Below are 121,552 nucleotides of genomic sequence, written 5' to 3'. Positions count from 1 at the left end.
GGGCAGAACACTCAGTTTAAACTAACAGGGACCACCCGCTCCCTCAGGCTCCCTCAGGGCGGGAAGAGCTCGCACCGCCCGCAGCTCCTCTAACGCGCCTTCCTATTAGCTCCCGCCGGCCTCCCCGGCAGAGCCGCGCGCTGTGATTGGTTGTTACCAGCGAAGGAGGCGGGGCAAAGCGGGCGGCTCCGCCCCGGCCGGGCCTGCGGGAGCGGAGCGGCGTGAGGGGTACGGGACATGGAGACGGGGCATGGAGACGGGACACGGGGCACCGGGGCTGGGCACCGGGGTCCAGGGGATGCGGGACCGCGGTGGGGCGGCTGAGAGCTCGGAGTGTGTGGAGACGGGGACAGGGAGGGTGAGCGGACGCGGAAGCGGCTCTGGGGGCTGGTTGAGGAGGGTGAAGCCGGCCGAGGTGTGGGGCATGTGGGGTTTGCTGAGGTGCGGGGAGGATATTTGGGAATTCAGGGGATGTGAGGTTGGGGTAGGGCGGGGGCACGGCCAAAGTAACTAGGGACTGAAGAGCTGCTGGGACGTGGTGGGGAGGATACAGGCAAGGAGATGAGAAGAGAGTGCAAACGTGCGGCATGAGGGAAGGGAGGGATCCAAACAGGCCTGTGGAGCCTTGGAGAGACACTACAGCAGCATTTATAGGTATGACACGGTTTTTTTCCTCTTGGATTTGCCTGGTTCTGGCTCTCCTGACCTTGGAATGCCACTTTGTGGCCTGTAGGAGGGATGTCACCTCCGTCCCTGTGCTCCCCTGCTCCACCTGCATCATCCTCCTAGGGAGAAGAAAACCTCCCAGCCCCTGCCTTGGGAGCAAGCTCCCTATTGAAGGCGAACAGATTTGCCCAGAAGCAATGATGAGCGAAGTATAGTCTGAACTGGTATTGCCGGGACTCCGTGTCTCTGCTCTGACCAGGGCATGATCACGTAATCTTCTCTCTGAGCTACTTCAGGCTAAGCTCGTCTGCAGGGAACAGCTTTGCTGTTCTTGAAACTTGGATGCACCCTAAAAAAAATACTAAGAACTTTTAGCATTTTCTTTTAACGACAGAAAAACAAAGCCTTGGTTTGAAAAGTATCCCAAATACTTGTTGCTGCAGCTTTAGTGTGAGCTTGCAGTGGTGGGGGGGATGTGGGTTTCTTCCTGCGTGTGCAATGCATCAGGAAACTCCAGATATTCTGCCACTGTGTCTTCTCTGTAAGTACAATGCAGACTCTGAGCTGTCTGTCCTATAGAAGCTCATTAGCAGTTAATTCAGCTGTATTCCCATGTAGTGCTTGCCAGCAGGGAGCCAGGAGTATTTTTGGAATACTCTATGAAGTGCAGCCCCTTACAGCTTGAGGGACAGGCAAGGAAAAGAGATGGGGCAATTCTCTAATTCAGTTGTTTTGTTCTTTTCCAGGTCCTGATGACATCTTTATATTGATTTCTCTCTTCCTGTGGAGAAGGAAGCATCTCTGGGGAATATATACCTAGGAGTATGTTACAGTGGTTTTCCCTTAACAGGAGGAGCCACTTTGTTTCTGTTAAGGAAGTAACACTCAGTTGCTTCATGCTCTGTAATTTTTGAACACTGCCTGGATGAGCTGTGAATGTGCCTTAGGTTCACTAAAGAATTTTTAAAAGACTTGCAAAGTCAAGTCCTGGCAGTGGGATACTGAACAACTCCAGTGCTGCTGTTAATGTTGGTGAAATTGTACCGAGCAACACCAAAGCATCCTGAGGGTGTATGTGGTACATGGCTCTATAGGAATCACTAATTAGTATGTAAGTCCAAAGGTTGGTTTAATAAAGTTGGTGCTCCCTGAAAAAAACTTCTCTTGTCAATCTTTTGCTCATTGTGTTTTTAAGCACAGTTAAAAAGCAGATAAATGGGAATTTTTCTATTACCCCTATTGATTTTGTAGCTTTGTTTTAGAGCAAGAAACCTGACAAATGAGTTTTTATTTGGCTGCTAAGGACAGGAGGTTTCAAAGGAGTCAAATCCAAGCTGGCATCCTGCATCCAGCTCCAGGAACACTCAAAATCTGCCAGGTAGCTGCTGAGCCTGTCACCATGGTGGGTTTGATGCTTGTTACTCAGCTGAGCTTTAAAGGGCAGTTGATTGTGTGAAAGAGTAATTACAGCTGCTCAGAACTGGGAGGCTTCGATGTGGGTGGTTCTGTGCAGGTCCTGGAGTTGGCCAAATCCAAGTTTGGCAGGGACAGGGTGTTGTGCAGGAGTGGAAAGCAGCCAGGGCCTGCCAGGCAGGCATCTGGTGGGCATTTTGGGGAGAGGAGAAGGGATTATTCCTGGGAGAAGGAGCTGGAGAGGCCCTGGAGCAGTGCGGGATCAGATAACTGCATTAGAGAGAGGATGAAGCTCCCTGCAGTGCTGGGGGGTGAGTGTCCCATTCCTTCCCAGCTTCTCCCTGAGCAGCAAATAACTTGGAAAGTACAGGAAGGATAAAAGGAGAATAAACCTATCCTGAGAAGGGATCATCAATCAAATGCTTATTTAAATGAGCTGTTGCACTGGAGTCATCAGGACACTAACAAAAAGTGGTTTGGAACCTCAGAAGATCTCACACCTCGATGTGATTGTCTTTCAGTAAGATGTGTGTGTTCTTACTGGCTCTCTAAAGGAAGAGAAGTATCTTCATGGATCCCATAGCTACTGGAAAAGCGAGAAATTAGACAGTTTTTATTATTCCATAGTGGTACAGGTAAAAGGCTTGGGGAGGTGTACAGAGATAAGAATAAATCATCAGGAACAAATCTCATTTATTAGGTGTTTTGGAAGATTGAAATTACTGCATTTTCCCACATTATTCAATAGCCTTACTCTCTTGCTTACAGGTGAAGGAGGATATTGGAGATTTTTATCTTCTGAAGCAGAGCTAAAGTGGAGGGCGAATGAGAAGCCTGGTTCAGTGGATTAAATATTAGAAGATATCTCTTAATCTGCAAAGACCAGAGTGGGGTCCTGTTCTTTGTGCAGCCAACTTTGCTCTTGTATTCTCTAAGCACTGTCACAGTGATATCTGGAGCACTGCTGCTCCCTAGAGTCAGGAAAACAACCTATGCTGAAAAACCAGGTGTCAACCATGTCACACAGGTTTTCTTTCCTCCATTTCCTCCTGTGTGATGTTCTGTTCTGATATGAATGTGCTACATGGCTGGGACTGGAATACCTGCAATGTAATGCTCAGATATTAAAGATCCTCAGCCTACAAAGTGCTCATCTTACATCCACTGCCATCACATGGAAAGATGAAAGCAGCTTTAGTCTTGTCTCTCTTATGTAAATAGAGCCCCCAGAGGAGCAAACTCTTTTTCCAATAGCCAGAAAATAATTAAATTAGGTTCTCAATCAAGAAAAAAATTTGCTTTATAAAAGCATATAATAATGAATGCAAAGACTTATTTAACAATAAACCACTCTCATCAGTTTTAATCTGGATTGTCATTTTCTCTCATGTGCAGAAAAAGTCACATTCCTCTTGTCCATCTTGTTCCTTTAAAGAGTCTAAAGTCTTTATTGAGAACCATTGATGGGAATTAGGAGGATGATGTTCTCAATTCCAAGGTGAAAAGCCTGGAAATGCAGGAGACTGAAGAGCAGAGGTTTAAGCTCTGACAAGGCCAGAGCTCACCCTGGGCAGCACAAGGGCCTGGGAAGATGCCCACGGAAGGAAAACTTGCCTGGAGAATTTCCCTATACCTCTTTCATTTGCTGGCTCATGCCCTCCAGCACCACCAGCACTGGTCTTTTGATCCTCACATCTGCACTCCTCTTACCCAAATCAACGTCTCCTCCCTTTCAGCTGCTCTTAAGGCATTTCTGTGCTGGCTGACGGGCTGGGGGGGCTGTGTGATCCCTCTGCAACTGCCAGGATGTTTGAACAAAGGGCAGAGCCTTGCCACAACGTGCAAAGGCAGCAAAGCTGACGAACCACCGAGTTCCAATCGCCATCGAGCTCACTGAGGGATGCAGAAAGAGGCGCTGGCGGCTCCTGGGAGCCTTTCAGCTCTCAGGGGAGTAGAGTTTGACCAGGTGCTGCAGCTCAGTGGCATAGCCCGTGACGGGGCAGCGCTGGTGAGCCTTCACGTGGCTGTAGGCGCAGCGGTAGCAGAAGACGAAGCCGGACGTGGCCAGGGCCGTGGCGTTCACACGCACCTTGCGGCACAGAGGGCACACGCTCCTCAGGCTGGGCAGGAGAGCCGAGCTGGGCTCCTGCTCCAGGTGCACGGGGGGTGGAGGCGTGGGGAGGGCTGTCAGGGACTTGATGGTCTCCTGGTTCTCCGAGGAGTACCACCAGTCCAGGAACTGGAGGAAGAAGACGCTGACGGACAGGCCAGTGGACAGGGAGAAGGCGATGCCGCCCAGGGCTTTCCTCAGGGCCGACTGCACTCGGGAGGTAAAGCTGCAGCAGAGAGAAGTAGGGAGAGATGGTTACTGCTGCACATTTACCCATCTAGAAACCATGGGGAAAAGCACTTGGGGAGTGACTTCTTCACACAGCTCCTTTATGCTAAGTTAGTTGGCCAGCATGTCCCATGTTTGCACTTATTCAGATATTTCAGATTTTCTTTTAAGGAAGATCCAAATCCTGTTTTTTTCAGAAGCCTAAATCAGAAGAATTTGGATTAAAGGATCCTGGACCACAGAGTGCTTCACTTCTGGATCACCATTTCACATTGTGGCCATGACTAGCTGCTGCTGAGGAAAATCAAAGAAATACATTTCAATCCTTTCAGCAACATTGCTGCAACTGCTGCCTCTCCTTTGCTGGAAAAGTGCAGGGGAAGACTGAACAGGATAAAGGCTTGCATGCCCAAAACCACCCCCAAACTCTGAAATTTAATTACCACAAAATCATTCCAAGCTAATCCCTGCTACTGGTTTCCTTATTTTCACTCACAATAGATCCTTTTGGAGCACTTTTTGTCAGAGCAAACTTTCATCTTGAATTTCTGGAGAGCAAGGCACTTTTACTTGCACCATCACCTCTAAAATTTACACACCCACTGAACCCCCTGGAGAGCAACAGCTGAGCCAGGTTCTGCCATACCTGTGTGTTTGACTTGAGGTGGTTTCAGCCCATTTCTTCTCCAGGGCCTGGATATCCTCTGCAGTCAGTCTGACCAGGCGGACACCAGCCAGCTTCAGCATGGGGGAATGATGCTCAGCCTTGCCCAGGATGTAGCACAGTTGCTGGATAAGAAACCAGCCCTCCCAGGTCATGTTTACATAGGGGTAGGCAGCTAGGAAGGCTCTGTAGAAGCGCTTCCAGGATGACGAGGGAGGGTGGATGGAGTACTCATCCTCTTCCCTCAGGCTGGACACCAGTTTCTCCAGCTTTCCTTTCAGGTAAGGAACAAGAACCAGCAGGAGCAGAGACTTCCAGTGCTGCCTCTTTGGCAGGCCAGCTGTGGCCAGAGGTTGCTGTCTGCCATCTCCCATGGGGATCCTCTTCAAGCTATAGAAGTTCTCAGAGAAGGACGCGCTGCACCTGGCCAGGTAGTGCTGCTGGAGCAGCAAATCCAGAAGGACGTAGATCTCATCAAACCAGTGCCACAGGAAACCGTATCGGGCAGGATTAGACTCAGCCAGCACCTGTTGAAAAAGAGATATAAAACGGGAGGAATCAGAGCAGTTTGGGTTGGAAGGAGCATTAAAGATCATCCGGTTCCAGCCCCTACCATGGGCAGGGACACCTTTTACTATCCCAGGCGGCTCCAAGCCCCGTCCAGCCTGGATCTGAACACTCTCAGGCATGAGGCAGCCACAGCTCTCTGGGCAACCTGTGCCAAGGCCTCCCCACCCTCACAGGGAAGGAACAGAAAGCGGAGTAAAGTGCTGTAATTATAAATCACAGCAGCTACAATTCTCTAATTCTCTATTCTATAATTCTCAACACAAGCCAGGTGGCTCACAACTGTCCCGCTGCCTGCGAGTGCGGCCGGAGTTACAGGCCGGCCCCCCTCCTCTCCCTTCACCCGCGGCCCGCCTGGCCCTCACCTTGACCAGGTGCTGCAGGGCGGGTTTCACGGCGGCCATCAGGCTCTCCTGGGCCACCGCCTCGAACACGGAGGGCCGGTCCCCGCCGGCCGGGGCGGCCGTGAGGTGCGCGCCCACCTCCGCCATGACACCGCCGCACCGCCCCGCCGCCAGGGAGCGCCGCGGCCCCGCCCCGCCCACCCGGAAGCGCGGGGCCGCCGGCGCTCCGCCCGCCGCCGCCGCTCCATGGTGGCGGGGCGCGGCCGCTCTGGGCGGGGGAGGGTTTGATCTCGCTGCTCGCGAGCCCGCCCCGCCCCTCCGCTTCCGGTTCCGCCGCCGCCCCCGCAGCGGTGAGTCCGGTCCGTGAGTGGGGCCGGGGCTGAGGGCGCCGGGAGAGGTGCGAGCGGCGCTGGGGGCGTGGGGAGGGGGCACGGGGAGGGGGCACGGGGAGGGGGTGAGGGCCACTGGTGGGGAGACTGCGATAGGGCGGGTGGGGCGCTGCTGGAGAATAGGAGGGGCTGAGGGGATGTGGGGAGAGGTGAGGGCAGCGGTGGGACGCCGGCATAGGGTGGGGCGGGAGGCGGTGTGAGGCCCTGGTGGGTACGGGGGTAGGGCGGGGAGGGGTTAGGGAGGGGCTGGGGGCGATGGGAGGGCGCTGGGAGGGGATACCGGGGGGAGACGAGGGGTGGGGGACTGCCACAGGGTGGGAAGGGGATACTGGGAGAGGCGAGGGGCACTGGTGCGGTACTGGGAGGGACACCTGGGACAGGGTGGGAAGGGGCACCTGAGGGGTACTGGGAGGAGGAGAGTGGTCCTGGGAGGGGGAACTGGAATGGGGTGGGGCACTGGGAGTGGCTCTGGTGTCGGACTGGAAGAGGATGTGGGGTCACTGGGGGGTCTGGGCAGGTGGTTGCAGAGGAACTGGAGGGGGAGGATGAGGAGTGGGGTCAGTGGGCCCTGGGAGGAGCCGCTGCTCTGGGGTGAGGTGGGGGAGCCGTGAGATGGTCTGGGATGGGGCTTGGTGGGATGGGAATGAGCACAGCGAGCTACTGGGATACCGGTGGGAGCAGGCAGGGATAAGGGCTGGGTGCTGAGAGGGACTGGGAGTGCTGCGGAGGGGAACTGGGATTTGTGGGGAATGCTCCTCTGACTGGGGGGTACTGGGAGAGCTCTGGGGAATGGTGCTGAGGGGGAAGGGCTGGTGGGCAGGGGGCTTGAGGGGGGGTCCTGGGATGCCAGTCTGGAGTGTGGCTGGGAGTCCTGCTGGAGGTGTGGGAGGGGCTGGCAGCAAAGCTGGGATGGGGCTTCCAGGAATGGGGAGGTGATAGGAGGGGCAGGTGGAATGGGGACCACCAAGGGGGTGTTTGGTCCCCAGGATAGAAACAAAATCCCTGTGCCAGCACAAGTTCAGGGCTGCAGGCACAGCTCCTCCCTCTGCCATTCATGTTCCATTATTTTCCTGATTCTCCAGTGGCCTTGGGCCACACCTGGGCTGTCATGCTGCTCCTTGAGAGGCTTTCCAGGAAAAATGGGTGGCACCACTTACACTGGAGTTAAACCAGGGATCACTGGAGAGATTTAGGGATTGATGGTTTCAATGTCCAGGCGCTTGGCTCAATCCCAAGGCCCTTAAACCTGCCACCCTCCTCTGTGGGATCAGAGCTGGGGAGTGGGTCAGGCTGCCTGGAGCCGTGTGTGGGGTCAAGCAGGTGTTGGTCAGACACAGGGTCAGGTTTTCTGTGTGGGTGTTTGCTGAGGAGGCATTTGTTGCTTTGCTTCAGTCTACGCTGAAATGTCAAGCCACTGTTTGTAACATTAAGCATTGCTGGAGCTTTCTGGAGCCATTCCTCTTTTCCATCTCCTGTTTGCTGGGGTTGGATCAGGAGGAGCTTTCTGCTGTCAGCTTTGTGCATCTCTTGCCTGATTCCACCTCAGCACGTGCTGGGCACAGAACAATAGCGAGGAGGAGCAGTCTAAAGTAGATTTTCCTTCTGAAAATACAAGGCTGTTCATGATGTTCTCATTTACCTCGCCTCTCCTCGGCTTAGATTTGTGTACAAGGAGCTGGCATTTTCTGCAGTCACACAAACAGCAGTGTTTTAAATATCTGTTTGGGTTCCATTTGCTGTAAAGCATGCTGAGATTGTTAGTGATGAGATAATAGCCAGTGCTGCTGGCAGGCTGTCTCTGAGCAGTGTGCAAAAGCAAGCTCTGACACACATGGAGCAGCAATCTGTGTGCTTGTGAGAAAAGGAGCTTCATCCTGTGCTGCACTTGGAGCAGGGCAGTTTGGTTATTGACCTCAGTCAGCTCTCATTCACATCTGTCAGAGGAGGTTGGAATGTTCTTGGCCCTGTCTGAGTGTTTCTAGGAGTCTTTGTGTTTCCAAGTATATGAAAGGAGAAAAACAACAGTATCTGAAAGGAGTGAAGCTACAGAATGTGCTGCACTTGGGGTTTAATGACCATCTCTGAAATTCAGCAGGGTTCCTTCCTCTCTGTGTGTGGCTTAATGCAGCTGGGCTGATGTTCATGGTGTTTGGGTTGGGTTTTCCCCCCCCCCCTCGACTTTCTCTCTAATCTGCTGCTCTGGCCCCAGTTAAAGCTGTATTAAAGTAGCTCAGTTGAGATGTGACCCTGGATGACAAATCCCCACATAATGCAAGCAAAGAACATCGAGGCCACGTTCAGTGCTTTTCACGTGGCACTGTGCCAAATACTCTCACAGAGAAAAACATTTTAAGTCTTCCTTTTAAGCGGAGCTCAAGCCCAAAGGACTCTGTCAGCAATAACATTGCAGCTGAACACAGACTCTGATTTTAATTACAAAACAAGCTCCACAGCAGCCTCTGCTCTCGGGGAGGGGGGGCTGTGAGATTTTTGCTGGAAAAATTGCACTCCCTGTGGCTTGTGTGGCTTTCCCAACCCAGCCCCTGTTTTGGAAGGAGGTTAAACCTCCTCTGCATGAGGTATGTGTTTTCAGAGCTGTGTCCAGGCTTGGCAGGAGCAGAAAGGGAGAGAAATCAAACCAGAGCCAGTAATTCAGCCTAATTGGATGAGGTGGAAACCGGGCAAGGCACAGGGCAGGCAGCAGCTCCAAGAAACTGGGAAAAGCAACAGGTTGATCCTCATCCAGATATTTGGGAATTGCACAGGATGACCCCACAAGAAAGGGGTGGAATTTGGGGCATTACCCCTCAGCAGCTGCTGGGAATTCAACTGCTGGGGTATTAAACTGATCCAGGTGGATGGGGGAGAATGGAATGGTGATGGCATTAGGGTTGGTGAAGGGGTGAGGAAGGGAAGGGTTAAGGAACAACAATCTGACTGCACTGCTGGGCACTCCTGGAGTTCAAAGCTGTGCTGGTCCTTTTGCTGCTGAGCCAGCAAGACCTGCAGGGTTTAGAGGCAAGACAGGCAGCATTTAGGGAGCAGATGATTTACTGCTTTGCTGGCAGCCTTTAAGGTCGTGGAAGGATGTGTAAGAAAAGGGGAATTGGGACAAAAAAATAGAAAAAGGAGGAAAGAACTTATAAAATCCTTTTTGAGGTGGTTTTGGGGTCATAGTTCCTAGCACTGATACAGACTTTTAACAAAAGCAGTAAAACTGCCCACTCCTCTGCTTATTTTGAAAATTGTTACATGTTTGTCACAGAGCTTGCAATTGTAAGAATAAAATGATGGATATCCACATATGTTTAGGCAATCCCTGTATTCCAAGGCATTAATTTAGGTCTGTGGAGCAAGAGAAGTGCTGGTGAGACCACTCTCGTGGCTCTGCTGAGCACTTGCTGCTCCAACAGCATTTTTCCATCCTGTCCACAAGAAAAAAAAAAAAAAAGGAAAAAAGCAGAGCAGCACTGAAATAACGAGCTTTGTGTGTGTGTCTCAGAGGTGGGATGTCAGATCTTGGCAGAGAAATATTTCAATTTCAAGCTTGAAAGAACTGAAAAGTAATGGCTTTTCTTTTCAAAAGAAACCACTGTTTTGCATCTGCTGGGAACAAAAGGAGGGAAAGGAATGAAAGGCCTGGGGGTGGGTGTTGCAAGTGGGGTTAATTGTGCCTTTCCATCAAGATGCAGCACAGGCAGATATCGTTAGGGGGAGATGACAGTTTCCTTTGTCTGAAGGGTGGACTTCTCACTGCCAGGCGAGACACTGGATGTGTTTTTCCTTGGAAAATGGATCTGTGTACCCAGGGAAGCCAGCTGCAGAGCACACCAGCGTCTGCTGGTTATAAGGAGTTCAAAAAATGCCTCTTGCCTGCTGAGACTGAGAATTTAGGGAGCTGGGCTGAGCACCACTGTTGTGTTTCTACCAAGCCCTTTAAATCCCTGGCTTTGCCAAGTAAAACCAGCAGCAGGTGCAGGATGAAGATTGGGGAACTCGTGCCTGTGCGGCTTTTGCTTCCTCCTTCATTCACCAACCGTCCTTGCTCTGAGCTCCTGCTTCACACACACTGGCTGTTGCCACCACACAGCATTTGGAGCTGACTTGTTCTTTTTTTATTCTTCATATTCTCAGGTGTTTTAAGGAACTGGAACCATGACGGACTCCAAATACTTCACGACCAATAAAAAAGGTTGGTGTTGAGCTGGTGCAGTGGATTGGAGGTGGTGGGTGGCTATTTTTACACAGCTTTTTTAACTGCGTGCAGGAGAACTTGTGCTTTTCTGGTAGCTCTGTCCTTGTTTCTCTCTTCTTAATCATCCAGGGAGAAACTTCCAAAGTAGGTCACATGGTGACAAAAGACAAAACTGGGGTATTCTACATTTTTATGATGCACAAAATGGCCCAAATTGCTGCTCTTTCAAGGATCAGAAAGAAAAACAGTGGGGTTTGAGTGCAGGTCTGGCCAGAGACAAAGTTTTAGTTATGGACTAACAAGTGCCAGGCTAAGGATGGTTGTTAATTTGGGCATCACAGGATTAAGTTGATGTGAGGAATTTTAATATTTTGGATATATACATCAAGCAAACATAGTGGGTTTTCCTGCTGCCCTTTTCTCCAAAGCTGAAGGTGCTCTGTTTGACTTTCCTCTGCCTTTTCTGCAGGTGTGGTGGTTCACCTCAGGACAAACTGCTACCCCTTAAAAATGGGAAGCCTGGAAAGGCTCTTTGTGATTATTTTACTCATTCAGCTATTTCAGAGCAGGGCTTGTTCTGCTGAGACTGTCCCAGGCAGATTTTCTAACCTGTTCTTGAACAAAGCACTGTTGCTGAGTGCAATTTAAGCCTGATCGTTCTCCAACAGATCTGGAAAATGGTTTGCATTAACCTCTCCTTTGCGAAATGGCTGAGTGCTCCCTCTGAGTGCCTGCCAGTGAAAAAACCCACACTGTTGATCTATTTATGTGTCATTAAGCTTCACAATGGGCTCATAAATGAAGCTCATGCAGTTGATATCTCTGGAAGGAGCAGCTCTGAGAGTTCAGAGCTGAAGGCAGGTTTTTGTGGGCTGGCTGCAGGGAGCCAGTCTGGGCTGGGTGAGAGCTGGAGCCGTCTCAGCTCCGCTCCACAGGGCACGAGCTCTGGGTGAGTAATGCCAGGCTCTTCCTCAGGCAGGAGGGATGACGAGTGGTCTCTGCACTGCAGCAGCTTCTCTTCTTTTTTGGAGTCCCTGGCAGTCTCTCTGTGTCAGATTTTAATTAATGCTCTGCTCTGAGCAAGTGTAGGGATGGGAAGTTGGTGTTGGAATTTTGTCAGGGATATTTTGGTGTTTGTAACGTGTGCTCAGGCTGTGGCTCCCAGTGGGAATGCTGCTGGCTGTCCTTCCTTAGGAAAGCTGTCTGTGTTGGGAGCATTATCCTTCTCATACCACTGGCTGTGTCTGGAACAGACAGATAAACAGCCTTTTGCCCGTGTTGCTTTATTTTATAAACTTGGTTGCCACTCTGGTGACCCGGCCTGAACTGACTTTCTACACAGTCATATCTGGAAGAATTAATGCTGTGGAAAAGGCTGCTTTGGGAGGCTTGGAATTCAGGCAAGCTGTGTTGCATGCAGCTTTTATTAGTGGTAGCTCTGTCTTTATAGCTTTTTTGCACTGGACTAAACACATGCTGCCCTGTTTTAGGAACCACAGCATTTGGGCTCCACTCCAGCTCTCTCAGGAAACAGGCGACGATGAGCAAAACTTTCAAAGTCTGGGCAAAATTCCTAGCTTTAGTTTGTTTCTTGCAGGCACGAATCTGGTATCTCCAAGTATCTTTTCATGCTGGTTATGTAATGGTTGCCTCAGAGAAACAGATGCTCCAGGGATGTGATTTGGTGTCCTGGAAGTGGGAGAGCTGCCACACGCAGCGTGGTTCTCGTTCGTGGCATTTTCCTCTGCAAGGTGTAGTCATAGCAGTCCCTTGAGTGTTGCAGCTTTGCTTCTCAGTGAGCCACACAAGGTCTGACAGCTTCCAAGTGCTGCTGGACCAGTTTTATGGGAATAGCAGGCCAAGAAAGCAAAAATTCACTCTTGAATTATCCTTAAAGCATCCTATCCTTATAATTATCCTTAATTATCCTTTTCTTCTGAGAGGTTCAATCTGTTGGTTTTGGGTTTTTTTTTGTCTCCTGCCAGGAGAGATTTTTGAGCTGAAGGCTGAACTCAACAATGAAAAGAAAGAGAAGAGGAAAGAAGCTGTAAAGAAGGTTATTGCAGCCATGACCGTGGGGAAGGATGTCAGGTAAAAGCAACTGTGGCAGCTCAGGTTGTCCTGGTACTCAGGTGTGGTGACACATGGCCATGGAACAGCTCCTTGGCACCTTGGTGAGAATGGCTGTGTCCTGGCCTGTGCTATGCCTGAGTCACAGGTTTCTCAAACTCCTTGCTGTCACTGAAAGCGAGAGAAACAGCTGCTTTCAGTGTGGGTTTAGCTCAGTGCCAAGAACCTTTTTTATTTAAAACACACCCAGAATTCAGCCATTTTGTATGTCACTTTAGGTGGTGTTTTCTTGCTGCTTGCTGTCCTGGGTTTTAGTGTTACAAAGATAATTCCAAGTTTTTCTTAGCCTCATCTGACACAGCATAAATTTAAGCTACATTTTTAAATGGGTGATTTTAAAATTGATCCTGTGTTTTACTGCAGCTAAAGGACATTGACATTTACTGTCCCCAATACTGTTTTCTGAGAGAAGCAGAAAAACCTGCTGGAGTGAATGCTTTCTCCCTTCCAGCTTCCCTTGTTCCTGGAGCCTAGCAGAGAGTCAGTAATTCTGGATTCACAGCAACGTGGTCTGTTGCCACGGAAATCAATATAAGCTTGTGAATTCAGCATCATGACTTCATCATAGAATGAAGGAACATATAAGCTGAAAGGGAAAAAAAAAAAAACCCTAATCTTTTCTGCCAGGACCATTTATCCTTCACCTTTAGATCCCCACAGCAAACCTGGGAGCTGCAGAATCTTTGTGTAACTTCCTGTATTATTCTGCAGTGCTGTTTACAGATGGCTGCTTGACATTTGAGTGGAACCCGGCTTGTCAGTGCTTAAGCTTCTAATCACTCTGGACTTTGCTAGTCTGAAATTTGGCAGGTTATTCATAAGTGTCCTGCATATCCATTTGAAAGCAACTTTTTTCCTCTTGTAGGTTCATTTCCAGGCCTGTCATGGTACAATTTTCTTGTTTGGTGAGCTCCCCAGTTAAAACATATTTAGGAAGTGGCATTTAGTTTTCACCTCCTCCTGTATTAAAGCCGTAGAAGAGATTAAATTATTATTATAAAAGCCATTGCAAACTGCTTTGAAAGGGAAGGTGACCTTTCATTAAACAGCAGGATGCTTAAAGAGGAACTCCAGTTTTTCTGGCTTCCTTGGTATTGTTACTATCCCCTTTGCATGCCATGCCATCTGTTTTTTATTTTGTGGGTGGGAGTGTGGATGTGCTGGAGTGCAAGAATGCTCTGCAGAGGGATCTGGACAGGCTGAGGCCAGTGGTGTGAGGCTCAGTGATATGAGGTCCTACACTCAGGTCACAACCCATGGAACACTCCAGGCATGGGGAAGAGCAGCTGGAAAGATGGAAAAGGACCTGGGGTGCTGGTCAGCTGTGGCTGAACATGAGCTGCTGTGTGCCCAGGTGGCCAAGAGAGCCAAAGGCACCTGGCCTGTGTCAGAAACAGTGTGGCCAGCAGGAGCAGGGCAGTGATTGTCCCTCTGTGCTGGGCACTGCCGAGGCCACGCCTCAAATCCTGGGGTCGGTTTGGGGCCCCTCATGACAAGAAAAACATTGAGGGGCTGGAGCACAGGTCTGATGAGGAGCAGCTGTAGGGGTTGAGTCTGGAGAGAAGGAGGCTCAGGGGGGACCATCTCACTCTCTGAACTCCCTGACAGCAGGGTGTAGTTGGGAGTCAGTCCCTTCTCCCAGGTGACAAGTTACAGGATGAGAGGGAATTACCTCCAGTTGTGCCAGGGAGGTTCAGATGGGATTTTAACAGGCTGCCCAGGGCAGTGGTGGAGTCACCATCCCTGGAAGAGTTTTAGAAGATGTTTAGATGTGGCACTTGGGGAACATGGCATTTTCTAACCTAAACAATTCTCTGATTCCGTCCTTGTGTTGTGTATCCAGCTCTCTGTTCCCTGATGTTGTCAACTGCATGCAGACTGACAACCTGGAGCTGAAGAAGCTGGTCTACCTGTACCTGATGAACTATGCCAAAAGCCAGCCAGACATGGCCATCATGGCTGTCAACAGCTTTGTGAAGGTAACCTGCTCCCCTGGCACATCAAGGAAAGGTCCAGCACAGTGGCTGCCAGCACATCTCTTTGTCCATCAGCCTTTGGGAGCTTTATCTCTGCTTTGGGGCTGGGCTCATAGAGGAGGGTGCTGAATCCACTAGGTCTGGGTCCTTTCTCTCACTTGCTCCTGCTGGTTACTGCAGAGGAGATGACTTCAGCAGCCCTGTAAGTGGCTGTGAGAGAACCTGCTCCAGGGAAAGCTGCTTCTGTTATTTTACCAACTTCTGGTATTGCAAAACAGATTTTATCTGTTTCATCTGCCAACCTTTGTAGTGTCTGAGATGTTGACATCAAACTTTGTGTTTGAATGTTCCAGCTGTGCTCTATGGGGAAAATCTTTATCTCTGGTAAAACTGAGAGACAGTTCACTGGAGAAACAACAGCATGATTGCTGGGTTGGCTTTAGTTCTGTTGTCAGGTTGCCTCTCCTTATCTAGGAAATGTTATTTCAGCCCCATGTTGTGCAAGATAAAACCCAGTGCTTAGAAGAAGTTTGAGACTCCTTGTAGAGTGTTATAAAATCTGGGACAGTGGGGAATGGGATTGAGTTTCAAGTTTCTGTTGTATTTCTTAAGGCAGGAAGAGGTGAGAGCTGAGAGCTCTGCTCTGCTCTTCTGGCTAGAGAGGATGTCCCTGTCTTCTTCTCTGGACAGAATACTGTCTGTCTTTAAAGTGCAGTGCTGTTAGAATAGACCAACAAAATGATATTGTCCATCTCACGCCCTGCAGAGGAAAGCCTGATGTCCCTTTTGGCAAGTTGAGGGACAGCTGTTAGCGAAGAGCAAGTGTTGACACTGGTCTGCACTAACTCAGCACTTCCCAGTTCAAGGTGTGGAGTGCACGGGTAGGATGTGTCACTTCTCTTACAGGCTTTGGAAGTGGTCTTTCAGGTGCAGGAAATTTGAACAGTGAAAGATAAATGCTTTTGTAGGTCATTCTGTAGCCATCCTTCTACAGGCTGATTATGGTGGAGCTCAGAGATGTAGGTGGATTGGATGCATGGAAAATTATGTAGACTTGGAGTAGAAAATGCTGTATTCCTTTCTGCCTTTTCTTTTTCCTCTTTAGAAAAGCACCTCTAGAGTAGCCTTTGCTTAGTGCTTCATGTGTTGTAACTTAGAGGGGTATTTGTGTTTTAAGAAATAAGCCTTGATGGCTGTTGCGTTGTGTTTAGTTGTTGATTTTTCCCATTTTATTTCTTGCTCCTTTAAACCAGGAAGGTTGGAAATCAGTAAATTACTTTGTGGTGAGATTTTGGCTGCTGAGAGCTCCAGCTTAGCTCTTGGATCAGGTTGAAAGCAGCTTTGCTGCGAGAATGAAGGGACGCCCAGACAAAAATTTTATAAGACGTAAACAGCGTAAAATGGTTCCGTGAAGCAGCAAGTGCCTTTTTATCCCTGACCTGAAATAACTGCCTGGCTCTTAGCATGTAATCAGAGAGATGCTGCTGCAGGGAGAGCAGCCTGGCTGCTGGTGCAGGTGTGTTTGTGCTGTGTGGTGCAGGACTGCGAGGACCCCAACCCGCTGATCCGCGCCCTGGCCGTGCGCACCATGGGCTGCATCCGCGTGGACAAAATCACCGAGTACCTGTGCGAGCCCCTGCGCAAGTGCCTCAAGGACGAGGACCCCTACGTGAGGAAAACTGCTGCTGTCTGCGTGGCCAAGCTGCACGACATCAATGCCCAGATGGTGGAGGACCAAGGCTTCCTGGATTCCCTGCGTGACCTGATTGCAGACTCCAACCCCATGGTAAGGCGTACCCAGCACGTTGCTTGAGTTTGTGTCATTCCTTCAGCTGCTGCACTGGGGTGGTTTTGTTGATTAGAGAACACTTGTTGCCTCAGAAAACTTCTGTTGTTTGTTCTGTTTGGGCTTTTGCCCATCTTGAATGCTGTAAAAGTGTAACTTCCTTGTTCTTGTAACTTCCAGAAGATCGAGAAATACGTGATGCTGGTGCCTTGGTGACAGCTTGTAGCTCTTGCCTCCCTGCAGGCTTTGGCTCTTCTTGGAATAAGAGTTTGGATGAATTCATTTGCTAATGCAGATAAATCCACTGGCTTGTAATGAGTGGAGAAAATCAATGCTAATGTTTTTAATAAAGTTAAATGAGTCGTCGGAGGAGAGGTGGAGATCATGACCAAGAATTTCACAGGAGTAAATTACCTACTAAATCAGCATTTAATTATGCTTGATGAAGGGTCCACTTCCAAGCCAGGTGTCTCCTGCTATTATTTTGTGACTAAAAGGTGATGGCCAAGAAATTGAAGTGCCCCACTGCATCATCCTTTCATTTAATACTGTTTCCTGCTGGAATCCAGGGAGCATACCAATATCATCCTGACCTTTAGCAGGGAAGGAAACTTCTGCAGCTCACTTTAACTCAGAGTTTAGGAATGTGACTCCTACTTTTCTTAGCTCTTCTAGAGAATGGAGTCTGGTTTAAGAAGTAGTTTCATGTTTTTAGGGCAGGTTTAACAGCTCTTCCTGTGGTGCATGAGTCAAACCACAGAATTTCTGTCCTGCTCTAGTCTTTGGGCACCTGAGATAAACCAGGTGCAGGTGATAAGGTGCCACCCCCTTTAGCAGGAGAGTGAAGGCTGCTGAGTGCTCTTTGTTAGAGTTTCTAGAGACAGTGAAACTCGAGCTGTCTGACAGTCACAGGCAGTCTGAGTGATGGTGTCTCTCAGGAGATACAGACACCTCTTTTCTCTGATATCCAGCTCTTTTACAAGTTGTTCTTTTTATCTGCCTCCCTGATTTTTCTTTTCTTATGCCAGGCTTCTCTGTGAATATTGATGACTACTTGAAGATGTTTTCTTTGTCTTGGCAGCCTGTAGAGAAGCACCTGCTGTTCCAATTCAATGTGGAGGGTGTGCCTTGCAGCCTCTGAAGGGACTTGCTTGGGCTTCTTTAGTTCCACTTCAATGCTGGCCCTGGTGTTCCAGCAGCTCCCAGGCAGCAGTGGAGGTCAGGGACAGAACCCCCTCTTCTCCCAGCCTTGGTTCCAGCTCTGAGTTTGTTCTGATTTCAGCCACGTGGATACGAGGTGAAGAGCTCTGCCTGGAAAGATGTGGTACTTGAGGAGAAATAACAAGGGTTTGCTTGCCCTTTGTGCTTGTTGGTCTCTGTGGAGCTCAGTGGTTTGGTAAATGAGCCACTGGCTGACAGGAGAGCACAGATATGTATTTAAAAAGTGCATCAACTTAATACAGACTTCAGTGAATGGTGAGAAGAGGAAAAATACCAAAGGGCAGCGAGTGCTCCATTTGCTAAATAAACCTCCTAAAGTAGCACAGGCCTTCCTAATGAAATGTCAGGAAAACTCTTGAGCTCCTTGGTGGTAATGAAGGTGGGCTGGGATGACTCTTCTGAAGCTGTGCAGGGTCACAGTACCTCCCTCATGTTGTGCTCACCTGCTCTTTCCAAAACTGATCATTCACAGTAGGAAAGTAGGAAAGTGCAATTTGGAGGAGTGGTGGTGACGAAGGAGAGGCCTGGGGTGTGTTTTCACATCTGCAGAGTTTGAGAGGCTCATGTAGCTGTGTTCTACGTGCTGGTTTCCCAGGTTTTACTGTAGGTGAGGTGTAATATTGTCGCTTTTTGAGGCTGCATAGGGAGAGATTTTATCAAAGGCTTGAGGCTCTTAGACCTGCTGATTTAATACAATATTTAATTGGGTTACAGTGCCTTTGTGGCACAGTGGTTCCCTTAAAAATTCAGGAGTTATCCACCCCTAATTCGTGTTCATCTTCTGGTCAAACCATCCACTTCATTGCTGCTTTGTCCAATTTGTGAAACTTCCTGATGACCTTGAATTTTGTTTGCCAGATAAGTTGTATTTGTGTGCAAGTTGATGCTTATTGAGTTATTTTTCCTTGGAATGCAGTTCCTGCCTGGAAGGGCTTTTTAAGTAAAATGTGTGTATCAGTATTGGCTATCAAAAAAAAGGATTGCTGGAAGGAATGGTTCTATTCTGATGGCCTGTTCCTCTGTAAATCGTGCATCTCAATCATTGCAATCTGTTAGCCAAACTCATTCATATTTGTATTATAAATGTTTCTCCTCTTTTGATGGCTTGTGGAAATGGGCAACATTAGACACTTAATGAAGCAGAATTTTTGAGATGGGAAATCCACACTTGTTCTCTCTTCTGAGAAATGAGGATTTTGAGCAGGAGCTAAAAAAGGCTGCAGCTGAAAAATAGTCTTCAAGAAGGGTTTTATTATGGCTTTGTAATTGGTTGCCTCTAGCACATGAGCAAGCTCTGAGCATTTTAGCTGGGTTTTGGTGGAGGAACATCTCCATCTGTGGCTCCCTAATTGCCTCATAATTTTGCAGAGATCAGGGTGCAGATTTCTCCGGGCTCAGATCACCTTCCTCATAAGGATGTCTGACTAAGTTGGAGGTGACCTTGTCAGAAACATTTTGGGTTTGTTCTCTTTTTTTTCTTATATTTTTGGAGTAATGGCATTATTCTGTGTTAATAAACCAGCAGCCCTTGGGGGTGTTCGGGCATTGAAGTCCTGTTGAGGTGCTGTAGGTGCACAGCCAAGGTTCTTTCCCCTTTGTCTGGGTTTTTTGTTTGTCAGGACGTGGCCTTAGCTCACATGAAGTGATCTTTTGTGCAAGTGCATCCCCTGGGTGAATTAATTCAAATTTCTCATTGCAGATACATTGATATGGATGTGTCTGGTGAGGTACCAGGTGGGCTGGTGGATTTTGACATGACAGCAGAGTTATCTGAGATGTCTTGTGCAGGCCATGGCCCAAAACCCCTTCCAAAGGCATTGTTCAGTTGCCCTGCAGAAGTTTGATTGTGAAGGAATCTTTAATCTCATTTTACAGATGGGTCTGAAGTGCCTGTCGCTGCTCCTTGTCAGTTGGGATCTGAAGAGGATCCTTCCACAGGGGAAGCCCTCATTTCTTCCCAGAGCTGTCTTAAGGCAAATCCTTCATTTTTCACCCTGCATTTCTGCACATGCTGCTCAGCAGAAGCAGGACTGGAGGAATATAAAGCTGGGGCCTGGCTGCCTTGGGCTGCTGCATTTGCTCAGTCCTCAGCACCTCTCTTGCTGGTAACTTGGGTATAATGCAGCTCAGAAGTCTGTTCTCCCACAATCCTCATGTTCTAACAAAAATATGGTTCCAAAATGAGATTTCTGTGCGCTGTGTTACTGCAGAACACTGTTCACACCCAGCAATAGGTAGTAGTGAGGGGAGAGAGGTAGGAATGTTTCACACCTACTGGCGGCCAGAGGTTCTCCAAAGTCGTGGAAAAACCTTCTTTTATTATTTTTTTTCCTGCTGCTGTCTTGTTCTGGCCTTTGTGGATCACATGCAATGACTGCTCCTCCTCGGAGCATTGGAGGTGCTGAGCCCAGGAGAGGGAGAGCAGACCACGAGATGGCAGCAGCTGAAAGCAGAAGGAAAGCTGTCTATCTTTAGACACTTTATTTTGTAACTGCTTCCCTCCTGGTTTTTTTATCCCTGCACTTGGTTTTCTTCAGGAATGTAAATATTAGCAGAAAAACATGGGAGGAAATCCATCCAAAGCCTTACTGGTCTTTCAGTATTTGAACGGAGCAACCTTTCTTTCCGAGTATTTTCAATCCTTGACCTTCTAAAGTAACTTTTAACCCATGGAATAGATTCCTTGCCAATCTTTCTGTTATCCACATGGCTTAAGTTAACTCATGTCACCTTCTCCCTGTTGTTTTCTAGGTTCTGTTCAATTTTTAATTCCTTCCTGTAGCATTTTTCCTTCCTCATGCTGGATCCAAGGTTTTTCAGGTGTGGCTGTTCTGCTCCTGTGTTTTTGTGGACTGTACAGATTTTTTGTGCTGTGTTTTACACCCTCTACATCACAATTTACTGGGAGAAGCACTGTTGTGACTCAGCACAGAGTAACCTGAGATCACAGTACTGATTAGTAAATGCTCCAAGTGTGTGGGATACAATTAAACTCTCTTGTACCTGGGAGTTTTTTTGCCTTTAGCATTAACCACACTGAGAAAGGAATCTGAGATCTGACAGCTGGGGGTGGTGAGGTCCAGCTTGATCTAATCCGAATTCCCTCCAGCAGTATTGAGTTTCCACAGCTCACAGATGAGACTAAAAACCTGTAGAGAGAAATCAGAGTATTCTCCTGTCTCTCCTGCTGTGTGTGCAAGGGATGTGGGTTCCTTCTCTGCCAGAACTTCAGAGAGTGTGTGGGAGCTTCCTGGATCACCCTATGAAGGAAGCTGATCTTTCTTTTCATTTTTCCTACTAGTTGGCAAGCAGGATGTCTCTGAGATGATGTCCTGAGGAATGAGCCTGTTCAGAAACAAAAGGAGCTTTTGCCTCCTGGGCCTGTCCTCTGGAGGAATTTTGTCCCTCTCTGTAATAAAGCTGAGAAAAGAATCCCTTGCTGAGAAAGTGGTGATCCCCTGAGTCCCAAAAGGACTTTGAAGGAGGCAGTCGGGGATGTGGGAATTGTTTTATCCAACAGAGTAGAGCACCACCTTCTCCCTGAGCACAGGAGATCACTTGTTCCTCATGGGGACTCTCCCAGCCCTGTGTTTTCCCTCTGCAGCTGGTGTTTTTCCTGGTGGGAGGAGTGAGCTGTCACTGCTGGATGAATTCATTATTCCTGCTCATGAAGGTTGTAAGGACTTGAAAATCCACATCCCAGTATGGAGCTGAATATTGCTGGGAGCTGTGGGCTCTGCAGCATCTCCTCAGCCTGGGGCTGCTCCAGGATAAACTTTCTGTCCTGTGGGCAAAAAAATACCCCTCTTCCTTTCAAGGCAAGACATGCAGATGCAGGCTGGATCTTGAAGTCCTCCAACCATGTCTGAATTGGTCCTATGTGTGGTTTGGGGTTTTTTAACAATGTTTCTGCCGCAAGTAGAGATAATATTTCCTTCTGGGAGACACTTGATGGCATTTGTGGGCGTAATTTCTTTTACCCAGTGATGGATATGTTGCAGTGAATGAGAGAATGTTGCCTGGGGCTGTTGAAGAGTGCTGGTGGCACTTTGGAGCTCTCTAATGGATTCTTCTGCTGTTTACGGGAGGCTGCCCAGGAGGAAGTGCAACACTTTTGGTAAACTATGCAGCCAAAAGCAGCAACAAAGTGTGGGAAAGAGATGGGGAGAAGCTATGGAGGAGCCTGTCTAAACAGTGGCTGTGTTCATGTGTGGTGGGATGGGAGAGAGAGGAAATGTGGGAGATTGCCTGGCAGTTCAGAAAGCAGCTGTGTGTGTTGCAGCAGGCAGCAGGAAAGACTCAAAGTAGGGAAAAAGGGAGAGCTGCCACCTGTGATTGGTGGCACAGCCTCTGGTTTCCCACTCTGACCCCCTCGTTCTGCTGGGGAAACCAGCTTTGGCTTTGGAATGAGCTCCTGCAGAGGATTCTCCCTTACTGAGCAGGTATTTTCTACGGGTTGTCATCCTAAAGAGGTCTGAGGGAATTTCAAGCGTTCACGTGACACTTGGGTTGTTGGTTGGTTGGTTTTGGTGTGAAGGATACAGGTCTTGAGCGTCTTCCCTCGAAGCTGTGCTTTTTCCGTGTGCTTTCAGTACTGGCAGAGAGGCAAGGAGTTTGACAATTTGTGAAATTCCATGGCTCCAGAGTTTGTCTTCCCAAACACCTCATTTATAAAGCTTAATTGACAAATTCATCCATCAGAGACTTGTCTCCTTTCAATTACAGCCACCAGTATGTGCCTAATTTCCAAAGCATTAGTCTTGCTGAACAGATCATTCCAGGATCTCTAACATCAATCAGCGTGCTGGGAATTTTGTTGACATGTGTCTACATGTTATTTTCCATTGGAACAGACACTTGTAGCTATTGACGAGTACCATTTGTCAGATAATGTTGTGGTTGTGATGTTTTGTAACTCTGCACCCCCCTTTTTAGGGCTCTGTGAGGAATTTGGTGCTTAGCTGGTGCTTTTTTTTCTCTGCTCAGATCAGACACAGCCCATTTGCCACTGGATGGTGCCAGCGAGAACACCTGCAAGGAAAATTGAAAAAAAATAAAGAAAAACCTTTCTGCTGTGTGTGGTAGGTGCCTGATCCAGACTGGGATCGCACCACAGTGATTTCTGGAAGGAGAACAGGCAGTTGCAGACCCTCTGTGTCTTGCCATGGAGTTTAATTTCCTGCACGGAGGGCTCAGCTGTGCCAAGGAGAAGCCCCTTGTGTGATGGAGCCCTCCCTGAGCAGCTTCTTGCCCACCTACCACAAGAGTTTCAACAGTTGGGGGAAGCTTTTTTACAGCTCACACATCCTGATTTTTGCAAGGATATGAGAGCAGGAGTGATGTTCCAGTCTGCCACAAAGTGCCATTTTTCTTCAGGGAAATGCAAAACCCAGTTAGGGCAAGCACACCGTGGGAAGTATAACACTTCCATTGCCACCTCCAGAAAAATTCAGCCCACTTGCAAAAAGCAAGCCAGGAGGTCCTCCCCACCCAGGCAGTTTTTGGGATGTGATCAGGAACTGGGAATGTGTGAGTCTCTCAGAGTTTTAGTTTATATCTATACATACAAACAAGCATTGACAGTGTGAGAAGCTCATGAGGGCTGTCTGACTTGCATGGTTGAGGCATTTCATGGAATCGTTGAATCGCAGAAGGGTTTGGGTTGGAAGGAACCTTAGTGCTCAATTTGTTCCATCCCTTGCCATGGTCAGGGACACCTTCCTCTATCCCAGGTTGCTCCAAGCCCCATTCAGCATTTCCAGGGATGGGGCAGCCGCAGCTTCTCTGAACAGCTCTGGACAACCCTCACAGGGAAGAATTACTGTTGTAAAGTAAGAAATGTTAATAGTTCCTGAGCTGTTTCTAGGGAAGCAAAGTAAGGAAGGCTTGGAGATAAAAGTTATGATGTGAACAGGATGAGGGGTCGTGCTCTCTGGAGAGCAGCACCTGTTAGGGACCTTCAGGGCACACAGTGTGGTCATTAAAATGAGTGGCCCCGTGACAGCCATCCATGGGTGCTCTGATTCTCCCACCTGGGAGTGTGTGCTGAATGACACAGATGCACCCTGCAAGCCCAGAGTGCTCTTTGAACATCAGCACCTCTCCATTCTCAGAGACATCTCCTGGAGCCTGGCTCCCTTGAGGGCAGGAGCCTCCAGCTGTGGAGGGAACGCTGCCTTCCCTCAGAAGTTTCTCCAAGCCCCTTCATTTTCCTCATTTTCTTCATTTTCTCTTCACTTTAATGGCGTGGCGAGCCAGAGGTTCCTATTTCAAGCAGCAGAACATTGTATTTCATTAACTCCATTACACACTTGGTTTAATTTCCAATTAGCTTGGGATGCTAGGGAAATAATCTGATTCCTTCCACTGGCTGGCATTCTGGATGTGCCGAGCTTCCCTCCTGTCCCCCCAGCCCCTGCAAAGCTTTTCCGTGTGGGCTGCCAGGCAGACATGCAGGTTTTCAGCCACCCCCTTCCCTCCCTGGTGCTGTTTTTTACCATTTGCTCTTGAGCTGAAGCTTTTGAGCTGCCAGAAGGAATCACTTGGAAATCACAGTGCTCCTACCTCTGCAGCTTCCCGAGAGGTCGGCTCTGGTCTCTGTGGCTGCAGAGGGAGTTTGTCTGGAGGTGGATTTAAAACTGTTGGGCTCTTGTTAAAACTGTGATGTAGCTCTAAGTGTAGAGGTTTGGGCTTGTTTTTATTGTTTTTTATTTTAATAAGAGCCTGGGAGATTTTAGTTATCCTCATCCCAAGCTTCTCCAAGAGCCTAAATTTTATTGGGAAATTCCAGGCAAAAGGAGGTTTATTGTCATTCGGCTCATCCCTGCTCCAAAGGGATGTTGCTGTGGCTGCATTTGAATAATATCATCATGTACCCAGAGTGAACTGATTCACATCAGCAAGCCAGGGACCTGTTATTGTTATTAATTATTATTAATTCTTCAATCTGCTCTGCATTTTTATTTTCTGGGGGATTTTTAGGCAGATCGTTTGGTAGCTCTTAGCTTAAAGTTGGTGTTCTTAATTGTGAGTCGAATGAGGCATTTTGCAGTGGAATTAACATGGAATTTCAAGCTTTCTTTTTCCTGTTCATTTGCTGGTTAGGCTCACAGATCTGTGGCTGCTGAGTTGACTTCCATTTTTTCTTTATTTTTGAGAACTCAAGACTACACCAGCTGTTAGTTTTATGTACTTTAGGTCTGCTTCTTCCAATCTATGGGATAAATCATAGAACTGATTGGTTTCTCATCAAAATAAACGTGGGCCATGTTTTAAAAAGCAGAGAATACTTTGTTTGCTAAAGGAACTTAAGGGATTTTTTTTTTCCATCAGCCTGTCTAATTCCTTGGAATTTAATAGAACTTGGATATAGAAAATAGAAACTTGTCCAATTCCTTGGTCCTATAACATTTGTAAAGCTTTAGCTTACTTTTCTGTCCCCCAGCAATTCCATCATCTTTTATTTTAAAGAGAAAGTAACTTCTTTTAACTTATCACTTTGTTCTTGCTGTTTAATGTAGTTGAACTTCATGGTGTCGTGTTGCTGTGTTAAGGAAGAAGTGTCAACAGAGCTGAAGACTTAAGGTTCAGCTTTGATATTGCAGGGGGCTTTTTGGCCAAAAACCATCTTTCTAAATATTTCCAGTGGCACATCCATGAGTGCCAAAGCACACACTGGATTAGCAGGTGATGTAACACAGGAATTGGTGTTGAATGGGTCTTTGTGGACGTTTTGCCATAGCTGAGTGATAACTCTTAGTGGGGTATGCCTCAGTCCTTGACCTGACCTCTCCCTTGACGGGAGCAGTTGGCGGAGCAGGAGTTGTGTGCTGGAACTGTGCAGTGCTGGCTTGTGCTCTCCTGTTCCTGTTCCTGACTGAGGCAGTGGCAGTGCCAGGGAAGAGGTGAGCCTGTGTGCTCCAGCCAGTGTTTGTGTTGGACTGTTTCCTGAGAGCTGCTTGCCTTTCAGCTGTGCTGGGGCTGTGTGAAAAGCCTTGAAGATGCTGATTGTTTTTGTTGGCATAGCACAACACCATAACACATCAATATGTTCAGTGCAAATCGCCAGCAAGTCCTTTTTTGTAATAAATATTGCTTAAAGTTTGAATTTATTCCCCACTCTTTCCCTGATCCCCTTTTGCTTCATTTATCTCCTTGTCACTGTGGTGCTGAGGTGGGAGGTGAGAACCAGCTTTAATTGGGGACTGTAGATTGTAGATCCCAGCTCCTCGGAGGGATGAGTTGCCAGCAAATGTTTGACAACCCCTCCCAGTCCTTTTTCTAACACTCAAGGAGGCCACAGCCCATGTTCCTAAGTCCATCTGGCCTTCTGCCACTTCCTCATGGATGCTTTGAATGGAATTATGAGTGGATTGCCATGTGGTGTCATCCTCAGTTTTTAGCTGGGCACTTGCATTTCCTGAGATCCTGAGAGCAAAAGCTCGTTCACAGTTTGGTCTCTGGGTTGGAGCTGCTGGTCTCCACCCATGGGAACAGCATTTCTGTGCATCCTTTGCCTGTGGCAAACACAGGGATGGACTCTGTGGACCCTGCAAGGAAGGAAACACAACCACAGCTGCTTTGGCTTGTCCTTGCCCCGGGTTTCAGGATATCCTGGGAGTGCCCCAAACTCTCTGAATATGGCACGTGGGGACATCATTTAGTGGTGGGCTTGGCAGTACTGGGTTAATGGTAGGACTTGGTGATTTTGGAATTCTTCTCCAGTCTCAGTTCTAGTCTAAAATTCCCTGTTCGTTACTAATTTATCAAATACTGCAACAAAGTGCCTGGCAGTGTGAGTGCATTTGCCAGAGCTCCTGTCCCTGAGTACAACTGACAGGTCCCTTTCTCTGATGCTGTAGCTCTGTAATTTTTTTTTGTCAATTCAGAATTTTTTCCCAAAGTAGTTTCATTTTATAAGTGCTTTTTCATAAGGACTTTGAACTTTCCAGTGGCTTTTGTGATTTGTCTTCACTGGTAAATTTCAAAAACACAATGATATTAAAAATCTTTTACTTCAGTTTTATGCTGTGTCACATTAACCATTCAGGAATTAGGCAAATTAAATAATGAGGAGAATAAGTAGCCTATCTTAATAAGTTGCTCATTAAAACAGTACAAGAAGACAGCAGCACTGATTACTAATGATTTTGGTGACAGAAGGCTCATTCAACTAATGAAATTCATAAAATCTTGGATCAAAATCCTATCTCTGACCTCTAGGTGTGAAATGCAGAACAATCAACATTACTGTGCCTGTGCGATGACTTTGGAATATATTGGTTTAATGACAAGCAGGGATGGGAACGAGGCAGGGAAAGTTCTGGTTGTGCTGTTCTTGTTTTCATTGTGCTGCATCAAAAGCATCTTTAGTCATCCAGACAATCAGATGATTTTAGATAAGACGTTTCTTTGCCTTAATCTCATAGAAAATAACACTATAAATCTTCATTTGAGCAGATATTCACTGGGAGTTGGGCTGGACATGATGTCCATTGTAAAATGTCCTGAAAATGCCTTTTCATAGGGGATTTCAGTTTGTATGTCAAACTAAGCTTAAATCCCTTTTCCTGTTAGTTAAACCAATAAGACTTCAGCCTCATCTGCAGATTTAATATTTTGTCTCTATATCCTGCAACTCTTCTATTAAAAAAAGAAAAAATCTTCCTATGGAATCTGTTGGAATAACTGTTGAATTTGAGTGTGGAACTAAGAATTAGATTTTTATGCTGCACTCCCACTTCTGTTTGTGTCAAGCTGGGCCCTGGGCCTCCTTTCATCTGTGCTTAGAAAAGAGAAGACCTTATATAGTCCTAAACGCAACAAGAGTATTTTCAGGGATATTGTGCTGGAGTGCTTGCTTTACCATCGCTCCATAAAGCAAAAGGATGTTCTGGAGACTGAAATTGAAATATAGGTTATTAAAAATTTAGCAGGAGTTGCCCATTTGAGGGAAATTGTTTGCTCTCAAACTGTGTGTGACCTGCCAGTGCTGCTGCAGTGCTGGAGGCTGCCAGGCACCTGCCAGCTCGTTTCTGGATCACTGTTAAGCCATGGGGAAATGGGGCAAGAGACACACATTCCTGAATAAATAGGGCAGCTGGAAGTTTGGGCTCCTTGACTGTAAAGCTGAGCATGCCCTGGAGCTGGGGTAGGATGTGGAGCCTGCAGGGAGGCAGGGTGGTGGTGTTCCCTGTGGATGCCATCTCCAGCTCCTTCCACAGCAAAGTCTCCTGTGATGCCCCCGTTCCTCCCAGTGAAACTCTGGGCTCTGTGTGGGTTGGTTGTGAGGTTGTGCTGCCTCCCAGAAGGCTCAGATAAAACTGATGTGGCAGCTGATGGACTTCCAGTTTGCTCCCTGTGTGTTCCCAGCCTTGGATCAATCCCTGCCAAGCCCGTCATGCTCTGCTAACAGGGAGCTCTTCTCCCTCCAGGTGGTAGCCAACGCCGTGGCCGCCCTGTCGGAGATCAGTGAATCCCACCCCAACAGCAACCTGCTGGATCTGAACCCTCAGAACATCAACAAGCTGCTGACAGCTTTAAATGAGTGCACAGAGTGGGGGCAGATCTTCATCCTGGACTGTCTGTCCAACTACAACCCCAAGGATGACCGGGAAGCTCAGAGGTGCGGTGGCTTTTTGGGGGCACTTGGGGGCAGCTGGGGGTGTTACAGCTCTGAAGGGATTTCTGATAACAGGGCACTGTGGCAGCACAAATAAGACTTGATAAGTTAGATTTAAAAGCAAAGCTACTTTTGGTAGTTGGGGCTGATGCTGGAAAGCTGCCCTTTCCCTCTGCTGAACCATTTTCTCTGTTTATCTTTTTGGATTTTTTTTTTTTTCTATTTTAAAGGCTGGTTCTTGTGGGAACTGGCACTACTAAGAAGGGATCAGCCAAAGACCAAACCTGTAACAGTGGAATCACTGTTTGGAGGATTTTCTGGTTTCAAGCAGAACTTTCCTGTTTGGTTTTGCTGCTTTGAGAGGCAAGAAGCCTCTGTAGGTTTGTGGGTTTCCAAAGTACTACAGGTCTGAGACTGGAATGTTTTCCAACTGAAAACTAGTCTGTGATATCATAGAAGTGAAAATAAAGGTAAGAAATTATTTTTCTCATTGCTCCAAATTCACCTTTGCGCTTTTACTTTTAAATGCAATGACTAAACCTAAATAGAAAGACTTTGGGGTTTGGGTAGTGGGCTGTTAGTTTGCGCACTTCAAGCCTCTACCTCATCTGTCTCCAGAATCACAAAAAGCCAGATTGTGTTCCCAAGAAAACAAGGATTTAGCCAGAAAAGTAATTTGGAACAGGGAGACTCTGAAATGATGTATTTAATGCAGCTGATGTGGGGATGGAGGGGGAGGAAGGATCACAAGCCCACATGCAAAATCCTGGCCAGGCCATTTGGAATTTGAAGGGTTTCTTCATTGACTCTTTTTTTGAGGCACAAAATGCACTGTTTCTAAGAAGCCTGCCAGTAGTCTTGCTGGGTTGCTTTTTCTTTTCCCCTTGTGTTCTGTTTCTGTGCCAGAAACAGCTCTTAATGAGTGCTAGAAGCCTGCAGAGATCTCCAGGGTGTAAGGTTGGTGTTATCCCAGCTCTGTCAGTGACCACTGGTCTGAACACCTGTGAACATGTCCCAGTTCCTCAGCTGCAATTCCTCTGAAGAGTGTTTTATCCAACTGCATGGGCAGGAACTCCTTTTCCTCCTTTGTGTGGGGTTTATCTCCTGGAGCCTGCCTTACTTCAGACAGCACTGGGAAAGGCTGGTGTCACTCCCCTGTGCATGGGGAAACTGAGGCACAGCTAGAGGAAGCAGCTGGGACATTGCAGGTGACCTTGGGCAGAGGCAGCTGGGGTTGCCCCAGCCCTGACGTGGTTTTCTCTGCCCTTCACTGAGCTGTGCTGCTCGCCTTCCAGCATGGCTGAAGGCAAGTCTTGCAGGGAAAGAAACTTCAGGAGGCACAGATGGGAATAAGATTGTTCTGGGTTAGCAATATGCAGGAGGGAGTGGGAAGAAACTTGACAGATGCTGTAAGAAGGACCATATGAACCCAAACTTCCTTTCTTTTTGGGATGGGCTGTTTAGGATGCTGTTTGATTACAGGATCCATTATGGCAAGTGGTGAAGCTGAGATTTGGGAGGATATTTAGATCACTCTTTCCTTGTGTGTTCAGAGGATCAGAAGTCTTTTTTTGTTGAGATGACAGCAACCCCCCAAGCAAGCCAGAAGCGTATATCACCTCTGAATGGTTATATGGAGGCTAAAGTGTTTTTCCAGTAGCTGTTTTTGTTAGTTATGTTTGTAAGTGACAGACAAGATCACAGAAATAGAGAATACCACCAGGAAAAAGCAGGAAGTGTGGAATTGTTCCTGAGCTGACTGTGGCAGGAGAGAGACTTAAAGCTGTGAGAGAAGTCCCTGTTTGCTTCCTGCTGCGTTCAGGAAAACAGGACTTTGCTCATTCACTGTGAACAAAACCAAATCCAAGCAGTGTATGAGAAGCTCTCTTCAGCTATATGCCATCTCCTAAATTTAATTTTGAAACATTTGGCATCCTGAAATCCACTTGAACCCTTTCTTGTGTCCCCAGCATCTGTGAGCGAGTGACCCCCCGGCTGTCTCACGCCAACTCGGCCGTGGTGCTGTCAGCAGTGAAGGTCCTGATGAAGTTCCTGGAGCTCCTTCCCAAGGACTCTGACTATTACAACATGCTGCTGAAGAAACTTGCCCCTCCTCTGGTCACCCTGCTGTCTGGAGAGCCTGAAGTTCAGTATGTTGCCCTGAGGAACATCAACTTGATTGTGCAGAAGAGGTAAAGGCTCAGGGGGTGTTATTCCTGTGTTTTCAAAGGCCATGTGGTTTTCTCAGACCTCCAGATATTGCCACGTGCACAGAATTCCTTTGAATCCAGGCTCAGATCTCTTGAGAGCCAGGTTAAACAGTCTCATGACTCTGGTAGCCTGAACTGATTTCTTTTACAGCATGCTTGTGATACCAGCCTCATGCAGTGTTTCTTTACCTGCCTCTCTTCACCTTCTCTTTATGAGTAATCAAAATTGCCTTCTATAAATCAGAATGGCAAACAGGACCAGTTCATAGTGACCCGCAGGATCTCACTGTGCCTGTGTTCCTCTGTTCAGCACAGAGCCACCAGGCTGGTGACATCCTGGTGTACAGTGGGTTGGGGTTTCTCCCACCAGTTTGCTCCAACATTTGTGTTTTATTGCTGCTGATCCTTGCTGGAAAGGTGAAATAGCTTGGATAGCACTTTGTGATTATATTAGGGCAGAGTAACTATGAATTGGCATCTTGCAAGTGAAAGTGGAAATGAATTTGTAGGTTTTGTGTTGAGATAAGGATTTTATTCTTTTACTGAAAATATTGGTGTTCACTGCCTGTCGTGGTTGGTTCAGCAGCTCAAATACAGGAAGCAGAGACGTGGCCATAGAAAGACTTGAATTTTTGTATCTAAACAATCTTTTTATCATACTTCTAGCTTCAAATTGGTGTTTGCACATCCTAGGCATAAAATCAGAGTCAGAGAATGGTTTGGGTTGAAAGGGACCTTAAAGATAATCCAGTTCCAACCTCTTCTGCAGATTCCACCTTCCAAATTACTGGGACCGCTGTCCAGCCTGGTCTTGAACACTTCCAGGGATGGGGGTCCATGACTTCTCTGGTCAACCAGAAAATGACACCATTCTGTTTCTCAGTGGATATTTGGGTGTATTTCTAAAGAAAACGTGCCTTTTGTTATGATAGTTTGGGGGTTTTACCACTCTTGAGTGACGCAACTTTATGTTCCCTGCAGGCCTGAAATCCTGAAGCAGGAGATCAAAGTGTTCTTTGTGAAGTACAACGACCCCATCTATGTCAAACTGGAGAAACTGGACATCATGATCCGCCTGGCCTCCCAAGCAAACATTGCCCAGGTCAGCCGGGCCACTCCTGCTGTGCTCTGGGAAGGGAAAACCCTCCCTTGCTCCTTGTGTTGAGGGTGTTTGCAGCTACTCCTGGAGTTATCCTGGCTTTTACGCATCACTGTGCCTGCTAGAGTGCTCTGTGCAGCTCTTTAAGGGGAGGTGGTGGAGTTTTCCCCATCATTTAAATGTTAATAGCGTGACCGTGAGGTGGATCTTGTTTCACAGATGACAATTCCAGGAGGAGAACTCATGGCTCCTGTCAAATGAGTCACTGCCAGTGCTGAGGTTGAAATGAGTGGCTTGTTTCAAGTGAGAGGGGTGTGCCTGTAAGGGAGGCATTCAGAAAGGCCAAACATTATTGAAGTGTGAATTTCAAGTTGGTAAAATTGTTAAAACGCTTGCACAGGCACTCTTCAGAGCTAAAAAAATCCTGCTTTTGCTTCCAGAGTGGAACTAGCACGGAGCTGAAGCTGAACTGAATTGAGATTTGCTTTACAGTGTAGATTCTTCTTGTATTTGATGTTGGTTTAATGCAGATCCCTTCCTTGGAGGAGGTGTTCTTGCATGCATCCCTGGCCATGAGGCCTAACACTAATGCAGAATGATTAATGCCTCTGGTTAGTGCTATTATTGTCCTATCCTAATTGTCACAGAGCAGTTTCATTTAATGTGACATTTTGAAACAGCTCCTTCAGCTCTCTTCTGATGGTTTTTGGAACTGAGCAAGGTAATTCATGCCCTTTTTGTGCTGGGGGCATGGAAAATATTTTAAAAAATCAGTTTCTATGAGAAGATATTCAGAATTTTCTCTGTACTTTTGGTAGGCTCCACACCAATTTGAATTTATAATGTTCCAGTAATATGGGCTGTTTGCATGAAAGGCAGTGGTGTCTGGAGGGCAGTCTGAGATCTGCAGACTAATGAATGAATCTCTCCTGCTTCTAAGGAGGCATTCATAAAACAACACAAGCTTTAGCAGGAATATGTCCTGGAATGAGACCTGAGGGCACCTTCCAGCCACGTCCTCCTGTGCTGCTGGTGGAGATTCTCCATCCCTGTGCCCATCCTGGGCCAAGGCACAGGGATGGTTCCAGCCCGGGCCTCGGGCAGTGTTTGGAAGCATCAGTTGCTAAAGGCGGGTGCTCCAAGTGCTGTGCAACGTAGATCATCCAAGGAAATAATAAAACTTCAAAACACAGATGTCCTGTCTCCTCCTTGCAGATTTATCTGTCTGCAGTCTGGCCCTTCATGGCCTCTTTATCTTGTCATTCTTCTGAGCAATTTGCTTGGATGAGAGATTTTTCAAAGGATTGTCTGGCTTTGTGCTGCTCCCCTCTCCCTCACCATCTATTTGTGACATCACGATTAAATCCCTGATGTCATGTTTGGCATGAGAAACTGAAATAAATTGAGCTTTTGAGGGAATATAAATTACATATGGTCTTTTCTTGAAATAATTTTTTGTAAGCTAAGTGATTTAAGACAAAGCTTTTTAGTTAAAGGTCTGTAAGATCCCAGTAGATCCTGAATTTAGCCCTTCATCGGTTTCCATTAGCAAAAGCACTGAAACAAATTAATAAATCTTTGTTTTTTCAAGGGGAAGTATCTTCGTGCTGTTATTAATCTGTGTATAGATGTTCCAGAGTGTCCTCAGATCTCCTCTGCATCTTCTGTTTGGATTTGCCAGGGATCCAAAGGTTCATCTCAGCACAGAAAAGGAGATATCAAAAACAGTTGTTGCCAAGAGCTTTGCATGCAGCAAATATCTTTTCAGTGTGGGAAGGAATAGAAACCTTTTAAGTTTGGCAGGGCTGATTTTTTCCCCAGCTCTTGTTCAGGGGAATTGAAAATAATCACGACCAGGCCACTTTTTGACTTTATCCAGCCTACACCAAGTGTCACCCATACCAGGTTGGATTACACCCCAGTGGAACTAAACCAGTGGGCTTTGGAGGGTGAGGCTGATGGCGGAGTTCGGCTGGATGTGTGTGGTAGCTGTGAAAGAATATCCTGCTCATCTTCTGGGGTCCAAGCAGCATCACCTGTGAGGGTGGGCTGTTCTCTGAGTGTCCCCAGGGGCTGACGTTGGTGTGGTGTCCCCACAGGTCCTGGCAGAGCTCAAGGAATACGCCACCGAGGTGGACGTGGACTTCGTGCGCAAGGCCGTGCGAGCCATCGGCCGCTGTGCCATCAAGGTGGAGGCAAGTATCTCGTCCTGGAGCTTCTCTGTGGTTCCCTGTCTTCAGAAACAAAGATGGGGTTTGCCACCTCATTTCCATGTTGCTGGGGTTTCAGTGGTGGCTCTCAAGTGGCCTGGCTACGTCCTGGTTCTGGGCAGAGCACCACTGAACAGGGTGTGAGCTGTAGGACACCACAGTAGGATGGAGTGCTCCTCTCATCCTGAAGGCAGAGCAAGGCAGGTCATTCATCCTTGATGGAATATTTTACTGCATTTGCTTTTGGAACAATGACTATTACCCATCCAACTCCTTTAATAGCTGTGGCCTGACCTTTTGGAGGGGGAAGAAGAAGAAGAGATTGTACAGAGAAACTCAGTATTATGAAGTGTTCTGTGTCATCCCTCCCCTCCATTTCAGCAGAACAGAACACAGAGGCAGAGAATTGCAGAGATTTGGGGCACTTAAATGCAATTTATACAAAGAGTGACTCTCCTTACGTAAATCCAAATAACTTGTGGCTTCATTTGGAGTGTGCTCTCCTTTGCCTCAGTGCTTATGCAAGCAAGTTCCCAGGAACCTCTGCAGTTATCCAAAACAAGTCTGAGACGTCCTCTGCCAGTGGAGCATCCACCTAAATGCTCATAATAGAATATTGTTGTTTTTTTAGTGATGTCTCTGTTAATTTCCCTGTGAGTGAATCTGAAGCGCCTGTCAGGAGCTCAGAAATGCTGTGAAGAGAGGGAAGATTTATGCTGTGGTGTTGGTACTTTTCAGCAAACTGATGACTGAGTGCAAAATGTCACGTAAAGTGCTCTAATTTCAGCTGAGCTCATTTAGCTTTTGCTCAAGTGTGTTCCCATGAGCATTGCCTGACAGCAGATTTAAATAATAACCTAATCATGCCTGGCTTAGTGTGGTGTCAGTGCACAGGATTCTCTTGTTTCAGCTAAACTTCTGCAAGCCTATGCACAGAGGACACCAGCTTCTGTCCTCTGGAGAGAATCAGCTGCCCTTTTGTGCAGCTCTCCCTTCCTTCAGCTCTCAAAGGTTTGTCACTGCCAGGGGCTTTCTTTGGAGGGTGGCCCCATGGAGCAGGGGCTGCTGCTTCTGTTTCATGTCTGCAGTTCAAAATATCAGAGCACTCCTTCCATGCTGCATCCAGGCAGGAGCTTGTCTGGATGGAGCCACAGCAGTGACAGTAAGCCTCAGAAAATCCCCCTGAGCATTTAAAAAGGCTACAGAGAAGTTTAATAGGAGCTGGTGACAGCCCTTTTTGCAGCAGTGCTGTGTTGGGGGGAGGTGGGAATTTGTTTTATTTCTCGGCAGGGACTTTCTCACTAGGACTTGGCCCTGTGTCTGTCCTAGTTGCACATGGAGGATGGTGTACTCTGCACCATCAAGGTGTTTTTAGAAGTTTTTACCCTTTCCTGCCCTCATCCCTTACATTTTTCCCCATCCCTGATACCACAGGAGTCATATTTGATAAGCAAAGGACTAGTAATAATGCCTCAGTGATCCTCTAATTGTAATTGTGTCTCTCATTAGTAATTTTAACCTTGATTTTTAGCACTGCTCCATTGAAGATGCTGCTGCTAAGGGTGAGGTCTGTTTCCTGCTCTGACAAGAACCAGATTTAAAGAGGGCAAATATAGAACAATTCATGACAGTGTCCTCATCCCTAGGTTAATCCCTGTCCCCACTGCGTCTGTGTTTACTGAAGGCTGTTTACACTGTGAGTTATGAGTAATGGGAGGGCATCCTCACAGCCATCAGTGTGCAAGTTCCCAAAGCTCAAAAATCTGCTTTTTGACACAGGACACAGCCAGTGGGAGCTGTTGGTGAATGAAGATTCACAGAGCACCTCAGTTCTGCCTTCAGGGATCCTGCCATTTGTCTAATTGTCACTCCTAGGAGAGTGAGACAGAAATAAATTTGTCTGCTGAGAGATGCACCACAAAGCAAATGCGGTGTTCCCTTTGTTCCTAGTGCTCGTTTGGGATATGGAACCAACACCCACACTGAGTAACAAGATTTTGCCTGGGCTTGAGCAGCCACATTGTTTTGGGGGATGTCAGAACATCATCATTTTGCATGGATAGGGCTGGGTTATTGATAGCTGAGCTCAGAGTTAGCTTGGCTTTATCTACAGCAAACTCTGGTGTAGCTACACTTGTCTGCCTTGTGATTTGGTTTGCTCCAGTGACAGCATCACAAGAAACCATCGTGCTGTGCTCTTGTTTTAAGGAAAACAAGCACTACTCCTGTGGGAAAAGGAAATGAAGTGGATGCAGTAAAGACAGGGATTCCTTTGGAGCAAAGCAGAAGCGGAAGGAGCCATCTTGCAGGGATATTTGTCTCGTTTCCAAGAGACTCTGCCAGCAGGCTGGTTCTTAGAAATCATTGGGGCTTATGGCTGAGTGTGATATGTGCTACTTCAGTAATCTTGTGGGCTTTCATTTGGTTTCTGCAGAAAAACAAAGCAATTTTGACTTTGGTTGCTTGTCCTTCCTCACTCCAACTTGAAAGCTGTTCGAGTTGGGGCACTCTTTCTTCAGTTTGCAGAGCTCTTCTGTCCCCAAGGATGTCCACCTTCAAAAAGCAGTGTGTTTACAAGGGATGGGGTGAGCTGAGATTGGTTTTGTTAGAGGGACTGCTCTTCTGGGCATGCGCCCACCACTGCTCACTTTCCAAGGGACCCTTAACTAAAAATCATTGCTGTGTATTTCAAAGTGAATGTGGCGCTTTTCCTGGAAAAAATCACGCTTCAAAGTGTCTAAAGAAAAGAAAACTAGGCTTTAATTTGCTTTTCCTTGAATTGTACAGCTCTTAAGGCTCTGTTAGTTGTAGGCTCTGACAGGGCTGCACTGCTGGTTGCCAGCAGTGACTGGTGCTGTAGATTCTGTGGAATGGGTGTGGGACAGATTTACCCCCATCAAGTGACTTGCTAAAATATCAGATGAAAGTTTTTGAGATGAAGAGGCGAAATTGGAAGGTCTGAAGCATCTCTCTTGCAAGGACTTTGAGCAGGGCTCCCACTGTGAGCCAAGTCAGCGTGTGGAGCCACGTCCATGGTCAGTCCCCATGTAGTGGAAGTGTCTTCCAGGTCACAGCCTCAAATTCCTTCTGGAGCAGAAGGGATCAGAGCAGGACATAGTCAGGTTGCCATTCACTGCCCCTGTAGTGCCATAGTACCCATAATGCTGAGCTAAGGAGGGAGAGGAATCATAAAAAAATACTATACCAGTCACCCATTTTTGTGTGATGCCTCTCTTCACTCTGACACCAATTGTATTGTTTTTTTCTGTTTGGTGTGAATTTCAGGGGAGAGTCTTATCAGTTACTGCCAGGTTGCAAAGACAGAGCAAGTGCTGGTTTGTGGTGTCTCCTCCCTTGGCTGATCCTCATGTCTGTTTGTGCTGACAGGCCCTGTGTGAGATATCCATGAGGGCAGGAAATTGCCAGAAGGTTTTAGTCTCTGACCCAAATTCATGAGGTTTGTCCTTGAGATTTTTGCCCATTCTCAGAGAACCGATTCCTGTGACTAAAATGCCATTTCACTCCTCCTCCTCCTGCCCAGCCTTTAAGTGCTCTGTAAGTCGAGGGAACTGTTAACTCACTGGAATTGAAAAATCCACCTACATTGCTGTTGTTTGTGCCCCACAGTGTTTGTCTCCAGCCCGAATCCTTTATGAGTGTTCCGAAGGCGACTGCCTCGGCAGCGTCGGGAGCAGTCTGCTTCTCACATTAATCACCAGCTGTGTAATGAGGCTTCATGTGTGCTCTGCTAATAACCAAATCACTGCCCTCGTTTGAGAGTCTCTGCTGCTGAAGTTGGTTGCTCCTGTGATGTCCTGCTTCGCCGTGCTGTTTGGGAATAGACCTTCCTGAATTCTCTGCCTCTAACTCGGCTCCTGATTCCTGGAGCATGACAGTGTCCAGTCCTTGTTATCTTGCAGTGCCTGTGGATTGAACTAATTAATGTGAGAGCTGCAGTAGGAGCAGCTGAATTCCTATTTTTAGCTGTATATTTCACATGTTGTCAGTGACCTCACCCCAAAAATACTGAACCTGTTGCCGCTGGGAGCTGCTTTTTGCTGCTGGTTTTGACAACGCTCTTTTCTCCTGCCTTCTGGCTTTGCTAGAAACTTTCCTGCAGGCCCTATCAGAACTTTGCCATCTCTGATTGCCTGGCATGGGAAGCCCCAGAGAGCTCATTCAGTGGCCTGTACCAGCCCCAGGGTGGTACAAATAGCAGTGTAGGCGATATTCTCAAGGTCTCTGGTGTGATGACCCAACTTTCTACTGGCACAGTTGCTTCTCTTACTCATTACAGGAGCTGGAGCCATCTGGTGTCCCCACAAACCACCTTTTGTTACCCTGTAGTTCATTTCTGGACAGAGTTTGTAGCTCTTGTCCTTCTGTTTTTCCCCTCTGGCTTTTCTCATACACATACCGTGTTCCTCAGCGTGTGCTGTGGGAGCGGGAGTGTTTCTTCAGCTTTTTAAACTGTGTTTTTGTGCTCTCTCTAGCAATCTGCAGAGCGCTGTGTGAGCACACTGCTGGACCTCATCCAGACCAAGGTCAACTACGTGGTGCAGGAGGCCATCGTGGTCATCAGGGACATCTTCCGCAAGTACCCCAACAAGTACGTGGGAGCAGCCTCAGGGTTTTTGGAAGCACTTGTCTGCCATCATCAGCATAGAGCAGAACTCAGCTTATCAGGTCTCTGAAGCAAAGGTGGAAGCAGTGATCCCACTCCTAGTTTGGTGTTGGCTCTAGATGAGGTGTCAGCCTGGCTTGTTGTTAGCTTGAATTGAAAGGTTTCCTTCCCCGCCACTTTTAATCTGTCCCATGCCCCTTCCCCGCCACTCAAAAGGTTTCCTTTTGAAGCCTGGATCAAAAGCCAGTAAAGGTCTTCCAGAGGATGCCAGAAGGAAAATTTGGCCAAGTTTATAGCATCAGGCTATTCTGGTTTTGCCAATGTCCTTTAGAAATCCTTGAAGTGTACAAGTCTCCTCGTACAGGGCTGTGGAAGTTCGTGGCTCCCGTGGTCCAAGATCCAGTCAGGCTGTGCTGAACAAGGCACTGCTGGCTTTTCCCACCGAGTCTTCCTCTGGCTTGGGCAGAGCTCAGCTTCTCTTGGTTCTGCAGTAAGGTTTTGTCTCCTCAGCCACAGAACCGCAGCAGTGTTTTTCAGCAGAGACTTCATGATCACCTGAAAGATAATGTGGGACATCTGCAGGCTTCCCTGGCAATTTCTGCTGTCAGTCTCAGAAATTCCCTGTGTGTGGGGATACACACACATGGGAATAGGGGAAACTAAATTAGTGTGGGATATTGTCTGGCTTACAGTAAAGCCTTGGGGGGAGTGTATTACCCAGTTTAGAGTTACCAGGCTGAAGCCTCCAGCAAGGCTGCAGGATCTGATTCAGACTCACGGTTTGAACTGTTGGATCAGATATTCCCATTAGCAAACAGAAAGGGAGGCAACCTTATCTTGAGCTCCACATCTGGGTGGTCTTGCTGATGGATTAAACTGCAAAGACCCTGTGAGATCTCAGTGCTCAGCTTTGGGAGAAAAAAAAATAGTTGCATGAAAATGCTGTTTGTTGTGTAGAAATACAAGACATTAATTCAGTGCAGGATTCTCTACAGAATTATGTGGGCAGAAATGGAGTAAAACAAGTCCAGTTCACCCCAGTAATCCACCTGTACTGTGACAAACCAGGTATGAGAGCATCATTGCCACTCTGTGTGAGAACCTGGATTCCCTGGATGAGCCAGATGCCAGAGCTGCCATGATCTGGATAGTGGGTGAATATGCTGAAAGAATTGACAATGCAGATGAGCTGCTGGAGAGTTTCCTGGAGGGTTTCCATGATGAAAGCACTCAGGTAAAGTTGCAGTGTGCATTTTATCCATACTGGTTCGTGGAGTGTGTTTATGGGATGGACAGTAAATGTTATTGCAGGGGTCAGACAATACCTGTCAATAAAAGCTTCAATACTGGGCTAAAATAAAACTCTTGGGAATCTGCAGTTTTGCTTTGTTGTTCGTATCTCCAAAAATTCCCTTCTTGGAAGGGACAAGACAGAACTGGAGGGGGTTCCAGAGGGGGAAAGGCTGTACTGGTAACCAGAACTTAGATAGTGATGGAGTGCATAACAGCATCACACAAACCTCAGCCTGCTGCTCAGGGACTTGTCTGTGAAAGTGTTTTGCAACAGGCAAGAGTCTGAGTCTCATGATACTGAGTTTCACTGGCAAAGAACAGTGTAATGCTGTGAGGAAACTGAAGTCTTATGTTTTATTTTAGGAAAAGATGTGGAGACTTGTGAGACATGGTTGAGTGGATGAATTTTTAATCTCTCCCATGCCCCTCTCTCTCAGGTGCAGCTCACCCTTCTGACCGCGATAGTGAAGCTGTTCTTGAAAAAGCCTTCTGAGACACAGGAGCTGGTGCAGCAGGTCCTCAGCCTGGCCACACAGGTAAGCCAAGGCATCCAGTGATCCAGAGCCCTGCAGACACTGTGTGATGTGCCAGGCCCTGCCTGGCCTGCTGTGTGTTTCTCCCATCTGCCAGGCCAGGCATCTTTGCAGATCAGATTCAAGGTTCCCTTCTCTCCCAGAGAGACTTTATTTAAAATCTGCTTTGTGCCTGTTACCATCTGGAATCTGTTTGCTCCTTCTTAGCTCTTGCTTTATCTGAATTCCTTCCCCATTCACTCACTAAATGGAAAGTTAGGGACAGCGTAGAGTTATCAAGAAACCAAAATCCTTTCTCCTAGAAGGTGGCTTGCAGTTAAACATCTGGAGCTATAACAGAGGGAAAAAGCCTGGCAAAGACTTTGTTCTGTGAACAACAAAATTCAAGCAGTGCTGTGAAAAAGAAAGAACTGAAGTTTGGGGTTTTTCCTTTGTACTTGGATGCTGTCAACCAATGTGGCAGCTTTGCTGGAGGCTGTAGCAGTGGGTTAAGATCATGGATTCATTATGCATGAGGTGCTGAGTTATGAGCTCAGATCACTGCAGGCAAGGCTGGGCTTGAGCTGGCAGACACAACTGCTGTAGCTCTAGAGGACAGAAATGTCCCTGTCCTGTGGCAGGGGTGGGTAAGAGCTCAGCTGACCTTCCTACACTCCTTGGCTGCAATGACTGGGGTAAAGTACCCAAAAAGAGCAGCTTCTCTCCAGACCTGCTGTGTCAAGTGATAAAAATAGTCTGCCAGCTGAATGGGCTGTGATTGTTTCTGAGCAGAAAACCTGGAGTCAGTCATCAGCTGGCCGTTTTGATCCTCTTAACTGTGAGAAAGCACAGGACTTACCGCACTTAAAACTTTTATTCATTCCTTTGGGGACTTGCGTTGGTCAGCAGCAGTAAACCCATGACCTGCTTTTCTTGCTTCAAAACCTGCTGTTAGGCAGGATCTGAGCTGCTCTTCAGAGAGGAGTGGGCCAAGGGCACGCTGTATCATTTGCCTGAGCCAACAGAAGAAAGGTACTAAGTGCTAAAACCCACTGTGCTGAGTCACAAATATTTAATGGCACCCTCAGAATGTAACAGGCGGCTGGTTTGTTGTTTTTTTTTCTCCATTTGTCACAAATGTTGATTCAGTCTGGCTTTTTGTATTTTATATGAATAATAAGTCAATGTAGGATAACTGGCTCTAAAACACTGAAAAACCTTATGCTTCAAGGTCTGATTTCTAGGTAGAGATGGTGTTTTTTCACTTGAGTGGGAGAGTAATTACACGTGTGTTTCTTTCCTCAGCTTAAGTATTGTTGCTCTTTGAGTGTCTCAGGGCTTGTCTGCTCAGCAGACTGCAGGTGTGGTTGTAGCAGGAGCCAGCTTCATCCTGCCAGCACTGGTAAAAATAGCAATGGAGCAGCTGGGGCTGGAAGAAATACAGGAATTGAGGTCTCATCCTCTGCATCCCCAGTGCTGTTTGCTCGTGTGGGGAGCTGAGCTAGCCAGAGTTCACTGGTGTTGCTCCACAGGCGTGCATGTGAACCCTGGAGAGGGGAGAATTGGGAGAGAAACTGGGAGAGATTTGAGCCTCTTGTTTCAGTAGGTTTACCAGTTTCCAGTGTGATTTTTTTTGGCTGTGAGAATAAACAGTCAGCCTTGAATCTGTAGGTGCCTGCAAGTAGGAGAGTGTGGCCTTTCATGTGTGCCCTTGCAGAAACCCTGCCTGATCCTGAGTGCAGAGTCTGGCAGGGATTGTTAAGGGTGTAAAGAGTCCACAGTTCTACCATCAAACAAAAACAGGTCTGCTGAGATAATGTGTGAGACAACAGAGAGATTAATTTAGGTCCTTACAAGCAAAATGAGCTGAGCTTAGTCTCATTCCAAGAAGAGGTTTGAGAATGTCTGGAGGCAGATGCTGCTTCTAACAGGGCAGCAGTAGCAGCAATGAGAGCACAGAAAAGAAAAAGAAATGCCAAGAGAAAGGCTGGTGAGGTGTACAATATTTTGGTGGAATTTTATCAGGGGGGAAAAACCTCAAACATTTATCCTGTTATTCTGCTGATGTGACGATTAAAAATCTGAGCTCGTTCCCATGAACAGTTCACCACAACATAAAACCACAGCACCTCCCTCTCCCTAGAACATTATCAGCAAACCGTCCCCACTCACTTTGCTGCTCTGGGCAGAGCTGCTCAAAGACGAGGGAAATAATTAGCACTTCATGCAGAGGCAAAAGTATGTGCAATAAAACAAGGGTATTATTGACAGCTGGAGAACTGCTGAAGTACCCTAAGTGTGTATCATTAGCATCTCTCCATACTTCATTAGATAACTAAAAGGCAGGATAAATAAGATCTCTTTTGCTATAAAGAATATGGCTTATTAAGATGTGGCTCTGCAGCATCTCTTTTGTCCAGCAGTGCCCTTGGGTAAGTGTGTCTGCTCTTAGTGTCTAACAGTCATTGCCATTCATGTTCTTTTCTCTGGATTTCTCCTAACACTTACTGGCAGGAAAGTTTGGAAAGCAGTTGGCAGCTCTGTGGTTTGGGGCAGTTATGGGGTATAAATCCTGGGCCTTTTCCCTCCCTGACCAGCTGAGCTGGAAGCCAGACATTAATACTTAGGTTCTTGTTTTTAATTTTAGGATGTTCATCTCAACCAGCACTTTGTAACATCATTTTGAAATTGGTGGCTGTGGCTGCTGGTTGATTGGGGTTTTTTTAATGCAGCAGAATCACTGCTGGGAAAATAAAGTGATTTACAGGCATTAGTTCACTTCAGACCTGTGAGTGATGCATTGCTTTGTCTCAGGATTCTGACAACCCAGACCTGCGGGATCGTGGCTACATCTACTGGCGCCTTCTTTCCACGGATCCAGTGACTGCCAAGGAAGTGGTGCTCTCAGAAAAGCCCCTGATTTCTGAGGAGACTGATCTGATTGAGCCAACCCTGCTGGATGAGCTGATCTGCCACATTGGGTCTCTGGCTTCCGTGTACCACAAACCACCCAATGCTTTCGTGGAGGGCAGCCACGGCATCCACCGCAAGCACCTGCCAATCCACCATGGGAGGTGAGCTGTCCTTTCTGGCAAACAGTCCAAAAGGTGCCAAGATCTTTTAGAGCACCTTGGTGGGACTTTATTGGTAGTTTGCAGGTCATTCAAGGGACTGTTTCATGCAGAATGTAATCCTGGGTGTGGAGTGTCCAAGTTCCTTAGTCAGAAGCCACAGGAAGTGTCAAAGTTCCTGTGTGGGGAGAAGCTGCGATGTCTTTTGAGAAGACGTTGATTATAAGTGCTCTTGACACGAATTTGAGTGGAAAAGCAGGAGCTTTGGTGCACGGAGGACTAGAGTGAGGAAAGGCATCTTTCAGAAGATGATTTTGTAGGAGCTTTGCTTCAGCAGCAGCTCAGCTTTACGAGCCTGTCTCGTGGAATGCCGTATCACTTTTCCTGGAACAGGCAAGCACAGGGATCCTTCACTGCTGGAACATGAAATGGAGAAGGATTAGTGAAACTCCCCTTCTCACTTGGTGCCTGTAAAGCAAGGGAAGTGCAAAAGCCATCTAATGCCCCTCGCTGTTGGGGCTCCAAAGAAGATGGGTAGACCGACATGGTCTGTCTGACCTTTGTGAGGTGAGGGAAATCTTTGGCTCATTGCCTGGTGCTTCAGTGCCTCCCTGGGATCACAGTTCTGGCAGCAGGTTAGCTCTGCAAGAGCAGGCAGTGCCTCACTCCCAGCTGGGGCCATGTTGCTGTTGGGCCTGTTCCCATGGAACCTCATTCAGGTGAACAGTTTGCTATTTGCACTAATGGTATTAATTACAAAAAATGAGTGTATTTTGCAGCAAGAGACAGGGTAGCCAGGCTTACCTCTTAATAATATTCCCAAAGTGACATTTGGAGTGCTATTTTTTCTGTTGCACTGATAAATCAGTGTGCGATGCTGCTGCTTTTCTATTTTCTGACACCACTTCTCTGCTATTCTTAGCAACTAAAGCTATTTCTGTGGTGGCTGGCTTTGGGAAGCTGAGTTGTTTTCTCCCTGCCTATGAAATCAAGTCAGGCTGCACTGACCCAGAATCAGCAAGCACAAATGTACCAGTTGGACAGGAAAAGCAGTGGCCACTTTCCTACCGCTCCTAATCAAAGCTTTGTCTCAAAATGAGCTGGTTTTTGGTGTTACCAGCCTTCCTGTACACTGCTGTTCGAGGTCACTACAGCAAATAGCGTTTTAGGGGATTTAGCTCAGAGAATTGAACTTTTTGAAGGAGTATTTTATTTTCTTCTTGCATGTAGTGCCTATGTTCTTGACTCTCGTTGCTCATGCTCAGCCTGCTGACCTTAAGTATTTTCTGACTTTGGCAGAACCATTGCTTCAAAAAACCCCCAAAACAAACCTCCAGGCCTCAGCCAGGAATGCAAGCTGGGGGAAGGTGTGAGGGATGCTCAGCAGAGCATGCTGCACACTGATCGTTCTGATGCAGTGGTAAATTTCAAAAAGGAGTGGGGTTAGTTTAATGGCACACCAGGCTTCTCAGATGGGAGCTCACCTCAAGAGGCCCCATTATTGGGGTTTTCTGCATCCGTTTAAGGCGAGTTAAGGGTGTCCAGTGAAAGTCCAAACAGTGAGGTGAGGTGATTTTCTGTACAGCTCCTGCCCTTCAGGGACCATTCTTCTGACTGATCCAGTGACTGATGGCACTGTGAGGTGGGAATGGAGAGATGTCCCCAGTGAATGTGGCTCAAAAGGGTCAAGACAGCACTGCCTTGAGTGGTGCTTCCCTGAGTGTAAACCGTGGAGGAGTTCTGGTTGGCAGAGCACACTACATGGCGTTTTGATTTTTTTATTTTCCATTCAGAGCACTGTAGGGCAGGTTTCTTGCAGCTCTCAGCTGATGGGAAGACCCATTGAGCAGCTCACAGATGGTGAAATGTTCCTGCCTCTTCAGTGAGCCCAAGTGTCACAGAGCTGCAGATGTATCTTGAGGGTGGGGGAGAAATCTGATGGCTTGGCAGTGTTTCCTCATGTGGTGGCTCCAACCACCCCTGTTCAGCCATAATTCAGCTGGGAAATTTGGGAAGATGTTAACAGGCCTCCTGGGAGAAGCAAGTCTGGTTAGACTTGGGCAGGGGTCTCCATTTCCCTGTTTCACAGGTGGCTGCAGGAAATTTTTGATTCTGGTTCAGGCTGTGCATCCCTTGTGACTCCAGCATCTGGGAACTGCTGGAGGCTGAACTCACAGGGCCGAATCTCCAATTCCCATGGCCAAACCCAACACTGTAAGGGGGAAAGCTTGTATCAAGTCTTTTTGCCCCTTTTAACCCACATATTCTTTAGGAATTTCTTTCCTTTCAAAGAAAATGCCAAATTTTTTATAGGAATCTCTTTAGAGAGATTCTTTACAAATGGAAGTGTGGGGGTTTGCTTTTTTCAAACAAACCCAACTGAGCTTTGTCCTTTCTTGATTTCTTGTTGGGCTTTGGGGCAGCAGCAGTTACACAAGACACGGAGGGATTTCTGTGTCTCCATCAGGAGAAGGATGAGTAAGTGTTGAAGGGGTGGAGTGTTAGAGGGATTATATCCTGGGAAGGAACCGAGTGGTTTGTGGTCTGCCCGTCTCAGAGAGGCTGTTCCTGTTCCCAGCCTGGGGGTGGGAGTGGATCACAGTCACCACCTCTCCTGAGGAGTGCTTCAGTGAGCACTTCAGCACACTCAGCACTCTCCCTGCTGAAGACAGCAGCAGAAAGGACAGCTAATATTAGTGCAATTGGGGCTCTGAAGCTTTTAAAGCAAAGAAGCTTTCAAGCCTTCCTGCTGCTGCCTGGTAACTAATTCATTCTGCGCTCCTTATGCTCCATCTTTTCCTCCTGGCGCTGGGATTGGGAGCAGCTTATACTCTGTCACTGAATCTTTCCCCTCAATAGCTGAATAAGGATAAGAGAACTTTGGCTACTCCAAATCAGAAGCTGCAGTGCTTGCAGAACAGCCCCAGGGTTAAACACCTTGTCAGGACACTAATTCCCACAGCAGTTGTGTGCACCTACCTGCTGGCTGCAGTAACAGGAGCTGGAAATCATTTTATCAGTTACTGCTGGAAACAGGATATAAAGTGGATTTTAATTATCTAAAATATGGGCATCTCTGGATTTAAAGCATAAATACATTGTAGTGAGTTCTCCAGGAGCTACAGTTATTTTTTCACCCTCTCCTTGTTATCAAATTCAGTGACAAGTGAATATAAAAGATATAAAAGGTAGCCAGACTGCATGTGATGATAAATTTTGGAAGCTGTATAATGAGGGTTTCTAGACTGGTAATTAGCATGCCTGCTAACTCAGAGGAAAGGAAGTTGTTGATAGAAGGGAGGAATCAATTTTAGATTGACTTTTTCAATTAGGAAAGACTTATGGACCTTGTTGCTGGTCAGGAGAAGGTGATTAATCTAGATCTGAGGGAAGTGCTGGAGTTTGCACTGGTTAGAGTAAGGGCTCAAGGGTTTCATCAGTGTTAGATCTCTGAGAAAATCTGGATTATTTATTTTTCCCTGTGTTTTCATGTCATTCTCAGGCCCAATGGGCTGCAAATCATCTCTGTAGGTTTATTCTGAGGTAGGAAAAGCTTACTTTCAGTTCTGTAGCCCATGTGGTACCCATGGCTCTCTGTTTTGAAAGGGGTCTCTGATTCTCAGGGTGGGTAGGATTCACCACCCAACCCACCCTTGCAAGATTCCCTTTGCTGGGTTGGAAACCACCTACAATGCAGGGAGAAATCTTTGTGCTCAAAGTGGTGAAGGGCCACGTGCCATAGCCCTGCCTGGTGCAGAGCAGTGGCCACAGCAGCTGCTAGGATCACCTGTTGCCTGGCCTCTGCTGCTGAGCCACCTCTTGCTGTGTTTCCCCATGCTGGGAACCTGCAACTGGAGACCAGAGGTGACTGATATTTGTCTTTTCTGCTTCTTGTTCTCTCCCCACAGCACCGATGCTGGTGACAGCCCCGTGGGCACCACGACCACCACAAACCTGGAGCAGCCACAGGTCATCCCATCCCAGGGTGACCTCCTGGGGGACCTCCTCAACCTGGACCTGGGGCCCCCCATGAATGTGCCCCAAGTGTCCTCCATGCAGATGGGTGCTGTGGACCTCCTGGGAGGAGGGCTGGACACCTTGGTAAGCAGCACATCCTTTTCACCTGATGGCAGATAATTGGAGCTGTTCTTATCTCTCTGCAAAGCCTTGATCATTTGTGCTTTTAATGCTCAGTGAGCCAAGCTCCCAGTGCTGAGTCCTGAAACTTCAGGAGGATTTAACCAGAGTTACTGTACCAACTTCCAGCAGGCTTTTCCTGCTCTACAGGGAATGTTGCTGCATGCTGTAGAATCCCCGTGGCCAGTGGATGTATTTGTTCTGTGCTTTTTCTGTCAGTAGAAGAAAACCAAAAAGTTGCTTTAAGGATGTAAAAGTGTTTCACTGCTTTCTATTTGAATCAGGCTCCCTTTCAGGAAGGCATTTATTCCACCCAATTCCCAGCCCTCCTGAATTTCAGTGCTCAAGCTCTCAGGCTGTGACCCTATGTCTTCCCATTTGTGTATTCTCCAGAGCATGCCATGGTTTAATATCGGTGACATTTTAATTGCAATGAGGTCAAGAGGGAGCTCTCTGTGCAGTCCTCCCTGTGCCAGAGCTGCTCACAAGGCACCTGCCCTGGCACTACCAGGGTCAGGCTCCAGTGAGAGCAATCACACCTCCCCTCTGCTCTGGGGAGGGAGCTGGGCATGAGCTGCAAGGAGAAAATCACTTAGCAGGGAGCCAGCAGCAGGGGAGAGGTCAATGCTGTGGTTTTAGGCTGCTGGCAGCCAGGCAGTGAGGAGTGCTGACTGTAAGGGACAGCCTGGAACTGTTCCCGAGGCAGGGAGCACAGCACCATGATTCCCAGCTCCCTGCTGGCTTCCCCACAGAGGGAGGAAGCTCTCCTAGGTGTATTTGCACCATGTAAATCAAGTAAGACTGCCCCAGGGGACATAGCTGGGTGTTGTTTTGGCTTGGAGTGGGTTTGTCTTGCTTGAGGTTTGGCTTGTGATGAGCTGGGCTGGGTCATCTCTGCCTGGTTCAGGTGCACTCTCAGTTCTGAGTCAATTTCTGAATAACAGAGGTAGGAGGCAGCTGGATGAACCCCAATTCAACAAATCCTTATTAGTCAAATATATATATTTAAGCCTCCATAAGCTTACTAAAGCAAAAACTAAGCACGTTTCCAGCTCCAGTGCTTCATGGACTAATGAGCTGGAAACAATCTAACCCTTAGTGGCACTGGTGCAGAGGTGCTGTAGGCTCTGCACTCTCTAACCGGAGGTGTTTGGTTAGCAGGGACACTGCTCTTACTGGGAATTAGCAAAATGCTCAAGCTGGCCTTGCTGGGAAAGCAGGCAGAGAGCCTAGAGCAGTGACCTGTGCAGCCTTTCCCTGCACTGCAAGTGGTGCCTCTAAAAACCTGGGAATTGAGGCATTGCAGAAGGTGAGGCTGCCCATGGTAGCACAGGATGGTTTGCACTTAAATTCCTCTCTGCGGCCTTGCAGGCCTCTCACAGTAACCCTTTGTTCCTCATTAGTGTCACACAAATAAATGGACACAGTAGAACTAAAACTCGGTTTTGGGAGAAGAGCTGTCTCGCAGCTGGCATTAATGGGCTTAATTTAGTGACCTGTTCTGACAGTGGAGCTGTTAGTTGAAATGGTAGCAGGCTTTTACTTAGTATTTTTCTCGAGCCTTAAGTACATCTGTGGGGTTATGGAGCGTGATCTGACAAAATGATCCTGTCTGGATGGGGAGTAGCTGTGCCTGGGGCTGCATGGCCAGTGCTCTCTCAGCTGAATAGATGGGGAAGCACTAAAAAAAAAAAAAATTCTGAATCCTGGTGTTGTTTTTGAAGGTGGATTCTTTCTACTGGAGGGCTGTTGCATCAAAGCTCCAGCTTTTCCTTCCCTTGGTTTGTCTCTTTTCTCAGGTAACAAGTGACAGGATAAGAGGGAATGGCCTCTATTTGTGCCAGGGGAGGTTTAAATTGGATGTTGGGGAATCTGTCTTCACCAAAAGGATTTTCAAGCACTGGAACAGGCACCAGAGCAGTGGTGGGGTCACTTAAAAATCATGTAGATGTAGCACGTGGGGACATGGTTTAGTGGCGGCCTTGGCAGTGCTGGTGGAATGCTGTGGAAGTCTTTCCCAATCTAAATGAGTTTCGGATAATAAGCTTAATTAGTGAGTAAATGTGGTCTGTGTGTTTGTTTGTTGCTGTGGGCATGTGTTTAACAAGTCTCAAGCTGGGTTAACCCTAACCTGGTATTACCCAAATTGCTGGGAAGTGTCCTGGGCTGCAGGGCTTGCCAAGAGGATTGGCATTTGGATCTCAGGCTAAAATTAAACCACACTGGTGTCATGCCAAAATCAGCCTCAAACTGCAGATCCCACAGGCCTCATTCCTGTGTGTGGGAAGGAGGTGAGACATATCCAAATGTATCCCTTGAAGAAGAGCTGAGCTCCTCACCCTTGGCCAGGGATCGAAAACAGCTGGGAGCCAGCAATGCCTGAATTGTTCTGCTTTGAAATTTCCCTTTCTGTTACTCCTAAAGGTTCTTTTCATGCATTTCTTGCCCTGCTTTGTTGGGAAGACTGATGCTGCACACTCCGTGACGGTGACATGGCCTCAGTCCTGCGAGTGCCTCAAAGGCAGCTGGAGGCCTGCAAGAGGCTGCTGGCAGCATCTCAGCCGGTTTGTCACACCCACTCAGTGTCATCTTCTGGTCCCCTCTTCTGCCCCCTTGTCTTTGGAGGGGGTGTCTTATCAGAGGGATGTTCGTGCAGTGAAAATCCCAACGGGACTAACCCAGAAAGACCAGCAGCAGCGTTCACTTCCATGGAAAATGCCATTCTGCATTTCCCATTTCTTGAACTGTGGGGTTTTTATTTTTCTTCCAGGCATTTAAATAGAGACTGAATGGTGTCAAACTGCACAAACACCCAATTAATATTGTTCATTTGAATTGTCCTCAGCATTGCCAGATATTTATGCCTGTGACCAATGAGGCTCCAGCTGCTTGCAAGGTTAATTTCTTTAGTGAGTAAATCTTATTTTATCTCCATAGTGAGATCTGTAATTGGTATTAAATGTAACATGCATGCACAGATGCTGAGCATGTGTTAACAATTAAAAAGAGAAGAAAAAGGACCTTTGGTACAAGAGCATTGCTGGTAAGCAGAGCAGACTTGCTTGTAGGACTTTTGGAGAGCTGTTTTCTAGGGAACAGGTTGTGCCCCTGTTTGCCACCATGGGCAGATCTTGTTCTTCTCTGCTCAATTTTCTTGTTCTATAAAATGGTGACTAAGCCCACTTTACAAAACTGGGATCTCCAGCTCCACTGTGTAAAATAGCCATAGCAGTCACTAATGGGGGAAAAATAAAACGTGGGAGAGCAGATTGCTGGGTGCAGAGCTGTGCATCCCAAGAGCTGGAGTTTGATGCTTTTTTTTTCTCCTCAAGTGGCTGAATTCCATGAAGGTTACAGTCACTCTCCCAACTCCTGTGCAATGGTGCAGTGCTTTGCAGGATGTCTGTCTGTGCTGACGTGACATTTTTTGCCTTTAAACCTTTTTGTGTGTTCCTTTGTTCTGCAAATCCACGGAATATGAGAGCTCTGTGGGCACACTGTGCTTCCTGGGAGCCCCTGCATTGAATGGGAACAGGGCACTATGGCCAGGAGCCAGGAAGGCTGGCTAGAAACCTGGGGGCAGAGCAGTAAATCTGCAGGAATGGGCAGGCTTGGATTGTCTGTTATGTAAGGATTTTATTTAATACTCTAACCACTCATCTACAAGAATATTATTGATTCGAGACTGGCAGCTGGTCAGGTTGATTTATGTCCTAAACTGAAAAGCTGTTTGATAAACACTGAATATCCACAGTTTTCTGTAATGCCTGGTCTGCTTTGTGCTGTTCCAGGTGGGGCTGTGCCCCTCTGTGTAACCTGGCTGGATTTAGGGGGGTCTGACCCCAAGGGTCTGTTCCACACAATTTGGGGCTGTGTCCCATCACTGCAGTGGGATGGAGGGTGGGAGCTGAGCACCAGCTCACCCTGGGCTCCAGGCACCACAGGCTCAGCAGCCTGGGAGGAAAACCCAATTCCAGCAGTCTGAAATGCCTGCCTCATCCACAAGGCTGTGAACAGAGGCTGCTGGTGTCCCTCCCTCCCTGTCTGACTGCTTTCAAGTGGACAATTCAAAGTCTGGCCTCAGTGGACAACACCCTGGAGTGCTGGGGTTGATTAAGGACTCACCAATATTTTATAAAAAAGCCCCAAAGTGATCTTCAGTCTACCCTGGGGTGCCATGTTCTCCTCCTGGCTCTGCAAGTGATTTGCTGTGTATAACCTTAGGAAAATCACTTCATTTACCTTTTCCTGAAACTACAGTGTGAGAGTGGCTGTGCCAGGTCAGCCCCAACATCCATTTTTGCAGCCACGTGATGTGATGCTTTCCCTGAGTGCTCCTTCAGCCTTTGACAAGGACCTGGCTCCTTTCATCTGGGCTGTGGAGGTTTCATGAGCTACAAAGGAATCTATTAGGATTTCTGACAAAGGACACAAATCCATTGCTGGGGTAGGGCTGGTGTGGAAAAGGAGCTATTTTGGTGGGTCACTCATTCATATCTGATTCAAAGCTGTTGTAGCAGTCATAGGACTGCTAGAGCTTTGTGAGCTGCTTGTTTTTTCACACTTTGGAGGACGAAAATGGTTAGGATTCAGTTTTGCTTGCTGATGGAAATCGCTCAGCAGGGTGAAGCATCAGCAGCAAGTGCAGGGAGACTGGTGACCGTGATGTTGGCAGTGTGACCTGTCCTCCAGCAGCTTTGACACAGCTGTCCCTGGTTTGGAGAGCAGCCCTTGTGCTCTGCAATCCTGGCTTGGTGTGCAGACAGACACAAAACAGGCAGCAAACAGGACGCTGAAATGCCTCTGTGTGAGCCACAGTGGTGTCTGCAGTGAGATCCCTGCAGCCCCATGCATGGTCTGTCCTGCAGCTCAGGGCTCTCTCACAGGAGCAGCCTGCATCAAGGGGGCTGCCAGCAGCCCTGCTCTCAGTGTCTCACCCCATTCCTGTTGGGGTAAATGCCTTGTGTTCATTGCTGCTGTGTTGCTGAGTGCAGGCAGCACCCAGAGCTGTGGTGCTTGACTCCTGCTTTGTGGTGTGAGGCAGCAAGAAGGCAATTGTCCCCTGTTAACCCATGAATTGTGGTCCACAAAAGGCACAGCTGCCCTGGAAGCCCTGATTATGCTGTGGGCACAAGGCAAGGCAGTTGCTGAGCAGTGGTTGTTGAAGCTACTGTCCCTGGCTCCACCCTCCCTGTTATTTTTTGGTACTCCAAAAGCCTCACGTCATTTTGCAGAAGTGATTGTAGCCCCTCAGGATCACATGAACACTTCAGCAGAGTGTTTGTCATTACATGCTGTTGTCATTACAAGCTGCTGTTAAGATGCAAATAAACCCTCCTAATGCAGTAACTCCAGCACTGCTACACTTCATAAGTCAGCATAACTGCTTCCACAGGGCTGGAATTGCAGGGCAAAGGCTCTCCAACTGCAGAGCAGCTGCAGCACTGTCCGAGCCAACTTGTGCAAGGTAAAAGTGCTGATGCAGTTTGGGAGAAGGTGCTGGCACTGGTTTTATTGGTACAGGGTTGAGCCCAGCTTCTTCTTTAAACCCTCGTGGCTGCTTGGGTGCTGTTACGGCAGGATAGGTTTGGAGGGAACAAAGAGAATTTCTGTTTGAAGAACTTTCATGCCTTTGGGGGATGAGATTCCCTGTCCATCCTCTGCTCACCTGCTGAAGCTGACAGCTCTTCCCCCTGAAGCAGAGGCTTTGTGCTCTTCAGCAAGAGGCAAAGCTGCCAACTTTAGGATCAGGATCAGAGGTTTGCAGTGCCATGAACTCCCCTGGACTATCAAGAGCCAGCCCTTGTCCACGCCACCTTCACGGTGAGCATTTCAGCCCGAGTGGGGCTGCCAGCTGTATTAACACAGTCCTCTCCTCTGTGAGGCTCTTCCTGACTCTCCTGTAAGGCAGATCCAGGTTGTCCTTCTGGCAGGAGTGCCTGTCTGTCCATGAGGCAAAAGGAAATGGTTTACCAGAGCTGTTAGTCCTGGGGAATTGCTTCAGCAGCACTTCACGCCTGACTAATATCTGTTTCTTTCCTTCTGCACTCTGCCTGTCACTCCAGATGGGAGAGGACACTCCGTGGGTAATTGGTTCCTGTTCCCTCTGTCTTCCTCCTTCCCTCTTACTCACACACATCACTGCCACCGTCTCTTCCATCACTCTGAGTTTGGAATAAAGTTATGATTTGGGCAACTCACTGGAGGAAAAACAGACCTGCAGTTCCTGAATGGGGAAAGCGTCGGTGCCATGGGAGGGTGACAGGCAGGAAAACCAGAAAAAGAGACTTTGTGCTGCTGCAATGGGAAATGCAGCCCAGATCTGATGTGGAACTGATCAGATCTTTATTAACTTCTCCCCTGTAACTTCTGGTGCAGTAGAAATGCTGTCTCTTCTCTTTTCAGTCTGGGCAGAGCCAGCTCTGCCTGTAGGGACCTGGAGGAGCTGCAGCTCCTTGGCGCTGGCTCTGCGGCTCTGGAGCACATCTGCAGTGCTTGGGCCCCAGCACAGGAACCAGAAGTGGCTCAGGCTGTGCTCTGCAGAGCCCTTCAGCCACTAAAGAGGGGCTGCAGCAGCTCTGAGCTTCCTGGCATGGAAAAGAGATGTTGGGTCCAATCTGAAAACACACAGGGGCTCCTGGTAAATTCTCTGAGCCAGTCAGGGGTTTTTTTCTCCTTTTTATGAGAGCTGTAGTCTTAACTAAAGCAATAAATCCACATTCTTCTTTCTCTCCCCCCAAGGCTTGACATTTAGGGAAAATGGAAGACTTGTGGAGAGCTCGAGGAACCCCAATATGTCATTCCCTGTCCCTTGCAGCCAACATCAGTGTACGAGCTGCTTCGAGGTTGGGTTCCTACCCTGCAGCTCCTTCTGATGAGCGTAGTAGGAAATGGTAGAATAGTTAACATCTGGCTTGATTATGCAGAATTATTCAGTCATTTCCATAATACCCTTTGTAAAATGCTTGCTGCTTGATAAACCAGCCTTTCTGCTGCTGCAGACAACAGTACCAGAAATCCTCCGTGCATACAATAATATCTGGAAATGAGCTGGATTCTTTCTTTTCCCCCGGACCTCGCTGCCTGTCAATATAAAGCTTGAAGTTCATCTGCATGCAAGACTATGAATAGGGATGAGGTGTAATAGTTGCATTTATTACTCCTCAGTGAGCCAGTAACAAGATGTAAATGATCTGATATATTAATCTAAACCGTGGCTTGGCTTAGAGAGCAGTCAATAGAACAAAACTCTGCTCTGTCAGGCTGTTTCTGTGGGGGAGACTTGACAGTGTAATAAGCCTTATTTTATAAGCTCAATATTAATTGGATTTGCATCCTCTGGCTGGCTTCCTTTGGTCTCTGTCTGATCCTTCTTTAGACTTTGGAATCGCTCACTTTTATTTATTATTTCTTAAGCAAAACTGGACAGCCAGAGCCTGGGTTGCTGTATGGAGAGGTGGCTGTTGAAAAAGATGAGGAATCTCCTCAGCTTCTGCCATGGCCTCAAGTAGGGATAAACTGAGTCCCACGCAGGAAAAAAGCTCTTAAGGCCTCTTAACAAAAAGCAAATTGTGTGCGATTTGTTCTTTTCTAACACCTACTTAGGGTGGTAATGTTGTTCCTGTGAGGACTAGGGAAGGGAGAGGTGCCTGGGAATGGAGGAGACATCCAGGGAAGCACAGGGGTTTGTCACATTTTACAGGTTTTATGGAGGCTAGTTGTCATCTGGTAAGTCACTGTCTTACACCTTTGCTGCTCTTCTCAGGGCAATCTATCCTTTTTATCCGTGCTCTGATGGAGAGGTGTATGAAGCTTTATGGTATCTCTTGACCAGCATAAAACACATTTGCTGTGAGATCTCTCAGGGAACAGGCTGGAAGGGATCAGAGCAAAGTTAATTTCCAAGGTTTTTTGTGCAGAGGCAAAAGGTCAGAGGCTTTTTGGCTCCAAGCATAGGCACTCCTGGAAGCTTTTGCTTCAGCTATATGGTGCATTTGTTCAATATTCTGACACACCAGCACTTATTTGAACAACATATCTGGAGCCTTTGTTGACCCAGTTTGTCACATGCTCTTTTAAAAACAAACTAACTCCCCAAACCCTAATCAAATGGAAGAGCAAAACCATCTGCCAGGTGAGCTGTGATATTTTGGTCTGCCAGTCCAGCCTTTTCCTTATGGGACTGGCTCCTGCCTCACCCCTGCATCCTCCTCTCTGAATGTTGTCTGGTCATATTCCTTGTCTGAATGTGACCCCAAAAAACCCCTGTTCTAGGCAAAAAAATATTACCCTGGTCTTCAGGAGAAAAGCCTGGGACACAGATAAGCCTGGAGGTGTCTCTGCAGTGAATAACCACTGCAGATCTGTGTTTGTTTCCTCCTGGTTATCAGTCATCTGTTAAGTGCATTTTAAATATTCACAGGAGTGATGTTGCACTTGCAAACAGCGCTTGTAGCCAAGCCTTGGAACATGTCCTGATCTCTGAATTGTCCTGAGCATGTAGAGTGATGTGGAGGTTTGAAAAATGGGCTTTGTCACTGGGAATGTGCTCTGAGTGCTTTGTAAAGGGAACTTGTGCAGGGAGAGCTTCTAGGTGGGCTGCAGAAGGGCCCCAGAGAGGATTTAGCGTTTATGGAGGGCTGTTTCAGTCACTTCAGATGTCACTGTGTAGCTTGGCAGAAATTGATACTGAAATAGCCTGGTGCACTGAGAGTCTCTGCTGTTGGAGTGCCCGTTAGATGGTGAAGCTGTTTTCTTCCCTGTCTGAGGGAGGGGAGCATCTTCAAAGCCCCCCTCTCTGAGCTGTTGTCCGAGCCAGCACGGATCCCATTCTCTCGTTCCCTTGTTGTTGAAAGGAGCCGCGTGTCGGAGGAGCACAGCCAAGATGCATTGTGTCTGCCCGTGGCTCGTAGCTGTTCCCTAGAAAACTAAAGCTTTCAGGAAGTGAGCCTTCCTGTCAGTTTTATTTTTATGCCATTTCACAGTCACCCCACTGGGTTTTGGGGAGCTGCTTGAGGCCTGCTGGCAGCAGCAGGGCTGAGGGGACAGCACCGATGCATGAGACGTGAAGAAGGGAGCTTTTGGTGCAGACAACAGGCACAAGAAGGGATGGATTTTTGTTCTTGTGAACCTGCAAAACGCTCCTGTCCACAGTGAAGGCGTGGGGTAGTTCTCCAAGTAGCTGTGCCCACACAGCAGCAAGCAGCCCCTCTGCTCCCTGTGCTTTTCCAGCACTGCATTTCTGTCTGTCCTGTGTGTGGGAACGATCTGAGCCGTCTGACACTTGGCTGAAATGATCTCGGTCTTCCTCTCCTCTCTCTCCTTCTCTCTTTCAGCTTGGCAGTGACCTTGGCGGGGGCATTGGAGGAAGCCCGGCAGTAAGTGCCATTCCTTTTTTTTCCCCAATTTCCAAAGCTGCTCAAAGCTCGGGGTTTTGCAGTGTCACCTCGCCCGTTACGTGCTGGAAGGTGCTTTGTAAAGCCCTGAAGATGTTTGAAAATGGACAAATGCAACTGAAACACACAAGTCCCCACCTATGTTGATTTGAGTCCAGCTGCCATCTGGGCTTTCCTAAAGAGCAGCCAGGCCAGAGCTGTTCACTCTCTCTGCTTAGCTCTTCATCCTCAGAGCTTTTAGTTGGAGCACCAGCATTAACCCTGGCAGTGCCTCATCCTTGTGCACCTGCGTTGGCAGCTGAAAGGCCAAGGATGCTTATCCCTTCTCACAAAGCCTGTTCTGTAACCCTAACCCAGTGTCACCACAGACTTGCCTGAACTCAATGCTTTCTCCTCCCAAACCCCACATAAGATTTTTGCCTGGACATCAGGGTCAGGTGCTCTGAACTTTCCTACTATGTGTGGTCAGTGCTGCCACTGGCCACCTCCTCTGTGCCTGTGCTTTGGGAGTGTCCTCCTGCCCACAGCACTTGCCAGGACATGAGGCAGTTTTAACCTGCTTTCAAAGCAGCCCTGGCCTCAAGCTTCTTCCAGAAAAGCATGGAAAGGGAATGAAACATGGCTTGGAGATGCAGTGGGCAGGAGGGAGCTTGCTTCCAACCCACAGCCAGAAGTGGTGTCCCCTAGAAAGCTCAGTCCCTCTTCCCCAGGACTCTGTATTGAGTAATTCAGTGAGGAAAGCATACTCAGTTCAGGAGGGAGGACTTCTCAGAGACCCTTGTTATGGCTGCAGTCACTCTCTCTCCTCCTTTCCCTGCGAATCTGGCATTCCTTCCTTCCTTCAGCACGAGGGCAGAGGAGAGCTGGTGGCACTGAACACCTGTCTGTACACGCAGGACATGGGAGATGGTTCCCTGTGGTGTTCATACCTACAAAGCCATGTCTCTGCCTTCCTGGGCCAGCAAAAACCCACCAGGCGGTTCTGTCCAGGTCACCCTGCCTGTTTCTGGCCTGCTGGCTGGGGAATCCTGTTCTCAAGCACAGCATTCATCCTGCTAGGAAGAGAATTTGGAAGTGTAACTTGAGTGTGACTGTCCCATCTGAAGCTGGGCACTTAAAGGTTAATATTCCAGCTTTGGTGCCCTCATTTAAGTCCTGGGAGGGAATGATTGCCCTTCTTGCAGGAAGGTTGTCCTCTGGCAGACTCTGCTTCGTGTAGTGAACCTTTTGGGCCCAAGTACTGAGAATGCAGAGCTCTGGCTTTGGGTGGGAGTACACAACACGGTCATGACTCCCTTGCTATCTCTGGATATGCAAAATCTTGCAGATTCCTGAAGGCTGACGTAGTTGGGGGAAGGTTTGAAGCATTTGCTGTTTTCCCTGGGTTTATGTAGGGTAGATCCACAAAGCATATTGTCTTAGGAGTAGGAGATATGGAGAAGAAAGATTCCTCTACAGTGGGAATAGATAACTGGAGCTATAAAAATTGATGTGGAAGCTTGGTTGAGGTGACAGCCGAGTGTAGGGATTAGCTGCCAAGAGCTTTGGAATTCAAATGCATAATTTAGCACTATTGATAAATCAGTGGGGAAGCTGCAAATGGCTTTAAAATATTTAGGATATTGCCCAAGTTCATGGTTTATTTAATAAGCAGTGCTCACACGTGATGTTAATGAGTGCCCTGTTCTTTCTGACTCCTCCAGGTGGGACAGACTTACATTCCCTCCTCTGTGCCAGCCACCTTTGCCCCTTCTCCCACCCCAGCAGTGGTCAGCAGTGGACTCAACGATCTCTTTGAGCTCTCTTCCGGCATAGGGATGGCTCCTGGAGGATACGTGGCTCCCAAGTCTGTACGTAAGGAAAAACAATCATCCCTGGTTTCTTGCCTTGCCTTGAGCTACAGATCTGACATTGCTCACTTGTCCCATTTATTGTGGGTTTCTGGTGTTAAAACTTCAACTCAGTCCCATTAGGGGTGCCCTGGGCTATTCCCAAGTAGAGAAAGAGTTGGAGACCATGTTTGTTACTAGTTACAGACTTCTGGCACTTTAGCAGTCTCCTCATTTTACCTGTGACAGTATTTCTCTAAAGAATGGCTTAGATAAGATCCGAGACTTTCAGTTGTGTCAGAGCAGCTTTCCTGCAGACCTGCTTCTTAACAAGCTTCCCCAGGAAACTGGGGGCAAGACACAATTTGCAGCAACTTTCCTGGCAGGTTTGTTATTTGGAGGAATCCAACGTGACAGTGGAGATAAAATCATGTGATTGGGATGATGGTGCCACAGTGGAATGCAGAGAAATGTTCTGTCAGAGGCTTTGGCTGAAGCATGGAGTTGGGAGGGATCATGAGGCATACAACATGGTTCTGGAAACTGGCTGTGGAGCAGCCACAGGGAGCTCGGGCTCCTGAGAGTCTGAAATTAGCACTCAATTAGCACTCCATGGATGGATGATTTTAAACCATCCTCTGAAATTGAGGATCTCAAGGTACTGCAGACCATACTCAAACTTTTTGGTTCTTGCATTTATTGCACCTTATATAAAAAAACCCACAGTAATTTTGAACTAAGTACTGCCTCATTTTGCACCACTCAGATTTGAGTCTGGGTTTTTCCCACGGAGGTGATTTGAGAATCCAGAACCCAACAGATTTTGTATCACCCTGTGATTTTATTTGGTTCAAACTTTAGTATTGTCCTGCCTCTAATAGCCCAAGCAGCCCTTGGAGAAGTCCAGCAGCAGACTGGGTGAGTCTCACATTGGTGTGATGGACACAAACTGTCCCTGCTCTTGTGCACACTAATGCTGTAGTAATTTGATTTCTTCCCTGAGTGCTGTGAACAAATATGGATTAGGAGCAGCAAGCTTATTCCTCAGTGGTGAGCTCCGTCCTTTCAACACCCCGTGTCCCATCTTCCCTGTAGTGTTTCTTTAGCCTTTTTTGGCTCCATGTGCCAATGTAGATGGATTTCTGAGCTCAGGACTTCTGTTTGTTGGAAAACTCTGCTTGTTTGTTATCTTCAGGCCAGGCTGCTCACACGCTGAATGACATCTCTTGTGTTCAAGGTTTGGCTGCCTGCAGTGAAGGCTAAAGGATTGGAGATCTCAGGCACATTCAGCCACAGGCAGGGACACATCTACATGGAGATGAACTTTACCAATAAGGCTTTGCAGCACATGACTGACTTTGCCATTCAGTTCAATAAGAACAGGTAAGAAATAATTAGCAATGCACTGTGTTCAACAGATTGAATGCTCCTGGGGAAGGAGTTTGTGCCTACACTGCTAAATTAAAGGAGGGCTTGTGCTTAGGTGTATAATGCAGTCATGGAAATAGCTTGGATGATACAGCCTGACCTCTCCATCACAGCAAAATGGTGTGAAAGGGCTGAAAACACAGACTGATAGATCTGAGAGGAAACAGGCAGCAGACAGTGCCATCCTTCTCCCAGCTCTGAAACATCATCTGCCCCATTTAACCTCAGTGGAGTTTTTCAGCAGCCTCATGAGTCCTTAGGCAGGTTGGTGGATTTATAGCCAGTGAGTGCCCTGGGCAAAACAAGAGCACAAAGAGGCAGGATCTGAGCTGCACAAGTATCACCCCATGATGCCTCTGCCTCCTGACTTAATTGCTTTGCTGCCCCTCAGACTGTCTGGAAGCACAGGACTCCTTAAAAAAGCTGCTTGTCACTGAAGGAGCTGCAAGTTGGGAGCCTGTGCCACATGTTGTTCCTGTAATAGGCAGCAGAGCGATTCTGGCAGAAGCAGCAGCCACTTGAAAGTTTAGAGCTTGGATGATACAATTCAGATTGTTCTTGGAAACCCATCTCAGCCAAAAGACATGACATGGCAGCACAGCCACGGTGTCTTCCCACAAAAAGCTTTTCCAGAGAGCTTATCCTGTGGTTTGCTGTGTGTTATCTTCAGCAAGGACCAGGGTACTTCTTACTAAGACTGCAAAGAGTATCTTGTGACTGACGTGTTCTCTGCATTTCTTAATATCACTTCATTGGAAAAGGGTTCTCGTGCTGAACGTCCACTGAAGCCATCTCTTTAATCTCACTGTTAGCCTTGCATATTCAGGATTTCTTGGGACAAATAAGATTTACTTAGAAAAGTCATTATGCTAAATAAGTCTTAGTGAATGTACTCCCTGGACTGCCATATTTTCTGGAGAGTTTTGCTAAGCTGCAGTATTCAAATGTTTCATGCAAATTAGCCTGGAAGAAAAGGGGTTTTTTTTCTGATTTATTTTTCCCTGTACATCAAGCTATGTTTTAGCCACACCTACATGGTACTTTGAGGCTGTATAAAGTTTAAATACTGTACAGTAAACCAGCAGTTTGCAGCACAAACTCCCTACACAACCTGCTACTATTTACTCTTTTACAAATGCTGTTCTCCTGTCAGTGCTTTCCACTGTGCCTGGTACATTAGAAAGTGCTGCAGAGGGCTGGTTCTTTAAGCGTAAATATTAAGGTTTGTGATTGGGAAGTTTCTATTGCTTTTCCCTCCTTTCCTGCTGCTGCTAATGGTATTCACTGCAGTCTTGGGATAAAGCATTAAAATAAAATAAAAGAAAGCTCTGGTGTGCTGTAATATCACAGCCCCTTAGTAACAAACTGCAAGTTTGGTTCCCCTCTGAGTCCTAGGGAAAACACAAGGGTTTGTGTCCTCAAAGGTGAAATGCCTGCAGAAGGCAAATCATGTGGCTAAGCCCTTGCTAGGAATATTCCCATTTCAGCTCCCTAGAGCTGAAAACTAAGGAGAACCAAGGATGGGGCATTTATTGGTTTCTGAAAGAGTGACAAACCTGATAAATGTGGCTGACCGTGCAGAGACAGCATCAGGCTTTTAGTGAATAAAATAAAAATACACACCTATCCATCCTGCAAACACCCCGAGACCTCTGAGCTAATGTGAATTCTGCTAAGGAGAAATGGATTTATGAGTGGACACCAAAACATCTGGGCTTCCATCTGCTTTTGGAAAGCAGCTGGTCTGTAGTACAGGAGTGCTGTGTTAAACATGAGATGCTTTCCCTCTTCTCCATGCTAAGCAGAGGTGCCTGTGGAATGAAATGTTCCTTGGACTGAACAGGCAAGTAAACACTGCTGGGACACATCCCCAGTGAAGGAGCCTCCGAGCAGGCAGCTGTGCCAGGTGCTGTCATTCAGGACCAGGCAGCTGGATGTGTTGATTCATTTGTTCTGCAGCGCTGTTCCAAGCCACATGTTCTTCCTTGGCTGGCTGTTTGTTCTGTGCTGCCTCCAGGTCCCTCTGCCACAGCTCCCAGGGGTGCAGCAGCCATGCAGCCTACCTGCAGTGCTCTGGAGCTCAGGAATAGGGAGACAACACCTGGCTCTGAGTCCAGGTCATTCCTTGCTGGGCAGGCCGGTGCTCAGCACACAGGGCAGTGCCGTGTGGGTCATGGGAGAGTTCCCAGTCTCTGGTCCCTGGGGCAGGGGTGTGAATTTGTCAGCAAGATCCCCCTGAGTGAGTTTCCCATGCCCTGTCCTCCTTTGCTCATTTGAACTGTGTTCCCCCCCTGGAGTAGCAGCAGGGGCAGCTCAGGAGGAGTGGGAAGATGAGGCAGGTGGTGCTTTGACAAAAGGAACATTGTATTTTGGACATATTTTGGACAATGCAGGGCTGCTCTCATCACCTCTGTTTTTCTCCTGCCCAGCTTTGGGGTCATCCCAAGCACCCCCCTGGCCATTCACACACCTCTGATGCCAAACCAAAGCATTGATGTCTCCCTGCCCCTCAACACTCTGGGACCAGTCATGAAAATGGAGCCTCTGAACAACCTCCAGGTAAGGACTGTCTCCTTCTGGGCAGGGAGGAGCTCAGCAGGTGCTCAGACCAGTTTGTTTGGCCCAGCACTAGGTGGTAAGGCTCTAATCACACAATACTACGTGTAAACAGTCAGACCTCATGGATTTGGGCCTCAAGTCTGGCCGAAACTGAGCCCTCTTCCTTTTCCATGCTCCTAGAAAAACTGAAATGGAAAGTTGTTGAATTTTGTGACTTTTCAAACACCTTAAACCAACTGCTCGCATCTGTGTAGATTAAGGGCTTTGTTGCAGTAACACCATTCTGTAAACTGGGCATGAGGTTTGGCTGGATTTAAGAACTCTGGAGTAGATCTGAACAGAGAAAGTATCCGTGGTGGAGCAGGCAGAGAGAGCTGTCAGTAAGAATTGATGCAATTAAAGGAATTGCAGGAAAGATGGCAACTGCTGAGTGATTAATATTTCTCTAGTGCTCTTAAATTCCAGGGTGCTTCACAAAGGCACATCCCTGGCCCAGATAGTTTAATCCAAGGCAAGCTGTGTGTTCCAGGAAAGGCAGAGGAGAAATGACGTGAGCAGCAGCTAATGTTTCATTAATGAGAGTGTTGGTGCACGGCAGGGACAGCACTCCCTGGAGGAGCCTCTTTATCAGATTGGGCTGTCAATCTGATAAAGACAGGACAGATCCAGGGAGATGTTGCCCCCCTGTTTTGGACCAGAGGCTGTCTGCAGTGGTCTGGAAATCATCAGGCAGACAATTCTCCCTGGAAGGAAGCTCTTCCCCACTGCTGCCATGGTCCTGGAGGACCCTGCTTCTGCTCTGGGTCCTCCAGGATGATTTTCCCCATATCCCAAAATGCAGTTAACTTGCACTGCAGCTGTCTCTCTCACCTCAGGTCTCCAGGAGGTGGAACTGGGTTGGGTTCCTGCATCATAGCAGCCCATAGAGGGGAATATTTTGGGGCAGCTCATTCTCTTTTTAGTTTAAGAGAATGCAATGGAAGTTACTATTTATTCTGCCTGAGCAACTGTTTTTTTCCCCTTCTTTTGACTTCCATTCTGGGGCTTATGACTTATTGATGAGTCTTTGGGCTAACAGCTTGAAATAGCTTCTCTGGCACTCAAAGGAGCAGTCCCACACTCAGCAGTCATGCGACGGGAGAGCAGAGCACAGACAGTGAATGAATCCCATGGCCTGCCTTCCACAGTTGGCCCTTCCAGCCTCTGGAAGAGCTGGGTTCCCTCTGCAACCAGGTCGTGAAGGTGAGGTGGCATTTGGGTGAGCTGTGGTAAAATCTGGCTCCTGCTGTGATGGGAATGTGGGAGTGACAGGTCCCAGTCAGCCTCCACAGCACTGGGGACTCTCAACAAGGCACTCTCAAGTCGCTGCTTCCTTTGATCAGGAGGGAAGTGAAGTATTTGGGTTATTGAATCTCTGAAGGGCTTGGAACACAGTTTGTTTCTTGTAGCATCTCCTGCTAGAACAAAGCTAAGAGAAAACATGTGAGGAAACCTCCAGCCACCTTCTATTGAGACAGTGGAGCATTCATTAGTGCCAGACTCAGTTGTTAATTTGCTAGCGCTCTCATTGCCATAGAAGTTGGCTGCCCTTTTACAATTGGGGAAGCTGCCATATGGAGTAATAGTATATTTCTCTGCAAAGAGTTGAATCACGATAGCAGATGCCAAGTTAAAAAGAGCACTCCCCTTACTTTTTTGACAGCAGTGGGTTTGATGGAGATCTATCAATGCCCTGACAGCCAAGGCTCTGGTTTTGTTTGGTGGGTTCATGTAGAAAGGATTTGTCTTGAAACGTTCAGAAATCGCCTTGGTGACCTACTTAGGGAACAATTTATAGCATAATATAGGAGTAGAGAATACAAATGTTCCTGCATTCATTGAAGAGCCAAAACACTCACCAGGTTGAATTTACTTAATGTGTTTTTTTCCTCAGCTAGGGAACATTGAAGCAGATGCAGGGCTGGTTTGAACCTGAGGACCTTATGTTCATCTCCTATTCTGGTGGGAGTTTTTTGTTTTTAGTAACAAGAAAAATAAGTCCTGAAGTAACCAAACTGATAGCTTTCAACTTTTTGTCATGGTAATTATACACTTCAAAGACTAGTTGTACATTCCTTAGGCAACTATTCCAGAAGTAATGAATTCATGTCTTGTTCGGGTTATTTTTATTACCATTTCTAATCTTTCACCCAATACAGCTCACTTAATCTTGACATTTGTAATCATGGAGAGAAACTAAAATATTTGACAAAGTAACGAAAAAGACGTTTTTGCAAGAAGATGAGGAGGACTGAAATACTTTCAGAGGCTTACTTAGGTAAAATACAGCTGAAGAGTCTTGTGTTTGCTAGTCACCGTGCATCTTGTGATACTGAATACAGGCTTCTCCTTGCATCCCAAAATAATCAGGATCATTTTCATGACTTGTTGACTCAGCTTTAACCCCCAGTCAAGCAGAGATTTATCCAAAGGGTAAAGCTAGACTGGGCACAGCACTGTAGGGCTGAACAAACCCCAATCCCTGCTCTCTGCTTCATCTTTTTCGCTGCTGTCAGATTAAAAAGCTGCCTTTGGAGTGTGCCTGTTGCTAAAGAAAATCTGACTTAGTTATTTGTGTGCTTCTAATTTCTGGTGGGGGACACCCTTGCAGTGCCTTGTGAGCATTTTGGGGGCTGCCTAGTGCTTGTTGGTGCTATGATCAGAACATGACACCAATAAACAACAACAAGCCCTTGCTCAGAGGTCTGTGAGAGGCTGTGTTGATCTTCCTGGATGTTTGATAGCCATGGAGACATCTCTGGGAGTTGTACAGGTCTCCCTGCCTCCTGCATTGTTGCCTTTTCACAGTCAAAGCAGCGGTGGCACTGCTGGTGACATGGGGGCTGCCATGGCCATACCAAGTGGGAGAGATGGGCTGGGTGAGGTGTCTTTGCCACCACGTGTGTGAGACCTTCAGCTCTCAAAGGGGAAGGTGCCTTCTGAAGCAGGGATTTGCACTGGTGAGGAATATTAGGTCTTTCCAGATAGTTCTTCAAGTCAAATTTGGAATTAGAAAATGCCTGGGCTGAGAGCCTTTTTGTGCTAAAGAGAACCACTGTTCCTAATAATTGGCACTTTAACAGCTATGAAATGCTGTGAAATTGAAATACCCATTGGAGCACACAAGAATTGCTCCCCCAATCCTGGGAATGGGCGAAGTGGAGCCAACCTGCAGCCAGAGTTTCAGAGCTCAGGCCTGTCATGGCATAAATATGATAATCTGTGAGATTAGAGCCCTTTGCGGGAGACAATGCAGTTGGAAATGAGCTGTAGGCACTCCTGGAGCAGCAGCAGGTCTGCCTGGAGCCACTCTCTTGGGATCCACATTCAGAATGCACCATCGTTGTGTCACATCCTGCTGTCAGCTGCCAGCCCTGCTCGCTGCAGCTACACAGCATGCAGCTGAAAAAAGCTTGAATCTTTCAAACTGTTTTTTTTTTTTTATTTAATTCAGTAAAATCATCTGAGTATGGAAAGGGAGGGATCTGCCAGCTGCATTTCTCCCTGAGGGGGGGCACGTGGAAACTCAGACTTGCCGCTGGGCAGCGTGAGGTGCAGGACACTTCTGGTTCTTGAAATGAGTTTGGCAAAACTCGTTTTTGTAGAGACAGAGGAGGAAGGTGCAGCTTCTTCACTGAGGAAATATCAGTGTTGGTAATGCAGTAGATGATGCTTATCCTTCCAGTCTCAGCTCTGCTGTAACTCATCACCTGTGCTCCTCCACACTCCAGCATCTCGCAGCACAGAACCGCTGGAGCTCTCATTCATCAGAGCTGTTAATGTATCTCAGGTCACACGCACAGCACTCAGAACTTGGAGACAGATTTCACACATCCAGCTCTCTGTGGGAATCGTTGTGAGCAGCAATTCCAGCCAGCAGATGTTCACCCTCCCGAGCCTGCTTGATAAATGACACAATATCTGCCCGTGTGTGAGTGGTGTCAGAATCCCTGACCAGCCTCCACAGAACACCTGTGGGTAGCTAGATGGGGAAAGATACTGGCTTGGGTTTGTTGCCTGGGTTATTCTTTAACAGTCTCTGCTTGTGAGAGTCTTATTTCAGCAAAGAACCCTCCTGGGAACGCTCTGAATTAAAGATTTGGATCACAGCTTGGCATCTGTGGCCAGTTCCTCACTCGGCTGTGGAAAGCTGCTGGGTTGGGGGTTAAGAGCACGTCTGCCACATGGTACAGCACATTTATAAATTGTACATTTTGAACTTGAAGTGCAGCAAGGCACACGAGAGCACAACCCTCCCAGTAACTCTGTGTTCCCTGACCATTGACGTTACCCGGCCTGGCTGTGCCTGCACAGCCCCAGCTCCAGGCTCATCCCCGTGGGAAGAGCACACGGCTGGTACAGTCTCCAAGCACCCCTGGGATCCTGAGAACGCTCCCTACCTGTCACACAGGATGAGAGAACCCCACCTGTCACACAAAATGAAGTGGAGGAGCAGCATTCCCTGGGGGCAGAGCAGCAGACTGTCAGAGAACAAGCCGTGACCTTGTGAGGTAAAAAAGGCTCTGCAGAGGAGACTTGTTCTTGCCTTAACAGTTTGGCTGTTACCAGGCTCTAAAGCAAAACCCAACTTAAGTAAATCCTTAATTTAGTGGAGGTGCTAATGGGATTCCAAGTGGGTATGTTGTGTACTTGCTGCTGATGGAAAGCATCTGTGTTGCTTTCAGACTTGACTTTGAAAGTCAGTTCTGTTGCTCAAATCTGAGATTTAAAGCATCAGAAGGCTACACTATTGAAGAAAATAGCTTGACATTGTTCATATGAGGTGCTTCGTCCCAAAAATGCCATGTTTGGGGCTGTCAGAGGGCTGGACTACAAGAAAGCTCTTCAGAAGGGTTCTCGTGCTGTGAGGTGAGCAAATATATTCCAGGGGTTATTTCTAGAGGTGCTGCTTCCTCTAGTCAGATCATGAACAAGACATAAGTGATTTGAAAGCCAGAGCCAATTTTTAGTGGGCTTACAGCTTTTCAACAGTCAGGCATCACACGAAAATCTGACACCTTTTGACTTCTATCCCTCAGAGCCTTGTAGGCTGCTTGACTAAATTCACAAGGTACTAATATTTTTTCTCTCCCTAAAAGATCGCAGAAGGAAAGCCGTTTTTATTAAAAACGCTTCTGTTTCAACTCTGAAATGTCTGAAGCTAAAGGTCTAGCTGAAGATTTAGTAGTTCATGTCCAGGTCAGCAGGTTAAAGCAGAGCCATGAGCAAAGTTAGTCTGGACTGGAGGATTTATTGAATGCAAGCAGAGGTTCCTTTCAAGCATGTCAAACCTGGAGAGACTTCTCAGCTTCTGCTATCACGTCAGATGTCATTGCCTGTCTCAGGACAATGTTCCCACCTGAGGAGCACTGGATTTTTTTTGGAAAGTCACTGTTATTACCTGCTCAGCTTCTTGCAGATGCTGCTGTGGATGTGCTCTCTGCCTGTGGCTGCTTTCATGGCCTGTCAGATGGCATTGGCTGCTCCTGGTGTGGAGCATGACCTTGGGAAGCTGTTACCAGCTCAGGGGGCCTCTTCTTGGTGTGAGTTTCCCCATCCAGGTGTCTTCAGGTGCTTTTTTATGGACCAGATCTTGTGGGGAGCACAGTTTGGGGGAAGTGTGGTGGTGAACGATGGAAGCTCATTTTGAGGAGCTCCCCAGTCGTGTCCCAGTGCTGTAGGTTAAGGAGAGCTATTTCCATCCTGTGTGCAAAAGTTACTTGTGACAGCCGATTCCTGCATGATTACAGCTGCTTGCAAGGTGACGTGTGATGTCATTCCTGAACCCAGTGATGCAGTTGGGGAGGAAGGCTGGCCTGTGGCTCGATTTTTCTTTACTGGGAAGAAATTGCACTTCAGAGCATCTTAATTGGGTAGCTCTCCAGAGATAGCCAAAGCAGCTTACTCAGTGTGTTTCTGCAGAGTTGAGAAGCAGGTCAGCAGATACCTTTTTATAGCATCCTTATAACTGCAGGGACTGGGCTGGCATATTAATTTGGAGTGTGCCTCTAGAACCGTGACTGGAGGGAAGGAGCTGCTTTCCAGCCCCTCTTGTAAGAAACTGCTGTTGTATGGCAACAACAATTAGCTACAAAAGCTAAGTAATCTCTGTTGTTCTAAGGCAAGGCAATTAATCATTAAATCAGACTTGGAAAAGATCTTGGGTCGTGCAGTGTAGTCCCTGCTATGCTTTGTTGTTTTCCTACAGTTCCTCTTATCAAGAGCATTGTCAAGGCTGATTTTAAATAGTCCAAGCACTGGAGCTTCTCTCTTCCTCAGAGGAATTTAGTGCTGCTTAATAATTCTCACTGTCGGTTTTCCCAGACATTTAGCCTAAATTTTCCCTTTTCTGGCAAATCTCCATGACTTATATCCAAGCACAGCATCTGGAATGGCTACACTGCTGTCCCTCCCCCAGCTCTCCCCTCCCAGACTCCGAGGTGCATTTTTGGCTCCTCACCCGATGTGTTCTATCATGTTTTGCAGTGGTGAATCACTTAAGTCCACCCACCAATCTGCTTTTACCCCTCTGGTGCCTCTGGTTCAAACACTGAACACTCCAACTCGTGAGCGTGACGCCAGCAGTCAGAGCGTGTAACAACTCCCTGTTACCGAGAACCAATCCCAACCTTTTCCTCAGTTGCACCATCATTTATGTGGTTTTAGTGGGCTTTAGACTAATCCCTTCTTAAGCTGGTTTGCACTGTGGGAATTAAGTATAAGCTGCAACTTTTAGTGATGGCTGAAAAGTAGGAACACCACAGATGGTCACATTTACCTCTCTGCAGTTCTTTGCACTTCTGGGACCTCCCAACTGCCGGAAGAGTTTGTTTGGGAGTTTGATCTCCTTCCACGTGTCTCTGGCTTGTGTGCAGATCTGATCAACTGACTGCTTTATTCCCCTTCCTTGTCTATCCACAGCTGGTTTTTACCAACATTTGTGGGTGTCCTTCTAAACTTGCCCCTATGGGACAAAAGATTTTCCCAGCAGGACATCAATATATGTAATTAATGTCAATGAAGTTTGTCTTGCCATAAATCTTTGTAGCAGCAAATTTATTCCTTTGGTTCAGCATTTAGCCTGGGTCTGGTTTGTGTTTCAGGGTGACAAATTGGAGAACTCCCTCTGGGGTTTTTCAAAGAATGTAGAAGCTCAAATGGCTCCCAAAATTCCCCACACAACCTCAATTCTGGGTTTTTCCTACAAGACTTAAGATTCCTTCGTTGCAGCAATGGCAGGTGTCTGCTGAGCTGTGCTCCCATGACAGGCTCTTGCTGTGTGGGCTGACATGGGGAGAGCATGAGAGGCATGGAAATAAAGCCCAGAGCTGCCTTTTCCTGTGCTGTGTTGTGACAGTGCACCTCTCAGACCTCCCGTTTGCTCCTGCTTGTCCCAGCAGCTCTCAGCCTGGGGAAAACTGTTAGCAGAGATTAGTGGGGAACATGGCAAGTGTGTATGATAAAGGCAAACCAGATAAAGGCAAACTCCCTGGCTGCTGGAGTTTAATGACACTGAGAATTAAGTCTTTTGTCAAGTGATCTTTTGTTACCTGATTTCTCTGTGGCAGGGCTTTCTTCTTCCAGGAATCAACACCCTGCACATATTCCCTCTTTAGATTTTACTGAGGGAAAGGCAGGAATCTTGGGAGGTGCTGCAGGGGAGATGCAGGCAATGAACCCACTTGAGGCTTTCTAGAAAGTGTCTGGACTGAGACAGGACTAATCAAGGAGGTGAAAAATAAGGAAATGAAGGTGAAAATTAAGACTGCAGAAGGGGTTGGAGCTGAGGAATTACACGAGTGAATGGCAAGGAGGGGTGATGAAGAAGCTGATGTGCAATGTGCCAGACATTACAGTAGCAGTGTGCAGCCAAGAGGTTGGGATGTGCCTGTCAGAAATGGGGAGAGGGAAAGGCTGGACAAGAGCAGGAGAGAGCCAGGATGCTGCTGTGAGCCCCTGAGTGGAATTGACTTTGAAGCAGCACAATGAAAGGTTCAAAGGAGAAAATTGGGCAGCTTTCAGTGAAAATGGAGCAGGAGACTGGTCCTTGTCTGAAACTGCCCAGGAGCTCAGTACCATTCCATTCAGAGCTGGCCTCTGCTCAGAGAGAGCACTCCAGGGTGATGAGACCATGGGGAATCTTGTGATCTCTCTGCATTTCCAGCTGAGAGAGATCTCTGACCTCCTCTCTACTGTTTTTTTCTGTAATAGGTGGCTGTGAAAAACAACATCGATGTATTTTACTTCAGCTGCCTAATCCCTCTCAACGTGCTTTTCGTAGAGGATGGCAAAATGGGTGAGTGCTTTGAGGTGTGTGATGAGGCCAGGCTGTGCTCCCAGTGCCCAGCTGCCTGCAGGTGTCTCCTGGCTGAGTTTCACCTGTGCCTTGACCTTCAAACCTTTGCATCCCAGCAGGTTTGGTCTGGTGGCCTGTCCCTGTTGTCCTCAAGCTCCAATACTTGTCAGAACCCAAGTTCCTCTCCTCTCATTCTCTCTGCCAGACAAGGAGTGGATCTGTTTTCTTTGAAGAAAACAGATTTCTTCTGATTTTTTTGGTATTTGCTTGGGTTGGGGTTGTTGTAGTTTTGGGGGTTTTTTGATGGTTTGATTCACTTGAATGGGTCTGGGATTCGCCCCCACACAATTTTCACTGGAATTTCTGTATTCCTAGTCACCTTTATTAAAATCTTTGTTTGAATTGGTTGGAAGTTGCTAGAAAAGCAGCTTTCACTAACATAATCCTAAATGTGTGGGTCTCCTTTCTTCTTGTCAAATCCTGCATGTTCTTGGCTTGTAAACAGCTCATATGGCAAAGACTATCTCTCTTTTGGGGGAGGCCAAAATCCATCAAGGCTTTGCTGCTTTTACAAAGAGACTGAGGTTGTTACAGGAGTAAATCCTGGATCTGTCCCCAGCAGGGCAAAAAGTTACCAAGAGCCCTTTTGTGTGTCTACCTTGAAACATCCTGTGGTGTGTTAATTAATGCTGGGGTCCTGTGAGGATCCCACAGTGCTGATGGGTTGGGGTTTTTTTTATTTCTAGAGCGCCAGGTCTTCCTTGCAACATGGAAGGATATTCCAAATGAAAATGAGCTTCAGTTCCAGATTAAAGAATGTCACCTGAATGCTGGTGAGTAGTTTCATTGTGCCATGCTGAGAGCACTTTTGATGTGTTGCCATTAAACATCGCCTTACTAATATCACTTCAGTAAAATAAGCTGATGGCCAATGAAGAGGTGAGTATTGCATGTTTTAATAAAACAGCCTGGGATCCTAGGGCTTGTTTCAGTCAAAAACTTTTGCTGGGTCCCCATAAAAGCACATCTCAAATCCCAAGGTCTTTGATTTGACCGATCTGTTTCTTCTTTTCATTCTGGACCTTTGTATTCTTGTTTTCCCTTTTATACTTTGCTTCCCTGCAAAGCTGCTCTTTAAATGGAGCTGAATATGGTGTTGGGGCTGTTCAGCAACCCTGTCCTGCTGCTGTGAGTTTTGAACAAAGTGTTCCAGCCCTACTGCATCACCCTGGGTCACTCACTTCACCTTTTGGCAGCTTCTTTCTGTTCTGGAAGATTAACCTTACAGACACTCCAGGGTGTTGGGTGTTTGTGGAGGACAGGTCATATGGGAAGGGTCTGCTGTTGTTAGCTGAGATATTGGTGCATTTTGATCACATTTGGTGCTGTTCAGTTTGTTTGGCCATAGAGTTGCCTCTGCGAGCATCTCGTACGTGTGACCTTACTACTGCTGAAGGATAAGGGAGTGTAAAAGCGTGGAATGGGGCCAGCTCTGCTCCTGTTCAGGAGGTTCTGGACAGGAGCCAAGTGATTCTACCAAAAGCTGCTCTGTTTCACAGATGAGAGAAGTGTCCCTATTGATTACCAGCCCTGTAACCTTTTTATTCTCTCATGCCTGCTATTACACAATGAACACCCTCGTGCTTCAATAGCAGACAGAAACCATGGGTCTCTTTGTACTCATAATTATTACTATTTTGGAATAGAAAAGATGGAGCATGCAAGAGGAGGGGGAAAATAGCAGCTGTTGGACCTTATGACTTGATTTCACTGTGGGGTTTCAAATGAGAACAACCTCTGTGCCTCCCCCAGTTCCTCCCTCTGCTCCTGACCGAGCTTGGCATCGTTTCTCCCCCTGCACTGCAGAGCTGCTGCTGCTGGTGCCTTCTGCCCTGGCCATGCCCTGCCTGCATCCAGGGCTCTATCTCCAATCAGAAACACTGGAAGCTGCTCATTTTGGTGTGGAGGTGCTGCCCAGCAGGGAATGTGGTTGGGAAGATTGGCAGTCCTGCAGCCTGGCCTCCCCCTCCTCCCTCTGGGAGAAAATGTTATGAAACATGGAGTGACAGAATGCTCCCCATTCCAAAAGGGTTTGCCAGCTCAGGGCCAGAGTGCTCGCCCAGGCCTGGGATGCTCAGAGGAGAACAAGTTCCCAGCTCTCAGGGAGAGCAGGGAGCACCAGGCAGTTCCTCTGCAGTGGGATCTGGAGCCTTTTCCAAGGAGCAGCGTGGTTGCAGAGCCTCTCCAGAGCACAGTCCATCCCTCGGGATGCTTGGGGCAGTGCAGGACCTGCCAGGACCTGCCAGCACCTGCCAGCTTCTTTGGCTTGTGCATAGCAGAAAGTGAGTCTCACCTCATGAACAGATTCCAAATACTTCCATCCACTGAGGCTTCTGTGTTTGCACTGCCGACATCTCCTGCCTGTTGCTACTCTTCCTTGACCACCTGGGCTCGGGCATGGAGCAGGGCAAGAGCTTGCAGGAGGGAGAACCAGGGAAATCTCGTGTGCTTGCCTGAGTCCCTTGTATTCTTTCTGCCAGTGCTACCCTGACTCAGCCTGCTCACCTTGATTTCCTACAGGCAGTAACCTCCTCTAGCTCAGACCATCCTAAGAGCATCAAGCCTTGCTTGCACAAGGATCAGCCAAATCCAAAACCCATGAAAGTGCTGGGATTCCAGCATCCTCAGGGGTGCAGGCTTCTCACAGCATGGCAAGTGAGACACATCAGAGGCAGGGGCAGAATAGGCTGGGTGAAATCTGACAGGAGCTGAATCCATCTTCTAATTTAGACCAGAGCAAGGGTGTATGCCTGGCCATGTGCCTCAGCAGGGTGTGATAATTTTTCAAGATTCACAGTCTTGATTGTTTAAATCTAGTGAAAATAGGCTTAAGACACCTCTGCTCTTCCAAGAAGAGCAAGTCTGCATATAAAGTCTTCAGGAACTTGGTCGTTGTGAAAGAAGGGCTGGTTCCTGTTCCAAAGACTCTCCTGTAGGAGATGTGTAACCACAATAAAGCTCTCAATTTGGGCTGTCAGTGGTTGTGGTGTTCTTTGCAGGTTTGCAATGCACCCGTGTCAGAGCTGTACAAAACTCTGCAGATTCCAGCAGCTCTTCCCCAAACCTGAGGAGAGGCTGGATTTGTGCAGCCCTCCAGCACAGGGAACAGGTCCAGAGCACTGGAGTGAGTCGTTATCCCTGCTGGGATCAGTCATTCATTCCCAGCCTGAGCCCACCCACCAGGTGGTGAGTGCTCAGACACCATTCATGCCTCAGCCTCACTGATCCCAGCCCAGTGACGCGAGTGGAGCTGTAGCTAAAAATACTCTGCTCCCAGTGCTGTGCCCTAACACAGCTCCAGCAGCCACTTGGAACCGTGTGGAGCAGCTGTGCTGGGAGAGGCTGGTCAGGAGTGTGATCCCTGCACCCTCAGAGCCTGGCTTTCCTTCTCCCAGCTTTTCCTTCTCCCAGCTGCAAAGAGCCTTTGCTTTCTCGAGTTCTCACATCTGTGCCGTGTGAGGAGCGGGGCTGAAGTTCTGTGCAAACATCCTGGAGGCCCTGCAGAACAGCCAAGCAGGGGGTGCTGCTCTTTCTCAGTGGAGAAACTGAAATGGGAGTTTCTTTCTAAACACCCAGCACATATTTCCTCTTTAGGTTTTACTGAGGGAAAGGCAGGAATCTTGGGAGGTGCTGCAAGGCAGATATAGGCAGTGGCCCACTTGAGGACTTGAGGCTTTCTAGAAAGTGTCTGGACTGAGACAGGCCTAATTAAGGAGGTGAAGAAAAAGGAAGTGAAGGTGAAAATGAAGACTGCACAGGGGTTTGGAGCTGGGGAATTACACGAGTGAATGGCAAGGAAGGGTAATGAAGAAGCTGATGTGCAATGTGCCAGACATTACAGTAGCTGTGTGCAGCCAAGAGGTTGGGATGTGCCTGGGAAGTGTTAAAAAATAGGGAGAGGGAAAGGCTGGACAAGAGCAGGAGAGAGCCAGGATGCTGCTATGAGCCTCTGAGTGGAGCTGGCTCTGAAGTGAGTTAGGCTTGGAACAGGGATTTGTTGGGGGCTGGGATTTTATCTGTCAAAAAAGCAGAGTGTGATTTTCTTGTACTTCCAGAGCTGTCTGTCACAGTGCAACAGTCACCTTACAGCACCTCCTGTGCAAACTGCAGGCTTTTCTCCAGGTTATTGCTTTTCTCCCTTCAAACAAAAAGGAGATAAACACGGGCAGGCAGCAGAGAAGCTTCTGTGGGAGTCTGTGCTCCCAGGCCTTTGTAGGTAAAAGGTCCATCCTGTGCCCATAGGGCAAGTCAAATAGGATTGCTTCGGGCTTTGGTGGCTTGCAACAGGGATGGCAAAAAAAAGCTCCTGTCCCTGGCAGTTCATCCCAAAGCACTGAGTGACCAGAAAGTTTTGGCTGCTGCAGGTAGCCCAGAGCACAGCAAGGGGAAGCCAAGGATAAGGTGCCAGGCTGTGGGATGAGGAGCTGGTACCTGTAAATGGGAAGTGGGGTCTGGTCTTTGAGCTGATCTGTGTCTCCACCATTTTTGCTTCCAAAAAAAGCAAATCCTGGACCTTTGAAGGTATTCCCACCGTTCCCAGTGACGCAGGGAGAGATGAGTGCTTAATTCTGGATTTGGGGCTCAGGTTCCCAGTGCTGAGAGATGGACTTGGCCTGAGGCTGTTCCTGAGGGCTGCAGCTCTCTGGCCATGGAGGAACAAGTCCCTCTGGAGCTGGATCATGGGCCCAGGGTGTGGTTAGGATGCCCTGCACATCTTGAATTCATTAGAGCTGTTCAGTGCATCAGCCTCTTAGGAAGAGGTTGGGAAAGTTCCCTGGAGAAAATCTCATTCAGAAATAATGAAAACACAAGGTCGTGGTTATAGCCCAGCATTCTCATCTCTTATTAATCCAGTGCTAAATTAATTGATTTGGGGTTTTTTTTAATGAAAATACGCGAATCTGGTGCATGAAAATAGATTCCTTAACTGTTACAGCTCAAATATTCTGGGTGCTGTTGGTGCAGCTGAGGTTTCCCCTGTAACTGAGCATGCACTGAAGCTCAGTTTGCCTTGTTTACACTGGGTTTTTTTCAGCATGCTAAGTTTGACTAAATTCTAAAGGATCACTACATTAGGGTATGCAAATCAGATGAGCTAAATGTTCTTCTTTTTCCTAAACCCTGCTTCCCCAAACCCACAGAGTGGAAGAGGATGAGCTGACTTGCACATGGAGATTGTTTCCCATTTGATGGCACTCAATCAGTTGCTGTGCTGTTCAGCACAGGAATTTTGGTTTTACTTTTTGGTTTATTACTGGTCCACAATGTGGTGTGAAACAGCAGCTTTCATTTGTGGAGCTGAACATGGCTTTATTGGTATGCAGTGGTCACTTTGCTTTTTCTCCCTCAAGTAATTTCTTGATGCCAGAGCAGGGAAATTGGATTTTATGTTGATGAAACAACCTGGGGGACAGTCATACACGAGCTTGCACGGTGTGTTGTTTTTTTTCTGTATGTGCAAATCTTGTAGCTGATAGTTTAATAAATTACAGAGCTGGTGCATATTACATGCCTTGGAAATGAATGTACTGTCATAACATTGCCCCAAGTGCCTCCCCACTAGATCAGAGTCTGTGCTTGGTGTTTGAATGCAGTTCTTGGCTGGATGCTCAGAACCGTTCAGGTGCTGCTAGAAATGGCACAAGGATGTTCTCAGTTATCACAGCATAAAATATAACAGTTGAATTCTGCTTTCTGACACAGAGTGCTTGGTGCAGGTTGCCCCAGTGTTCAGGAAAGGTTTATGGTCAGCGTTGGCTCTCAGCTGTGCCTGTCCTTCATGCAAACCCCGTGGTCGCCAGGTGCTCATCTTGGCTCTCTGAGTTCACATGTGAAGTTCTTCAGCTGGTGGGCAGAAGATTTAAGCTCATCCTTTGCTTTACCCAGGAGAAAAGTGCTGTTAAAAAAGTATTGGGTCTTTGTGCAAACCTTGAGCAGGTGTTCCTCCCTGTGTTCCTGTGTTTCCACGTGCACTGCTTGGTTGTGGGACTGAGGTAAAGAATTCTGTTTAGAAAGGAAAATCCAAGGAAAGCAAACCAAACAAACCAGCCCTGAAGGCTGGGCTGATGTCAGAGGCTTCCCTGGCCTTGGTGCTGGCCAAACCTCTCTTTGTCCTTCCCTTGTGCTTCAGGAGGGTTGTGAGAATAACCCTTGAGACAAAAGAAAGTTGCTGTGCAAGGGCAGGTGTGGTTTGTGCTGCTTTGCTGAAGGAGCTGTGTGCTCTGGTTTGCAGAGTCCCCAGAGTCACCCAGCCCTGCTCCTGCCTGCCTGGGCTCTGTGGGCTCAGCTCCCTGCTCCCAGCAAGATCTGCCTGGGTTTATTTTATTTCTTTTTTTTTTTAAGGCTGTGCTGTCACATGGCATTAGCGGTCCTGCCTTCAGCCAGCCACAGCCTGCCACTGTTGCTTAGCAACTCTGATGATCTCCAAAATCCAAATTGCTGATACTCCAGAGCACAGGAGGGATGGGAGCTGCTACCTGGGGGGAAGAGGGGGTCAGCTCTCACCAGGCCCCAAATCTGTGCTCAGAGAAGGGGCACGAGGGTCAGGCAAGCCAAGCATCAGCTCCAACCTGCTCACCATTGCTCTGGCTGAGGCAGGGCATCTTTTGGTAATGCTTTTTCTGCTCTTTGGAGGATAACTGAGGTCAGAGGAGCAGAAAATAGGCTTCCTAGGGTTTGCCCTGCCTCACCTTCCCTCCCTGTATCCCCTTACAGGCACGTTCCTGCTGAGAAATCTGCCCCTCAGCAGGGGCTGGGGATGTTTCCATGGCAGGAGGAGCCATCACATGAAGATTTTGGTGTAAGAGCAGCTCCTCTGTGGCTGTGTCTCACCTGCGGAGCTCCCTAGGCACAGCTGCCCTGATGGGGTACCAGCCAATCCTGCATCCCTGCTCCCCAGGGAATGCCTTTACTCCGACAGCATCTCCCAGCAGAGGGGAGGCTGCTGTGGCAGGTATCAGGATTGCTGGAGAAAGTCCTTGCCTGTAGTTCCACCTTCAGGAGACACATCCAGAGGGGTGAGGTTTAACCACAGCCTGTCACAATGGGGCAAACAAAATCCCATTTCATACCAACATCCCTCTCAGACAGGGATGTCCTCTCTGAGCCAGGGCTTGTGTTGGGCACTGTGCCTTCCCACAGGCCTGGAGGCTCCTGCTGATGGCTTGAGAGCATGAGAATATGGGAATTTGTGCTTCATTCCTGGTGGGTGATGTCCTTGCAGCATGGATTAATCCCAGCCACACTCCCTGTGAGCAGGGGACCGCTCTGCGCTGCCCAAGTCTGGCTGAGTTTATTGTGGAGAGGAGGAGTATGGGTGGGAGGAGGAGACAGGCAATGAGGGGTTTTAAGCAAAAGATCTCATTAGTTACATATATCTGCCAGTTTCCATAGTAACTGGGGAAGAGAGGAAGCCTAAATCTGAGTGTGTCTGGGTAGCTGGATGCCTGAACCATCCTCGACCTGCAGGGAGCTGCTCTGGAGCCTGGGAGCAAAGAGGCAGCAAAGGGTCCAGGCTGCTCTGGGGAGAGGCAGTGGATCCAGGTGTCTGCATCAGGGTGTGGATTTGTAGAGCCCTTTCCTTCCTCCTCCCACCATTCCCTGGTGCATGAACAGGCTCTGCTGTCCTCTCTCTGCTCCCTCAGCACAGACTGGTGTCCATTCTCAATGTGGCACCCTGTGGATCTGTGTGTGTGTAGGTGCAAGGATGGATTAGAGCTGCATGGTCACTTTGTGCTGCTTCTTTGCTGCTGTCCTGCTCCCTGTGCTCCTTCAGATGGATCCCACATTCCCACTCTCTGGGCTTTCAGTGCAAGTTGGTTTAAGGCATAAAGTGTTCCAGCTGCCCCAGCAGGGAGTTAAATTTCTCCTGTTGGGCACCAGGATTGGGAATTTCCCAGTGATGCTTATCAGGTGTGGGAGCTTCCACCCAAAGTGTGACTGTGCCCCTTTACAGGCATCCAGAGCCTGATGTTTGCTCTGCTTTGTACTGAGAAACCCTTTGGCATCCAGGAGCTGCTGGTTTGGCTCCTGGTGTTCTGTGCATTTGCCTGTTCTGGTTTCCTCAAAAAGTCCCTTAGAAATAATGTGTGTGACAGTGACACCCATCCAGGTGTGCAGCTGAAATCACACCTCATTTGCCAGGGCTGAGGTCAGGCTGTGTGTTAAAACTGTGATCTAGAGACAGTATCTGGGGAGGGGTTGTACCCTTTCGAGTAATCGCTTTTTAAAAAAGGGAAAGGATTTTTATTCTCTTGCAGGACATTGATTTGGCCAGAAGTGTCTGTGTGTCAGGGAAGTAGGAGGGAGCTCTTGTGGCTGGGACAGGACCTCAGAACCTGAGCAAACCTCAGGCTGTGATCTTTGTTCTTTTCCACCTTTATCTTCTGAATTTTTGGCTGCCTCTAGCTGGTTGGGGTACAGCAGAGTCTTCTTCCCCTCTGAGCAGCCTTGAAAGTCTCACCTTGATCAAGTCCTGAGTGACCCAGGGCAATGAGAGCCCTGTAAAACGAGCAAATACCAAGAGATCACAGCCTGAAGGCAATGAGGTGGGTCCATGGAGAGAACTGGCAGTTTTTCCTCCTCGTGTCACGTGTGCTCCTGTCCCCAGGAAAGGAGACAGCGTTTCCCTGTGCCCTTGCATCCTGGGAATGCTCCTCAGGGCTCCCCTGTCTCTGCAGATGATGGATCTGAGCTAACAGATGTGCTTTTTCTCCCCTCCCAAGACACTGTCTCCAGCAAGCTGCAGAACAACAATGTCTACACCATTGCCAAGAGGAACGTGGAGGGGCAGGACATGCTCTACCAGTCCCTCAAACTCACCAACGGCATCTGGATCCTGGCGGAGCTGCGCATCCAGCCCGGGAACCCCAACTACACGGTGAGGGCTCACCACAGAGGGCATGGCACAGCTCCTGCTGCCTCACCCACACCCTGAGCTCTTCCTCCCTGCTCTCCCTCCCTCCCTGCTCGCTGTGTTTTGAGGGAGATGCTGTTAATTTGGCTCTGGGGGGTGAGGAGTGCCTAACGCGGGAAGAGCGAGGAGCAGCAGAATTCCCCTGCTCTGCCACCAGTGAGCTGGGACAATGCCTGCTCAGCAATGAGCAGGGACTTGCCAAGGTTACCCAGAGATAAAGCCAGGAGATATTAGCAAGGAAGCATTGCCAGGGTGCCCTTCCCCCTCTTACAGCCAAGGGGAAATTTATGCCCCGCCGTGTTCCCGGCTGTCTGTGGCCCTGTGCTGGCACCAGCCTGTGGCTGGTGGGAAGGTGCTCTCTGTCCTGCTTCATGCACCCCTGTGACTCTTCTCTTGGACTTCACTGCCCTTCTGAGGGACCTGTGTGTCTCTGCTATTAGAGGATTTATCTCTCCTGTTGTAAGCTGTGCCAGGAGTTTCAAGAGAAATCTGTGGTCTGGGGAGCCGCGGGGTGAATGTGAGCGTTGGAAGGTGATTTAAAGTGTTTGCACAAGGTTTGATGCTGCAAGCCTGGTGTCAGCCTGATCTTTGCTTTAGAGAGGAGTGACAGCCAAGTTTTTGTCCATCAGGGCTGAGCAGCAGATCCTTAGAAGCCCTCGGGTTTAGTGCTGTGATTTGCAGCCTGAGGACAGGCACAGGTCCCTTGTCTCAGTTTGGGACCATGTCCCCTTTCCTCCTACCTGTGGGGCCACCTACATTTCCTGAGAAATTTGGGAACCCCACAGTGGGAGTTTACTTTTGGTTTCCTCCTCCTGCTTGCAGCAAGCTCTGAAAGGGCAGTTTGAGGTTGGTGATCAGGGAAGCAGGAGAAATACTCCATGTGATTGTCAGCAGCCATGTCCAGCCCATTCCCAGCTGCCTTTGTGGCCGTGGCAGGAAGCTCCTGCCCCCCTTTTCCCCAGCACTAACCTCTCCTCTCCTCTCCACAGCTCTCCCTGAAATGCCGAGCTCCAGAAGTGTCCCAGTACATCTACCAGGCCTACGATGCCATCTTGAAAAACTAACAGGAGATGGAGCCTGTGCCTCACCCTGCAGAAGGAGGGGGGAAAAAGGGGTCCCCAGAGCCTCCTTCGCCGCCAGAGCAGGGGAAGAGCACTCGTAACTGGAAGCAGCTGTCTTCATGTGTAGGATTTCAGTCAAAGGCACTGATTAAACAAGGTAGCAATTAGTATCCACGTGCTAACGACGATAGGGAACAAACCCCTTTGGTATTTTTAGCGTCCATGGAGTTTGTAACCACTGCTTCAAACTACTCCCGTGTCCCCCTCGCCCCTCACCCATCCGTTCTCGTGGGCTTCTCTCCCATTTTGTGCCAATGTTCAGTGTTTTCTAAATGGCTTTAGGTGTAGTTTGGATTTTGTAAAATAACCGCTCATTGGAGAAACAGAAGAACACCGAGCAAAAACCACACATCCGCTCATTAAAACAAGGCAAAAGTGTCAAAAACGTAACACTGCACTTTATTTTATATTTTTATACTTTTTTTTTTTTTTTGAGTTTTTCTATTGTAATTGGCTTAAAGGGAAGGTGATTGCAAGGAAGTCTTGGGAGCCCTGCAGGGACATGGGGCTCTAGCAGGGTGAGCACGGTCTCGGGGAATTAGGAGCAGAGCCATCAGCTAGGTCTGAGGAGGGGGATGGAGCCCTAAAGGGGGGGTTTTATTACTCTTGTGCTGGCAGACTGACACTGCTTCGATGGTGTTTTCGTTCCAGCCATCTCCCTGCCTCATGAGCTGGTGATTTGAGGAGTGAGGCTGCTTTTGTGAGGGGAGGAGCTGCAGGCCTGGATAGGTAACAGGGCTGAAATGAAGGAACTTAGAGCAAAAGGCTCATGCCAGAGCTCCAGGTGTGGTCTCTGCATCCTCACCCATGTGCAGCCCCTCTTCCTCCCATTCTTTCTGTGCCTGCTGAGGCCGAGCTGCCTTCTCAGCCATCCCTGAGCTGTGCCCTCCTCTCCCAGCGATTGCCAGGCTCGTGGTGGCACATCCAAACGTGGTAATGCCGCTTCCCCAGTGGAGCTGCAGGTGTCAGTCAGGCCCCTACAGAGAGGGGCTGCTGCTGGCAGTGCCCCAGGATGCCGGGGGAGCAGAGTGCCTCTCCCTGTTGCCATGCTGCCCCCAAAACCCAGGCTGAGGCATGGTGAGAGATGGTTTGGGCTTGGCCATGTTTGCTCCCTGCCTGCCTGGGGCATCCAGCTTCTAGCTTGGCTGAGTGGAGCAGGTCATGGAAGTATTTCCCCTGCTGGCAGCTCCACTCTGTGCCCAGAGCCAGCCAGGTTCCTGCTCCAAGTCCCTGTCCCAAGCAGCCCCATGCCCTGGCCCCTCTTTTCCAACCTGTCCCTTAGAGCCAGGATTGTTTCCCTTCCAGTCCACAGCTGTGGACTCATTCCATTGCAACCACTCAGTGCTTCAGCAGCATCAGTGAAAGCAAAGCCTCTTGCATGTCCCTGCTCCATCCATAGCTTGTCCTGCTTAATCCAAGCCCCAATCCAGAGCAGCCTTGCCCTCCCCAGCATGCTTGGACATCTCCTCCCCAGCTAACAAAGCTCTTGCGTGTAGCAACCCCCTGTTGTCCTTTTAGATGCCACTTTCAAAGTCAATAAATGTTTCACGGTGGGAGATCGTTCATCAGGGCTTTGGCACTGACTGCAGCCAAGAAACCAATGCTGGGAAAAGGTCACAGTGTCCTGGGAGAGGCTCCAGCAGGGCCCAGGAGCTGCACCCCCTGAGGAAGGTCGTGTCCCTGTGTGGGAACCCCTGTGCTCTGGCTGGGGGGAAGAAAGTGGGGCAGAGCTGGAGCAACTCAGCCCTTGAGCCCTGCCATGTGTGCTGGGAGGTGATTTGCTCCAAACCCTGCGGGTGTGGTGTAAAAATCATTAACGGAGCAATTAAGGGAGCATCAGTGGCACTGAGTGCGATGCTGTGTTGGGGCAGGGAGGAGAATTTAGCTTCGACGTGGGGAGGGGTTGCTGAGCATCCCCCTTCTCTTGACAAATTCCTTCCCAGCTTTTGGGGTGGGTGTGTCACCCCGGGGCAGAGCCAGGGCTCGTCGCTGGCGTTCACTCCGCCCCTGCTCGTTCGAGTGTTCTGTTCGTGTTGCTCTTCAGGCTTTTCCTGCCCCCCGTGTCAATAAACTCATTTCCACGAGGCTCTGGCTGCGTGTGGCTCTGTGGGAATGGGGAGAGGAGCCATTCCCCTGATGCTGGCTCTGCCCAGGGGGGCAGCAGGGCTGAAGGCTGGATTTGGTGGGAAGGAGGCTCTTTACTCACCAGGCTTCTTTTTCCACCAGCTGCCTCTACAGCACAGACCCCCAAATTTGGGGCTTGCAGAGGGAGGAGGCAGCAAGTTTCCCTGCTCCTCCAACAGCTGCTTCTCCTCATCTCAAAGGGCAGCAGGGACAGATTCAGATGAGGAGCAGAAGATGGATGTATTCCTTTAGCCCTTTTGGGGCCCCAGGTGGGGGTGTAGTGTGACCTGTTTTCCCTGTGGTGAAATGATAAAATCCTGGGAGTCAGTGGTGTGTTTGGGTTGCTTTGCACTGCTGCTGTTGTTTTTCAGAGGGCTTTGCCGCCTCTGGTTCCCATGTCAAGCAAGGTGGGTTGGGCTGCAAAACCTGACTCTGCCAGGCCAGAGCCAAGTTTGGGCAGCCCCAAACTCAGTACTTGAAGTGCTCAGAAATCCGAGAGAACAAGCAGCAGGTTTGGGGGGTGTTGCTCTGGAGCAGGGTAACCTTTTCCCTCACCCTGCCCAGCCTTGAGCTTAGCCACACCTGGGTTTTTGGGAACTTCCACCCTCTGTTACCCTGCACTGGGATGGTTTTGTGTTAGAAGCAGGTTCATGTGTCAAGTAACAACGGCAGGCTGGCTTGGGGTCCCTGATCTTGCTGTTGTGTTCCCTTCATGCATCCCTGGTGTGCCTGGGATGGGATCATCATTCCCTGCCGGGGATGAGGCTGCAGCAGCATTTGGCCCACCAGGAATTAAAGCTGCCATGGGATGCTCAGGGCTCTGCCCTGTCAGCAGCTGTCCCTTCATGTCCTGTGGCAAAGGGAAAGGTTTCTTCCTCCCTGTTCTACCAGAGGTTCCTCAAGAAAAATTCGGTCTTTGCTGCTGCTGTGGATTTGCAGACACACTGTGCCCTGTCAGCAGGGACACACCAACCCCTGGGAGCTGGGTTTGTCATCTGCTGTGTCACCCATGGCACTCGGGGGACACAGGTGATGCTCCCTGAGCTGGGAACTGCCAGGGGGGTTTGGTCCCCAGAACCTTCCCCATTCCTGAGACGCAGGCTGTGGGACAGGGACTCCTGAGTTGTTCCTTGCTGCTCTGCCTGGAGCAGGGGTGAATCCGCTGTGCTGGGTGGGCTCCCCAAAATCCCTGCTGCTCCCACTGGCCTCACACCCATCCTGCTCCGTGCCAGCGACAGCAGGTCCCTGAGCCCATGGTGGGGTGTGGGGAGAGGCAGGGGCTCAGGTGAGGATTTTGGATGTGGCTGAGGCAGGAGCTGACCAGCTCTGCCTGTCCCCTGCTGCCACCTGCACAGCAGCACACAGGAGCTCTTGGGTGGAGGATTTCAGGTTTGCCTTGGACTCGTGTCGCTGAGACTGGGATAAACCTCCCAGCCAGCAGGGACGTGCTGGGATCCAGCCCCCCTCCCCCATCTCGTATATTAAATTTCACACATAAAACTGCAACTGAAGAGCATCTCGGAGGAAACTGCTAAAAATAGCCCCGAGGCTGGAGCCTGAATTGTGCGGGAGAGTTCACGTGCAGCCCGATCCCTGCGCTCTCCCAGAAACATTCCAGGGCTCGGCGCTGCTTTACGGCCATGCGGGGAAGGGGAGCAGCATCTCGGGCTGGTAACAACCCCTGGGACACGTAAATATTCCTCTGCTGCGAGCACCGGGCGGCTCTGCAGGGAAATAACGCCCGGATCTCTGCCAGCCCGGGTGTAACGTGGGACACGGCGAAGGGACTGTCACCCCCTTTGCCTGGTGCTGGTGCCAGGGTGGCACAAGGGCTGTAGCACGTTTTGCCAGCTGCCCTTGTGCCCCCCAGCCGTGGGGCCGTGTCTGCCGTCCCCTTGTCCCCCAGGAGGGATGTGGCGTTGTGTTTCCACTTGCACCCCCTCCTCGCCCTGGAGAGGAGCCCCCGGAGATGATTTTTCCCAGCCAAAGGTGCTGACGGGGCTGGGGGGAGCCCGGCTGAGCCGCTGCTCGCGCTCAGCCAAGCCCGTGTGATCGCCGCCAGACCTGTGCAGACACCTCGGTGCTCGCTGGTGTCACAGGGAGCCGGAGCGGGCTTTGGGCTCTGTTTCCAGGAGCGGAGGGCTGCAGGGAGTCCATCAGCAGCGCGTCCCGGGGGCCTGGACCATGTTCCTGGCGGTGCAGCCAGCATCTTCCCTCTGTCCAGCGCGCAGGTAAAATGCTCCGTGCGAGGTGACCCAAAAATGCAGACGCTGCAACAGAAATGTCCCTCCTTTGGTGGGGCCTGCAGCCCGCCTGGGCTCAGGGTGTCCCCCCCGGGCACAGAGAAACCCCCAGCCCCGCCCGCGGGCCAGGGGCCGGCACAGGCGGAGGTGAAGCGATGTGCCCGAGACCACAGCGAGCAGCAGTGTCGGAGGAGGGAAAGACTCCCTGGGAGGGCTCCTGCCCACCTCCCCCGAAGGAATCTGGCCCGTGGGACTCGTCCGGGTTGGGCATGAGAGCACGGATGCCGGAGGCGCCGGGGAGGGAAGGGGTGACGGCGCTGCACCCAGTACACTGCAGGGGGGACATGGGAGGGTCTTTTCCCGTCGGCCCTCCCCAGAGCCCCGGGAGAAGCCGGTGTCTCTGCTGGATTCCTGCGGCTCGCTCTGGGCATTCCCTGCCTCCTTTCCCGGGTGCTGCCTCCTTCCTTCCCGGGCACTGCCCGAATCCTTCGCCGGGCATCCTCCGCATCCCTGCCTGGGCAGAGCCTCCTTCCCTCCCCGGGCGCTGCCTGCATCCCTGCCTGAGCTCTGCCTGCCTCCCTCCCTCCATCCCTCCCCGGGCTCTGCCCGCCTCCCGCCTGGGCATCCCCGCCATCCCACCGGGCGCTGCCTCCATCCCTGCCCGGACACCGCCGCCCCCCCCGCCGTGCCCCGGCCGGGCTCCCCGCTCCCCGCCGCCGCCCCCCGGTGTCGCCGCGCCGGGCGGGGGCCGGGCCGGGCCGGGGCTCTGCAGCGGGGCCGCCCGCCCCGCGCCGGGCTCGCCGCATGGCTCCGCCGCCCGCCGGGGCGCCGCCGGCCCGGGCCGCCGCTGCCAGGTACGGGGGGTCCGCCGGGAAGGGCAGGACGGGAGGGGGGCAAAGTTACCGCTGGGCAGGGCCGGGGGTGGCCGGGATGAGGGGACAAGGGGGTTCCCAGCGAAAGTTGAGCGCGGGTGCTCTCCGCTCCTCTTCGCCCGCCGGCACGGTGGGTGCGGGTGTCGTCTCCCCCCGGCATCCCCCGATCACCTCCAGCCCCAGAGACCCCGCGGGCCGGGGGTGCTGCGCTGCCCACCGCGGCCGGAGCACCCCCGGGAGGCTCTGGGTGCGGGGGGTGTGGGGTGTGCGGGGGGTGCGCGGTGAGGGATGTGGGGTGAGGGGTGTGGGGTGAGGGATGCCGCCGCCGCCCCCGCCCTACGGGGCTCAGGGGCTGCTCCTTCCAGTGCCCCAGGCGCGGCAGGATGGCCAAGGTCGCGGCGGGGGCCGGAGCCACCTTTCCCGGGAGCCCCCTGCGAGCCCCCGCCCGGCCCTGCAGCCCGCGGAGCTCGGCCTGGCGCTGAGCTCCCGAGCACCCGCGGCTGGTCCCTGCCCCACCATCCCACCCCGAAGGGTCCCCCCGCTCTGCCTCAGTTTTCCACAGAGCTGCTTGTAGGGCCGGGGACCACCGGGTCGGCCTGTGATGTTTTTGGGGTGCACGGTCCCCGCGTGCCAGCGCAGAGGGCGATGAGGTTCTGGCCGAGGCACAGCGGGGCTCAGCCTGTGCCCCAGTTCCAGGGAGCCCTGCGGGCACTGGCTTTCCAGTTGTGTCCTTCCCTCACCCTCCGGCCCCGCAGAGGAGCTGGGGACGCTGCTGTGAGGAGGAAGGCTTTGTGGGGACGGGGCTGTCCCTGCAGCAGAGTGGCCCCCCGGGACCTGCAGTGACAGTGCTGTCTGCTGGCGGAGAAAGGCCCTGGCAGGGTCGGGCCTGGGGGCTCCTGCGCCCCCCATTTCGCTGCATCTGACACAGAAACATTCCCACTGCCGGGGCTGGGGACAGCCAGCAGTCCGGGGGACAGTGCCAGCAGCCCGGGGGGACAGAGTCCGCAGTCCTGGCGTGAGGGGCGTGAGGATGGTGTGGACCGTGGCCCAGCTGAAGGGATCCCGGGGAGCTTGGCCACTCCAGCACGCAGCGGTGGGAACCTCTGTGCCCAGGCTCCCCCTGGGGTAAATAATCTCCATCAGACAGGCAGAACAGGGGTGTCTGAACCTGACATTTCCAGCTGCTGTCCTGCACTTCGGGGGTGGTTTTAAGGGAAAATTTAGGACCAGAGCATCAGAAATTGGTCCAAGCATCCACACTTCGGGATAAAGCACAAGCTGCTTCCTGTAGATGAGAGTGAAAGTGGGACCCATCCCCTCGCCCTTGTCGTCCCCATCACAGCTCCTGGTCGGGAGCCCGGGGCCAGCGGGTGTTTGGGCTCCTCGGACTCAGCTCCCCAGCCCCTGTGTGTGGGTTATCCCCCCGTGTCCCCCCACACGTGGGCCCTGCCCCGGGGCCCCTCCGGCCCCAGCACGTGTGGTGGCTCTGGGCTCACCCTGTCAGCTGGCTTGCAAATGAGTCCCCATCAAGTTAATTGCCCAGCCGCTGAAAGCCTGAAACGAAATGTTCAAGCTGTCGCTCGCAGGCGCTGAGCGATCTCCCCCCGCCTGGGAAAAGGCAATTCCGGCTGTCCAAGCGGAGGGAAGATGGATTCCCCGGCTTGGGGCAGCACCGGGAGGGAGCAGCTGGTGACAGTGGCCGTGGGTTGAGTCCCCGGCACAGCCTGGGACCCTGCTGCTGCCGGGCTGAGCAACCCCTGGGCTGCAGACAGACCCTTTCCTTGTCCTGGTACTGAAAGGGCGGAACGTGCCTGTGAAAACCTTCCTGGAATAAAGTTCACTCAAATCCTGGCTCTCCTTGGCTGCCGGGGTGGGAGGCTCCAAGGGGCACCCTGAGGTCCTGCCATGCCGAGACCCCTGGGTACATTGTCCCCTCCTGCTCCTCAGGGACAGCTCCTGCTGGAAAAAAACATCACCAGTGTAACTCCAGGGTGTCCCTCAGACCTGACCAGCCTCTCCTTGGCCTTGCAGTGACGGGGAGTCCCGGAGGGGAAATGCATCCTGAATGGGGCTGAGGCCCCCTGCTCGGGAATATGCAGCCTCGGCACCGCGGGGGCAGCACCAGGGCAGCGGCCGGCGCGCGGCGGGATGGTGGCAACCTTCAAGATCGCCGTGCTGGGAGCCCAGGGCGTGGGCAAGAGCGCCATAGTCCGGCAGTTCCTGTACAACGAGTTCAGCGAGGTCTGCGTGCCCACCACGGCCCGCCGCGTCTACCTGCCCGCCGTGGTCATGAACGGCCACGTCCACGACCTGCAGATCATGGACTTTCCCCCCATCACCGCCTTCCCTGTCAACACCCTGCAGGTAGGGGGGCACCTGAGGGGGCCTCCAGCTCTGGGGGTCTCCAGTGATCCCCGTGGGGTTTTGCTGTTAAACTCTGTGGGGGTCCAGTTCTGCCTTTTTGGGGGGATGCTTCTCTCCCCGTGACAAGGTTTGGTCGCTAAATGAGGGAACGTGTCCTCATGGATCCTCATGATTTTAAAGTTTGGGGACAACAAACACAAGAGAGATGGCATCCCTCTCCAAGGAGTGTGCCTCTGGCATTGCCCACAGCCACATCCAGCTGGGATCCTGGAGCACTGGGATCCAGTTCCGTGGCTGTCAGAGCCAACAGCAGAGGGGTTTTCACCCCTGGCTGAAAACCAGGGGTTCCTGGAGAGCCAGAGCCCCAATGCACGGCCCAAGCCAGAGCTTGTCCCCTCCTGGTAGTGGCCATCGCCCCCTCCAGCATCGCCTGGGCTTGTTCCTGGAGCTGTGAACCCACCAGCTCCTCCTCTACCCCCTCAGGTGCTTCCAAAGCACCCCCAAAAGGCAGCCTGGGGTTGGAAAGCGTTGTCACCGGTGCCAACAACTTCCGGATGGAGTTAATGGGGGAAAAGGGAATTTTAAGCTCATGCCATGCCCAGGGGCACGAGCTGTGTCACCACTGTGGGGAAAGGAGCTGGAGGTTCCCAGCTGTGGCTGCTGGAGGGCAGTGCCACCAGTGGGGCCACCTCAGTTGGTTACAGTGTCCCTGTCCCCGGCAGGGACAGGGTCACGGGGGCCATGCAGTGCTCCAAGAGTCCCTGTGCCATTGGGCAGGAGGTGAAGTGAGCACTCCAGGGGTGAGGAGAAGGTTTGAAAATTAATGGGTGAGTGCAGGGAACGAAAGGTCAGCGTGAGAAACAGCCTGAAATAGCAAAGGTTAATTTATTGACACGGGAGCTGATGTTTACACACTCCATTAACTCCCTGCCTTGCTGCACTCCAGAGGAGGCGGCCGATGGGAACAGATGGAGGTTTCCAGGGAAGAGAGGGTGATCAGAGGGATGGCTCCGAGGGGAAAGGAGAGGGCCATGGTGAGGGATAGGGCTCTGTCTGCTGGGAAACATCGCTGGACTCAGCTCCGTGCCAGGAGAAACATCCCTGCAGTGCTGTCCTAGAAGAGGAGCAGGAGCCAGCAGTTCTCTGACATCCTGCTCCCGCAGTGCAACATTTCTCCAGCTCAGGAATCCCAGGAAACCTGCACTGCATGAGGAAAACCATCCTGACCTCGCAGCGTCCAGCAAGCTGCCCCCAGCACGGTGAAATAGCTGCAGTTTGTTGTGCCCCAGATTTATCAGGACTCGGAGTAACCCAGAGGCTGCTGCTCCATCCTCCTGTGCCTCTGAGCCTGAGGATGCCCCCAGCATGTCCCCTCGGTGGGGAGGTGTCACTCTGCTCCCTCCCGTGCTGCCCTCTGTGACAGAGATCAACACACATCCCAAAAACTCCCTGTCCCCAGCTCGTTCTGATTATAAGCTCAGGAAGGGCTGATTCATGGCTCCGAAGGGGTTTGCTCAGGGAGAAGTGATGTCTTTCCTCCCCGGAGAATCTCCCTCCTTTCCAGAGGCACTCAGGAGGGTTTTGCAGTGCTGCCTGCAGGGGCTGCCGTTCCGGGGCCCACTGCTGGGGTGGGAAAGTGCCTCAAGTGAGGCAGGTTTTCACTCTTACTTGGGAAAAAAAAAATCCCGTTGTTCCCAGAAACCCAAGGGTCTCCTAACAGCACGAATTTCTTACAGCTCCAGATTTTGGCTGTAGAGAGGCCACTCCTGCCTGCCTCTGCCCTGGATTCACATCTTGCTCTTGCAGACTCAGTTCCTGAGCAGCCTCTGCTCCTTTTCTGTCCCCATGTCCCCTCCAGACAGATCTGCTGTCACCTTCCCCCTCTGACCCACAGAGCTGCTGGTGCAATCACCCTCAGACCTCAGATGGGGCTCAGCATTCTCCTCACCTGCCCTGCCCCAAAAACCAGGGTGCACCACTAATTAACACAGCCAATTAGCAGCTCTGGAGGATGAAGCTTTTACACCCAGGCCAGGGGCCTGCATTCAGCCCCACTCCCAGCTCAGCGCTGTGCTGTAATTAGGCTGCAATCCTCACTCAGGAGTGGAACTGGGGCTGACAAATCCTGTTTCCTCACCCCTGGATTACCGAGGGGGATAAGGGATGTCTGGAGGTGGGGGGTGGCTGCAGAGCTCTGGGGGCAGACACAGATGGGTCAGGGCACAGCAGAGGTGGGTGCTGGGTGTCAGGGCTGGGGAAATGGGCAGCCCCTCTGCTTCCTGCTGCCACAGCAGCCTCCTTGGGGTGCCCATCCCCAAAACAGGGCAGGGCAGGGCATCCCCCAGGCACAGCAGAGGGGCTGAGCCAGGATTGATCCCTCTCTGCACCTTGCAGGAGTGGGCGGACGTGTGTTGCAGGGGGCTCCGGAGTGTCCATGCCTACATCCTGGTCTATGACATCTGTTGCTTTGACAGCTTCGAGTACATCAAAACCATCCGCCAGCAGATCCTGGAAACAAGGTAGGGATGGCTTTGGGATGCTGCGTCCCCACAGCCCCGTGGCTCCTGGCGAGGGAGTACAGCATCGAGGGGGTACACCTTGGCAGCAGAGATATTAGACTGGCACAAAGCCCCTTTGCAGGGACGGGAGCCCAAAAACCAAGAGAAGAGCAGGAACCCAGGCAGGTGTCCCCTGTGGGGGAGCAGCTGGAGACGGCACGAGGGGTGGCTGGCCATGGAGAGGGACACGGGGACAAGGCTTGCTCCTCTTGGCCAGCCACAGCCCAGAGCCCGTTTGGGATGGGTTCAGCTCTGTGGGCCGGCCGGGCTGTCACTCTGCGCTCCGTCCCCTTCCGTCCTCCCTCACCGCCCGCCCTCCCCAGGGTCATCGGCACCTCGGAGACGCCCATCATCATCGTGGGCAACAAGCGGGACCTGCAGCGGGGCCGGGTGATCCCGCGCTGGAACGTCTCCAACCTGGTGAAGAAGACGTGGAAGTGCGGCTACATCGAGTGCTCGGCCAAGTACAACTGGCACATCCTGCTGCTCTTCAGCGAGCTCCTCAAGAGCGTGGGCTGCGCCCGCTGCAAGCACGTCCACACCACCATCCGCTTCCAGGGCGCCCTGCGCAGGAACCGCTGCACCATCATGTGAGCCCCCCGCCCTGCCCCGAGGGACCCCGGCCCCGCCTCTGGGGCCGCCCGTCCTCGGGGAGCGCCGGTTCCGCTCCCTGGGAGCTGTGCTGGAGACACCTTGGGGGTGGCGTCCCCTGCCGTGACATTTGGGGACCCTCGCGCAGGGTGCTGCAGTGGCCAGGTCGGGGCAGGGGGGTGGCCAGGCGGCCTGGGGATGGCGAGGGCTGAGGGAGGGGCTTTGGTGAACCCCCCGAGCTCTCTCCAAGCCCCCAGGGCCTGGGGCCAGAGCCGTGCCGGGGGGTTGTACACGGCCCTGGAGGTGCCTCAGAGGGTGCCCAGATTCTTGGCTCTCGGTTCATCCTCGCCAGTTCCTGCCCTGGCAGCACAGCGGCAATGCTGCTGCCTGCTGCCATCACCTGCTCCTGGAAGGGAATTATCCAGCACCTGATTCCCGGTGTCCTGGGGGTGTTTCTATCCCTGTGGGGAAACAGGAGTCCTGCTTTTCCCCTTGTGGAGCTGGGATTTCTCCCCATGGAGGGCAGAGCAGCCAGGTTACATGGGCTGTCTTTTGGCTCGGAGGGTCGGATTTCCAGGTGGAATTTCTGGAGGAAAGCGAGAAAGGGGGGGAAAAAAAAAATCCCAGTCCTGCTCCTGATATCCCCAGGAGCTGAGTTCTGCCTTCCCGGGGCTCGGAGCTCCCCTCTGCCCCAGCACAGCCCCGGAAGGCTTCTCCTCCCCGCAGCCTGTGAACACCAAATAATCTGGGAACGCTCCTTGCCGGGCAGGTCACCACCCCTCTGCTACCTCTCGTCCCGGACCCCAGCCCCCGGGGTGTCCCTGTGCCACCGCAGCCACCGGCAGCGCCACCAGGTCCCGCCCCGCCGGGTTTTCCCACAGGGATGTCGCCTCCATCCCGGGGACATGCAGCCGTGGCAGGGCAGCCTCGGCAGCAGCAAGGAGCTGGAGCAGCACTTCCAGTCGCATTCTTGGTTTGATTTTTGGGTTTTGGTTGTTTTTTTTTTTTTTTTTTCCCTCTCTGCATATCCCTAGTAGGAAAGTGAGCCCTCCATTTTTTATTTATTTTTTTTTTTTAATTTTTTTAGTCTTCTGGTTTATTTTTGCAGCAGAGTTGCAGCTCATCTGCATCTTGCCCTGCAGGGTGGGTTGGCAAAGGGCAGCCCCTGTTAGGAAATGATGTTGGGGCGGTGAAGGGAGAGCAAGAGGCCAAGAGGGCCGTGGTTTCTCCGTGGCTGGTCCCTGTGAGACGCAGGGAAACACCATCCTCACCTGCTGAGGCAGGATCTGTGTCTGATCCATCCTCCAGCAAAACCATCTCCGTGATTCGTGCTGTAACAAGGAGCTGGAGGGGTTCAGGGCTGCTCTGGGCAGCAGAACAGGACAGCCACCCCTCTCTCCCACCACAGCCAGGTGTCCATGGCCCAGCAGCCCCACTGTGCTCTTGGAAATGCTTCCCATCAAAGGCAGCTCCAGCTGAGCTCCAGTGCCTCTCACCTCCCCATCCCTGCCCCACGGCTGGGGTACATCCTGCTCCTCTCTCCCTGCTTAGGGAATCAAACCCCTTGATCCAAAATTCAAAAGGAAAAAAATGAGGAAAGGCAAAGGGGGGACACGGGTCCATCTCAGCCGGGAAGGGCAGTGGCACTTGTCACCATCCCTGGCCTTCATGGCAAACCCGGCTCCCCCATCCAAGCTCATCTTGTCAGGATTTATCAACACGTGTAAGTCCACTTATCAATCCCTGGCTCGAGCTTTATCCCTCCAAATTGTCTGAGAAGGAAATTCCTTGGTAAATGCTAATAATAAAGCATTTATAAAGTGCTCCGACGTACACATATCAACGACTAAGCCAATACATTGTTTGTTATAACCCTGTAGCCTGCAGTTTATAGCACAATTAGTTACAGGTTTTTATAGCATCTATTTAGTATTTTGAAGAAAAAAAAAAGAAAAAAAAAGGTTATAAATATAATTGTTATATTCTATTGTACTTTATAGACAGAGGAAGTTATATTAGTAATAATAACAACTCTCACTGCTTCGACAGCATTTCCCAGCTCCCGGGAAAAAACGAGGGCTACAAAGAGCTACTTCCCCCAAGAGCCCAGGAAGGGGCAGGTGGTGGTGGTGGTGGCACCCTGGGGGCAGGCAGGGAATCCCAGGCAGGAAGATCCCAGGTGTCCAGCTGGGCACAGGGATCGGAGCACACGGGAGCACGGCAGCAGCGCCCCGCGGCCCTACTCACACCTTACTACAGATTTACCACTCACCCAACGCCACCCTGGTCCTGCTGAGAGCAGCCTGGGCCTGGCCCAGGCTGGGTTTTCTCACTGCTGTGCCCAGGGCAGTGCCAGGTCTCTGCCCCCGTGCTCGTGGAGGTGATGCCTGCGTTTGGTTCGGCCCCACCGAGGATGCTTCCCTCTCCCTCTCCTCCTCCTCCTGCGCCATGAGCATCCCAGTTGCCTGGACTTGGCTTCCCTTTCCCCCCCGGACTCCTTGTTGGAGATTCTCGAGGTGTCTACACCGCCTGTGATGCCCTGCACCTCCTTCTTTGAAATTGAATTAAAAATCAGGTCTGTCCCCGTTGTTCCGTACCAGCCTCAGGAGTGTTTTTGCCAGCAGGTTTTGCATTCCCAAAATCCCAGCGCTCACATTTGCTGCTCCTCTGCAGGGAAGTGGGGCTGACTTCATCCTCTCGTGGGAAATGGGGCTCTCCTGGGCCTTGTGGGGCTCTCAGAGGGACGTTTGCTGTGCCCACATCAGGATTATCTCCTCTCTCCCTCCCCACCCACGCAGAAAAGATGTGGAAATAGAAGAGTTTTGGTACATCTCTATTGCACAAACAGCAGTGCTGGGTCCCTGGCTGCGGGCTCGGCGTGCAGCAGTGCCTGCTGTGACCCTCGGTGACATCCTTCACCCCAGAAGGGACCCTGACCACCACGGGGGTCAACAAGGGTCTCCTTCTGTGACCCCCCTGACCTGAGTGACCCGAGCACTCCTGAAGGCTCTTGGAGCTGCCAGACACGAGGCTCACAGGTCCCGTGGTGCAGAGGGGGAACACTGAGGTATGAGATGGTTTTTATGGATGTCAAGGGTGGGGTGTCCCCACTTCTGGGGAGCCTAAACCCTTCCTCCTGCAGAAAACATCCCATTCTCTCAATTTGGGATGGGATTTTCCCACTCAAACCAGTACAAAAGTGCCTGCTTAGCAGGATTACCAGTACAGAAAAAAAATTCACCGGGAAGGAGCGGGTGCAGCTCTGAAAGGTGAGGTGGGGCCCCTCGGTTTGTCCCATTTTGTCACCCTTGGAATCCTCAGGCACCGCAGCTCCAGTTTCAGCTTCAGTTTCAGCTTCAACATCGCCCCCACCTTTGGAGGGAGGGGCCCGTCCGTCTGTCCGTCCCCACGGACGCCCGGGCTGGGCTCAGACCCACGACTCCTCATCATCATCAGTCAGCCAGGTGCCGCTGTCCCCCGGGGAGGGCTTGGCCGTGGGGCGTGTGCTGCCGCTCGGGGGGGCTCGGGGGGGCCCTGAGGGCCGGTGCTGGCCGCGGGGGGCCGGGGGGCGATGCCCCAGCGGGGTGGGGATGCGCGAGGGGCGCTTGCCCGGCCTGTGGTCCCGCCGGGGCCGCACCTTGGGCCGAAGCTTCAGCTTGTAGATGGAGGGCACACGCTCGGGCTTCTTCAGGCACCGCCGGGGCTTGCCCACGTTGTTGGCCCTGGGTCCCCGCGGGGTCTGGGCCCCCAGCCCCGGCCTCTCTGCCTCCCCCGGGGCTGGGAGCCGCGGGGCGGCTCGTGCCGGTGTTTTGGGGACCTGGCTCCCCATCCCCACGGGGCGCAGCGGCTGCGGCCCGCGGGAGAGCTCCTCCACCACCCTGTCATAGCCGGGGGGCTGCGTGTTCCCGCTGCACCCCCGGAGCCCCTCAGCCCCACTGCCGGGGCCGCGGGCTCCCCCGCCTTCACCCTCTGGCACCCGAGGTCCTTCAGCACCGCCAGCCCTTGTGTTCGGGGCTGGGTGGCACTGCCGTGTCCCCTGGGGACCGTCCCCGGCGGCGCAGCCCTCGCAGCCCTCTGCAGAACGGCCCAGAGGGGCGGGCGGCCGGGAGGGGGCCGGGCTGGCTTGGATGGGGGCTTTAACCCCTCTGTCCAGTTTCGGGGGTTGGCCGGAGGAATTTCGGGGTGAGGGCTGCGGGCCCCGGCCAGGAGCTCGCTGCCTCCCTTCCCGTGGGCTTTGCAGGCTCCGTGGGTCTCCCGGGGCATCCCGGTGCGAGGAGGGGGTGCAGACCTTTAGGGGACTGGAGACACGGATCTTTAGGGGACTGGGGGCTCGGGGTGTCGCTGTGGCGGGTGGTCTCCTTTCCTGTGGCCTGGCAGCCACCACGGATGACTTTCTTCCTTGCTGGCCGCTTCTTGGAGGCGCCGGTACCGTCCGTGGGCTGGGCGCTGCGGCCCTGCCCGGTGCCGGTGCCGCAGGGGGGGGTTTCCCTGCGCTGGTCCCTTGCGGTGCCCTGGGGACTCCCGGGCCGTTCGGGAGGCTCAGCCGGGAAGGGGTGAGTGCCCGGCCCCTCGCCCCGTGCCCGGGGGAGCTGGATCGAGCAGGGGACCGGGATGGTGGCGGCTGCCTCCCCAGAGGGACAGCGGGCGGCTCCCGCAGCCTGCAGGGAGACACAGCGGAGAGGGGCCAGGGAGCTGCTGCACCCCTCCCATCCCGCCTGGGGCTGGGCATCTCCAGAAGGGAAGGGGGGGAAAAAATCCCAGGATGTGAGAAAAGCCGCTCTGAAGCCAGGCAGTTCGGGACACGAAGGATCTCCGCAGCACTTACCTGCCCGAAGGGACCCTCCGGGGCTCCCGCTGAGGGCTGGCACCTGGCTGGCGACCCGAGCCCTCCGGGGACCGAGGGCCGGGGGTGACACGGCCCCCCCAGGGGACGGGGGGCAGGGGGCTCTGGGAGCGGCTGACCAGCAGCGCGGGCTGGGGGCTGCGGGCGGCCGCCCTCGGGGCCGGGCACAGCCGGACCTCGTGCTGCACTTGCCGCTGCGGGCTCCGCGCTTTCCAGGCTTGTTTGTGAGCTGTGCGGACAGCGCGGGGGGCTCAGCAGCCCTGTCCCCTGCACCCACCCCCGGGTGCAGCCCACCCAGCCATCGCTCAGCGTCCAGCCCCCCGAGGGTGCCGGCCGAAAGCTGCGCTCCCTGCGAAGTGGCGTTTGGGGTCCGGCTCCATCCAAAAGTCTTCCATGACCTCTAGTGGCCACCAAAGCCAAAGAAAGTCCCCAAAACCCGACATTCCCCGGCAAGACAACGAGACACGCTCTTGAAAACGTCCCCGAGAAGCATCAAAACCAACGCAGATCCCTCCCCCGCCCCGCCTCACCCAGCCGCGGGGTTTGGGGACGCGGGGACTCACAGAGAGAGGTGCAGCGACACGGGTCGTGCTTGTCCAGGTAGTGCTCCAGCGTGTCCCAGCCGCCCCCGACCCGCACCATGACGTGCTCCCGCAGGATCTGCACGGGAATGTCCATGCCGTGGGACACCAGCAGCCTGGGGGTGGCACGCTCGGCCGGGCTTCGAGAGCTCTGGGCTCGCCGCAAGTGCCACCAGGTGTCCCAAAGGACGGCTGCGTCCCTGGCTCGGCTCCTGCGGCCGTCCCGACAGGTTGGTTTGGTCACCACAAGAGGGATAGGAATCCTTTTGGAAAATCCTTGTCCTTATGTGCTGAGTTCTTTGGCCGGGCTTAGGGGTGGATTCAGAGCATCCCAGTGTTCCCATTGCTGGGTGAGACCAGGCTTTGGCTCTGTGGGATGTCAGGTTTGGTCCCACACACACGTGGGCTGTTAGATCCATACCAACATCTATCTCAGGGCTGAGGTTCCCTGCTGCCCTGCTTTGGAAATAATGGTCAAAACTCCCACTCGGGCTCCTTTTGGGGGATTACGGAAAAGGGGTCACGGCAGCAGAGCAGAATTCCTGATGCTATTGCCCCAAAAGCACAGGGTGGGGCAGACTCACCCGGACAAAGATGAGGGTGTCAGAGTCCCCCACACGGTATTTCCCTTCCGAGATCTTGATCATGGGGAACTGGACAGGGCAGGTACAGCGGCTCACCAGGTGCTGGACCTGCAGGCAGCAGGGATGGGTCCTCACCAGGGCTGCTGGGAAAGGTCCTGGCAAGGCCATGCCCATCCTCATCTGTCTCCATGCCCATCCATCTCCATGTCCATCCCCATCCATGCCCATGCCCATCTATCTCCATGCCCATGCCCATCCATCTCCATGCCCATGCCCATTCATCTCCATGCCCATCCATCTCCATGCCCATCCCCATCCCACCCCACGCCCCTCTGTACCATCAGGTCAAGGTTGTTGAGGTCCCGTGGTTTCCTGGGGGCCCGGGGCAGGGCAGGGTCCATGGGAGGCAGGTCCATCTCCTGCCGGAGCTCCTCCTCGATCTCCTCCTCCATCTGCACCAGGGTTGGGGCGCGCATTCCGAAGCGGGAAGCATGGCGTGCCAGCTCCAGCAGGCACAGCACGAAGTTCTTCTCGTTCTTCCTCAGCACCAGGTCCTCTGTCTCGAACATCAGGACATCTGGGCAGGGCAGGGTTGGGCTGAGCCAGGGCCAGCACGTGGGGATGGGGGCAGAGGGGATGGGGGGGCACAGACCGAGTCAAACCCCACCCAAAAGGGTGCTGTTCACCGGAGCCATCCCACCAGGAATGTGGTTGGGCTCAACAAGAGTTGGGATAAATGATAAAGGAGGAAGAGCCTTTCCTTTTGGGCATCTACAGCTGTTTCATGGCATCCCAAGGCCACAAAACTCAGTGTCTGAGCCTGAGGACGTCTTGCTCTGTGCCATTCCCCTTCCTGGGCAGCCCTGGTGGTAGCACAGGGTGACAGATGCTTTGCTCAAAGCCAGGATTTCTCCTGCTGTCCTTAGGGCTGGGATCATGCTGTCCCTGGCAGGGACACATTGTGGCAGCCACCCTTTCCTTTTCCATTCCTCCTGTGCATATTTGCACCCAAGCAAACACTCCAGTCACGTGCCAGCACTGTGCAAAGCTGCTGCCAAGCCTGAAGGACCTTGTACAAGGGATGCCAGCCCAGGGATGCAGGCACATGGTGCTGTCCCATGCCGGGGTGGCGCTGGGCTTGGGGGACACATGGGAAAACATGGAGGGGACTTGAACATGGAGACATGGGACAGCTGGAGCCTGGCATCCTACCTTTGATATCCATTTCCTTCCTGCACCACTGGATGAAGTTGGAGATGTTGTCCCTGGCCTGGAAGGTGCCTGGCTGTGCTGTGAGGTTGCAGGTGACACCGGAGGTGGGCAGGTGAAGGTGCCGGGCCACGTCGGGGCAGGCACGGGAGAACTCCCCGGCCACCTGGGTGACGTGGTTGGCGTGGGAGCAAAGCACAGCCCCTGTCTCCAGCACCTCCAAGAAGGTGCCCACCTCGATGTCAAGGTCATAGAGCTCCTTCAGCCACTCTGCCAGGTCCTCCTTCATGGCGTACAGGTACTGCTGGCTGGACTGGTAGGGACGGATGCTCCGTGCCCCCGTGCCCGGTGTCCCCCACATTGTGCCATAAGACTGGGAGGAGGTTGAGGGAAAAGGGTGATGGGGGCATGAGGAGCTGCCCCAGTCCTGTCCCCAGCCCACCTCCCCAGCAGCCACACTCACCTGGTGCCACTTGCTCCGTGCCACACGGGGTGGTGACACTGTCCTGGTGTCACTTCTGGGGTCCCAGGGATGTAATGCTGCTCGCTGCTCGGGGAGAGGAAATCACCCTCCTGGGTTGTGGGTGTTTTGTTTCCTTCCCAAGGGCTGATCCCTTCTCCTTGGTGACAAGGGACTGGCTGCAAACACTCCCTGTTAACCCTTCAGCACCTGCTCCTCTGTCACAGCCCTGCTCCTCCCAGCCATGCCAGGGGTGGATTTTCCCCCCCCAAGGGCCCTGGCTCCGGGGCAGGAAGGAGTTAGAGAGCAGCTCATCGGCATCCAAGTTGCTCCCAGCCACACGAGGGCGATTTTCCCCCTTCCCAAAACCCTTACATCCACCTCTGCCACAGGTGAGATGACCTGAGGGCCACGAGATGCATCTTCAGGGCAACCTCAAGGTGAGAAGGTTTTATTTTCACACCCACCTTTGGGCTTTCTCTGCCTTGCAAAGCCCTTCCCTAATTGCCCACAACAGCGAAGTCTTTGCCAAAAGCCAGGCTCCTGTGGGGTTGGAGTGACTCCAGGAGTTGGGGCTTTAAGGAAATAACTGCACATGAGTGGGCACCTCTGGGAATGTGGGATACTCCCTCCCTAACCCAGCCTTGCAGAGCTGCCACGGCACCCAGGTACTTCTGCAAAAAACAGATTTCCCAGGGAAGTGTTCAGGCATCAGGACGAAAACAGAGCCTCTCCTGGGCTTTCTGGGGCTCCTTGCTGTGTTGGGGGACCCATCCTCTCCCTGGAGCCAGCTGCTGATGTCACTGCAGATCACTGTCCAGCTGGGGGCATTTTGGGGGAGGGAATGCAAGAATCCCAGCTATTCTGTCTGGGGAATGTGTGGCAGGCCGGAGGAGTCTGCGCCTGATGTGCCCAACCAGGGAGCCCAGCAGGAGAAAAGAACCCTTGAGAAGCTGGATTTCCACCCAGGGCACCCAGTGGGGTGGATTGAAAGGCTCAGGGTGTGAGTTCACCTCCCCCAGACCCCCCCAAACTGATGGGGTGGCACAGGTGACACAGTGGAGTGACCCCTGCTGCCTCTGCCAGCAATGCTGGGCTCAGGCAATGCTCCGAGGCATCCCACAGGACACAGCCCCAGGAAACACGTGGCAGCAAGCCAGGGAAGAGATGGAAAACCCAAAAAGGGCAGAGGATTTGAGGTAGTCCCATCCTCAGCCTCCAGTCACACAGCAGATGGGATGCCTGGCTTTCTCCTAAGGGGACAGGAAAAGGGATAATGAATTAATTCAGCTTGGAGAAAAAACCTATTAGCACATCCCAAAGCGTGGGAAGGTCCTCAGTAATTTGGGGATGAAGCAGGAAACAGAATTTCCATGTTTTCATCATCATCAGTGGGTTTTCAGTGGGATCCATCTCCCCTCTTTGATCCTTCGAGCATGAAAGCTGAGGCCAAATTCAGCAATCCCCACTCCAACCCCAAACACCCACAGGCATCTTAAACACAGCCCTGTCAGGAAACCGGAGATTTGCTTTAAAAAACAAAACCCAAACCCAAAGTGTGACATGAAAACAAGCACAAATCCCAAGGCCACACATCCAGAGGTTGGTTTTATTTGCTGTCAGGTCTCCAAGCCCTTGGGACTCCCTGCAGGAAACATCAGGACACGTCTTATTATCATTCAATTCCAAGGAAAACGCTGCGGGCGCGTTTCTTCGGCGACGTGGAAAGTCCCCCGAGGTTTTAGGCAGATGAAGACCCTGTGTCCGTGTCTGCACACGAAGGGCTCACTCACAAGTTCGATGGAGAATGGGAAGAATGTGATGGAGGATGGGGAGAGTGCTGGCTCCCCTCCCTGCCACACTCACAGCTCAGCTGGCATCTGGCAGCACCGAGAGCCCCTGGGACCCTGCTTGGGGCAAGCCCTGCTCTGCAGGGGAGGTCTAGAATGGGCCAAGATGGGTAAAAGAGGAATCCCTGAGGCTGCTGGCATCAGGAGGGCACCCTGACGTGGCAGCCTAGCACCCTGACACGGCACAGCAGCACCAAAGCCGTGCTGGGGTCTGAGTCCTGGGAGAACCACTGGATCAATGGTTTCAGTAAATCCTTTAATAAAGCTGAGCCCTGTCTTGCTCAGCACCAATGCCTCAGAATCCCAGCCCTGGGAAGCTGAGGTGCATCCCCCAGCCCTGGGACACCATGGCCTCTTTGCAGACACGACCCGGTGACCGTGCCCAGGAGCCAGGGGCGTTTCCAGGTGGGGAGTCTGCCTCGGGAAAGGAATGAGGAATGTGCAGCCACGCTGTCCCTGTGAGCCTGCATGCACAGACATGCCTCTCTGTCCTGCTCACCCTCTCCTCTTCCCCTCCTGCCCCAGTTTTTTGTCCCCCCTGTTCTTCCAGGTGGGGCCCAGGGACTCAGAAATTCACTGATCCCATCCCTTGCAGAGCACAGGCACTGTCCTGCACACAGTGAGAGCTGCCAGGTGAGCACAACCCTTGTTAGACACCGGAGAACCCACCCAGGCACGCCAAACCCATCCGAAAGCCAATGCTCGTGCTGCCTGTGAGCTGCACAGTGACATGGCCAGCAGCTCAGCTGAGCCTCCCCTTTCCCTCCACCCCAAAGAGGCTCCTGCACCAAACCCCTGTGCTTTCGGCCCCAAAATCCCACTGGGGTGATGTCTCCAGGTGGTGCCTCAGCAGGGCACTGGGATGTGAGCACAGCCCAGCAAAGCATCCCCAAACCTCCATACCCTGGGGTCTGAACAAACAGCAGGGCAAAGCTCCACATGGACCCAAATGTTTGTCCAAATGTCTCTTTTCTTTCAGTTTTAAGCAGGAGATGTTCTCAGTCTGTTGTTTAAAACCATCCAAACCCCAAAGTAAGCAGCGCCGAGACACTTCTCTGCCTGATCCTTGGAAAATGACAGATACCAACAAGTATCAACAAAGATATCAAAAAGTATCACCAAACCCCAGTCCCGGCTTGAAAAACATGTGTAACAATATCCTGAAAGTTAACAGAAATGGGCGTGTTTGCAGTCTCCACGGCCGATACATTCTTTGGTGGTATTTAAAAAAAAAAATACTGTGTCCCGAAGCCTCCAGGCCACCTGGCCGCGGCACACCCGTCCCAGCTGCAGCCGAGCTCTGCTGGGTCGCTGCTCCACCATCCCGGAGGCAGCCAGTCCCTGCCCAGCCATCCTCAGACGGAGTCACACCACGAGGGATCCAGGCAGCAGTGAGATGTCCAGAGCCCCGTTTCACCCCCTCAGGCCGTGCTCAGAAAAGCACCTGCTCGCTGTTGGCATCCCAGCAGCCCATCCAGGCCAGCTGCGGGGCCCATTTGCCGGTGGCCACCACTTGCAGCTTAGCCTGGTCGAATTTCCAGTACTGATCGTCGCGGAAGAAGTAGACGGAGGCGTCGCGGTGGGTGAGAGCCCCGGCCGTGCCCGGGGGCAGCCCTGCCCAGTCCCGCAGGCTGCGGGGGTAGTAGGGCTCCACGCCCAGGGGCTCCTCGCCCACCACGAAGTACTTGGCGCCTTTGAAGAGGACGAGCCGCCGGAGCTGCTGGAAGTAGAGCGCCGTGTCCGGGTGCCGGGGGAGCCCCAGGGCGCTGCATTTGCGGGGAAATCCCGCCTCCAGCTTGGAGCCCGCGTAGCGCCAGCATCGGCCACCTGCGGGAACAGGGAGGGGTTAGAGCACACCCCAAGGGGGTCCGGGGCGGGATGAGCTCCAGGAGGTGTGGACAGACACCATGCTGCTTCTGGCAGACCTCCCTCTGGTTCTGCACCGCGAATGGGACAGACAGAAACAGATCCAACCGAGGCTGGGACAACCAAGACCAGCACTGCAGCAGGAACTGTGATGGGGACCGGTGGCTTGGCTGTCCCCACAGCACCCTGTCCCCGCTACAGGGCAGACAAAAGCCCCTTTCTGCTCACAAGGCACAGCCTGACGCAGCCCTGGGGAGAACAGAGGGAGCGGCGAGGGCTGGGGAGGCAGAGGGGCTTTGGCTCTCACCCAGCTGCAGCACAAAGCCCCTTTTCTGAACAACCAGGGACTGGTTTCCATTAAAAGCTGGGGCTGACCCTGGCAGCCAGGCTGCCCGGTTTGACCTTCCTGTCCCCATCTGGCTGCCGGGCAGCTCATGGATGGTATCCCAACTCCTGGGACAATTTCTGGGTGGCATTCCAGCTCCTGGTGCAGTTCCTGGATGGTATCTCAGCTCCTGGGGCAGTTCCTGGATGATATCCCAGCTCCTGGGGCAGTTTAAGGATGGCATCCCAGCTCCCAGGGCAGCTTGACCTCCAGGCACAACACAGGGATCCACGTGCACCATGAAACCCCCACATATCCCACTGCACCTCGTGTTTTGGGGAGCATTTCCCCCCTGCCATGACCCACCAGTGCACCTGGATTTGCTTTGACACCCCAGTGAGTGCTGCTCTGCTGGTGGGGACACTGAGGCACGAGGAGGTGCTGTGGCTCAGGGCCGTGTGGTTCACCCATGACAGGGCACTGAGCCCAGGCGTTTGCACACCCAGGACACAGCAATGGCCCAGCTCTGCACTGGGAGGGGACCAGCGGGAGGGGACACAAACAGGAGCTGGGTGGCTCCAGCCAGACACCACAGGGAGGAGCAGTGGCAGCCCCGAGGGGAGCTCCCTGCCCGGGCCTCACCCACCTTTGAAGAAGTAGAACTTCCCGGTGAGCTGGGACCAGGCGCAGGCGTCGATGCCGGCGGGGAGGCCGGGCCAGCGTGGCTGCAGTGGCCGGGGGTCACTGGCGTTGCCACTCGCTGACACCACCCAGTAGTGGCTGCCCTTGAAGATGTAGAGGTTGTGATCCCCGTCTGTGAGGCAGAGGGAGGGTGCCCCAGGTGAGAAATTTCACTGAACCACCCGCCACTGCTGCCCAGCTCCGTGCTCCTCCCCATGCAGCCCCGTGGCGCTTTGGGGATCCTCAGGGTTCGGAGGCTCCCTCCTGCCTTTCCAGCCACCCCTTCAGCTTCCATAATTCATTGCCTCCCCTGCAGCCGTGAGAGGATAAATGCTGATCGCAGTTCAAGGCTTATCTTGCACGGCTGAGCTCCTGCAGTGATTAATCCTTGCCATGGACCAAGTTTTAGGATGTTTTCCCTGCTCCTGACACATCGCTGTGCACCGCTTCACTGTGCATCAGTGATGCCACCAGTGCCTGGAGCTGTGGACCAGTCAAACCCACCTTTGCCACCACTGGGAGCTGCAGCAGCACTGGGACAAGGGGTAGGGGTGCACGTTTTGGGAGAGGGTCACACTGGCCAACACCCACCGGCGGTGATGGCGTCAAAGAAGGAGTGGCAGTAATAGGTGCTGAGGCTCCTCTGCTGTCGGTCCCTGCCATAAAGGTCCGTGTTCCAGTCCTGGAAGTGAGTGAAGACCTTTCCTGGGAGCTGGATGGCCGAGCCCTTGGAAGGCTTTCCTGGGATGGAACAAGGGGTGATGAGTCCAGAGAAGGGGCTGAGAAACAACTTTTCCCAAAGCACAGGGCTGGGACTCCCAAGACTCCAGAGACTCCTTGTCCCACTCTATATGGTCGTGGCAAAAATCCCTTGGTACCCCAAAAAACATGCACTGGCAGACAAGTGGGCAAAAAATCCAACCTTCCCTGCCCTGGAGGCCCTGGTACCTGTCCCACCTCCCTGGCATTTTCCTCCCCAGCCACACGCAGGGATGGGGCCCACATGACTGTAGCCCTCTGCCCTTTACAGGGACCTGCTCCCATCCCTACTGCTCCCTCTCCATCCCAGAGAACAGCCCCGGAGAAACTGAAGGACGCTCAGGGAATCCAGGCTCACCGTACAAGTTCTGGATGGCCAGGATATCATCCCAGCTGAGGACAAAATCCTTGCTGAGCTTCTTGTAGTAGGGAGACATCAGGGCGCTCTTGACGGGGGAGTGCTGCAGCCCCAGGGTGTGCCCCACCTCGTGGGCCACCACGATGAAGAGGTTCCGTCCTTTGCCGCTGTGCAGGGACCAGCGCTCGGCGCTGTCAAAGTGGGCTTCTCCTCGCCGGGGGAAGAAGGCGTGAGCCAGGGCACCTCCTGGGGACACCAGAGCCATCAGGGGCTGCGGGAACCCTAAAACCCCCCCTCAGGGAAACTCCCAGGCTTTGCCCTGGGGAGATTTATCATGGAGTTCCCTGCCTAGGCTGGAAGAGAAGACTTCCTTCATGCTGCCTTGCAAAACTACTGCCAATCTATCTTGGATTGCTTCCTTCACTGGTCACTTAACCCTGCCCTCCCCAGTTGTTCATCCCTCATACCCCTCTATAGGTTGTCTTGCCTTTTGTACCACCCCAGTGCCCTCAGATCACTGGACACTGACCCCATACTTAACCCCTGAGCAGCACACGGTCTGGGTCTTCTGTCCCTGATCCCTTCATGCTGAAATAAACGCTGCTGGAAAATATCATCCAGGAGGCCCTTCCTGTCTTTCCTCTGCTGAGGTGTGTGTGTGTGCATGGACTCGAAATGGCTGTTCTTATGGCCTGCTCTGAGCAGCTTCTGAAGGAGACACTTCGAGAAGGGAGCAGCACTTTACAATCCTGCTACAGGGACCACAGAGCAGCAGGCACACGCAGCTCTGGTTTGTCTAAGTGTGCGTCAGTTTTAGGCTTTTTTGGAAAAGTCTGTGTTTGGAGGGAGTTTTCAGATGGGGAGGGCTCCCTGAGGGCCTGTAAGGAACATCTGAGACGCCTTGATGGCAGAGCTCTGTCACAGAGCTGGGAGAGGGGACCCCAAATCAAACAGCAAACCGGTGCAAACTAGGCTAGAGAGAGACTGCAGAGCCTCCATCACCCCCAGCCCAGCACAAACCCAGCCCTCCTCTGTGCCAGGGAAGAGCCCACGTTGTAAAAGAGAAGCTTACGAGGGGGGAGCGACCAGCACCTGGCCCATCGAAGGCGTTGTTGAGCCCATCGTTGTGGTCCCCGTGGAAGAAGGTGAGGCGGATGTCGGCGGGGCCATCCCGAGCCTCCCAGAAGAGCAGGGAGGACACGTTGCTCCAGAGCTCGAAGGCGGCTCTGACGGCCAGGCGCACCTCATGCTGGGGCAGGTAGGGCGGCCAGTTCACCACCCGGTACGTCAGGTGCCGCTTGGGCCAGCGCCCGCCTGCAACGGGACAAGCTCAGCCTTGTGGAGCTGACGTTTTCTGAGCCTGAGAATTGCTGAGCTCTCCCCAGGGGAAACTTTTCAACAGTTTTACCCAAAACAGCCTTGTGTAAACAATGTTCCTTTCCCGTAACAACAGGTGTTGTTTGCTATTTCTGTTACTGAGCCAATGGGAGAGGTGTCAGCCCTCTGGACCAATAATGTGACTTTCAGGACAGTGTGTTATAAAAGGGCTGAATGAGTTTGTGAATGAAGCTTCTGATTTCTACTGCCTTCTGACTGGAGTCAAGCATCTTTATTTCGTGTCCTATTGCGACACAGCCTGGCAGCCTGGGCTTGTCCTTCCACACAAGGGCTGCCTGAGTGGAAGGAAACTGCGTGGAAATGTCGTGGCTTTTTCCAGCAGCAAAGCTGGGAGCTGAGGCAGGTGCAGCCACCAGCAGTCACAGCACCACCATTAAATCCTTCTGAAGGTGCCACCACTAGAGACCACCCAAGGGTGGAGCTGCAACCAAACCCTGAAACCTCTCTGAGGAGATGAGAATCTGTGGGAGCACATTTGAACCCAGCCTTTGGCTCACCATCCTCTCCAGAGCCAAATCCAGCACGGGCCCCTGCTAGGAGGTCTGCTGCCTGATGCCAGCCCCAGGCCCGGAAGATGCAGCCTGAGGGCTGGATTTCAGGGAGAGGAATCAAAGCCACCTCTGAAAAGGTGGGACAAAGGCAAAGGAGTGGGAAGGGCTCTCTGCAGCACCTTGGCGGGGGACACAGCTTAGTGCCCAAGGCTTCCTTCAAAGCTTTCAGAGGAGACAGAGCCCTGAAACCACCAGGACAACTGGGGACAAGGATGAAGGGGACAAGCCTTGTCACTCCCCTGAAGCTCCCCCAACCCCCCTACCACACAGGAGGGCAAAGAGGAGAGTTCACATAGTTGCTGAGCAGCATCACAGTCTCCTAATCCTCCTCTTCCTCCTCCTCCTTCAGCACCCCTCGGCAGCTGTTGGACCCCAGAGCCTTGGGATCACATTTATCTGGGGCATCTGGGATCAGGAAAAATAGCCTTGGGGCCCTAGGGGGATTTGGGTGGCAGAGCCAGTGCTGAGGCGTGGGAGTGGTGACAGACCTCCAGCATCTGCCTCTGCTCCAGATGTGCAGGAAAACAGGGGGAACAGAGCTGGCAGCACGCCGGGCCTCACTGCTCTGACTCTGAGCTGAGGCTCCCAGCAAACCTGGCAGACATCCCACCGCAGCTCTGCCTCCTTCTGGCCCTTTTCTGAGCAGCCCATGGCTGGGGAGACTCTGGGCACACTCCTGGGGACAGAATCAGTTCCCACTGCTTGTCAGTGCAGTGATGGGCTCCAGCTCCAAAGAGACACAGATGAGCTTCCACTCTGCACAGCAAAAGCTAAAAGCTGCCTGGATGGCTGCAGCCCTGAAACAGAGCCCTGGCAGCCCATCCTTCCCTCCACAGGGGCAGAGGAGGATGGGCACGGCTGGGTTAGCAAGGCTGGCTCTGGGGAAGAGGAGGGCTTGGCTTTTGCCCCCGTGCTGGGCTCTGAGTGCCCCAAGCCAGCGGGATGAGGGACACAGAGGCTGCCCAGGGGTGATCCCTCTGGGAGAAGGGTGGATAACAAAGCACTTTGCTGGCTCAGCTGCCACGGTTTCCTGCTCCAAGCAGGATAAACAGCACAAAGCCTCCAGCCCGGCAGGCACCCCCTTTCTCCCATCCAGCCCATGGGGGCTGATGTGGTGCTGCTCTAGTTCCCTCTGCCTGTGGTATCAGGTCATCAGAGCAATGAACAGTGCCACACTGAGCCCTTTCCTGCCCTTTTCCTGAGCCACTAGGCATCTCTTGCCACCCACCCACATCTGTGGTCTCTGAAAAGGAGCCCCATGAGCCACAGGGCACTGGCTGCTTCTCTTTGCCCATCTCCTGCTGTTTGTCCTGCCTGCTCTGCCCACTGCCCACATGTCCTGGGCACAGGATGGCTCCTGCAAGGGACACACTGCATTTTGGGGCTTTGGAAGGAAATCCAGAGTCTGGAGGAGGGTGACAGGGCTCTCCTGGGGCCGTCCATCACCAGCCTTGCCAGATGCACAGACAGCCTGACACGGCACAGAGCCTTTTCTTAATCTCGCCTTGGTTTTTCCCATGTCCTAAGCACAGCTGGCCCCGGCCCCCTTGCTCTCTAGGAATCCAGTTACTCATCTGTGAGCCCAAAGAGAGCTCACAAGGGACAAGAGGCCCACTTCTGGACACACAGGAGCACAGAAGGATGCTTGGAGCAGAGTTAAACCCCTTAACACGGGTGAAATGACTCTGGGGTCAGGCAGCCAAGTGCTGGCAGGTTTTTGGTTACTGTTGTGGCCCTAATGTGCATTAGAAGTCCCAAAGGTCAGCAAAACCCGGAGATAACTTCACTGTGTGCCAGCCCCTGCCAGCACAGCTGAGTGTGGGGCCATGGTGACCTGAGTGCTCTCTGGGAGATATCCTGGCTCCCACAGCAGCAGTAAAACGACCCCAGAGAGCTGAATTCTCCCACAAGCAGGACTCGCATGTCTAATCACTGCTGACTTCAAGCCACAGAGACCAACTGAAAACAAAGAACTTTAAAAATAACCTCCAAGCGTGTCCTGGGCTGGATGCCGTGCCGGTGGGGCTGCACCCCTCACCCACAGCAGCTTCCCCACGAGTCCAGGACGGGAGAGCCGAGCACCCCAGACCCCAAAGCCCAGCGGGACGCTCGGTGCCGGTGCTCACCGTGCTGTGCCGTGCGCCTGCGGCGCCGGGCGGGCGATCCCCGGCGTGTCCCGGCAGCTCGGCTGTCGCCGTCATCGGTGCCGCACCTCGGCAGAGCCATCTGATGGAGGGTGGGGGCATCCAGCACCCCGCTGAGCGGGAGGTGGGTCACCCGCTGGAAGTCCCTGCAAAAGGACGGGAGATATCAGCACCTACATCCGAACACTCCCCGTGGTAGGGTTTGGTTATGATCATGCAGGGGGGTTTGACCTGAGCCAAGATTTTCACCCCATAAGCTTCACACCCCAGCATCAGAACTTCATCCAGCTGGTAAAACTAGGAGGATTTGGCTCTGCAACCACGGCTGACCCTGTAAGTCACCTCCTAGCAGGGCAAAAGCAAACAGGGGCACCCAAAAATGCCTTTTCCAGTTTTTAAGCCCAGCTATTTGACTTCGCGTTTAATTTTGCGTTTGGCTTTGCACGAGGTGAAGCCTGGGATGCTCCCAGGGCCGAGGTGATGACCTCAGGAGAAGGCCAGGCAGGAACTGGCGGCTCACCCCTCCTGACATCTCCCAGCCGTCCCCAAGCTCGGCCTCCCCGCAGATTTTATTGCGAGGCGAGCACCGGGCCATAAAAGGCAAATAAACCAGCCCGAGGCGGGTGCCAGCTGCGAGAACCGGGCACGGACACGCCTTTCCAAAAAGGGCTGGCTGTGCTTTAGCATCAGACCGTGAGACAGAGAGCCTCCAGCTGCAAAAAGACCCCTCTGGCTGTAAAAAAGACCCTCAGAGAGCTGGCAGCACCCCTGCAGCTGGAGCCGCTGAGTTTTGACTGCGGCGTTGAATCGAAGGCTCCTACCTCAGCGCCTCGGCGAACTCGGCCGGGCTGTGTGTGCCGGCCCCCGGCTCGCTGAAGTAGCCGTATTTCTCCAGGAAGAGCTGCAAGAAAAAAATGGGAAAGGTGCGGCTCAGGGCACGTGTTGGCTTGGGAAGGGGGGGGAAAGGAGATGAGATGGCAAAGAGTGCTGCAAACCCAAAATGCCCACTTGTGTTGCCCCGGAGAGCTCTGCACCTCAAGCAGCCGCTCCTCCTGCGCCCGTACAGGTGGGTGTGTGTCTCCTCCCCATCGTTTTGGATGGCTCTCGGGGATTTTTGGCCACCACACGATGGAGGCGTAGGAGGAAACGAGAGAGATCAGAACCCTCCGCTGCCATGTCATCCGCAGCCAGAGGCGACCAAACCCACCAAAACCACAGCTCTAATCGCCCTGGCTCAACGCAGTGACTCAAACAAAGGCCGAAGTGCTGTGGCCATGAGCAGGGCGGGGTGAGATGGGGCCAGGCTGCAGCCTCCCCCCATTCCCACGCAGGATGTGCTGCTGCAAACTGGGGACGCTCCGGGGGCAATTCGCTTTGCCAAACCATTCTTCTCCTTATCGGCCCTTGACACGGACGGAGGTTGCCTCTCTGAACTTGCTCCAGCGCTTAAATTGTATGTTAAAGAAAATAAACGGCTCGGGTTGCTCCCCGGCTTTTGGAGGAGTTAATAGCTGGGGTCGCAGGAATGCTCCACGCCCGCCTGCCCCGCCGCCAGGGATGTCTGCGGGAGACAAACAAGCTGCCCGGCATCCTGTTAGTGCAGCAGAGCCGCAGTTACAGCAATGAATAATAATAATCAGAATAAAAAGCGAAAGTGGCAGCTTCCTTTCCTCGCATCCCAAAGGAGAGGTGTGCTGAGCACCAGGAATGCCACGGGCTGACCCACATAGCACGGCTGGTGCTTCCCTCTGGGAAAACGGGTGTTTTTAAAGCTGTTTCCCTCCCGGCTCATCTCGGTGCCGGGAAAAGGAGGGGGTTGGAGTGATGACCTCCTCTCAGTGCTGTTCCTCACTGTGGGTGACCCAGTTCTCCTTTCTGTCCCCGCAGAGGAGGCAGCGGCCCCTCCTAGGCCTTGTCACCGGGCGGGAGTGGCTTATGGATGTGGCAGTCCCGAGGTGTGCCAGGGCCTCTCCCTCTCCTCCTCCTGCCCAAACCTTCGGCTTGTCACGAACAGTCATCCTTATGTCATCCCCAAACACGTCACCCCCGCGTCGCCACCTCCCCGCGGGCGGGGCCGGCACATCCAGGTGTGCTCTGCAGCCCAAATCTCCTCGAGTTTTGTCTCCTCTTTTACACCCCTTCTACCTGGAGCATCCCCCTCCGGCTGAGGACCGGCTCAGATTCCTGCCTGGACACGCTCTTTACCCAGTCCCACACAAAGAATTTGGCTGTTTTTCCCACCGAAGCCGCCTGTCCCAGCTGGAGGCACCAGCAGCTCATCCCAGCAGTGCCAGGCTGTAGCAGCAAGAGCCTGAGTGTGGCCACAGTGACCCAAACACCTCACACTGGTCCAGGATAAATCAGGGAAGTGCCACATTGGCAGGGAGAGCATTGGCTTTTTCATCGGGAGAAGCCACAACACCTCTGCCCAGGGATGGACCATCCAGCCTGGATTTGCCATTCCCCAGGAACACAGGGATAACCTCACCTTTATGGGGGTACCAGGAGGTAAAATCCAGGCACAACTCAGAATGAGAATGCAGGGATGGAGGATTTGGGGCTGGAGGAGCATCCTAGGGATGGGGTGGCTTGGAGCCATCTGAGAGTATCTGGAGAGGAGAAGGAATCTGGCTCTTTTCCTCTGTGTTTGTGTTGTTATAAAGTTCTCCTCCAGAAGCACAAAATCAGCAGTTACATATAAGGGTGCAGGGTGAAGATCCCAGTGGTGACATCAGTGCAGATAAATGTGAGCTGAGAACACCCGGATGGAGATGGAAAGTCCTGGCTCTCAGTCTGAACCTTCTCTAACACAATTTTGCATTCACTCAGCACAACCTGAAGCTCTTCCCTCGCCTGTAACCCAACAAAGTCCCATGCACAAAGCGTGAAAATGGTTTTTCCTCACCATGATCTCATGAAGGCTTGAAACCCCATCTGGACACGTAGGGTGCACAGTGAAAAAAGCAACCCCTGTCCCACCAGCTGCTCTTGAGCAGCATCAGAAAGCACAGGGGCCACTGGCTTTATCATTGCTTCCCAGAGCTCCTTGAGCTTTGCAAGTCCAAGCAAAGCAGCATTTTCTCTGTGGTTTCTGGCCTGTGCCACACGGAGGTTCTCACACACAGGCACCAACTCTCTGGCTGCAAAATCATTCAGGACAAATTCTATTACATTTTCTAGACGCATCTACTGTCAGCTAAGGGTGATGGTGGCCCTGGAAACACAGAGTTGCAGGGGAGGGATGTGCTGACCCCCACTCCATCAGGTAGTTATCCGAGCACAGAACAAACAAATCCAGGGCGTTTTTGGGGTCTGGGGGAACCCGAGAGCCCCATGCTACAGTGTCCTGTGCCCAAACCAGTGCTCAAGGCTCCCCCAGCACTGCATAACCCCCCCCCCCGAGCCCAGCCAGGCTCTGTCAGGGCTGCCTGGAATCTGGCAGCAGCCCATTAAACCTCTCCAGAGGCTGCAATGCAAAGTCTGGCCGTGCTGGGAAAACCCCCTCCCTCCTGCCCCAGACGGGGAAATGCTCTTTTCCATACAATGGGAAAAGAAAAACAGCAGGAAACCAAGAGAAACATTAATATGAAATATGCCCAGCTCCCCCTCTGCACGAGGGAGGGAGAGGAGGACGGGTCTGGCTGCCTGGGAGCAGAGAAACCTCCGGGGCTGCAGCAGGGACAGCGGGAGGAGTCTGGGGGAGACAGAGGGGCCCTTCCCATCTCAGGGCTCTGATGTGGAGCCTGTTGCAACCCTGGAAATCATCTCTGCCTTGGCTAAAGCCAAGGAAACACCTTGCCCTCGACCACAGGCATCCCGGGTGGAAGACAGCCAGCGGCAAATACAATTAGCCCTCCCCGCCTGCAAACTGGGATAACGAGAGTGCCGAGACAGCGGGCACTGAGCAGGCTCCTGCCTGCTCTCCCCTCCAGACACGCCGCTTCTGGCTCCTTTCCACCAGCTAAGTACCGGAGAAGCCTCACACCGAGCTCCTGCTGCCCGCGGTCCCTCTGCTCTGCCGGGGACGAACCCCATCTGTCCCCTCCGTCCCCCGGCAGCGCAGGGAAGCGATCCCATCCTGCCGAGGGGTGGGCAGGCGTTCCGTGTCGTGATTACAGGCCATGCTGCACTTCTAAAACCTCTTGTTTTAAATCACGAGACAGCCCAGGTGGATCCTAAACCCTGGTTCCGGCATCCCCAGGCTCATCCCGCATCATCTCACCACCAAAATGGGCACAGTGGCTCCTGCTTTCCATCCCCAGTTTCCCGCAGCACACACACAAGGAGAGCTGGCCAAGGGTGTGTTTTGGCGTGGTCACAGAAGGAGCTCCTCCAGCCCATCGGGTCCCTGCTGCCTGCGAGCTGCCTCCAGAAGATGTCACATCAATTAAAAACGCTCATTTGCTTCCGCTCATCCCTGCAAAGCCTCAAGGCAGAGTCGCCGCGCCGCTTTTGTTTAAGTGTGTGTATAAATATCTCCATAAATATTATATCTATAGACGCAGGGAGACACACGAGAAGGGGCATTAGCCAGCACAGAGCCGGGTTGTCCTCCCGCTGAAAAGGCAGCGAAACCTCCGCTGATTCTCTGCACTGGTGATGGAGCGTGGTTCAAGCCCCAAGCACGGTCAGGCTGCTGGGATGTTCCCCTGTTGTGCCTCACCCAGTCCTGAAGGAATCTCCTGTCCTGCCTACCACTCCTGAAAAATCTACTTTAGCAGCAAATGATCCACTTGCCACTAAAAAGGTGGAGCTGGGGGTCTTCTAAACTGCTTTTATTGTCACAGTCGAACTTCTAATGCTGAGAAGCAGTAAGCCAGGTCTGACTAAAACCCCTCCTGGTTTCACTTAGAGTTTGGATGCAGCTTGGAGCAGCTTGGTCTAGAGGAAGGCGTCTCTGCCCACGGCAGGGGGTGGAATGAGATGAACTTTAAGGTTCCCTGTCCCTTCCAACCCAAATCAACCCATGGTTCTGCGATAACTCGTTGGAAAGCATCTGGCAGCTTTTCCCCGGCACTCCCAGCACCCCACACCCCGACGGGCTGCACCGCCTGCAGCACCAAAACTCCTGAAAGCCACCCAAAGCACTTGGGGAAAACAGGGAAGAGCACTGAGCTTGGCCAAACCTTCCCCTGCGAATACCAGAGCGGCTGACAAACCAGTTGGGTCACGCAGAACTGGTCGTGTTTTCGTGTCTAAGGAGAGAAAAGAACCCAGTCTTGCCCTCCACCGGGGTGGGAGCCGGGGGAAGGCGCCGCTCCCGCTGCCGGCGGCCGCGGCCCCTTGCCCGGCGGGCGATATTTGCCCTAACAAGTGAGGATTGTTTTGGGGGAGAAGCAGGAAGAAAGCCGGGCTGTTTGTGCTGCGCTGACTCAAGGGGTGTAAATCACACCGGGGGATCGCAGTGGGGCTCGGAGCCGCTCGCCACATCCGCGCCGGCGGCAGCGGCTCAGAGACGGTCTCATGGGTGCTGCAGAGCCCAGCGATGCCTCAAAGGGGTAATTCCTCCTCCTCATCACCTCTCCTTCCATCAGGAATTTTTTACAGGAAGGTGGATTTCTCCACCTTATTTCCGAAGGAAAATGTGGGATGCTCTGTGCCCCAGCTGACCCCGAGCCCACCGTGCGTGTGTGGTACCCAGGACCCTCCCTCCATCCAGCCGTGCTCAGCATCCTGCATCCCAACCGGCCTCCTGCTCCCTAAAGCAGCTCAGCCGGACACCGGAGCATTTCCCAGCACAACCACAGCCCGAAATGTGAGACCTTGCTTTGATAAGGGGGAGAAGTCAGTGTGCATCAGATACTGCAAGATGGGAAGGAGAAGAGCATGAGGGGGGGGAAAAATTAGAAAAAAAATCCAAAATGAGAATTATTCAGTCTGTTAGTCCGGCTCTCTGTTCCCATTCCCTCTTTTTCTCAAATTTCTCCCCAGTTTTTATTTCCACCTAAACAGACCTGGAGCTTCTCACACAAATCTCTGCAAGGACTTCATTGTCCTTTGTCCTTGGCTGCACCAGCATCTCACGGTGTTCCTCACTCCCACCACGGGCTGAGATCTCACATGCCCCGTGTATTCTACACAATTCCCCCGGGATCAGGGAATCTTGGGCATTACCACCCCCCCCAGCTGCTGTGTGAGCACAGCCCAGCCAGAGAGCAGCTCTGCCAAACAATGTGCTCTCTTACATTGGGCCCTCTCCTATCTGCAGATGATGATTTCACATACAAATGTTTCAAATTAATTTTTTGAGTTTCCCTTATTTTTATTTAATGTGTGTTTTTTTTTTTTTTCTTTTAACTGCAGTTGATACAGATGCAGTGAATACATGGGCACCAGCCAGGAAAAGCGCACAACTGGACATTTTCACAGTCTAATGCATCTAATTTCACTCAACTTATTGTTGCTAACTGTGGCTTTTAAAAAATAACAATTAAAACAAAAGTTATAGAAGCAAAGCCTGGAAGTGCTCTGAAAGCCACAAGTCACCAGAACTACTTGATGTTATGTGAGAATTTCAGCTTCCTCCTAAAAGAAAATGAACTGCTCAGTTTATTCAGACAAGTTCCACACCCCAGTCTCTGTATTTCCATTGTGTGTGTTGTCCCAAAGTCCCTGGCCAGCACAGCACACCCCCTTGGGGAAACTGAGGCAGGGAGACAGGAAAGTCACTTGCACCCCCTCACGAGGCATCTGCCACAATCCCGGGATCTGTTCTGAAGCTTCAATGGACAAGAACTCAGAAGTCACCAATGAGGGGTGGAAAGGCAGTTTGGATTGTTAAACCAGTTGTTCCCAATCAGCTGGTTTTCTTTTAAAGTGAATTTTAAATTATTGGTTTCCTGAGCATTAAAATCTTTGCAGATTTATTTTCTCCAGGTGGCATGAGGGGCTTGGCTGAGGTTTGTGCACAGTGGAAAAAACACAACTATTAATGACCTCTCTGAAGCAGCATCTCCCAGCAGAAGGAGTCTGCACATCAAAACAACCCTCTGAGCATTCCTGTGCTCTTCTCCTCTCAGAGCACGTGTTCAAAAATCCCAATTAATTCACCAGGACTTGCTGGCTGGGGTTGAAAATTAAGCATTTATGCAAATGTACACTGGATCAAGGCCTAAACAAGAAAAAAAATCCCCAATATGAACCTTTGTTCATCAGCCAAATCTCATGCCTCGTCCTCCCAAAACAAACAGGAATGGACAGTGGTACAGGGTGACAATGACAGCAGGACAAACAGGAGAAATCCAAACACAGGTGATGGGGACAGTCCCGGGCAGAGGCAGGCAGGGGAAGGAATGGCTTTTGTCCCCTCCTGATACGCTGGGACATGGGAAGGTTTCCCCGTGGATGAGTTCTGTTGCTGGAGCTGTGTGGCAGGATGGGTTTGCAAGTACACATCACCTGTGGGGACACCTGGACACGGGCTGAGAGAGCTGGAGCTGTTGGAGAGTTGGAGAGCAGAGCAAAGAAGGTTCCAGGGACACACAGAGCCCCATGCAGTCCCTAAAGGGGCTCCAAGAGAGCTCCAGAGGGACTTTGGACATGGGCAAGGAGAGATAGGACAAGAAGGAATGGCTTTAAACTGAAGTAGGGCAGACTTAGATTAGATATTGGGGAGGAATCCTTCCCTGTGAGGGTGGGGAGGCCCTGGCACAGGGTGCCCAGAGCAGCTGTGGATGTCCCATCCCTGGAAATATTCCAGGCCAGGTTGAACGGGGCTTGGAGCATCCTGGGGTAGCGGAAGTGTCCCTGCCCATGGCAGGGGGTGAAATGGGATGAGTTTTAGGTCCATTCTAACCCAAAGCAGTCCGCCCCAGCTCCACACGGCACATGTGGCCACGCATCCCAGCATTCCAACACAACCCAATGGCACTGCCACACACCTGTGCCACACACACTGCGTGTACCCAGAGCACACGTGGCTGCACAGGTGCCCAGGAGCTCATGGGCACTCACCTGTGGTGGGGCTGTACACTGGGGACATGTTCATCCCTATGGCACAGGCACACCGGGGACACAGGAACACCAGGGACATGGTGACACCTGGGGCATGGACACACCCACGGCATGGGCACACAGGGATATGCACACACCTGGCGGGACACGGGCACACCTATGGCATGGACACACCAGGGACAGTCACATCTAGAGCGGGGGCACACCTATGGCACAAGCGCAGGGACACGGGCACACCTATGGCGTGGACACTGGGGACACACACCGCCGGGGCACGGGGACATGGGCACCCCGGGGACACGCACAGCCACGGCCACACGGGGACAAGCGCACACGCAGGGGACGCACACCCAGGACACGCTCCCGTCCCTCCCTTCCCCGCCGGGGCCGGGGCCGGTCCTACCTCTGCCTGCCGCCGCTGCCCCGCGGCCGGTGCGGGCTGTGCTGCCGCCAGCAGCCCCAGCGCCAGGGCGGCCCGCAGCGGTCCTGCCATGCCGGCTCCGCTCCCGCCGCTCCGCTCGGCGCCGGGCGCCGCCGCCCCAGCCGCCTCTCCCCGCCCCGGCCCCGGGGGCGGCCCCAGCCCCAGCCCCAGCCCCAGCCCCGGCCGAGGGCCGGGCTCCGCCAGCAGCACCGAGCGGAGGGGCTGTCCCTGCTCGGGGGGCCCCCCCGTGTCACCCAGCCCGGGGCTGCCACCGGGGGAATGACCCCGTGCGTGCCCTGTCCCCTGTCCCCCGGGAGCGTCGCGCTGCCGGCGCGTCTCTCCTTCCGCCAGCTGGGACAGTGGCTCTGCCCGGTTTGAAAAAGAGGAGAAAGCAATTCCGGCTTTTCCCAAACCTGTGCTCATCTATGGCCCGGCAGGATGCAGGGTTTGGAGGCCGGGGGTCCCATGAGCTCAGCAACACCGAAGGCTGGGCCAGCAATGCTGCCCCCTCCTCAGGGGTCTGGCAAAATCTACACATTGGAGCAGCGCTCCCTCAAGCTTTATATGATAACCACACGCTCAGCATTGTGGTTTACACTCTCAGGGTTGCGGTTGACACTCTTTCTGCTTAAATTTCCCTCCCATGGGCAAGGAGGGGCGGTTTGCTGCACCCATGCCACTGGCACAGCTCTCCTGCAGCTCACACACGGCTGATGGTCTTGAGGGCTGCAGTGACAAGTCAACAGCTCTGTTTATTCACAGCAGTATTTTGTTTGACTATTTTGTTTTAATTTGACTAAAGCCAAAGAATGTTTTGATTCTGCTTTGGTTCAAGGGGAAAAATAGGATATGACTTGTATCTGCTTTTGTTTTCATGCCAGCTTCAACCCCACACCTATTTTAAAGCTCCCAGGCTCCTTCCTCCACATTTTAATCATGCCAAAATCTGAAGTCACAGAAGCATCTGTTGAGTGCAGCTTGAAGAGAGTTACAGAGAGCTTGTGACACTTTGCTTTAGCTGGACAGGGATGTAGAGAAGGGAAGTGGGATTTGAAACAGAGAAAATGTGATCCACATAACATGGAAAAATAGGGAAGCCACTGAGCTACAAGATAAAAAATATGGGAGAAATGAAGGTTTTGTGCCTGGGCCAGTAAGAACTGGCTGGGGTGCTGCTGGAGTGCACAGCGGGCAGTTGGCACAGCCTGAGGGATGGTGTGAGGGGAAAACTCGGCCCTGGCAGGAGGGAGAGCCAAGGGATGGGCGCTCCTCACGCAGGTCAGCCTCACGCTTCCTTTCAAAACAAGAGCAGCTCTGTCTGCAAATGCATCCGTGTTTGGGTCGTATCTAGGAAGCAACTGATCCATCTGCTCTTCCACTTAAGAATATGGATGATGAGAAAGTGACTGGCTGGGCTCCAGCAGGAGCAGGAAACTCCCTCCTCTGCTCATTGTAATGTGGGGAAGCGTCTGGGAGGGCACCTGCAGCCCCAGCTTTCCGACAGGGCATTTCCCGGGGCTGCTGCCTTGGTCCTCAGGGGTTTTGGCATTCAGATGGAGAAGAATTCAACCCAGCCTTGGGGATGCCAAATCATAGTTCTCCGCAGAGTTTTGGCTGGGAGTATAAAGATGTTTATCCAGCTGCTGTAACCAGCGCGGTATCAGGAACAGAAATACTATCTCATGGAAAGGTGAACAGATTTCCGGCTTTTTTAGTGTTCGGTGAAAGCTCAGAAATGGGGAAAAAATTTAAAAAGTTTCAATCCTTGTGACTTCTATCCCAAAACTGAAACCTGACAAGTCAAGCCTGTGGCAGAGAACCAACAGTCTTCTAGTAAAACATTCACAAAGAGCATAATAAATAGATCCCTACAAGCTCCAGTTGCCTAATCATTCCTGATTTCTTGGCTTTCTAGAGAAAACCCCTCCTCCCTTGAGTTTAACTCAAAAGATCTCAGCGCACTCACTGAGCCCAATTTCCAAACCTTTTCCTAAAGACACCTCCCAGATCAGAGATCTGGAGTGTTCCTAATTTAATACCATTAGCACAATGACCTGTAAACATCAGGGAGAACTAAACGCCATCACCACAGGCGTGGAGTCTGGCATGGGGGAGGCTGGTTTGTCCATAGGGGGACATCAAGAGCAGCTGAGCACTGCAGAGAGAAGAGCTGAAGCACCAGTGGATCCCTGTCTGAGGTGAGATCCAAGAGTTCATAAACCAACATTATGAAACAGCTCTTGTGACGTGAGCTTTCTCAGAGCAGCTCTGAGTGTTTATCATAACTGATAAGCAAATAGCAAACCCATTACTCCTCTGTGGCAGTTCCTACCCAAGATGGATGTGATGCCCAAGAACCTACCATCAAAAGCCTTTAAAGCTCTGCACTGAGAACAGGCTCAAGTTGTTCCCTTTCATCTCCTCAAGAACAGCCCTGCTTCAGCTGTTTGCTGCTGTACAGCAGCAGGATGGCTCGGTGGGTGCTGTGCCAGGCAATGCCCAAAATCCTCATCCTGCTGCTGGCAGGTGGCCATAGCTGGGACTTTGGATCAGGTCACACAGGCTCAGTCACAGCTTTCCCTCCCAACCCCAGCCTCCAAGAGTCAAATTCTTTACCAAGGCACACACGTAGCTTAACGCTCCTTGGGCCGTCACAAGAGTGAAGCTTTTCTGCTCAAATGCTGTTTTCTGGGAACTACATTCGTGCACAGTAAGTTCTCACAGGTCAAAGGACTTTCCTGTGTCCTTAAAATGTGTTAGAAAGTCTGTCTTGCCCAGTATCCTGTCTCAAACAGAGCCAGGAACAGACACTTACCACAAGGGTGTTAAAGAGAAAATGCAAAGTCTGCACAGACTTCCCTTGGCTTTACCTTTTGTGCATGGAGCTCCTGGAAGTCGATGAGGTCAAGAAGCTGCATCCAGCTGATGAGCCCTCCCATGAACACACCAATTTGCTGGAGCAGTTTGAATCTCACTGGTATTTGCTCAGCTAACAGCCTTGCATCTCTTTCTAGGATCAGGGTAGCACCTGGATTACAGCAAACATCACCACCTTGGTATGAAAAGTGGAGTTTTAAGCAGTTTTGAGCGCATTCTGACAGCTGTGTTTTATTACAACAGCTTTACAAGCAACTGCTACAGCAGCATTAGCAACGTCATCTACCGGGACATCATCACACGGGTTCTGTTACCCTGGAAATGGGAATTATCAGTTCTAGATTAGGCAAAGCAGCAGTGGCTGGATCCTGGCCTCAAACCCCTGGAGACTTGATAGGTTGGCTTCAGTCACTGCCCCCATATCTCTTTAGGTCTGTGGTATTTGAGCAACTTAAAAGTTGCATTTCTTCTCAGGGTGAGGTGGGTTTGGCTGCAGAGGCCCAGCATGGAAACTATTTGTTGGTCTCTGAAAATGTTTAGCTATTATTTTATATAGGAGTGGCCTTTCAGCTCTGAAAGGATCACATGCCACTCCTGCATTGGCATCCCTCTTTTCTCCACCAAGTCCTTGTTGAGCTTGGCAAGTGCTAGACCTGTTTTTATAAATAAACCACCAGCATTCCACACAGGGCTGATTTCCAGAATGAAACCCTCGCCACTAAGAAAATGCATTACTGGAAGATGGAGCATAAATAGAGACGAAGGCAGCAGAGCAGAGCTGCTCCCAGCTATGCCGAGAACAACCCAAACTGCTCCTTTCTGCTGAGACAGAC

General features: G+C 51.3%; 5 protein-coding genes and 1 non-coding gene across 11 annotated transcripts; 3 read left to right on the top strand and 3 right to left on the bottom strand.

Annotated features, from left to right (window-relative positions):
- The first annotated feature begins 858 nt into the window (after positions 1-858).
- LOC136300124 (Z30 small nucleolar RNA) lies at positions 859-956 on the top strand. The gene has a single exon (XR_010723625.1). It is a non-coding gene; the product is annotated as a Z30 small nucleolar RNA (small nucleolar RNA).
- A 2,405-nt stretch (positions 957-3,361) lies between these two features.
- Positions 3,362-6,164, bottom strand: PEX12 (peroxisomal biogenesis factor 12). Of its 2 annotated transcripts, none has more exons than XM_066202074.1 (3): positions 6,014-6,164; positions 5,064-5,608; positions 3,362-4,415 (listed from the first exon to the last, which is right to left on the bottom strand). In XM_066202074.1, the coding sequence occupies exons 1-3, from the start codon at positions 6,137-6,139 to the stop codon at positions 4,016-4,018; spliced, it is 1,071 nt and encodes a 356-aa protein (XP_066058171.1). In that variant the 5' UTR covers positions 6,140-6,164; the 3' UTR covers positions 3,362-4,015. The 2 variants fall into 2 exon arrangements, with proteins under 2 accessions (XP_066058171.1, XP_066058172.1); XM_066202075.1 differs by lacking the exon at positions 6,014-6,164 and adding an exon at positions 5,695-5,814.
- Positions 6,165-6,297: 133 nt separating this feature from the next.
- Positions 6,298-81,497, top strand: AP2B1 (adaptor related protein complex 2 subunit beta 1). 5 transcript variants are annotated; one of them, XM_066202284.1, is made up of 22 exons: positions 6,298-6,342; positions 10,516-10,573; positions 12,562-12,667; positions 14,550-14,685; positions 16,223-16,468; positions 28,123-28,313; positions 30,281-30,502; positions 31,502-31,622; positions 33,719-33,814; positions 38,323-38,438; positions 39,522-39,687; positions 40,184-40,282; positions 43,073-43,332; positions 47,238-47,430; positions 56,802-56,843; positions 58,565-58,711; positions 59,928-60,073; positions 62,548-62,677; positions 70,928-71,012; positions 71,759-71,845; positions 79,796-79,950; positions 80,976-81,497. In XM_066202284.1, the coding sequence occupies exons 2-22, from the start codon at positions 10,537-10,539 to the stop codon at positions 81,048-81,050; spliced, it is 2,856 nt and encodes a 951-aa protein (XP_066058381.1). In that variant the 5' UTR covers positions 6,298-6,342; positions 10,516-10,536; the 3' UTR covers positions 81,051-81,497. The 5 variants fall into 5 exon arrangements, with proteins under 5 accessions (XP_066058381.1, XP_066058380.1, XP_066058385.1 ...); XM_066202283.1 differs by having other exon boundaries at positions 6,308-6,389; XM_066202285.1 differs by having other exon boundaries at positions 6,327-6,351.
- A 3,913-nt stretch (positions 81,498-85,410) lies between these two features.
- Positions 85,411-92,683, top strand: RASL10B (RAS like family 10 member B). Its single transcript, XM_066202107.1, has 4 exons — positions 85,411-85,462; positions 88,378-88,710; positions 91,105-91,229; positions 91,592-92,683. Exons 2-4 carry the CDS (start codon positions 88,495-88,497, stop codon positions 91,860-91,862), a joined length of 612 nt encoding a protein of 203 aa, XP_066058204.1. The 5' UTR covers positions 85,411-85,462; positions 88,378-88,494; the 3' UTR covers positions 91,863-92,683.
- Positions 92,684-93,594: 911 nt separating this feature from the next.
- Positions 93,595-99,437, bottom strand: GAS2L2 (growth arrest specific 2 like 2). Its single transcript, XM_066202223.1, has 7 exons — positions 99,080-99,437; positions 98,206-98,444; positions 97,868-97,975; positions 97,266-97,362; positions 96,685-96,931; positions 96,289-96,517; positions 93,595-96,147 (listed from the first exon to the last, which is right to left on the bottom strand). Exons 1-7 carry the CDS (start codon positions 99,435-99,437, stop codon positions 95,287-95,289), a joined length of 2,139 nt encoding a protein of 712 aa, XP_066058320.1. The 3' UTR covers positions 93,595-95,286.
- Positions 99,438-101,118: 1,681 nt separating this feature from the next.
- Positions 101,119-117,914, bottom strand: MMP28 (matrix metallopeptidase 28). The gene is made up of 8 exons (XM_066202101.1): positions 117,825-117,914; positions 110,290-110,369; positions 109,451-109,614; positions 106,468-106,689; positions 105,376-105,621; positions 104,850-104,999; positions 104,224-104,391; positions 101,119-103,213 (listed from the first exon to the last, which is right to left on the bottom strand). Exons 1-8 carry the CDS (start codon positions 117,912-117,914, stop codon positions 102,819-102,821), a joined length of 1,515 nt encoding a protein of 504 aa, XP_066058198.1. The 3' UTR covers positions 101,119-102,818.
- Positions 117,915-121,552: the final 3,638 nt, after the last annotated feature.

Source organism: Chamaea fasciata, unplaced genomic scaffold (genome assembly GCF_029207755.1).
Source record: "Chamaea fasciata isolate MVZ Bird 193981 ecotype frontalis unplaced genomic scaffold, bChaFas1.0.hap1 SCAF_21, whole genome shotgun sequence".
Classification (NCBI taxonomy): Eukaryota; Metazoa; Chordata; class Aves; order Passeriformes; family Sylviidae; genus Chamaea; species Chamaea fasciata.
The sequence above is the reverse complement of the archived record's forward strand: the minus strand, read 5'-3'. Positions and strand labels throughout refer to the sequence as shown.

Bases quoted from the DNA above. Each gene is read 5' to 3' on its own strand.
- PEX12 (XM_066202074.1), bottom strand. From the start codon at position 6,139: ATGGCGGAGGTGGGCGCGCACCTCACGGCCGCCCCGGCCGGCGGGGAC. The intron at 5,609-6,013 runs GTGAGGGCCAGG...CTTTTTCAACAG, and splicing joins CCCTGCAGCACCTGGTCAAG to GTGCTGGCTGAGTCTAATCC. The intron at 4,416-5,063 runs GTATGGCAGAAC...TCTCTGCTGCAG, and splicing joins ACCTCAAGTCAAACACACAG to CTTTACCTCCCGAGTGCAGT.
- AP2B1 (XM_066202284.1), top strand. From the start codon at position 10,537: ATGACGGACTCCAAATACTTCACGACCAATAAAAAAG. The intron at 38,439-39,521 runs GTACGTGGGAGC...GTGACAAACCAG, and splicing joins TTCCGCAAGTACCCCAACAA to GTATGAGAGCATCATTGCCA. The intron at 56,844-58,564 runs GTAAGTGCCATT...TGACTCCTCCAG, and splicing joins GCATTGGAGGAAGCCCGGCA to GTGGGACAGACTTACATTCC.
- RASL10B (XM_066202107.1), top strand. From the start codon at position 88,495: ATGGTGGCAACCTTCAAGATCGCCGTGCTGGGAGCCCAGGGCGTGGGC. The intron at 88,711-91,104 runs GTAGGGGGGCAC...TGCACCTTGCAG, and splicing joins TCCCTGTCAACACCCTGCAG to GAGTGGGCGGACGTGTGTTG. The intron at 91,230-91,591 runs GTAGGGATGGCT...CGCCCTCCCCAG, and splicing joins CAGCAGATCCTGGAAACAAG to GGTCATCGGCACCTCGGAGA.
- GAS2L2 (XM_066202223.1), bottom strand. From the start codon at position 99,437: ATGTGGGGGACACCGGGCACGGGGGCACGGAGCATCCGTCCCTACCAG. The intron at 97,363-97,867 runs GTGAGTCTGCCC...ATTCCCGTGCAG, and splicing joins ACACCCTCATCTTTGTCCGG to ATCCTGCGGGAGCACGTCAT. The intron at 96,932-97,265 runs GTGAGTCCCCGC...CTGTCCGCACAG, and splicing joins GTGTCGCTGCACCTCTCTCT to CTCACAAACAAGCCTGGAAA.
- MMP28 (XM_066202101.1), bottom strand. From the start codon at position 117,914: ATGGCAGGACCGCTGCGGGCCGCCCTGGCGCTGGGGCTGCTGGCGGCA. The intron at 110,370-117,824 runs GTAGGACCGGCC...TTTTTCTTGCAG, and splicing joins GGCAGCGGCGGCAGGCAGAG to CTCTTCCTGGAGAAATACGG. The intron at 105,622-106,467 runs GTGCTGGTCGCT...TGGTGTCCCCAG, and splicing joins CAACGCCTTCGATGGGCCAG to GAGGTGCCCTGGCTCACGCC.